The sequence below is a fragment of the Mercenaria mercenaria genome, chromosome 5 (genome assembly GCF_021730395.1).
Source record: "Mercenaria mercenaria strain notata chromosome 5, MADL_Memer_1, whole genome shotgun sequence".
NCBI classification, from domain to species: domain Eukaryota; kingdom Metazoa; phylum Mollusca; class Bivalvia; order Venerida; family Veneridae; genus Mercenaria; species Mercenaria mercenaria.
In genome coordinates this window covers 81,038,768-81,182,946 of record NC_069365.1, presented here as the reverse complement: position 1 = coordinate 81,182,946, position 144,179 = coordinate 81,038,768, and the positions used below count along the sequence as shown (strand labels likewise).

At 35.0% G+C, this 144,179-nt stretch overlaps 6 protein-coding genes across 7 annotated transcripts; 1 reads left to right on the top strand and 5 right to left on the bottom strand.

Moving 5' to 3' along the window:
* Nucleotides 1-33,342: 33,342 nt before the first annotated feature.
* On the bottom strand, nucleotides 33,343-86,459 carry LOC123558571 (DNA-binding protein SMUBP-2-like). Its single transcript, XM_053544123.1, has 15 exons — nucleotides 86,322-86,459; nucleotides 79,075-79,232; nucleotides 78,114-78,315; nucleotides 73,846-73,946; nucleotides 67,248-67,408; nucleotides 66,562-66,762; nucleotides 64,831-65,153; nucleotides 63,810-63,992; nucleotides 54,583-54,701; nucleotides 48,842-48,936; nucleotides 47,318-47,441; nucleotides 43,546-43,722; nucleotides 41,776-41,959; nucleotides 38,585-38,726; nucleotides 33,343-34,908 (listed from the first exon to the last, which is right to left on the bottom strand). Exons 1-15 carry the CDS (start codon nucleotides 86,411-86,413, stop codon nucleotides 33,970-33,972), a joined length of 3,201 nt encoding a protein of 1,066 aa, XP_053400098.1. The 5' UTR covers nucleotides 86,414-86,459; the 3' UTR covers nucleotides 33,343-33,969.
* A 4,437-nt stretch (nucleotides 86,460-90,896) lies between these two features.
* LOC128557181 (uncharacterized) lies at nucleotides 90,897-97,038 on the bottom strand. Of its 2 annotated transcripts, none has more exons than XM_053544120.1 (2): nucleotides 96,833-97,038; nucleotides 90,897-93,187 (listed from the first exon to the last, which is right to left on the bottom strand). In XM_053544120.1, the coding sequence occupies exon 2, from the start codon at nucleotides 93,111-93,113 to the stop codon at nucleotides 91,317-91,319; it is 1,797 nt and encodes a 598-aa protein (XP_053400095.1). In that variant the 5' UTR covers nucleotides 93,114-93,187; nucleotides 96,833-97,038; the 3' UTR covers nucleotides 90,897-91,316. The 2 variants fall into 2 exon arrangements, with proteins under 2 accessions (XP_053400095.1, XP_053400096.1); XM_053544121.1 differs by having other exon boundaries at nucleotides 90,897-93,037; nucleotides 96,833-97,037.
* A 492-nt stretch (nucleotides 97,039-97,530) lies between these two features.
* LOC123557767 (uncharacterized) lies at nucleotides 97,531-102,650 on the bottom strand. Its single transcript, XM_053544122.1, has 8 exons — nucleotides 102,537-102,650; nucleotides 100,916-101,108; nucleotides 100,587-100,690; nucleotides 100,244-100,399; nucleotides 99,360-99,545; nucleotides 98,718-98,836; nucleotides 97,917-98,058; nucleotides 97,531-97,670 (listed from the first exon to the last, which is right to left on the bottom strand). The coding sequence occupies exons 1-8, from the start codon at nucleotides 102,583-102,585 to the stop codon at nucleotides 97,636-97,638; spliced, it is 984 nt and encodes a 327-aa protein (XP_053400097.1). The 5' UTR covers nucleotides 102,586-102,650; the 3' UTR covers nucleotides 97,531-97,635.
* Nucleotides 102,651-105,355: 2,705 nt separating this feature from the next.
* LOC123559173 (uncharacterized) lies at nucleotides 105,356-116,758 on the top strand. The gene is made up of 8 exons (XM_053544719.1): nucleotides 105,356-105,534; nucleotides 105,904-106,491; nucleotides 107,008-107,193; nucleotides 112,819-112,937; nucleotides 113,694-113,835; nucleotides 114,379-114,387; nucleotides 114,799-115,068; nucleotides 115,358-116,758. The coding sequence occupies exons 2-8, from the start codon at nucleotides 106,308-106,310 to the stop codon at nucleotides 116,257-116,259; spliced, it is 1,812 nt and encodes a 603-aa protein (XP_053400694.1). The 5' UTR covers nucleotides 105,356-105,534; nucleotides 105,904-106,307; the 3' UTR covers nucleotides 116,260-116,758.
* A 4,550-nt stretch (nucleotides 116,759-121,308) lies between these two features.
* On the bottom strand, nucleotides 121,309-125,565 carry LOC123559172 (reticulocyte-binding protein homolog 2b-like). The gene is made up of 3 exons (XM_045350988.2): nucleotides 125,434-125,565; nucleotides 124,603-124,803; nucleotides 121,309-124,001 (listed from the first exon to the last, which is right to left on the bottom strand). The coding sequence occupies exons 1-3, from the start codon at nucleotides 125,501-125,503 to the stop codon at nucleotides 123,007-123,009; spliced, it is 1,266 nt and encodes a 421-aa protein (XP_045206923.2). The 5' UTR covers nucleotides 125,504-125,565; the 3' UTR covers nucleotides 121,309-123,006.
* A 2,603-nt stretch (nucleotides 125,566-128,168) lies between these two features.
* LOC123559171 (mucin-5AC-like) lies at nucleotides 128,169-135,227 on the bottom strand. Its single transcript, XM_045350987.2, has 10 exons — nucleotides 134,525-135,227; nucleotides 134,050-134,242; nucleotides 133,368-133,471; nucleotides 132,735-132,884; nucleotides 132,268-132,447; nucleotides 131,712-131,815; nucleotides 131,219-131,357; nucleotides 130,914-130,922; nucleotides 130,259-130,666; nucleotides 128,169-129,047 (listed from the first exon to the last, which is right to left on the bottom strand). Exons 1-10 carry the CDS (start codon nucleotides 134,625-134,627, stop codon nucleotides 128,275-128,277), a joined length of 2,163 nt encoding a protein of 720 aa, XP_045206922.2. The 5' UTR covers nucleotides 134,628-135,227; the 3' UTR covers nucleotides 128,169-128,274.
* Between the last annotated feature and the right edge of the window lie 8,952 nt (nucleotides 135,228-144,179).

The following is a 144,179-nucleotide window of genomic DNA, read 5'->3' as shown; positions in this document are numbered from 1 at the left end:
ATACTTTTTATTTCGCTTGAATAAAAGGGAATGTCAAGAGCAGTCAAAAGTCATAATTAAAAGGTAAACAGGTGCGCACTAGGAAAATAGCAATATTATTATTTTCAAATTTTAAATACATTAGCGTTGCATAATATCCTTTACATAATTATATATGTACGGCTTAATTGTGACGTCGCAAAATGTCTTTGTATTAGGGCTTATTTATATTCATCACCAGTAAGTGTGTCCTATATAGGCAGCTCCTCTAGAAACTACTGGTGATTTTAGTTGGACGGTAGTGCAAGATATAGAAGACTCTCTGATTCCAGAAGCTGTCCTGGTTTTTAAGCGTGCTAGGTGAAACTTGACTCTTATCCTAATGTTAGTAATTTTCAGATGAAGGAGCGGGGACTCTAACTAATTATTCTTGTTTTCGTAGTCAGACAGTGCTAGTACTGTATCGCTGCTTCCGCTGTTGACATCACTGTGAAGTATTGCTAGAGTATTTATATCAATTTCTATGCCAGAATTGCAAAACACATTTATAATTAGTATAAAATCTATGAAAGTGTGGAAACAAATAAAAAAATATCATTCTTCAACGAAATACTGGAGCCAAAATACAAGCTACTTTTGAGAAATTTCTGATGTCAATTCATTGCAAATGTTTTCTTCAAAACTTCTTAATGTTTCATAGTTATCTAATTTTACACTCAAACAGTATTACCTGCAAACACGATTTATTTCAAATATTTGGTTGAACTTCTTTTTTCTGCGAAGATTCTCACATTGTATAAATATTTTGTGTACAGTCTCAGATTGTATAAAATATGGATAAATCAAAATCGGTTAGTTTACGACGCCTGAAACAACTAATGAGGAATTCCTATACACATCGGCAGCTTTACAGTAAGGTCCAAGTTGTGTCCGGACAAGTAAAACGATGCTTTCAGTCAATAAAAATAACGATTATGTCAAGACTGTGCTATATGTAGCAGCACAAGCGCATAATATATTATGACGGAGGATGCGGAAATAAAGTGGCCCGATGTTTCATTCTCGAAATATATGTGCATATATCGGGATCAAGCAAATATTTCGGTGATTTAAAGTTTGTACATGTATGTATAGTTTATACATGTCGATTCACGTATGTGTGTGAAAGTTATGTTTAGCAATTTCGGTAGATATCGCAGGGTGTCGAAAATGCCGTTTCCGCCGAAATTTCCGTGAGATAAGCAACGCGTAAGTTCATCAGTTCCTGTATAATAAATTGAACCTTTATAAAACTTGCACAATCCTTAAAATGAAATTAGGACCATTTCTAAATCTTGTTAACTCTGCTTACAGTTCTAGGCAGTTTGGTACACCATACACAGGAAAAATCTTGTCCACACCTTGCACTACTTTTATGTATGCTGAAAATGGCAACATGTATTCTTGTTTCAATAAATGCAGTGGTCAGAATTGTAAACAGATTTTGAGATAAGTTTAGTTCTGTTCAGTAAGAAGGTAATTCTCCTATGCATTAATTGAAACTTTGTCATTCATGAATGTTAATAAAGTAATTGAAAAGGATCTATTAATGCTACCGAACATTCGGGAAATTACATGTAAAATATTTACTTTGTTTATTTCCGAATTTCAGCTTTACTTTTTTGTACAACTATGTTTTGTTGAAGTCTTGCAAACTGCGCTGTGTTGGTGCTGTGGGACAGCTGCATTTGAAAGTTTTGGTTCATTTTTCACTGTAGAACACATTCATACAGTTCATCTGGATATCATTTGAGAAAATCAGAAGCAATCTCTTACAGGAACAGTCGATTTATTTTCACGTTGTAAATAGTTTTCAAATCTCACCATTTACGACTATCAGAAGCTGAAGAGTTCATATTTTGGCTTGGAGTATGTTCAGACTGTTTCTTGGAAAAGACATCATTGGTTTGCAACATCCCCTCTTACCGTCGATTGAGTTTAACACAGTGAAATATTGTCGAACTTAAGAGCAGTTTCTAATTAATAAATTCAGAAAAACTCCTGAGTGCAAAAATCTCTATAAAGCAAACAAAGATGAAGATGCTTGATGCTCTTGTAGAAAATCTTCAATAAAATAAATTCAGAAAAACTCCTGAGTGCAAAAATCTCTATAAAGCAAACAAAGATGAAGATGCTTGATGCTCTTGTAGAAAATCTTCAATAATTAGCGTTTGTTACAAACCTTTCACTATAGTATTCGAGTGTCTCGACTACAAAAGTCAAAATTAGGGTTTACAAGTGTTTCATCACTGACGTCAACGTCTACAGTTGCCAATTCTGAATATTGATCCCTCAAGCCCATAACAAAGTATGCATTATAGGTAAGCTTACCCGCGTTTTAGCCTCTCACGTATAAATATACCTCTCAATTTAAAGTACAGTGTACATACCAAAGAAACAGCGACGTTGTTTCGCACCCTGGAAAACTCTGAAACATATGTACCATTTGAAACATAAACAACCATTGCTCTATAATACAACTAGCATTTCACAGAACGGGAAAGGTTTATTTCTCATGAGCACTGATGTTTCTCTTTTTTGGCATTCGACGTTATTTTATCTCTGAGCAAACCTCTTGGGTATTACATAATTTGTTAAACGTGACACGAGTTAAAGTCAAAAATTTAGGTAGAAAGTTGGAAAATTAATATGAGAAGGCAATTTTTTGTGCAAATGACACTTCGAAAACCTTTCACATTATTTTCCTCAAAAAGGGATGAACCGGCTGTAAGGAAAGTAACAAATACAATGTACTATCAACATTCCTTTTCAAAGTCTAGAAATCAATTTCAAATATCAATGAAAGAATCAATTTCACTATGTCATATCTACTTAAGTTGGCTCAACAATAATAAATATTTACCTGCATATGTTATAATCATTTGATCGGTCTGTTAACAGAATTGTTATAGGTTAAACGCCATTTTACAATTATTACCATTTATGTCATGTTAAGCCGTTGAAAAATCTAACCAGTGTTTCTAGATTTCATTGCTCTCTTCGTGTAGATGACAACTACCTCTCATGGATCCAAGACTGTGGACAGTGTCTTCTGTAAGGAACAATTAATCGCGCCAACTGAGGATCGGACTCGCGACTTTTTCTTTGGTAGTCTGCGATCTACCTAACAAACTTGACACGTGAACATTTAATTAAACTTTATTCGCTAACGTTGTCTTGAATTTCATTTCTATAAACTTTTGAAAATTCACGATATTTCCATTTTCCTTGTTTAATTGATAACATGTTTTATAATTAGTAATTCTAAAATACCGCGATCCCAGAACATTGTTATTGACTATAGAATAACAAAATAGATATAAATAGCCTCTATAGTAATGTGAAACATGTCGACTTGATGGACCAAATTACTGCGAATTATTTCCTGCTTCTAGGCAAGGATTGATGATAAATGCCACTTAATTTATCCGTTTACAGGAAAAGTCAATATGTTTACGACTCATCTTCGATCTGCGTGTTTTAACATTTTACATTTTCACTTTGTCAGTGATAATCACGTTATAAAATACAAAGTTCACATTAACAACAACACTCGCACTCTCTTACTTCACTCGTTACACAAAGTTTACGACAGTGTTTATTCTTAAGATGAAATGAGCCTCACCATAAGAAAACTAACAAACTTCATTTGCAACCAGCATGTCTGGTCAGGATACATGCTGTTCGCTAACGGTTACTCTAATTGCAATAGGCTTTGAAAGCGAACAGCATGGATCATGACCAAACTGCGCGGATGCGCAGGCTGGTCTGGATCCATGCTGGTCGCAAATGCACTATGTTTGTTTTCTCATGGTGCGGCTCATATGCCAAGATAACGATGAACACCTATATTCAGTAGGGAAAAAGTTAAATAAGTTCTTTTGGGAATGCTGATGATTATTGCCTTCATACAAATATACACGTTAGGTTTGAACGGCTCAATCAAACCGAGGCTGCTGCATTTTCATTTATGTTGTGTCGGCGACCTGTTCTATTAAATGTAAACCTGCTTTATACCAAGTTCGGTCAAAATACGACCATACTAAATTTACTGGCGTTTTAGTTCAGTAAAAGTTTCACTGACCTTGACAAAGCCAGATCAATATGTGTTTGCTATACATTACGTTTGGTGTCATGCTGTCCATATGAACTAAAGTTATTGTATCTGTTTAGTAAGAGGGACCTTAGCCTTGACCCTAGTAATCCAAATACAATCTCAATGTAGATTTAAATACATGATTGCTAAACCTTTAATTTGGTCAATATTTGTCGTTCTAAACTTACGTTATTACTAACAGTAACCTTGATTTTTACGCCGATGCCTCCAAATAAAATTTGACTTTGTCTCCTCGAAAGCTACAAGTAAACAGTCCAAGTGTCTTCGTAAAATGTAGTTTCTAATTCAATTTATTTATTTTCTTTTACTGCTTTAGAAACAACGACCTGGACTTTCATCCCTAATACAATTCCAGAGTGTTTTCGCATGCACTTGCTATACATCGACACCATCTATTCTAACTTTGAATCTTGCAAAATAACACATTTATATTTTCATTATGGATGATCTTAGCATTCGCTCGCACAATTTGCACGAGTTTTATCTATTTTTGTCCTAAAATAAGTACAAAAAAGCACAGAAGTATAAGTAAGCGCTTATACATAAACAATACAATGTATGCAAACATTTTTTTTAATCGCTATACACGACTGATTCTGCCTTTGCGATCAGTGTAAATCATGATCAGCCTGCACATCCGTGCAGTCTGATCATGATCTGCACTGTTCGCTAATCAGTCAGTATTTTTTTGGAAAGCACCCCTTTTAACAGTTAATGGTACTGTCCAAATTGAAAGATGGACAAGTTCATTATAGAAATTTAGCAGGGTAAGGGTTAACCACTTACAGGGGTTAATTTAGATAGAGACCACGTACGTTTTTCAGTCTTCATACATTTTTAACAATAAGAATATGTTAGATAATGAGGCATGAATACATCCACGGCATGTAAATGTTGATTAAATTCACTTGGTGCAATACGTTCGTCATATGTGACAACATTATGTGCTAGTTTACCTCGGTAATAGGGAAGAACATCGGCTTATTCCCTCGGTTTATGGTAAATTGTCCTATATGTATGCAAATTTATCAATTTGCAAACAAGATCAGTATCTTCTGGGCTAAATAGTATTCTTTAAATGTTGTTAAATTCCATGTAATTATGGCTGAATATCAAGTCTGTTTTTGGAAACAACACGGTAAACAATTTAAAAACGAAATGAAAACAAGTCGTTTTCGTCGCAAAAATGTTACATTTGCAACCGAAATTAATTCAAACTTTGTTCAAAACTGCTTATTAAGAAACTCATTTGAGTTAATTATATCTATGAAGTTCCAGTGCCCAGATTAGATAAGGAAGTACTGTAAGCTGCTTTTCAACCTCGTCACTCTTTGCTATATATTTAACCAATGTTCCAGTTAAAGATAATTATAAGACATAATTCAATGACCGTAAACGAATATGGTTTGTCTATTCAAACAAAAGATGGCTATATGTTTGAAATATCTCCAAACAGATTTCAAATCAGAGGCATTTTCATCTGTCTGGTCAATTTGTAAGCAAGTTCGAATGATAATAAGATACCATCAGCAGTCAATTTGTTAAAAGGGAAATTGTATTTTTTTCTAATACTAGTGCTTACGCGTTTTCAACTGTTTAAAATAAAAATAATAAAATACTCGAATTTCAACCGGGCTAAACGGCATCACATCAAGGTTTGTTGGGGACATTGCTTCCATTATAGCCTGTCCATACAAATATATAATACACCTTTCCATAATTCAAGGTGTTGATCTTGAGGATCTCAATGCAGCCAGGTTTTCCCTTATATAAGGCAATGATACGAATGAGGTTGGTAACTATGGTCCTGCGTCAATATTCAGCATCAAATCTACTTGAAAGGATTATTTTGATTACGTTGATAGTAATTTGAATGACTAGAAACTTTTATATACTTTCCATTCTGGTTTCAGAAGTGCCTCTTTGGTAGATGCGTATCTCATTCATTAAATTCCATATGTATAACGGCAACATGACGTGACCTGAATCAGACCTTCAATACTGTCCACCACATTACTACTACTGTTTTCAGATCAAATTGCCCTTTCACATTTTTTGAAGTCGATAGAGTTATACGTTTACGTCACTGAAGCTATTTTAAGAGTAATCCTGACAGGTTAACCCCGGCCCATCCGCTTTACCTTTGACACACGTGTACACAAAGCGCGCGCGCTGACTCTACAACATGTCTAAAAATAGAGGCCCAGTATCCCCGTCCTTGTATACGTTGTAACTTTATCGATTGAAAAGAGGTACAATAGCGTGAATATAATGGGTACATTGTTTAAAAAGTAAAATACTCCTATTTCAACTACGTTCAAATGGGAACAGCGTTTTTTGTTTGTTTTGACAATCATTATCGACGAGGGAAAAATATTTGCGTCTATAGCTCTAGTAATTTCCGGTCACGGCGTAGCTATACAGAACTAGTTTTTGTTGCGTAATAATAATTAGAAAGTGACCTTATAACCAAGATTTAATGTAAAACAATCATTGAGCTACACAACACTTGTAATTGTGATATCCATAAAAATCTGTTTCTGCAGAATGCATCATAAAATCTTGGATCTCGCTTTATGTCAATGTTTTGGTCCGATCACCGTATCAACCTTTCGGGCACACGCTACTAAACTTAATTTAGCCAGTATATTGTATCTGCCGAAGAGGTTGATAGATTCATCGTAAAGATGTTACGTAATTTAACTATCGCCAATCTAAGTCCATTATATTTTTTTAGTTCAGGCCTAGACTATTGTTTTGTGTGTGTGTGGGGAGGGGGGGGGGGGGGGGGGGGGGGGGGTTACTTCAGTCTGATCATTTATATGTATGTGTGAATTTATCTGCTATTTATTTGAAGGATTTAATACACTATCACAGTTATTTACAGAGAGGCAGTTGATAAGCCTTGTCTTGGTTCTTGGGAAGAACCATTTCTAGACTCACATATATATTCCGTAACAAATTACCGACTTTTTCAACTAAATACCTTCAATCAAGGATAGGTTACGGCGTCCACGAGTCAGTAGCGTTACATGAGATACATTATCTGAAATTTAGGCAGGACAATGCCTATAATGTATTAGAGGGTTCCGTTTTTATTTTCACATCCACGCAACCTAAACGTATTCAGTGACATAGATATAATTTATGTCCCTGATGTAGTGTGCATTCATTTAAGATTTAAATGACGATTATTATATCTTTTACTTTTCGGTTTACTGAAAGGGCGGATTTACCAATATAGACGAGGTCCAAAAATAGCTTCAGCATCGCCGTTCTATCGATTTCAAAAAGGCGAAAGGGCAATTTGATCTGCAAACAGTAGTAATTTTGCTGATAACTTTAAGCTATTAGTCTCAACTTACGTTCTGTCAGACAGTTAAGATCATATATTTCTGACAGACATCAATTAGTTGATGATTCGCTTACCCTGGCTACTGTTTCACGTGAAATCCATCAAAAATCTATTTAGTCTTCTTTTAGTTTGGACTCTAATTTGTGTCAGTGACATGTCTGTGTTGTTGTGAAAAACAATTTTCTATTATTTTCTGATGATTTGAAAATACTGGTCGCTGGAAAAATTTTATCTAGGAAAGTCAAACACTGTAGGATAACACGCTTTCCGCGCGTCTTTGGAGGACAGAATCAATTCCTTTCAATTCTAAACCTAAATTACAGTCTCAGTCCTGTCTGAAAATTACAATGCAGTTGAAGGCAAAACCATTTGGATAGAGCAGTCACACTATAGAAAATCTGGTACAGTGAACATGTACAGCGTTCATTAAGTGGCACAGGTAATTCGCCAAAATAATCCAGAGCAAAACCTAAATTTATTTTACTAACATGCCAAACACTCTCTTTGACACTGGCAGCCAATTTTATAACTTAAATTGTTCTGAATCGTTTCCGTGTCTACAGCAAAACATATGAGATCATTTTGGATAGTTTGAAGTTTACTTTTAAAGTTTTGTACCAAACTTGGAAACATAAAAGGTATAATAATAGAAGTTATACGGAATAAGTGGTACATAAAAATTAACCGTGCACTGTTTTTCTTAATCACTGACTTAGCTTTTCATCACATGACATACCGGTAGACTAGTCTTATGTAAAACCCATACATTTAACTGTATTAGCTGCCTGAATATATATTATATAATATTACTTTTACAATATATATAGTATTCTTAATCATTTTGTTCAATTTTGAAACAGTTTATAGATCTTAAAGAGTATAAACTATAGCAAAGGAAAATGTCCACAAAAATGATCAAGAAAACAATTATAAACTCTACCCTTCTGGTAATCATATAGGAATACTTATACAGCAAAAATAGCTGGCATGACACTTTATTCCACAAATTGACAGTATAACCCTTATATATACATAGTAATATGTATCAGGTGGGTTTTTGTCCGCCTACAAAATATATAGGGAGGGTTTTTATCCGCCTGGAAAATATTTAGGGTGGGTTTTTGTCCGCCTATGTAAAAAACACTGGGTGGGTTTTTGTCCGGTGGGTTTTTGTCCGTCTCCCATTTAAAACCTTTGTTATAAACATAATCTAAATGCAATGCTATGAAAATAGCTCCCCCAGGTGCATGTAGGCGGCGTAGCTTTGTAATTTATTTAATGTCACACCATACCCCAGAATAAATGAAACCACAAGGAACATGCATTTTTTGAGATGTCAGGCATAAATGCTTGCTAACATGAATTCAATGGAATGTTCCTGTCGTCATGCGATCTTAACCCTTACCCTGCTAAATTTCTAAAATGGACTGGTCTATCATTCAATTTGGGCAGCATCACTTATTATTTAAAGGGGTGTTCAATAAAAATTTACTGACTGAATAGCGAACAGTGCAGACCATGATCAGACTGCACGGATGTGCAGGCTGATCTTGGTCTGCACTGGTCGCAAAGGCAAAATCACTTGCCGCCAGCAGGCTAATAGTTAAAACAGCAATTGATTGTACGCAAAATCTAACCAGTCTAATTTACCCATATGTTTATGTTAAATTGCTTTACGTAAATAGTAGATGGATTTTCAGGCTCGAGCAATATATGCAATTGTGTCTGAGGAGTACTGCGTATTTCAATCCATTTCAAATGGATTCGTGTAGGTACAAAGATTATGAAAGGTACGATTATTGTCTGATAATTAACAATAAAATTAAGACCCCTTGGTCTTTTAGCAGTGTAGACATAAAAAAATGGACATGTAATTTTTACAAGCCATTACCATTGCTCTTCCTATTAAGGGCGTGAGATTAAATATTTGTTTCATTTAAGGTGACCAAAACAAAACATATTGACTAATTTGCCTCAATGACTCATCGAAATTCGATCTATAATAAAAAAAAAAATGTAAAATACTAATGTATCGTATAATATTTGCTTAAATTACCAATTTGTAATATTTACAGTTTTCTTTTTCCGGCCGCAGGCCGGTATTGATTTCACTGTTACTTCCCGTTTATATCTTGGCTGAAGGTCATTTAACAGATGATTAAAACTGTACATTTTGATTGGTGGATGAACAATACCACAGGTTTTCGAATGGAATAGATAATATGTTCTTAAGGGGTGTACTCTGAGCTGTATTGTTAGACAGTATATTCCGCTGCAAGACTCCTGTGGAAATAGCTTACGTCATAAACCTGAATCCCCTCGGTAGTGAAACTGCGACAGAGTTCGATACTGCCACTCTGATACGGTGTGATCTCCCGTAAACGATATAAAGTCAACTCATCCCCTAGTCGACTCGTCCCCCAGTCAACTCGTTCCCATTTTGATCATTTCGTATCCCTTGACGATTTCAAAAATGGTAATTTCACCCTCCACTTTTCGGCCCCTCCTTTTAGTCTTATTTTTTTTATTGTGATTAATATAATTATGATGTAAAATATGTGTTCTGCAAAATATGCTCCACATAAAAAACATGAAAATTTTACTTTAAAAACTACATTTTGTTTTGCTTTATATATACCCGATCGTATGTAAAAGTGCAGAGTGCATGCACGTTTCGTTGCTTAAAGTGTGCATTGACTAATGCGTCCGTGTATCTTTTTTAAAGATACTTCTTGTTGAAGATATCGTTCCTAGAAAATGTCTGTGGTTTGGCAGTTTGCAGTAGTTTCGGATAAAAGCAGGGGCATATTAATACGTTTACGCAGCTGAGCATTATCTCGGCTAATGTATAGAAGTGTGTTTCTTATTAAATCAAACTTTAGCAGATTAACAAAGACTAATCCTTGAAATATAATGAGACAGGAGGGTTTGATAATTTTCAAGGCTTTAAGCCAAATGCATTTATATCACCTCCACGATTTCCTGAGAACTAGTCGACGTTAAGACACAAACACATCTAGACAATATAGATATTCTGAATTTATCTGATGCGAAATGTTAAAAACAAAATTTAGAGGATAGTATACCGAGTATAAGTTTTGTCAAACATGAAACAAGATCACGTATCCTGATGCAATAATCAGACCTAAAATTTGTATATGATACTCTGCCCTTTAGTATAGTATGATAGATATGGTCATGATCGGGTAAAATACTTTTCCATTCCAGTCGCGTATTTCTCACCTTAAACGCACAGTTCATATGCATATTGAACAAATAGAAATGTATCTGCAGTTGTGTACAAATAACTTTTTCTCAATGTTTCTAATCACAAAGAAACACCGCGTGTTTAAATTTTGTCAACTTTATAGATTTTTCTTTCACAAAATCACCTAGTCAATTTCTGGTTATATTATTGGCTTATACACATATTAAGTATTGTACATATATTACTAGATCACTATCGCTTCTACCTCAGTAGGCAGTTGATCTTTTTTTTCTCAATGTTCTGTTGACCAGTGTTAGTATCGGTACTTGAATGGAACAATCAGTCGTTCCCCGACACAAGGTTCAGATCAGATTTGCTCACGGAGCAGGTTTCTATGCGAGTAGTGGACAAATGGAATGTCTGTATCAGTCACATTAGTTCACAAAAACTTTAAGGTCGAGAGTCAGAATGCCCGTAGGATCGTTTACATTACAAGTCCCATTATTAAATCTTGACCTATACCCATGCTTAGTTGTGTATAGGCATACTCCTTGGGAGTAAATAGATTGTTTAATTCGATAATTAGTCAGCTTTATTTCTATGATTTGTGACATACTGCGAATTAAAGCGCATTCTAACACGACTAGCTAATAACCTACATAGATCTACTTGTAGAGCAAAATTCTGCAATAAACCGACCTTGAACTATGCTGCGCGAGCACCGTGTTTTGGCTATTCCATTTATACACTGCGTTTAAAGTTTTATGAACTATTCTAACACGGTTCGATTCATTATCCTATTAAACAAAGAAGGCAGAAAACAGTGAATTATAATATAACAAATCACTGTTCTGACGTCACAATTATTACGTCATGGCGTCAAACGGCATAGCAGTACGTTGGAAAAGAAACCGATTGAAAACGGGCAAATTTTTAATGAATGTCGTCAAGGATGTACTTAAAAATCCTTGGTAACGTGTTAGAATCGAAATAATATATCTCATTTAGTGATTTGCTCTTGAATAAAATCATTGTTTGTCGTTCAGATGCGTATTATTATATCACTCGGGCTGCGCCCTCGTGATATAATTACTTCGCATCTGAACTCCAAACAATGATTTATTCAACGACAACTCACTGGATGAGATATATTATTTCTTAAACGTCGTCACCCCTTACGCGGGAGGAAATTGCGAAAGCCAAATGTTGTGGCGTAGCACGCAGTTGTAATTTACGTTTGATGAAAATACTCCTCTGATTCTGAATCTCGTCTGACGTTATTTGAAGTAAGTCGTGTTAGAATCGAAATAATAAGTATCTAAATAAGGTGTATCGTAGAATAACCCTCGTTTGTCGTTCTTATGCCTAGAAATATATCGGCCTTCATGATATATTCATACGCATAAGAACTCCAAACTCGGGTTATTCTACGATAAACCTAATTTTGATACTTATTATTTCTTAATTAAACATCTATGAGTTCACTTTATATTTACACTGGTGTACAAATTTAAGTAATAATTATTTCTTAATCTCAAAATTGGTCATAACCCTTGATACAATCTTTTAACTTGAATGAACTTTATATCTATTCCTGATGGAAGTACATGTATACCGTATTTTCCATCAATGCAATTTATCATAACTGATGTGTGTGACAACTTGCCTTTGAAAATCGCAGGCTTCCAGAGTCAGTGAGATTAAAAATAGATCTTTATGACATGTGACTAAAATTTTTACTAAGCAACAAAAAGCAAACAGTTTGATATATATTATGAATTTAAGGTTAAAAGTTATTTAGTGATGAAAGGCAATTGGTTTTAGAAAATTTATGCTAAAAATTCACTGTTAAAGGAACAGAATGTAGAACTTATTTTCTCATATATCATTTTTCAAAAAATATCATTTGCCGTCTTTTTGTAATTACATTCTTACAGATGTTCTTACACTTTTCAGCACTTACAACTAGTTTTTTTTGTGCGTGATAATCATCAATGATTCGCTATAAATGAGAGAAGAAACGTCACTCGGTTTTTCTTCTAGCAATATGAATAGTGTCCGTTCAGCTCATATATATAGCACTTCATCGTACGGACTTACGCCGGTCTATCGATTAGACAAATACATGTTCACCTCGATTCTTTAATTATACCAATCTCATCTGTTCTAAACGAATACTATTAATACAAATATATTCATCTCGCAACTCTTATCAATACATATATCGTCGTTGACGTTCGAAAAGGACGTAACTGCAATTTTCCGAAAATTGTATTTTCGATTTTTTACCCTACTTGAGGTTTGCCGCTCTATCTGGGAAAATATCGTAACTACTTGCCAATAAAATAACTGAGAAACTGTCATGTGACAAAACGCCGTAAAATCATTGGTTCTTGAAATTGACGGTGAAAATATCGTAACTGCGCGACATGATAGTGCGAAAAGTTTTTCTTCTTTTTATGGATATTTTGGAAAATTAGCGTAAGTGCTGACTGTTTGTTTTCATTTTTATATAAAGCTACGTATGATAAATGTCTTCTATGTTTATAAATGCAAACAAGAAAGATTAAAATGATCTTGAACGGAGATCAAAAAACACTCTTGTAAAATGTCACTTTCTGAGCCCCAACAGTATATTAGTAGCACAGAATCAATGCTAAATGTTGCTGCATTGGATTTAAGCGGCTTCCATCCTTATTATAATCATTAGTTACCCTTACCTCCATAGTTTCTGTAGATACGACATTTTCGAATACGGCATTTATATGTCATGTCGCAGTTACGACATTTTCGCATCATTCGGCAACAGGTGTCCAGAGATTAGTTTAGTTCAAACTTGGTCTGAACTTCTTTCCTTTATATTGTTTCAGATGTCGTATATTGATGAGTGGTACTGTGTGTTATGTTTAAAGAAGCCTATCGACGCATTACATCTAGAATTTCAATTTATCGAAGGAGAAAAAGTGTTCCTTAAAGACAAAAATAGTGAAATTTGGTTGTTTTGCCGCGGCTGCAAATTCCGCTTCCATCTTAAATGTGTTGATAATCTGCCTAAATATGTTCAAGAAGGAGACCAAATGGTGACTATTACTGTGGTGACAAATGTGGAATGTTTTTATCAGGCGCATATGATTCCGAATAATTTAATTTGCTATAGAATTTAATATGTCGACTTCAAAGTGGCTTCGAAGCAGTCAAGATCTTAATCACCGGACAAATGAACATATGTTAAAATCACTCTACTTGCGAGAAATTGGGTATTATACTCTAAAAGGAAAACAGTTTAGATTTTTAACAAATTCGTATTATAGTTTATACCCTGTTACAACGCCTAGGTACATTGTAATTGAAAATAAAGGTGGCTTATACAAAACTATTGAAATGAAATTCCATGAAAACTGCAAAAATGGATGTTAACATGAATAATTGTATGTTGTCTAGAGGTAAATACTTAGTAAATCTAAGTCTTCAAACATTAAATCAGGGTAAGACAACTCGAGAACTAGAAACAGCATCAAATCAGGTACATACTCCAGATAAAGCAAACGTTTCAGAAACAAACAGAGACATCGATTTTACATGTTACGAAAGCGACGATACAATTATAGACAACGAGTATATAAGAGGCGACAGTACGCAAACAACATCTTTCGACATTCAGCCAAATTTCAAAGAAGTCAATGAAGCGTTTGATGATTTTGACTTCGACGACGACGTTATCGATCCAGACTGGAGACCTCCGAAGAGAAAACGGAAAAGTTTGGATCCGTTAATTGGTGGGTTTGAAATGCAAGACGACGGTGATGATTCAGACCAGGAAACAGCGACTTATGAATCGCAGCAAAATCGAGAAGATAACTTGATTCTAGGCGATGATATTGAAGTAATATGTTGGACATGTTTGACGTGGTTTTACACGTAACATGATGACGTGTATGTTTGTTATTTTACTGTTACTGTTAGATAATTGTTTAATCACGGATGTTACTGGTCATTTTATATTAAGACTTCTTAAAAGGTTTAAAATGTTTTAACTCTGATTAAGTGTGTGTTTTGACGTTTTTACTTTAACGCCAATCTGAAGAGTGTTTAATGATTTCAGCACGAGTTGAGAAAATTGTTAAAATTCGTAACACAGTGATATGTAACTGTTTTTTCATAGAAAAGTGTTTTAGAAATTACTGTTTAACACCGCTGAGATTCGGCAAAAGTTGCTTAGGTTCGAGAGAGTAACGGTTTCTCTTAAGTTTAGCTTCTTTTTTTTTCAAATAAATTGTTTCACACGATTTAGATTTATACAAATGTGTATGTACTTGTTAAATTGACACGGTACAGTTCGATATTGAGTAAATGAACAAAACAAGCGATTGCCGAACTTATGTATAAACATGTTCATCAGTTACAAAATAACTCAGTGACAGATGTTTTTGAGACCTTGATTGTATTACACGCTACAGAAAATGTTTAACTGGTTGCATACACAGACACTTGGGGTCTAGAACTACCAACCCCTCCAGCCCAAACTACTACGCACTTGTGTATATTCTTATCATCATCATCGTATATCCAGACCCAAACTATAATCACACATGCAATGTTAAACTTATTTGAACTAATTTGAAAATATAATTATATAATCTCTAACTAGCTTAAAAATGTATTTTTAAGCTAGTGAGAGGTTATATATAATTATTTTCAAATTAGTTCAAATAAGTTTAACATTGCATGTGTGATTATAGTTTGGGTCTGGATATACGATGATGATGATAAGAATATACACAAGTGCGTAGTAGTTTGGGCTAGAGGGTTTACTAGTTCTAGACCCCACGTGTCTGTGGTTGCATTCGACGGATGCACAGTAAGCTGTTGTTATTGTTTGTTCCTCTCGTTCTTTCTAATTTGACATGGAATTAGGAATATTCCTTTTATTTCAGATGTTGCAATCTTAGAATAAAGATTACTTTATACTACACTTGTCCTTACATTATTTTAGCGCCTTTAACAAGGAAAATGCTTTCTGGTATGGAATTCATAAGTCACACTTGTGAACGAAGCCTGCCCATAAGAAAGCCTGACCATAACTGACCCATGTATGGAACTGAATGTTGCTTTAGTAAATCAGTTTTTACCGGAAACAAACAATATTTTTAGGCCTGATACTCAGTTAGCCTAAGTTTCGCATTTTCCTTACGTCAATGCATGACATAATCTGTCACTTTGTCGATGATCCTTCATATTAGCAACACTTACATTTTGCGAAAATTACGTAACTGCATAAAAATAATTACGTAATTGTGCGAAAGTATCGTAGCTGCATTTGAAAAATACAGGAACGTCGCACATTGTTTTAATATGTATGGCTGTATTCAGATATATAAATATCGTATTTATTCAAAATTTTAGCTTAAAATAGCCGTTATAGAAAGCAAGATATATTTTTGTGTTTCTACTAAAAAAATTAGATTTTGCACATACGTCCATTTCGAACGTCAACGACGATATGGGTCACTATGGCATTGACAATTTATTAACACCATTTTGCGGTTGCAGTCAGTCACCTGCTTTCCAAGCTCAACTATCGTAGGAGGTTCAATACTGGTTTCGACTTTCATGTATAATTGTGACCGTCGTCTTTTGCCTATTGATAACAAAAATAATATGAGGTATATGTTTGCTATAGCGAAGGATAACCTAAACTATCATAGCTAACTTTTATGGATCTTTTTTTTATTGAGCAGACACCACCTGGTTTAATCTCTTTGACTTATATAGATATTTCTCCGACTTCTAAACTATTGGCATTTTATAAGTTATGCACTACTAATTCTTCTCTGTCTGAAATGCTTAAATGCATTTGACAATGATGCGGACCAATGAGAGTATATAATCACCGTGTAAGACAAGTATATATGGTAAGCATACGGTAAATAACTTCGTATATAAGATAACACTGTGAGTGTAATACTAAACTACCAGACAGTGTATGATGTTTCGTGCTCTCGAAGCCAAACACAACTGGGATGCCCTGTGGACAAATGGTTCTATCGGTAACAGACCAATATACAATACATCATTTGACATAAGGTGATGTCAAAATCTTATTGGCTTAATGCATCAGTAAATTTATTTGGCATGAATGATTAAGGTATAAGTTTAGCCTCTACGTTCCACTGGCAGACACAGTTAACGGATTTTTGCTGTAACCTATATATGAGCCGCACCATGAGAAAACCAACATAGTGCATTTGCGACCAGCATGGATCCATGCTGTTCGCTTTCAAAGCCTATTGCGATTAGAGAAACCGTTAGCGAACAACATGGATCCTGACCAGACTGCGCGGATGCGCAGGCTGGTCTGGATCCATGCTGGTCGCAAATGCACTATGTTGGTTTTCTCATGGTGTGGCTCAACTATAGATGTATAACTGAACAGCGTCCAAGAATATTCTTATAGATTGAATTTAAATCGTACCAAACGCGATGTTTATAAAACATTCAGTAATCTTTTCAAGGATTTTTTTTGTATTAGCATTAACACAATTAGAAAAGCTCATTCGCAACATTCAGGCAACTTTTACGTCTGTATGTAGCTATCACTGCAGAAACGGACCGGCACCATCTAAAACCACCGCCATTCTGTAAGCCAGCTTGATGGCTTCGTCACATGATTTAATTCAACAAGTTAAGCGACAATATTTTTCAAATCCACATCGGTGAAGGCAAGTGATTTGAAGTCAGCGACCTATCCATAAGAAATAAGATTAAGTAATAAAGATGTGCTAGAAAAATATTCAGGACAAAAAAACCGCATCTTCCTGTTTCTTTTATATACTACTTTTAATCAAAAACATATCAAATGAATTTTGTTACGAATGAACTGCACTTTTCTGTGACAGCGTGGTTATATTCAGCCTAAGCTGCAGACAGTTGCTTCCTAATGCAAGTTTAATTCATTAAGTTCGCACCATGTAGGAAAATTATTTCCCCTGTAACAGTATGATCCAAACTTTTATGGTATGCTTTATTGAATTATATTCAATTTAAAAGCTATATACCCACTCGCAGATAAAATGTTCAGACTTATATTACAAGATTACATAAAAATTGTTACTTCTATTTGTCAAGGCTCAGACATTTGATTTAGCTGTAATGTAGTGTAAAACTATCTCTGTTTGCTGGAACGCTGTAATTGCTCAGATGCTTCTAAAATATTTATGAATAATTGTTTCATTTCAGAAATGTCATGAGAAGACCAGCTTAATTCTTTGTGTTTTAATCACAGGGGCTTGATAGGCACAATGCAAAAAAATGGTTTTTATGTATTCTTATTTCAGGGCTTTCCGAAAGCAAGAACAATTGTAGATACATATCTTCCAGCAGCAGTGTGAGACATTTTGACAGAATAACTTCCTGGAGTCGCTTCCCGCCATATTTTTTTGTCAGACTATTTTCCATTCTGACCATTAGTAAAATCCCGTGTGTGTCTTCTTAGATATTGAGTAATAGCGTCAGCTAACCCTAATTTAACCCTAATTTAAAACATTACATAAAACATAGAACATTGAACTCATGAACTATAAAATCTGTCCAAGCCTGACATTTTGTTGTTTGTTATCATATTGTTTTGTTATATCAACCGTTGACAATTTAGGTCAAAGCGATACTTTACAAATTTCCACGTGGAGATGGAATCTTCGGCCTTTCCCAAGATAGTTTGATGCTGTCATAGAAGTACAAGTACGTGTGATTTACATATTAAGAAAATGCTCCCCAATGTTGCGCGATTTCGAAAGGCTTCACCTTTATATATTTAATCAATATCTAAACTACAAAACATATCACTTAAAGCATTAAATTCTGAAATAAAGTTACATGCATTTTTTCTAAATTACTGCATGTCTAGGCATATTCAGAATTTTATGTGAAACATCACCAAATAAGTGGACTTTCAGCTTCAAAATTCGTTTACTAGAAGCGCTTGCTTTGGTACTACGAATACATATGCATGTTAAAAGTTTAAATGTTTATTTGATGAAATAATGTTTTGTTGCACTGACTTGAAGTTTGTAGGCAGGCCTTTCGAGGAAAGAAAAATACAAGGTGAGCTACATTTGAATCACAGTTGCAATGAAAACATTCAAGTGATTTAAAGTCCGTCATACTGGTCCTCATTAATATAATGTAGCGCAGCTTTAAAGTAAGTTGTTTTTGTGACAATATCCCATGTGCACTCTTGTTATGCCCCCACACATTTATAAATATGTGTGGGGTGGGGTCGCATATAGCGTTGCTGCTTTCCGTACGTCCAGATATCACCTCTTACACTATTAGCCTGATTTGCTTCAAACGTTCAAAGATGAACACGCTTGATGTGCAGATGACCACAGAGGAAGGATTTTTGTGACTATGTTTACTATAGTTATGGCCGTTTACATTTTTGCTACATAGAGGACGGCACAGTATGTGAGGGCATTCGTGTCATACGGACACTAATCTAGTTTTATTCTGTTTTCCAACTTCACTGCAGTAAAATGTTTCTAAATTTCATTCTCAAGGAACTGATCTTTTATCGTTTTTCATGTATAAATAGGGATCTTTTTCTCAATAAAATCTTAATTAAGTGCGGGATGTTAAAAGTAGTTCGTGTGCGAAATTGATACTGACAAGAAAAACTTCTCCACTAATTTATTTTAATGCTGTAATAAAATTGGAAAGTGGATTTTTTTATCAATCTGGTTTAAAATAAATTTGATTTCAATGTTAAACAATTGTTGTTCAATAGGAATAATTTTTGTGGATTTGTTACTAATGTTAGTTCTGTAAAACAAAGAGGAATTGTTTTTCTTCTAGAATTTCATGAATACCAGCTTTCAATGAATGTGCATCCTTGCATGGTGTGTAAAATCCAATAAAAGAATACAACAAGTAACTGCATCTGCAATGTGGTATTGAATAAATGATCAAACAAAAGCTGAATATAGTTCTTCGATATAAAATAATACACTTATTACATATGCTTTTATGTTTCAGTTCATAAAAGTACGCAATTATTTTCTATTGTCTATATGTGAATACAAAGAGCAAACACTAATAATTCAGAAGTTAACGAAATCAATTTTATGCTTGGGGAAATCGCTACAAGTGCTTATGTCGACAACACAACGGTATTGAGACATTCTTTTAAAATCTCTTTGAATAGGGAAACATGACTTCATGGATATTCACCCATGATTTTACTTCCTTCATTTTTAGTAAATTTTATTTGATTGTATTCACTTGTTGCAATTTATTCATCTTTTTGTTCGTGTTTGCCGGAAGCCCCAAATAAGACAAAAGGAAGATCTATTACGGGGCCATTGTTGAAAGCACGTGCTCACTTACAATCCAATAACACGATCACTAAACTATTTGAGTTAAAAACAAATGTCGGGCTCTATAAATATTCTTCTTTCCTGGAAAAAAAGTTATTCAAAGGGGTTGCATCCTTACTGGCATATGGCGGTCTCGTATAGAAATTACACGTCGTGAGTAATACACAATACAAGAGACTATTCTCTTTTTATATTTTTCTTTTGTATTTTATTGTCGGTAGCAATTTCATTGGATTGGTTGTATATATTAGACCAGGCAATGCGAGAAAAATGTCTGGTCATAACAGACCTGTCAAATTATGAACATGCTTGTATGATAATGAAATAGTCTAGAATGGTTGTAATAAGGCCTTTTTATTGTGGTGGTGTAATGAATTTCCATTAATCAAATCCTTTACGATATTTGTCAAAACGTAGAATTTTTGCCCAAAATGCCTTCCCACCAGTCAAGCGGCAGTCGGATAGTACTGTCAGTGAATTATTGAATTACTAGACCAAATAAATGATGCCATTTAAATACGATTCATGGTCTTGAAGCTTGAATACGCTTGAGAAGCTTGCGGACAAATGGTTTCCATCAACAATGTAACAGAAACGATATGCAAGGTTTCGTTCCAGAGAATGAAGGCTAAAATAATCATCAAATCTATACTGACATTTGATCTGCTAATCAGAGTCTACCACTGAAGTCCCTTGTCAGACAGTGTTTACGGAATTTTGATAAAGCATATGTAAGACTCCAGACAATTTTATATAAAATGAATATAAAACGTCACAAACGTTGACGTTTATATATCTTTAAGAGACATTGAGTAATATATCATAAAATCATATAAATATTCATGTACTAAATATTCCACAAAAGGTTTTTTATAGCATTTGTTTAAAAATATAGACAATATCAGGTTGGATTTACAGATATATAAGGTCGGGTATAAAGATAAATCGTCGGATATATATATCAGGTCAGATATAAAGGTCAGATATAATAGGGTTATTATAACAGTAGCTCTATATGGGATGCTGTATTCGGCTCGAGTTCGGATCTCACGAGGCGCGCAATCGCCGAGTGTGACCGACCTGGCAAAATCCACGAGAGCCGAATACAAAATCCCAGATGTAGCTACTGTTATAATGATCCTTTTATTATATACCTCCACCTTTTTGTTTCTTGTTTTGTTATTGAACGAAATCTTCAGTGTTTATCGATGTTAAAATGGAACTTGAAGTTTTTATGTGTGCAGAATATAAAAAGAGAATACATATACTGTATTGTGAAACGTGTTGACTTCATAATAAGGGTTTACGGTCTTCTAGACGAAATTAATGTGAAGCATTTCCTGCTGTTAGCTAAGTATTGGTGATGAGCGACACTTTCATTGATGAACTTTCAGTCAATGAGTTAACTATAACCTTAGATCTGTGTATTTATATGGTGGCCGGTTGCGGCCATTTTAAACCCGCGAGAAATTATTATATTGACTGTGTATAAAATGTCGCGGGCAAGGAACATTTTGACTCCGGCGGCCGGTAGCGTCCATGATTTGAATCTACATTTTATCCCTCGTCAGTCTATAAAAAGTCGAGGAACAGAAAAAAAAACGTTACATTTTTTTTGCAGTTTTAGTAGAAATTCTACAAAAAGTCGAGGGTAAAATTTAAGCCGCGACTTCGTTTCTCAACAACGGTCTCATAAAATGCCGTTGCGAAAAACAGCGCTGTCCTTTTAAAACCCGTTTTACTTCCGGGTGAATCACGCTGTGCAGTTGAATTATCGTAAAATGTCGTTGGTAAGAAATCCGCGAGTTTTTTTTTTAAAGAAGCCGCGACTTTTTATGAGAGACGTTTCTAGGCATAAAATCTCGAGGCTTAAATGTTTAAACTCGACCTCTTTTATAAGGTACGCATAAAAAAAAATATCGAGGATTCAAATGGCCGCAATCGGCTACCTAAAATAGAATATGTTTGCGTGGCTTATTCTACTATGTAGGCAGAAAATGTCGCGGTTTCGTCTGTAATTCGCGACTATATGACAGAAAAATTCGAAAGTTTCTTTTGCCCGCGATATTTTATACAGTTGTGACATACAATCTCGCCGATCTGAAAGTTGCCCGCGAAATTTTATAAACCGACGGTAAAATTTCTCGCGGCTTTAAAATGGACGCTTCCGACCATCATATGTTTATGCCGCTCCACTTTGATCTATATTGTGTCAATTTGTCTCTTTTAAAACCAAACAAAATAAATGAAAATAAGTAACGCGTCACTTTGTCAGTAGTCAAAGTGTAAAATAAGAACGCGTAATACAACATTCTAGCATGACTCGATATGATTGCCAGTTAAACAAAGAAGGTCCAGATCTCTACATTCTGTGATTAACAGCGGGTGACATGCGGACCGGTAAGAGAGCAGTACTTGCCATCGAATACGGATAAGGAAAACAAAAAAAGAAGCAACGCCGAAAAATCACAAATTAGCCTACAATCTAGGTCAACGATTATTACGTTTGGCTAGAATATGTAATTACAAACTTAGGTTATTTTGCTAGGACTCAAATTAAGTTTCCTATCTCAGTGTATATTACATCATACCAGCTTCGTCTAGCGCCCTTTTCATGATAAACACGTTCAAAGGCTCTTAACATAGCGCAAAAGCAGCCACTCAAGTCGCCAAATTCATCTAATGAAATTGTTGGAAAGCATACCAACAGAGGAAGCTAATTTCTGATTTTCTTATTTTAATGCAAAAACTAGAAAGTAGTATATTGTAATTTAGTTATCTAAGGCAGACACTGAAAATTCTTCCATATTTTACAAATAATGTTATTTGTGTTGTCATGGCAACCAAAATTCTATAGCACCCATGCAGAATTAGAATATAGAGGCGCATAGATGAAAGGCTAATGATGAAACCAAAAATACACGGTCATTAAAATCGTTTTAAACTGTTTCTAAATATTCAGCAGTATAATGTTAAGTAAGTTATAGGCATAATTTATTGCATAAATAACCTTAAAAACAATCTGACTAAAGTACATCTCCAGTTGACCCTACGCTTTGGTTTACTAGTAGAAGATCAAGTACTTTAGTCAGATTGACCTTAAAATACACACCATGCACAATGACGTCAAAACTGCTTTCACGACGTTCTTCACGTCACAATTCTAAATGCCTCCGGGGACTTACTTAAAAGCATTGTAAGTCTTGAAATAGTGACGATAATTTCCTCAAATTTTCAGATTTGAGAGTTCAAAGAATGCTCTTCATAAATATTTTGTTATCTCAATTTTGATTTTTTGTCACTAATACAGGTTTTGTCATGGAACGGCCCAAATGTATTTAGAACAAGTCCGTGCGATACATGTTGGGCTAAACTGTTTACATTTTTTTTGGTTTCCAGACATATCTGTATATCTGCCAAACAGCCCCATTCAATATGCAACGATTTAGTATCACATTTTGTATTAACTACAATTATCTCGGCTTATATATCAATTGAAATAGTTTAAACGAAGACAAATCTTTGAAATGTAATGGGAATAGAGCGTTTACTTATTTCCCTAGTTCTAATGGATGACATTAAGCCACGAACAATTCAATGTAAAGAATCCAAATGTATTTTGTGAGCAATCCATATAGAAAATAGATCTAGAAGGCACTCAGGAACCAAAGAACGTCACAAAGCAAATTAGTGGTAGACATGGTTGGCATTATCCAGAGATATATCACTCAGTATTTTTGTTGTGATTAACGTCGCGCCGATACAAGTATAGGTCATATGGCAAGATTTGGGAAAATGTCATTGACCTATCAGATTGCAGCATTTTTGGTGCTTCTCTATAAATATGGGCTTATCAGTTATTTCTTGGCTCTTCTAGTTTACTCTTTTGGATTAAACACTTCTCTTAGTTAGGAAATTATTGGAAATTTGGAGCCAATTTTAGGAACTTTGGACTTATTTTTATTTGGGAATAATTTATAAATTTTTAATTCATGCATTTGCTTAAGAAAATTACTGGAATTTACATGCATTTTATTTGGACTTTTCTGATAATTTTGACATATTTTTAAAGGAACTAAATTGCATAATTGGTGTATATAGTAATTGTAGAAGCTTACTTGTAGACATAATTTAGATCTTTGTAGTTGTAAATGTGTGGTTATGAGAGGACTTTAGATTTAATAGATTTATAAAATTGGACTTACTCTTGTGTTTTCATTTAATTTTACACAGTCATGTGTTGATTTTCTCCAATTTATAATCCAAGTGGTGTTATATTAATTAAACTTATTATTACAGCACTTGGCATTATATTAACTTTGAAATAGCCCAGAGTGGCTTTATAAGGAATCTGGCTTTTCCTTGAATTAATTAAGCCAGTGGTGTCGGCCATCCTGAACATTTACTTCCAAAACTCAAGCAATAAGAACATTGCGAAAAAACCACAATGTAGGTCCTCGTCGAACACGTAACCCCAAGACCCGGGTTTACGACAATGATTATATTTGTTCAAAAATTCTAACATTCATTGAAGTGTTTTGGTCTTTATATTAATAAAAGTTTAGTTTCAATATATCATTAAGATTATTTGCTCTGTTTAATGATTTAACCCTTATCATGCTGGACACGTTTGATTCTGCCTTTGCAACCAGTCTGTGCAGTCTGATCATGATCTGCACTGCTCACCATTCAGTCAGTATCTTTTGGAAAACACCTCTTTTAACAGTTAATGGTACTGTCCAAATTGAAAGATGGATAAGTTCATTAAAGAAATTTAGCAGGGCAAGGATTAAGTTAAAACAGATTTTATTGTTTCTGAACACACCATAATACACAGCACATACAGGCACATATACTGGGTACCAAAAGCAAATGGCTACAAACTACTTCAGCATGAGAATTCAGCCCTTCTATATTTTATTTTGCTATTTCACCATAATAATTATTATAATATTATTCACTTGAGAATAAAGACAAAGAAAACATTCATTTTTATCTGTTTTCCACAATCATGGTAAAAAAACAGTTCAACAAATGAATCTTACAACTGGGACACCAGTGTCATGAACATAAGTTAACAAACAAATACTTTAAAATCACTTACAACTGACATAAAAAGAGTCCATCTTCAAATTCTAATATAAATAGAAATATCACAGTTTAATGACATGACTACTAATAGAAACAAGAGCTGTCTGTTGACAGTGTGCTCAACTATTCGAAGCATTGATAGAAGTATATGGTCAAAACATTACCAGAGATTTTCTGACAAAAGGAAAGGAATAGGTAAGACAAACAATGTACCTGCATTTGTGGATTTGGATGAGTCTTGCACTATATGGCAATGTGTGACCATGTTGGTAAGCAAAGTTTCAAAGCCATATATCAAACAGTTAATAGACAAAATATCGAATGGTATGCAAAACTTTACTAATTTCTATGTCCAAAAAGGGCCATAACTGAGCTAAAGTCCTTGTCCTAGGTAAGTAGACTATGAAGGTAAACAAGTGGTCAAAGTTTCAAAGCCATATGACAAGCAGGTTAGGCAAAATATGGACAGGTACGAACAACTTAACTGATTACCAAGTCCAAAAAGGGCCATAATTCAGCCAAAATACTTGACAAAGTTATGTACTCTTGCTTACGGATGGAAATCATGATGATAAGCAAGTGTTTAAAGTTTCAAAGCCACATGTCAAATAGTTTTGACAAAACATGGACTTGTACGAAAACTGAACCGATTTCCAAGTCCAAAAAGGGCCATAATTCAGCCAAAATCCTTGACAGAGTTATGTACTTTTGCCTACAGATAGAAATCATGATGATAAACAATTGTTCAAACTTTCAAAGCCACATGTCAAATAGTATTGACAAAACATGGACTTGTACAAAAATTGTACATATTTTCAAGTCCAAAAAGGGCCATAATTCAGCCAAAATAGTTGACAGAGTTATGTACTCTTGCCTAAAGATAGAGACTGTTATAATAAACAATTGATAGAAGTTTCAAAGCCATATGTCAAACACTACACAAAATGTGAACTGGTACGAAAAACTTAACCAAGATTTCTAAGTTAAAAGGGGCCATAGCTCAGCCAAAATCCTTGATGGCATTATGTACTCTTGCCTAAAACTGGACATGGTGAGGGTACACAAGTGTTGAAAGTTTCAAAGCTTTATCTCAAAAGACTTTGTCAAAATGTGGACTGGTACGAAAAACTTAATCAAGGTGTGACGCCGACGCCCGTGGTGAGTAGGATAGCTCTACTTATTCTTTGAACAGTCAAGCCAAAAATGGGAGAAAAATCCACCAAAACAAAACCTTCCCACTAAATTCTGCCTTCAGACAAAACCTGTTCTTGCTAACACAGATCCTCTCATCATTTTCAGATTTTGTTCCATCTATCTGACTTCATGCACTTTTGTAAAATTTATTAAAAACCTAAGTTTTATTAGTTGAGCAAACAAGGTTATGATGTCCTAATTACTTAAACTTTAGCCTTTTGGCGGCAAGTAATTCTATCTTTGTCACCAGTGCAGACCAAGATCAGCCTGCACATCCGTCTGCACTGTTCGTTATTAAGTCAGTAAGTAAATTTTCAGTGAACACCCCTTTGAATAATTTATGGTACATGTATTGCCCAAACTGAATGCTGGACTAGTCCATTTTAGAAATTTAGCAGGCTAAGGGTTAATATTAACCGTCATCCATATTGCTCAAAGGCTACAACTTTCAGTTAATGGGATGTTTTTAAAGGAAAAAATAAAAATGAAAACTATTATAAGAATACTCAAAGAAATGCATTGTTGGCAAGAAACTCTAAAAGTATAATGGGCAAAAAAAGCCTGAAATTTGAATTCATGTAAATGGGGGGAAAACAGAACGACATTTACTGCTGTCAAAAGATAACATTTTGATTATGAAAAGAAAACTTGGAACTGAAAATATAAACCTCTTTTATTGACAATAAAAGAGAAAGCTGCCAAATGCAGGCAAAAGAAGACAGGAACAAGAGATGTGATGAAACAAACACAGTTAAAAAAAACAAGGAGCTGCGTTCAATAAATGCTTGATGTCCCTGTTGGCATCCTTGTCGATACAAAGCAACCTAAGTCCAAAACGAGGTCAAGGTCAAAATCAAACTGAGGTCAGGTGATGTTTGAAGATGAGGAATGGTCACAGGTTACATCTGTATTAGTATCAATTCATTCTTGTAAGCGGTATTGATGCTAGACGAAATGGTCCCATTTGGTTAACCAAGAGATGGCCCATATAAAGCAACTTAAGTCCAAAAGGTCAAGGTTAAACTGAGGTCAGGTGATGTTTGAAGATGAGGAATGGTCACAGGTTACATCTGTATTAGTTTCAATTCATTCTTGTAAGCGGTATTGATGCTAGACGAAACGGTCCCATTTGGTTACCCAAGAGATGGCCCATATAAAGCAACCGAAGTCCAAAATGAGGTCAAGGTCAAGGTCAAACTGAGGTCAGATGATGTTTAAAGATGAAGAATGGTCACAGGTTACATCTGCATTAGTATCAAGTCATTTTAGCAATTGATGCTAGACGAAACGGTCCCATTTGGTGAACCTTGTAAGGACGGACAGGACAATCACTATATGCCTCCCGCATCAGTAGATGCTGGAGGCATAATAATACAATCCAGGAAGGTCTTCGCAAAGCAAAAAACACAACAAAACAAAATAATTGCAAATTTGGTTTGAAGGTGTCTGTGAATAAGAGATAATGAAATGAGAACCACTTCTCACAGCCGCCTTAACGACTAGCTTAAAGGCACATGAGACAGAACTTTTCCTTCTCGCACACAGATATTTCCGAAATCTAGCTAATTTTCTGATTTCCTCAAATGACCAAATAACCAATATAAATTTAAATCTAGGTCACAGTTTTCATTAATACTCTAGTTGTTTTTTTCTTTTTTACAAAAATGCAAAACTACGAAAACAGGCAGCAAAAGTGCCAAACTCTCATAAAATAAGCCTTTTACAACGAATGACTTTTGACTTGTCTGACTGAGACTAACCAATTGGTTATTAACCCTTAGCATGGTGAACACGATTGATTCTGCCTTTGTGACCAGTGTAGATCATGATCAGCCTGCACATTCTTGCAGTCTGATCAAGATCTGCACTGTTCGCTATTCAGTCAGTATCTTTTTGGTGAGCACCCCTTTTAACAGTTCTGTCCAAACTAAAAGATGGACAAGTTCATTATAGAAATTTAGCAGGGTAAGGGTTAAATTTGTCAGTGATATAATGTCTATTAACATTGTGACCAGGCTTAGTGAACACTGGATAGAACTACTCAAGTTTGAGATCAGACACTGTCAATTTTTGCAATTCGAGGGTTCAACGCAATAAGGGCGTAACTACATTTTTGAAAACTTTACAAGAGAAGAAAAAAACTACTTTGTTTTCTTCTGTGTTCAGTCACATACAAATTTACCAAAGTTTTTCACTTAATATTAGACATGTTATATGAAACATTAAACAACATGAATGAAATTTGACAAAATAACAATACATTTTAAAACATTTGACTTAAGCCCTTATTGCATGATTTTTCATGTAAATCTGGAGTAATTTTATATGCAAGATGGGCGTAAGTGGACTTACGCCTTTATTGCAGGAAATTTTCTGTTGAAGTTGGTAAAATTGTGTCATGCAACAAGGTAGTATGTACAAAAAAGTAAATACAACTAAAGCATACTAGCACTTCTATACTCATTTTAAATGAAACATGTAAGAACATAATTGAAATTGAAGAATGTTACAGCCTATTTTAAAGTATCAGACTTAACAGCAAGATTTTTTCATGTAAATCCGGAGAGATTGTATTTGCAAAATGGGAAAAAGTGTTCTTTTGCAGTAAAATTTCAATTAAAGTCTCTGATGAATTTAATATTTTTTTCACGTAAAATGGTATTACTATACAACAGAATAGAATCATAAAAAACTAATTTACGTTTGCATTTTCTTTAATTAAACTTAATATTACACATCTCATTTTTTTTCCTCCAGACCTGAATGAATATCTTTCTATTTGGCACTACAATAAATGGAAAACAACAACAACAAAAAAAAGACTTTAAAATAGCAAGGCGGTATATAGGGAGTCTATCAAATATCAAATAGGACAAATGAAATCTGTCAGTCACTCTATTTCTTAAATTTCAGTCTTGCAAGCTTTATCAAAGACAAATGACATTAACTGTACATCTGACAAAATGAAAACACCACAAAATACAGGATATGACACACAGGAGATGGCCTCAGTTACCACAGCACAGTAACAGCATCTTTGCTGCATGTTATAACATGGCAATTTTCCTTGCCTATTAATTAATAAACTGGAACGGGGAGCGGTAGTCTAGTGGATAAGGTGTCAACCACTCATTCATGGGGTCATGGGTTTGAGCCCCACTGGGGTCACAACCATGACCTCTCATATGACACCAGTATTGGATTTTCCAGAAGCAGACACAAGAGTGGTTCCAAACTGAAAACTAGATGTGTGTATAAAGGACACAGGTGCCCCCACCTCCTGTCACTGTACATAATTATCATTATTATACCAGATTTATATAGCGCCCTTTTCATGATCAATTTCACGTTCAAAGGCGCTTTACATAGTTCAAATGCAGCCACACAGGGCGCATAATTCATCCTCTACTAGTACAGACACAGAGCGGTCTGACCAGAGGGACAGAGTGAGACAAAGCCCCCACGACAGAGAGATTTGAAATCAGATACAGGCTTGTTCGGCTAACTTAGCCTAGCTCGTTGCAAATAGACAGTCTGGTTCTTTAACGTGCCCAGTGTATAGCACTGATACACGCAAGGATTGCCTGGGTTCCTGACCAGTACACCTCTAGTTGGGTGGGAAAGCATTTCTGAAAATTCCAGAGTAGCTGCCGAAGATCGAACCCCCGACCTCAGGATTGGAAGGCCAGTGTCCAAACCACTGAGCTATCCGTCCACCTATACATCATGGTTTCATGACTCTGGGTGAAATATCTTAGATACATGCAACACAATTATAATAAATGTTTCATCACTTTAATGTGTATTTTTCGCTAAGTCAAAGACCATAACTCCTGACTGGCTGAATGAAATCCCAAACAGAACACCCAAATGTACAAGTTCACATGTTATAACAATCCCCTGATGTTTTCTGACTCTAATTCAAATACTTCTTGAGATACAGGCAACACAAACTTGTTTGCACGTATGCATTGTTTGACTTAATCAAGGCCCATAACACTAGTATGACCAAAAGAAATCCTGAATGAAACCTTAGGTGCACAAATTTCCATGCTGAATAATATTTATCCTCTTTGACCCAAGGTCAAAATACGTTTTAAGATAAAGTGTGACACAAACTTTTATATTCATTTTATGCATATTTTTTATTAAGTGAAGGGCCATAACTCTGGTCTGGCTGAATAAAATCACAAACAAAACCCAAGGGGGCAGGCACAGAACTTCTGAATAATAATCCTGTAATGTTTCATAATCTCTAATGTCAAATACTTTCTGAGTTACTGTTATATGACACAGACTTAAAATAAAATGTTGGTCAGCTGTGAGAGATCCAAATTAAAATACTAGCTAGGTGCACAATGGACGAAAATACAAGGGCAACTCAAAGTGCCTCCATCCAACCCTTGCTCACGAAATTTTGGATGGCTCAAAAATCACACAGTGACTGTAACAATGTAAATACCAAAAGAATCTGTATAGCTGCAGATTTAGCATGCCTATCATTTGACATATTCCACCTGAGCACAATGCAAGAACCACAAATTGGTTTATAAGTAAATATAAGAAGATAAAAACGCCCAGGAAATTTGCTGAAATGGCATAGAAAATATGTGGTAAGTACCGGTATACAAAACAAGAGCACAGCCTTGCAGGTGCAGATGCTCATCTGATTTTATTGTCTCTGTATAATAGAAATATTGTCTACCCATGATTTTCTAAGTTCAAAAGGGGCCATAATTCTTGCAAAAACAATTTAAAATTACGGTACTTGCTTTGCAGAGTCAGCGAATACCTTCACCAAGAATTAAAGCAATAGCTTTGACATTTAAGGAGAAAAGTTGACCTAAATGCAAAATTTAACAAAAAAAAAACAAACAAAAAAACTGATATTTTCCTATTCCAAAAGGGGCCATGATTCTTGCAAAAAGCAGGATGGAGTTATGTTTCTTGCTGCACATAGTCAGTTACTGATGTTGAACAAGTGTTGCAAGTTTTAAAGCATGCGGACACTGACGCAGACGTTGACACCTATCAAGCGATGACAATAACTCATCAATTTAAAAAAAAAAAAAATCAGATAAGCTAAAAAGCTTCGAATATTACCAAACTGGCTTCATGTATTATTATGTTACTGAATAATACAGACACACTTACACTTCAAAGAATGTATGCTGTATGTCTTAGGCTGTGGCTGTTCACTGTAAACTATAGCCTGAAGTACTGGCTTTTGATGTATGACACCTTTTTGATTTTCATTTTATTATTAAAGTAACTAAATTTTTTAAAAAAATGCACATTTTTACCTCATTTTGAATATTTTGTTTCTTTTGATGCCATACAACTAAAATTTTGGTACAGATTATTGAGGAGTTTTTCCTAGGCCAGACGCCTTTCATGTATTATCACATTTCATTGCTGGACTTCCCCTTTTATATGTACATGGAGTTTCACCTACAGTTTTTGTGGACTATAATCCTTTTGCAATACTGTACCGAGTAAGCAGGCACAAGTGTGAAAATCTTCAAGTAATTGGTACTGCAATTTATTTGTTTTCAAGAAAATCATTTTTTAACGGACCCTTACATTTTTCAAGGGCATAAAAATATTTTTAAACCATGATACATCTTAAAAAGCCTGCAAGGATATAGAACATGGACTTACTTCGACCATGGTACGACTTTACAAAATTGAAGGAAATTGAAATATTTCCTACCATGATACACCTTTAAATATCTTTAAGAACAAGGATACACCTTTAAAAATCTTTAAGAATACAGAATATAGACATACTTTAATCATGATACACCTTCTGAAGTCTTCAAGAATAGAGTATAGCCTTTTTATAACCTAGCCCAATTAATATTTTTAAACTGTTAATTTTGGATAAAATGTTAATATATTCATTTTATTTTACGAGAATAGAAATCTTTCTATTTGGCAATAATTATTGTGGGGCAAGTATGGCTTTCACTTTGAAAGTATTGGGCTATTAGCGTATTAAGTAGCAGTAAGATGAATGGGGGTCTATCATTTAACTGTAGCTAAATTTGATATTAACATATCCATGCACACAGGATGAATCTACCATTTGTAAGTACTGACTCTCATAAGCATAAAAAAAGCTTTTCTTGACTTCAATGTCATAAAATGTGACAATACTACATTTACTTTAAGGGTCATGCATCAGGATAATGCCCTTGATACCTTATGATGTCATCATTATGACATCACAGAAATTATCTGATTACACAAGCCTGTGTTGCAGGATAGATATTAAGACTACTGGATACTTTTTTGCATGCAATAAGGCAGTAAGTCAACTTACTTCCATATTGCGCATAAAAATCAAGGCAATCTGAGATACGCCCTTATTGCAATATCAAAATAATGATATAAATAACTGAAACATCTGGTTTAAATTTTCACAGTATATAAATTAGGTCAAAATAAAGTGAAAAATCAAAAAAAGTGATTTTTGGTAAAATATGTAGATACGCCCCTATTGCGTTGAACCCTCGAATTTCAAGTTATTCCGAATTCTGGAGAATAATGATACTGATCCAAACTGGCTGGTTATTGAACTTGACCTAGATTTTATAAAAAAAAACAAAAAAACACACTCTGTATAGGTTATTTTTAGTTCTGAGAATTAATTTACTCTTAGAATAGTTATTGAGCAGACACTATCAATTTTGGCAATTTTGACCAACTCACGGTCCGTAACTCTACAGATACTAGTCCAAACTGGCTGGTTATCCAACTTGGCCTAGATTTTATAGTAATACATCTTGTGTATAAGTATTATTGAAATAAAAGAAACACTATCCTAGTAATCAAGCAGGCAATTTTTTTTTTTTTTTTTTTTTTTTTGAGGCCCCTTGTGGGTAACTCAAGCAGGCAATTTTAACCAATTCAGGGGCCATAACTCTGAAGATACTGGTCCATACTGGCTTGTTATTGGACTTGGCCTAGATTTTATTAAGATACACACTTTGTATAAGTTTATTTAGTTCTGAAACAAATACTCTACTGAATGATCACACATTGATTTTTTTAAATGGAATTCTATTTTACAGCTATATTGCATGGACTTCATGATCAAGTAGGACCAAAAAACATAACAGCACCGAGTTTCAGTATAGGGTGACTCAAAAACTGATGTTTTTATAGTTAATAAAATCTAAGACGATCTTCTGGATGCACAGAAAACAACCAAGCAAAATGATAGCAAGTTTAAAACTTGTTTCACTTCAATGTTTAAATCAATCAGATTTTGCAATAAAAATCAAATCCTCTCATAATTTGCAACATTATTCTGGGTAAAAGTAGTCCTTGCCCAAGGATTTTTGCTATATATCTAATATTTTGAACACAAACATTGGTCCATTTTTTTTTCGAAATGATAATAAAAATGTGTTTCTTATATTAAGCATTTCAACTTCTCATTTTATAGTATTTCTAGAAAATGAATATGCTTTTACACCAAACTCTGCACAAAAGATGATAATTTTCACTCTAATTTAAATTTCTTATGCAATCAACGTGACAACTAGAGCTTGCTCTTCCTAGCAAAATAAATAAGGAATACCATCTCATTCAGTATTTCCAGGCAATATTATTTTTTTGGCTTTCCTTTTCTTTTAGCAGCAAGTTCTGTCAGTTTAGAGTCTAGTTTTCTATGTAAATGAGCTTTTTTAGTTGAATCTGGTCTTTTCTCAGGCACTCCGCTTCCTCTGTACAGAACCCCATCTTTACTTATCCTTGCTCGGGCCTGTGCCCGTGCAGCTTCCCCGCAGCCATGAACCTCAGGTATGTGATGTGTCAAACAATACCTCCCTTGACAGTGAGCACATAATTGGAACAGAGTCTGTACACTTGTTTTACACTTCTTAAAACAACAAAAATTATCCATATTTTGAACTGTTTCAATCAAAGCATCTATATCATCTTTATCAACCTTTTCAACTCTTTCTGCTAATTCTTTATCAAATTTTCTATGTTTAGATGACTTAGAAACCTCTTTCTTCTGTTTATTACTTACATCAACCTTCTCTTCTTTACTCAGTTTGCAATCTCTTTCTTTTCTAGCACAATGAATCTCATGCAGTTGAAGATTTGCTTTAAGAACATCTTTTTTACATATATTACAAACAACTTTTCCATCAGTCAATGGAGGTGCAATGAATTCTTTCATTCCATCAGTTCTATTTCCGGGTACATCCATAGCTAGTGGATCAACTGCGCCTTCATCATTTTCAACATTTTCATCAATTTCTATATTTTCATTGTTCTTCTTTTTCTTTTTGTTCTTTTTGCTTCTGCTTTGGTAAGATATCTCTCCTTTATCCTCACTGTCTTTTTCCATTGTTTGATCCACACTACCTTTCTCTCCTTTGTCCTCATTCTCTTTTCCTGCTGTTTTATCAACACTACCTTTCTCACCAGATTCAACAGTTGTTCCACTTGAACTTCTGATACCTGGTTTAGTAACCACAATAAATCTATCATCTCCAGTTCCTTTACTTGTATGGGCAAGACCTTGTTTTTCTGCTACCTGGAAAAAAAGGAGTATAAGATTTGACCAAACTTTTGTCAGCTAACAAATTGTATCTTCTCAATGAAGATTTCACAGTTTCTCCAAAGGTATGAGTACTGGTTTTAAATTCACGAGTCACCTAAAGCAATTTATCAAATTGTTGAAAACATTGCTATATTTATAACTAATAAGAAGAATTTTTTTTTTTTATATCATGACATTCATTTAATCAATTTTCGATTCCGTGGATAGCTTCTCTACATGAATCAGCTGTGGAAAACAAAAAGCTTATGTTTGATTTTTTGTTTTGGGTTAAGCACCAATTTTCAACAGTATTTCAGATGTGTAGCAGGCGAGCAGGTAGCCTATTCAGTGTTCCTAGATTCTGTACCAGTGCTCACCAGTCCTGTTCTCTGCAAGTAACTGCCAACTTCTCCACATGTATCAGAGGTGGAAAAGAAAATGACTTCAGACACAATGTTTTTTGTCAAATCATCACAGACAAAATATGCCTCACAGTGGGATAAAACTAAAGAACCTGTGATCTGTAGATCTGCACTCTCCCTATTGCGCTAAGCAGGCAGGTTCTTACATAAACTCTACCATTCCTTTGTCTCTGAGAAAATCTGCCTCATAAGCATATTGAATTCAAGCCCTTACAAATCAAAGTATTGTGATACCATGAATTTGCAAAACACAACCATGAATTTGCAAAACACAAAAGATATACTAAGGAAATTTGGAAAGTAAAAAAGGTAGGTCCTTGTGCTTAATTTTTTGCTAGACTTATTTGAAAAATATGGCGTTGAATCAGAATTTCATGATGTAAGTCTACATGGAAACATCTCAATTTTAATGACATTTTCACGTTCATAAAGAAACATGTCACAGTTATGAATTTATACATGTATATTGTCTCTTACTTGGTTCAATAAAATAAGTATGTCCATGTGCAGAACTACCTTAACAAGAGCTATCAAAGGAGACAGCACGCTCCACTATTTCTATGCTAGATAGTGAAACTGGGCACATCTGAGGAAGATGGAGCTGTCACTGAAGTGTTTAATGACTCCATGTAGATGAAGATATTGGACTTAATATTGTTAATATTGTTGATAGTGGCTTATGTCTGTGCCAACAGTATTAGGTAACAACAGAAATAAATATAAAGTGTATCAAAACATATAAACAAGTATAAAAGGGACATAATTCATGGAAACTTTCTGCAAGAGTAATGCATCATGTGTCATATCATGTGACTAATAATATGGAATAACTATTTTAAGTTTGAATCAAATCTATTTAGTAATAACTGAGATAGACCAAAAGGGCATCACAACTTGAACATTCTAAGTAAAAAGAGGGCATAACTCATAACATATTGGCGCCAGCACATGGACCTTGTGTCATATGGTGTAGGTGATGATGTGGAGCAACTATGTTAAGATTAAACCAAATCCATTTAGTAACAACAGAGATAAGGTGAAAAAGCATCAAAATTTAACTGAAATTCTAACACACAAGAGGTCATAATTCATGAAATATTGGTGCAAATCTATTCAATTATAGTAATAACTGAGATAGAGTGAAGGTGCATCAAAACTTTAACCTGAAATTGTAAGTAAAAAGGGGAGATAATTCATAAAATACTGGTGCAAGAGTTATGGCCCTTGTGCCAAATGATGTGGGTGATGATGAGGAATAACTATTTTTAAGTTTGAAACAAATCCATCAAGTATTTACAGAGATAAAGAGAAAGCGCATCAAAACTTTAACCAAGGTGCGAACGCTGAAAGACGCAGACGCCACCAACGGGTCGAGTAGGACAGCTCTCCATATTTTGTATAGTCAATCAAAAAAAAAAACGAAAGAAGTGTACTAACTAAATTTCTCACAAATTCTTATATACACATACATGTATTACTATAACTATTCTGTATAAATGGGAAATTAAAAAGATATCAAAGGTACTGTCTTATGAATGAAGCTGTTATTCTCTGTGACAGATTCAACAAGTGACTGCTCAATAAGTCTACAAATATATATAGCCTGGTTATATTCCCTCTAAGCTACAGACTGCTATCAAAGTTACTGTAAAAGTGCTGACTATAGATCAATGTAATTGGTTTTACCGGTACTATCTGTTCTGGTCATTCACTAGAAAAATCTGTAGCATAATTGATGTTAATTTTAAAGGATCTTTTTGTTAAAAGCCCTTTCTAGTGATGTTATGTATTATTTGTAGAAATTTGTTTTAGCAATCCCAGCTTGATGACCAACTTCTCCCTCCTGTTAACTGTTTTTTTCCTTTTTGAAGTCTAGCCAAAAACCAGAATGGAATTTCTGATGACTGTTATTAAAGGATTCTATCAGCAGCTGACCATTCCTTTGATACAATGTTCAGACAGATATTACCTTAAGACTACAAAATGACTGTAATTACAATTTCCACGGCTCAGACACCTTAATTAAAGCTGCAAAGTGATGTCAAACTTTATCTCTCTGTTTCCTGATGCACTGTAATAGCTCAGAGGTTTCTAAAAGATTTATGACCTTTTGTTTCATCTCAGAAATTTCAAGAAAAGATCGATATTAATTGAATGTGTGTTTTTCCTACCACAGGGGATTGACATTTTGGAATTGGCACAATACCAACAGTTTCATGTTTCTTATTTCAGAGCTTACTTAAGGCAAACAAATACTATGTGGGTTGGAAGGTTACTTTCAAACAAGTCTTGGATGCTAGATCAAATGCAACATGTTTGAGACCATAAATCCTTCAGTACGGGTAAAAATATCATGGAACACTAAGGTTTGGTTAGCTAATGAATGACCATTAATTTAATGACTGCTGTTACACTGTAACTGAGGTACTGTTCTTTTTCTTTTACAGTTTAATATATGGTGACTTTCAAGGTTTTGATGGCAGAAAAAGGCCCAAGGTGCCCATACAGGCATTGCTTCATCTCATGGGAGGGGGGGGTCAGCCTTCAATAAGTCAGCTGGTCAGCTGGATTGCTTCCTCACATGAAAAACTTCTACACTCCAAGCCAGGTTTTAAACCCATAGCAGTGAGGGAAAAGTGATTTAAGTCAGAGACCTTCACCACTCAGCCATGTGACCTTCACCACTCAGCCATGGGGGCCATAAAAAATACTGTTTAAAATGGACCCTTACACAAATAAAACAAACAAATTACCTACTGAATGTCTATTATAAACAGAAAATGATTAAACAGACAGCATTGTAGCACGAGCATAACGAGTCTGTTATTTCAGAGAATCAAACATTCATGTAGCAGAAAAAACTGACATAGCTTGTGATTTATGAAGATGGCAGGTGCTTTTACTGTTTCAATATTACATATCTCTTATAAACAATGCTTGTGCATGTAAGTACAAAAGCTACAGCTTAATAAATCATATACCAAATCATAAAACATCTTATTTTCCCAGAATAATCTGAATTAAACATGACCAAAGTCTATAAAGATCTTAATACATGTTTTTCTGTGAATTATCGGAATATTACAGTGAATAATATTTAACAGATTTTCACTAGTCACTAGGGCCAAATTTAATCAAACCATTTTTCTTTCTGACCAATGTAATAAAATCTTAATGAGACGCCCGTCACGGTGATGAATGGTTAATGGCATAAGGTAACTGTTTTTTTCTTCTAATATTTTACTGACCTCATGAACTAGAAATCTGTCCCTTCCTGACAACGTACTTGGAAATTCTAAAATGTCAGCTTCGTTGTTCGATAGGAACTGTTCAATCTGACCCTGTAACTCTATCAGTCTGCTGTCATCCTCGCTGACTGGGTCTCGCTTGCTGAAATATTTGGTATAAACTTTTAATTACATCAACTTCAAAGAATCAGTATCAAGGCTTCAGAAGGCTCAAAAGTGGTAGTAAATTAGCCTTTCTTTATTTACAAAATCGCAATTCAGAAAGGAAATTTATGTACATGTAGTTTCAAATACATGCCCCCATTATTACTTCGTTGTTTCTCAATGCATGACAAAATTTGTCCTGTTCATTAACATTAGATCTAACAATAAGTGAGGTCAAATGTTCGAGCCCTGTCAGAGTCGAGACTTGTTACTGAAGACAGACCGGTTGGTGAGCCGCCAGCTAGTTAAATAATGGTTACCAATTGCTACCTGCATGGTGCCTGGCATTGACAAATAGGAATCAGGAAGTAATGCTGTTCAATGTATGTAGGTGTCTCATAAGCCAACTTGGCTGGCCCTTTTAGTAGGGTGACACTATTATAAATAAACACTTTGTTTACTTTAATTTACTTATATAAGTGGTCAGATCCATTTCTTTTGTTAAACAATCTCATATGAGAAAACAGAATGTTTCCAATCCATTCTTTTTTGACTTTGGCAATAATTATAAAGTGACATAATACAAGCTTCAGCTGAATGTACAAACCCATGTATTCCACAAACACTCATGTTTCATTCTGTTTTCCACTTTTATCGCTTACTGCAGAAAACTGATTTGAAAATTAAATCTCAAGAAACTGACTTTTATTATCTCTCAAACATAAACTGGGTTCTTTTCATCAATAAACTCTTAATCAAGTGCACTCTTTTAAAAGTAGTTTGTGTAAAAAAGAGAGGCTTAAAAGCAGAACTTCCCATAAATTTGATTAAAATGCTGTAATAAAATCGGAAAATTTAGAATTTTTGGTTGTTACCAATTTGAATTAAAATAAATCTAACTAAACTGTGAAGTCCTGGCTGTTTGTTTTGGAATAATTTTCGTGAATTTCATAAATTTGTTATTAATCACAGTATTATGAAATTAGTTGAAAAAATATAAATTCTTCTTATCATACATTACTGTTAATATTTAACCAGTGTTTTTGATGTGTTGTCCCTCTTCCTGGTCTTTATAATTATTGTTAAATGTAAATTCCATTCATTATTATATCACACTGAAATCTGTCATTCATGTTCCCAATAAACAAGTTACTGAGCCGTGCCATGAGAAAACCAACATAGTGGGTTTGCGACCAGCATGGATCCAGACCAGCCTGCGCATCTGCACAGTCTGGTCAGGGTCCATGCTGTTTGCTAACAGTTTCTCTAATTCCAATAGGCTTTGAAAGCGAACAGCATGGATCCTGACCAGACTGCGCAGGTTGGTCTGGATCCATGCTGGTCGCAAACCCACTATGTTTGTTTTCTCATGGCACAGCTCAACTGATTTTGCTGAATGTCTATACCAATAAAATGAAACTATTTCACAGTATTCAGTGTTCATCATGTAACCAAATATGAATTTGCAGTGATAACTTTGATATGGAGATTATATTAACACCTATACATCTGTTTATTCATTGGCTGAATCTGAATATAGAAAGCCATAACTTGGAAACCAACAATGAGAAAGTGATCAAGAAATAAGTAAGTGAGTTTTTTAGTTAGCTGAGTGAATGAGGAATTGTATTTCTTCTTAAGTTTCAAGAAAGCCAGCATTACAATAGTAGTTTCTATTGAAAGCTGGGTATTTCTTGGTGTTTACAATCTAATATTTATATTTGCCCTATTCTTTTCAATTGAAAATTACGTCATTTCGCATGAACACCAAAAAAAAATGTCATCTCTTAAATAAAATCTAGTAAAAAGAAATCAACAGATAACAGTATCTGTAGCATGACAGGTTATCTACTGTAAAAAGTGAAGTAATGAAAAAAAAACAAGTAGTAACAATAATATTTTTTATGTAACACCAGTGTCGAAGCACTTAAACATCACACTTTTGAAGTAAATCCATTCTTGCACTTTTTAGTAGCTTCTTAAAATTGTCTAAACTCTTATCACTCTATGCTGAAGGTTTCACATTTCTTTTGATGGGTGTGTGGTGGGAACAGTGTTCACATTTCTTTTGAAACTACATGCTACAAACCTTTCTTTCAACTGGTCAAAAAATGGAGAACTTGGAGGAGATTTGTGATGAGGGTAACAAGAGTGGCAGACTGTCACAAAATACACATGTCATCCAACTTGGCCTAATTCAAGGGCCATAATCCAAGAGTGCCTGGTGCGATTTTGCTCGTTATCAAATTTGTCCAAGATATTATGCCCATAAACATTGTCAGCAAGTTTGATGAAGATCAAATGAAAACTGTTCGACTTAGGCTAAATTCGCAGATTTCGAGTAATTCAAGGGCCATATTCCAAGAGTGCCATGCCTAGGGCGATTTGGCTGTTTACCTAACTTGGCCGAGATATTATGCCCACAAACATTGTCACCAAGTTTGGTGAAGATCGGATGAAAACTGTTTGACTCAAAGAGCGGACAAGGCTGAATCCCTAGATTTTCGAGTTATTCAAGGGCCATAATCCAAGAGTGCCTGGGGCGATATGGCTGGTTATCGAACTTGGCCCAGATATTATGCCCATAAACATTGTCACCAAGTTTGGTGAAGATGGGATGAAAACTGTCTGACTTAAAGAGTGGACATGCTTTTGGATGCCGCCCGCCCGCCCGCCACGGGTGTTCACATAATACGCTCCACTCTTTCAAAGACTGGCATATAAAACGTAATAAGAAATTCATTAAAATTTACACAGGGGTATTTTAAATCTTTGTTTTTGATGTATTTTGCAAAGTCTTACAGCTGGGATGTACATTGACATCATATGTTTACAGAACCAATGCAAAAACTAAATTAAATGATATCATATAACTATGTGAACCAATGCAAAAACTAAATTAAATGATCATCATATGTGTTAAAACAAGGCATGTGCTTTAACAAAATACTCTGAATCTGACGACCCTCCGATTCAGGTAACTGGACGATACACTAGGCTACCAAGGTGGTCTCAAGGTACAACACTATCACTGTATAAAATTTTACCTTCCTTGAGTGTTCCTCTCTTGCTGTTGGGATTCCTTTTGTCTTCTTTCACCGTGTTTTGCTGTCATGTTTTGTTTATACGACTTCGGCCTGGCCCCTTTGTCTGATCCCTGCTTTTTTGAAAGGACCATTAAATCATCTAGATGTTCAGGTCTATTGATATCACACTGCTGTAAAACTCCATCTGTAAAAGTACAATAATTGAGCTGCACCATGAGAAAACCAACAGTACATCTGCAACCAGCATGGATCCAGACAAGCCTGCGCATCCGCGCAGTCTTGTCAGGATCCACACTGTTTGCTAATGGTTTCTCTAATTGCAATAGAGTTTGAAAGTGAACAGTATGCAGATGCGCAGGCTGGTCTGGATCCATGCTGGTTGCAAATGCACTATGCTGGTTTTCTCATGGTGTGGCTCATATTACAGTCTAAAAACAAAGCAGAGAAAAAATTAACAAATCTACAATATTTGGCTATTCCTCTTACACAGATTTGACAAGATGCAAATAAGATTTTCTTGACATTTATACTGTCTTGATTTTTTTTCCTCTCTGTTAAATAAATATTATTAATACCAGGTCAACTATAAATAGACTCATTTGATTGTACAATAGGGATTTAATGACATTTCCAACAGTATTTCAATTATGTCATGCCTGTCGCTTAATTTACCCGGTGTTTTTGCTTTCCTAACATTTGACTAAATTGTTCGGAGCAATTTACTGATTATTTCCCAATATCAATCACTGCCAAAGGAAGGATTGCCTCAGACAGGCTGTTTTCTAAGAAAATGTCATTGATAACATTCTTGTTGATCATCACTTGGGGAACAAGCTCAACCACTTTAATTTTTGTCTTGAGTTTAGCAAAATTTTTCAACAGTATTTCAGTTATGTAACGACGTTATGTTCCTGAATTCTGACAAATACTTACTTGTTCTCTATAAGTAACTACCAACTTTCACATATGAATCAGAGGCGGAGGACGACATGAATTCTGACAAATTGTCATGGAGAACTTCCGCCTCAACTGGGGGATAAAACTCACTATGTCACGATTTGTAAATCTGCAGATTCCCTATATTTGTGGCCCTATGCAAGAATAATGAACCATGCTGGCCATTATTTTCAGAATCATGTCTATGCCAGATACAGTAGTATGACTGTAAGGATCTTACATGCCTGTCTGTGTAGGACAGGGTTATTCCTACACGATGGACAGCGTGGAATGAAAAATCAAGCCTGAGATTGATTTTTTATCCATGCTGTCCGGAGGGTTGAAAAAACAGCTGTCATTCACAGGTACATGTAGACATGTAATCTGATCATTTTTCTTGCCTGCAACTTTAACTTTAGCCTGCTCTTGGCAAGTGATTCTGCCTTTGCGATCAGTGCAGACCAAGATCAGCCTGCACATCCATGCTGACTGATCATGGTCTGCACTGTTCGCTATTCAGTCAGTAAATTTTTAATGAAAATCCCTTCAAATAATAAATGGTAGTGCCCAAATTTAATGATGGACCAGTCCATTCTAGAAATTTTGCAGGCTAAAGGATAAACAAATCACAATGACAAACGGATCTGGGTATTTCCTGACATTATGTATATACCCGGTAGTTTTTGAAGTCATAATAGTGTACTAGTTAACATCACTTAGTAGCACGCTATTTTTAGAAAAAGTTTTTCCCCCAAAGGAAAGACTGGAATATCTATCCCTGGCACATTATCCGACAAATATATCCTGTCTACTACTAAGAAGCAAGAAAAATACCATCTAGATATTGCTGTGCTGTCTGTACATCTGCCTCCAGGTTGAGATAGTCTATCAGCGACTTGAGAAAGTCATCTTTGCAAACAGTCTCACTGTCCCCTATCACAGTCAAATGGCGCCTGGCTCTCGTAACAGCAACATTGATTCTTCTCCTCTCCGACAGGAAACCAACCTCACCTATAAGCAGCATAATATAATTTGGGTTAACAAACTTTTACATGATACAACTGACACACAGAAATTGAAAATAGTTGTTAACTTCTGAATCAGAAATTCTTCATTAACATCTTTTATTGCAAAAATTGTTCATCTGTTAAAACTAAGCAGACCTGATAAGGAAGATTATACACTCAGGTGAATATTCAAGGAACGTCTTTTATTTTTATTTTTTTTTTGTCACTGAGTTTAATATCATATCAACACAATTACAAGCTATATGGCAACTTTCCAGCTTTTTAGGGAGAAAGAACAAGTGCATTTGCAAATGCCGCTACCAGAATTTTTTCAGGCACAGTGGTATCTGGGTAGAAACACCAATTTTCCATAAGCCAGGCTTCTGCAATGATAGAATTCTATACCTTAAGGTAGTTCTGCACGTTTGGATTGAAATTTTTTCTACAATGTAGAATTTGATTAAGCACTGATTTTTCAAAACTTCAGAATATACCAAGAAAATTCAGCAAATAAAAAAGATAGGGTCGTGTGCTTGATTTTTTGCTCAACTGATTTGGAAAATTTGGACTTCAAACAATATTTCATAATGGGAGTCTATGGGAAAATCATAACTTTCATAACATTTTCGTGAATAAAATTTTTTCTATAATGTAGATTTTGATGGAACTTCTCACAGTTGTAAATAAACATGTGGCCTATAATTTAGTGAAACAAGAGCACCGCCTTGCGGGTGCTGACGCTCATCTGATTTTTTTTTTGTGTAATAGAAATATTGTCCTACCCATGATTTTCTAAGTCTAAAAAGGGCCATCATTCTTGCAAAAAGCAGGATAGAGTTATGTTTCTTGATGTTCAGTGTCCACTTATGATGGTGAAAAACTGTTGCAAGTTTTAAAGCAATAGCTTTGATAGTTTATGAGAAAAGTTGACTTAAACATAATACTCAACCAAGAAAATGATTTTCTAAGTCCAAAAGGGGCAATAATTATTGCAAAAAGCAGGATGGAGTTATGTTGCTTGCTGTACAGGGTCAGCTTATGATGGTGAACAAGTGTTGCAAGTTTCAAAGCAATAGCTTTGATAGTTTAAGAGAAAAAGTTGACCTAAACATAAAACTTAACCAAGAAATCTGATATTTTCTAAGTCCAAAAGGGGCCATAAATCTTGCAAAAATCAGGATGGAGTCATGTTTCTTGCTGTACAGGGTCAACTTATGATGGTGAACAAGTGTTGCAAGTTTTAAAGCAATAGCTTTGACAGTTTAGGAGAAAAGCTGACCTAAACATAAAACTTAACCAAGAAAACTGATTTTCTAAGTCCAAAAGGGGCAATAATTCTTGCAAAAAGCAAGATGGAGTTATGTTTCTTGATGTACAGGGTCTGCTTATGATGGTGAACAAGTATTCCAAGTTTCAAAGCAATAGCTTTGATAGTTTAGGAGAAAAGTTGACCTAAACATAAAACTTAACCAAGAAATCTGATATTTTCTAAGTACAAAAGGGGCCATAAATCTTGCAAAAATCAAGATGGAGTTATGTTTCTTGCTATACAGGGTCAGCTTATGATGGTGAACAAGTATTCCAAGTTTCAAAGCAATAGCTTTGATAGTTTAGGAGAAAAGCTGACCTAAACATAAAACTTAACCAGGCAACGCCGACGCAGACGCCGACGCCGACACCGACGCCGACGCCGACAACCGCTCAAGTGATGACAATAACTCATCATTTTTTTTTCAAAAAATCAGATGAGCTAATAAAATGTATAGGTTCGTGTGCTTATTTTTGAGATATCTGACCAAGATTAAAGTGAACCGGACATTTCACACTAATTTTAGGACATTTTTTTATTTTTTAACGTGTCATATGTTTTAATATCATATTTTGACTTTAGAAATATAGCAACAGTGCTATTGTAATAAATTTACTCACAGGTTTCGATTAAATCATAAAATTATTTTCAATTCCGTTCGCCGAATCAAGGCAAGTTTTCCGGATAAATGACGTTACCCCATCACTTCCGGTTTATCAAACGTGCAGAACTACCTTAAATGCAGTTTCAAACACAGCTTTATGGGGCAAAGCCAGCAAGATTGAGTACTTAGCCATAGACACCCACAACCCTCTTTTGCTACTTCTGACAAGGGAGATAATCAAGGTAAACTAGAAAATGCTTTTGTAAAAAAGCGCATGTCTCCCCCAATGCAAAGTCCTATAGGCAAGAAGTCAATAGGGGTCAGGAGCGAAAGTCAAAGAGACACTGATGGGTTGCTGCAATAGGGATCATCTACTTGGCATGTCCAGTCATCCCGCTAAATTTCAAAACTCTTGGCCTAGTGGTTCTCAAGTCACTGTTCAGGCTCCTGTGACCTTGACCTTTGATCAAGTGATCTCAAAATAAATAGGGGCCATCTACTCTGCATGTCCAATCATCCTATTAAGTTTCAACATTGTAGGTCAAATGGTTCTCAAGTTATTTCCAAAAAATGATTTTACATGAACAGGCCACTGTGACCTTGACCTTTAATTGACTGACTCGAAAATCAATAGGGGTCATCTACTCTGCATGTTCAATCATCCTATGAAGTTTCAACATTCTGGGTCAAGTGGTTCTCAAGTTATTGATCGGAACTGGTTATCAATGTTCAGGCCCCTGTGACCTTGACCTTTAACAGAGTGACCCCAATAACAATAGGGGTCATTTACTCTGTATGAACAATCATCCTATGAAGTTTCAACATTCTGGGTCGAGAGGTTCTCAAGTTATTTATTGGAAATGGTTTTCCATGTTCAGGCCCCTGTGGCCTTGACCTTTAACAGAGTGATCCCAAAATTGTAAGGGGTCATCTACTCTGCATGACCAATCATCCTATGAAGTTTCATCATTCTGGGTCAAGTGGTTCTCAAGTTACTGACCGGAAATGGTTTTCAATGTTCAGGCCCCTGTGACCTTGACCTTTCACAGAGTGACCCCAAAATCGTTAGGGGTCATCTACTCTGCATGACCAATCATCCTATTAAGTTTCAACATTCTGGGTCAAGTGGTTCTCAAGTTACTGACCGGAAATGGTTTTCAATGTTCAGGCCCCTGTGACCTTGACCTTTAATGGAGTGACCCCAAAATCAATAGGGGTCATCTACTTTGCATGTACAATCATCCTATGAAGTTTCAACATTCTGGGTCAAGTGTTTCTCCAGTTATTGATCGGAAATGGTTTTCCATGTTCAGGCCCCTGTGACCTTGACCTTTGATGGAGTGACCCCAAAATCAATAGGGGTCATCTACTCTTTATGATCAATCGTCCTATGAAGTTTCAACATTCTGGGTCAAGTGGTTCTCTAGTTATTGATCGGAAATGGTTTTCAATGTTCAGGCCCCTGTGACCTTGACCTTTGACAGAGTGACCCCAAAAACTATAGGGGTCGTCTACTCCAGCAGCCCTACAACCCTATAAAGTTTGAAGGTTCTAGGTCAAATGGTTCTCCAGTTATTGCTCGGAAATGAAGTGTGACGTACGGACGATCGGATGGAAGGACGGACGGACAGACGGATAGGGCAAAAACAATATGTCTCCTGGGGGAGACATAATAATTCAACAGACCTCTTTTATTACTCCTGACAAGGGAGATAATCACAGCTTCCTTTTCTCTACCTTGGAATCCATCAACAGACTTTACCTCAATCTTTGGATATTTACTAGCTAGACGTAACCTAACAAGTTCTACCTGAAGACAATGTAAAAACAGAATTTATTATTTCCATCACCAATGGTATAGTACCTGGCATGCTGGGAAAAGCCCATCCATAAATATCACATGCACAGAAAAGAAAATTATGAATTATCTTACCATTGGAGAATACGATAAATTTAAGTTAAACTAATGGGAAATTTGCATTGGGTATTTATGTGAGGTATAATAATACAATTTCGCTGTTCTCTTCTCTTTTCAGAAACAATATACTTGATCCCCTAAAATACAAAGAAAAATACTGTTGGAATGAGATTTTGTCAGAGATATGGAACTGAGATAAAATAAATGAGATTCGATGCTGAAAGTTTTCGACTTTAGGTATCATAACAAAGTGTGATGTTAACAGTGTATGACACAAGCTCCTCCAAAAATGTTTGATAGAATTTATATCATAAAGTATAAAAGGGAATTTAAACAGGCATAAATCTCTAAACAATATGCACATGTTGACTTGATGTTAAATGAACAAAAACTGCAGGATGAGTCGAGTACACAAGAAACAGTGACACCATGTGACATGACCAGAAAATTCAAACACTACATTCCTCTCTCTTTTTTTTAGTTTGGTTTGATGGTGGAGGAAGACCCCAGGTGCCCCTCCGTGCATTATTTTATCTCGGGCAGGTACCTTGGTAGAACCACCGACCTTCCTTAAGCCAGCTGGATTGCTTCCTCACATAAGAATTCAATGCCCATAGTGAGGCATGAACACACATCAATGAGGGGCAAGTGATTTGAAGTCAGAGACCTTAACCAATCGGCCACGGAGTACCCACATTCCTTTCTAAGGCACTGGGGGCATAAAAAGATATTGACATATCTGAATGGCCTTACTGATTACAAAGATATTTTCATTTGTGCCTTGTACATTGACAAGTGTAATATTAAAGTTTCATAGAAGAAAAGGGAGCCAGTTTTAATAACTGATAACTCTATTTAACTGGTAAAGCATACAGAGTTAATATGTAACAATTAGGAAAGGTTGATGTTCTTTGAAATTATATAAAAACAGTGTAAAATCTAGGAGAGGTTGCTGTTTCAGATGATATCCCATGCCAAATATGGAGACTGTACACCTTGCAGTTTTGAACAAGAAGATTTTTTAAGTTTTACCTTTTGGTTGCCATGGCAACCAGAGTTCTGTGTTGAATTCAATTCTTTGAACCATTTTGAAAGGGGGGCACCCAAGGATCATTCCTGTGAAGTTCGGTGTAAATCTGCGCAGTGGTTTTGAAAAAGAGTATTTTTTTTAGAAATTGTTGACGGACGGACAACGCACGACAGACATTGAGCGGTCAAAAAAGCTCAATATGAGCCTTTGGCTCAGGTGAGCTAAAAATTAGCAGATGTTGCTGTTCTCTGAAACCATATACCTGCAGATTGTAAGGAGCAATAACTGCAATATCTTCCTGATTTACTCCACATGACAACAACTTCTCCACATTAGCACTGACAAGATCTGCCTCTCCTGTTAAAAACAAAAGGTTTTACTGACTTATTCTAGAATTCCACAATAATCATAAATCATGCAGAAATGCAAATCTACAGTGTTAGTCATGCAGTACAAAATTATAACAGGAGCAGTCTAATGGCAGTGCAATTAATTTTTTGAAGTAATTCCACATAACACTAGCTTACATACAAAAGTTTTAGCCAAATTTTGTATATTGAAAAAGAGGCATAATTTTGCAACAAGAGGACCATGAATGTCCTGAATCGCTCACCTGTCCCCACATGACCCAGTTTTGAACTGAGTATAACGTCATTTTTTCTCTTATTTGACATAGTGACCTAGTTTTTGAGCTCATGTGACCCAGTTTTGAACTTGACCTAAATATCATCAAGATAAAAATTCTGACCAATTTTCATGATGATCCATTGAAAAATATGGACTCTTAGAGAGGTCAAAAGGTTTTTCTATTATATGACCTAATGACCTAGTTTTTGAAGGCATGTGGCCCAGTTTTGAACTTGACCTAGATATCATCAAGGTGAACACTCTCACCAATTTTCATGAAGATCTCATGAAAAATATGGCCTCTAGAGAAGTCCAAGGTTTTTCTATTTTTAGACCTACTGACCTAGTTTTTGACCGCACGTGACCCAGTTTCAAATCTGACCTAGATATCATCAAGTTGAACATTCTCACCAATTTTCATGAAGATCCATTGAAAAATATGGCCTCTAGAGAGGTCAAAAGATTTTTCTATTTTTAGACCTACTGACCTAGTTTTTGACCGCAGTTGACCCAATTTCGAACTTGACCTAGATATCATCAAGATGAACATTCAGACTAATTTTCATACAGGTCCCATGAAAACTAGAAATTGCTTTTGTAAAAAAGCGCATGTCTCCCCCAATGCAAAGTCCTATAGGCAAGAAGTCAATAGGGGTCAGGAGCGAAAGTCAAAGAGACACTGATGGTTGGCTGCAATAGGGATCATCTACTTGGCATGTCCAGTCATCCCGCTAAGTTTCAACACTTTTGGCCTAGTAGTTCTCAAGTCACTGTTCAGGCTCCTGTGACCTTGACCTTTGATCAAGTGACCCCAAAATAAATAGGGGTCATCTACTCTGCATGTCCAATCATCCTATTAAGTTTCAACATTCTAGGTCAAGTGGTTCTCGAGTTATTGATCGGAAGTGGTTATCAATGTTCAGGCCACTATGACCTTGACCTTTAACTGAGTGACCCCAAAAATAACACAGGTCATTTACTCTGCAGGAACAATCATCCTATGAAGTTTCAACATCCTGGGTCGGGAGGTTCTCAAGTTATTGATCGGAAACAGTTTTTGATGTTCAGGCCCCTGTGACCTTGACCTTTAACAGAGTGACCCCAAAATTGATAGGGTCATCTTTTTTTTTTTTTTTTTGGTTGGGTTTAACTTCGCACCGACACATTTTAGGTCATACGGCGACTTTCCAGCTTTGATGATGGAGGAAGAACCCAGGTGCCCCTCCGTGCATTATTTCATCACGAGCGGGCACCTGGGTAGAACCACCGACCTTCTGTAAGCTAGCTGGATGGCTTCCTCACATGAAGAATTCAACGCCCCAAGTGAGGCTCGAACCCACATCGATGAGGTGCAAGTGATTTGAAGTCAGCAACCTTAACCACTCGGCCACGGAGGCCCCGATAGAGTCATCTACTCTGCATGACCAATCATCCTCAACATTCTAGGTCAAGTGGTTCTCAAGTTACTGACTGGAAATGGTTTTTAATGTTCAGGCCCCTGTGACCTTGACCTTTAACAGAGTGACCCCAAAATCAATAGGGGTCATCTACTCGGCATGATCAATCATCCTATGAAGTTTCAACAATCTGGGTGAAGTGGTACTCAAGTTATTGATTGGAAATGGTTTTCAATGTTCAGGCCCCTGTGACCTTGACCTTTGACAGAGTGACCCCAAAAACAATAGGGGTCATCTACACTACATGACCAACCATCCTATGAAGTTTCAACATTCTGGGTCAAGTGGTTCTCTAGTTATTAATCGGAGATGGTTTTCAATGTTCAGGCCCCTGTGACCTTGACTTTTGATGGAGTGACCCCAAAAACAATAGGGGTCATCTACTCCAGCAGCCCTACAACCCTATTAAGTTTTTGACCGCACGTGACCCAGTATCAAACTTGACCTAGATATCATCAAGGTGAACATTCTGACCAAATTTCATGAAGATCTCATGAAAAATATGGCCTCTAGAGAGGTCACAAGGTTTTTCTACTTTTAGACCTACTGACCTAGTTTTTTGACCGCAAGTGACCCAGTTTCGAACTTGATCTAGATATCATCTAGGTGAACATTCTGACCAATTTTCATAAAGATCCCATGAAAAACGTGACCTCTAGAGTGGTCACAAGCAAAAGTTTATGGACGGATGGACGCATGCAGGCATGGACGCCATGCGATCACAAAAGCTCACCTTGTCACTTTGTGACAGGTGAGCTAAAAATGTAAGCCAGAGTTATGAAACTTTCCATGTGAGGTCAACCCATGATGCTAAAGATGTGTGATGAATCTAAAAACAATTGGTCAAGTCATTCCTGAGAAACGTGCTTACAATGTAAAACTGTCACAAAAATCCCTATGTTAAAATGGGGCATGATTTTGACATATTACAAGCTAGAGTTATGTATTTTGCCACATGAGATCACTTTTATTATGAGGCCAATATAAGTGTAATGTTTGAAAGCATTAGGCTTGGTAGGTTTTTTGAGCTGCTTACATGCAAAACTTCTGTGACACGGATGAAAGGATGATAACAATAGCCCTTATACTTGAAATATTTCTGATAATGGAGCTAAAAGCTAAATTCAAATAACAGCTTAATTGCTTTTCACACTAATTCATGATTACCAGCATTTATGGTTTTTAATATGCAAGAAAAGCATGACAAACCTAAAAAACAAATTTCACTGAGTCATAAACAGTATTAAAGCAATTTGCTGTTTGCTAAAATCAGAAAATATTTCCTTATTATCTACTTTTTCTCTGAGCCAAGCCTTCATTACACCATGCTTATAATGAAATTACAAAATTTATGAAACAATTTTGAAGCAAAAAACAAACCAATTACACTTTAACTCTTGTATTGTAAATTAAGTTAAAGATTGACATTTTACTGAGAAAAGATCTTTCAAAACATGAAAAATCTATTTTTACTTCAAATGGAATTGGGAATGTTCAATTTTCATGATAATTTCTTTGTTTTTGTTTGGTTTAATGTCACAACAAAATAACTATAGGTCAGAAAATTTTCATGATACTAAATTTAAAGGTCATAGTTACTGAATTCACAGAACAAAGGGGCATGCCTACACAATTAAAAGCCTACTGATTTGCAAATAATTGCATTTTTGTTTTTGTTTGGTTTAACATTACACCAAAAGAAGTACAGGTCATATGGCAACTTTCCAGCTTTGATGGTGGAGGAAGACTCTAGGTGCCCCGCCGTGCACTATTTCATCACAGGTGGGCACCTTGGTAGATCCAGCGACCTTCCGCATATGAAGAATTCAATACCCTGATTAATGATAGAACCCACATCGGTGAGGGGCGAGTGATTCAAAGTCAGTGACCTTAACCACTTGGCCACAGACACCCCAATGCCAATAACTGTAGATCAAAAGTGAAATTAAAGGGATATAGTCACAAAAAAAAATACTGAGCCGCACCATGAGAAAACCAACATAGTGCATTTGCGACCAGCATGGATCAAGACCAACCTGCGCATCTGCGCAGTCTGGTCAGGATCCAATCTGTTCGCTTTGATTTAAAGCCTATTGCAAGAGAAACCGCTAGTGAACAGCATGGATCCTGACCAGACTGCACGGATGCACAGGCTGGTCTGGATCCATGCTGGTCGCAAATGCACTATGTTGGTTTTCTAATGGTGTGGCTCAAATATGCTAGAACCCCATATCACATGCAGAAATGCTTATCAACAATGTTAGTCACACATTACAGAATTGTAACAACAGTTGTCTAATGACAGAACACTCAACTGTTTGAGACCCTGTCACATAATACTAACTTACATATAATTACAAGCTTTGCCAAACTTTTCTCAGCTGAAAAAGAGGCTTTTAGTCAGATATAAAACCTAGTTCAGAATAGTCATTTCATGATGCAGAAGACTTATGGAAGGTCCAAAAGCATTCAGCAGAATAGTAACTTTCCTGAGGAATAACCGTATAAAAAAGACTTTAATCATATTTACCTCTAAGTGTGACCTTGACCTTAAAGCTAGGGATCTGAACTTTGCATATGACAAGTTGCCTTGTTATGTTTGAATGTCTGTGCCAAGTTGTATAATTATCTACACATGCATACATGAAAAACTAAAGAGTGAAATCTTTGACCTCTAACTGTGACCTTGACCTTTAATGTAGGAGTATGGGTTTTGAATGTGACAGTTCATCTTGTTATGGTAAATGTTTATGCAAAGTTATATCTATGCATAAATAAGAAAGTTAAATCTTTTGACCTCCAAGACCTTGAACTTCAGTAGTCTGAATTTTGCATGTCACGGGACTACTGGTGGTCTTCTTATGGTAGTCATTTACACCAGCTGTCTTAAAATCCAACATTGCACAACAGAGGTATAGACTGGACATGAGTTTGTGCACACACAAACATACATGTGGAAGGATGGACACACAGACAAGGGTAACACCATAAGCCAATAAATTTTAATGGCGGGGGCATAAAAGTTACTGTCAACTGCCCTGCTGTAATTTTCAGTGAGATTACTGTAAAGTTCTACCACATGACTGGTCCGAAAATATCTAAATTCCATCACTATGACAAGTTTTCTTTAACCCTTACCATGTTGGATACAATTGGTTTAACCTTTGCGACCAGTGTAGATCATGATCAGCCTGCACATCAGCCAGTATCTTTTTGGTAAGCACCCCTTTTAACAGTTAATGGTACTGTCCAAATTGAAAGATGGCCAAGTTCATTACTGAAATTTAGCAGTGTAAGGGTTTAAGAATTGACCATTTTTCTAAATATTTCACTGCTTTATGACTTCTGTGACTAAACTGCATCATGAACATATATTTAATCAATTACTTTATAATTTCTTTGAGGAAACCTCTGATAAACATTCTACCCTTTTTCAAGTCTGGATTAACACTGGTAGGGTTTCTATCATTAACCTTTACCCTACTAAGTTTCCAAAATGGACTGGTCCATCAATTAATTTGGGCAGTACCATTTATTATTTGAAGGGGTATTTACTGAAAATTTACTGACTGAATAGTGAACAGTGCAGACCAAGATCAGCGTGCACTAATGTGCAGGCTGATCTTGGTCTGCACTGATAGCAAAGGCAGAATCACTTGCCGTCAACAGGCTAAAGGTTAAATAAGACTGATCCAGTATCAAAATCACTTTTTGCCAGTCCGCAAAGTGGACCTTTTCTGGATCATTTTTGTATATAAAATTTTAGGTACTTACGTAATAACTGTAGACATTTCAGTAAATATGTAGTGCTATCGACATGTCTGAAAATAATTTTGACCCAGGACTACATGCTACATTTGACATTACAAACATAACACACCTCTAAAAGGGGATAAATACAAAGATATCCTGGACTCACCTTCATTTCCTTTGGATATTTCCTCTGGTAAGTCTAGTTCCCTGAGATCACAGCCTGCAGTGTCTATATACAGTAGAGGTAATATACTCGTCTCATCTTGTGTAATACCTGGCATATCTCTGTAAATAACAAAAATAACAAGCATTATTATAGTACATTTCCTTGAATTAATCATTTTTCAAAGATTACATATTATCAATTCTCTAACCTTAATAAACAGCATTTTCAAGGTTAAAAGATACGAAACACACACATCATGGTAGTTCTACAGTTTCTCACAGAAAGTCTATGTGTGATGAATGTTCAAAAATTTACATACAAATAACAATTTCTCATAAAATTGAACAAAAGGCTCAGGTAGTGACAAGAATAATTTGAACAAACCTGAAAGCGGGCCATACAATGGTGCTTTTGAAAATATTTGGTGACCACCTATCAATGGCTGAAGTTGTTTAAAGAAAAATGCTTAATTAAATAAATGCCATCTGTCATACAATGGACAAAGCACTGTAACAAGAGCTCATTCTGAAAATTTTGTTCTGGTGAAGAGGAGTTAAAAACCCAATCAATTTGTTCAAGATGTCAATTAGCCAGGTTTGTTTAAATACATTATGTTATCATATGAGATCCATGCATTTTGCAAGATACTGCTCATGGAAACTGTAAGTGGCAATGAAATTTTAGAATGTAAGCAGCTAACTTTGTCATTTAATGCTCTTGAATGAATCAATTACAATAATATGAATGAAGATAGAAAATACAGAAATGATGAATTATGAATTGTGTTTTAAACAGTTACCATTTTGGTATGAAAAACATGTTTTTTTTTCAAGTATGACACTTGTTTTACGAATTGTTACTACAACCAGTTTAAACCATCAGATAAGGGAAATAATTCTATATTGCTCAACATATTTGACTGGTAGAAGTTGCTACCCCTTTCCTCATAAAACATCACTATTAGTCATTAGTTATTTTGGTCTGAATATCTGTATAACATTAAAGGTGGTCAATCACATTTAATCAACATTTAATGACATTTTTTACTTTTTGTATTCTGGTAGAGAATTATTTAAAGGAGTTCATCACAATATTTTGTGTGCAGCTCAATGGCGCAGCAAGCGATAACCACTGTAACGTTCAGAATACATAACTGTCCGATATGCAGCGCACTCGCGCAAAAAACATCGTATGTACTGACAATATAGGTCGTGCATCCATATTTTACCTTTAAAAGTGATGGTGTTTTATTGGAGGAGTAGTCGTAGGAAGTGCTCGAATTGAATACATTGTGGGCAGCCAATTTGAAAGTAAACCATTTCGTCCAGTAACGATGCAGCCGACTCCAAGTCAAATAAAATTCCAGAAAATCTTAACGTAGATCTATCTCCTTCAGGTTCAAATGTGACTTCCTAAAAATGTTGTTATACTTTTTGTGCCCCATCCCGCATTTCACGTAGTAAGACCAGAGTTATGGCCCTTGACAGTCAAATTGTACATAAAGGTTCTAAACATTTGTGTTGCATGTACCTCAAAAGTATATGCGCCAAGAGTCATGAAACCACACAAGAATTAAATTCAGCATGCGAAGTTGTGCACCAATGATTTTATTTGAGGTTTCACTCAGTAAAAACAGATTTATGTCCCTTGATGTGGTCAAATATATACGTAACTGGCATGTGAAAGCTTGTGTAGCAGGTATCTCAAAAAGTATTTGACCTAGAGGCATGCAACCTTAAAGGAGCATCATTCCGATTATTCCGCATGTGAGTAAGAAAATTGGTTAAGAAACTGATAATAACATTGTGCAATTTGTTTTGTAAGAAAAAATGTTCATAATTTGTAGGTGGGTGGGGTAATGAAACAAGAGGACCATGATGGTCCTGAATCGCTCACCTATCCCCACATGACCCAGTGTTGAACTGAGTATGACGTCGTTATTTCTATTATTTGACACAGTGACCTAGTTTTTGAGCACATGTGACCTAGATATCATCAAGATAAAAAATTCTGACCAATTTTCATGAAGATCCATTGAAAAATATGACCTCTAGAGAGGTCACAAGGTTTTTCTATTATTTGACCTAATGACATAGTTTTTGAAGGCACGTGACCCACTTTAGTTTCATGAAGATCTCTTGAAAAATATGGCCTGTAGAGAGGTCACAAGGTTTTTCTATTTTTAGATCTACTGACCTAGTTATTGACCACACGTGACCCAGTTTCGAACTTGACCTAGACATCATCAAGGTGAACATTCTGACTAATTTTCATAAAGATCCCATGAAAAATATGGCCTCTAGAGAGGTCACAAAGTTTTTCTATTTTCAGACCTACTGACCTAGTTTTTGACCGCACGTGACCCAGTTTCAAACTTGACCTAGATATCATCAAGGTGAACATTCAGACCAATTTTCATGAAGATCTCTTGAGAAATATGGCCTCTAGAGAGGTCACAAGGTTTTTGCTATTTTTAGACCTACTGACCTAGTTTTTGACTGCACATGACCCAGTTACGAACTTGACCTAGGTATCATCAAGCTGAACATTCTCACCAATTTTTATATAGATCCATTGAGAAATATGGCCTCTAGAGACGTCACAAGGTTTTTCTATTTTTAGACCTACTGACCTAGTTTTTATTTTTTCGTCTTAGTATTAACTTACATAATATAAAATTCGGTAAAATTCTGTCCGCTAGATTTTTCACATCATTAAGAAATACATACATGTGATCTCCCGCGCGGGAGGGTCAAAATCCCGATTTTTTCACCTTGCCTCCCGTCTCCCGACCAAAACCATATTTCTCCCGCTTTTCAAAAAATAAAAATCAGTATTATGACTGGGTTGATAATGACCGAGGAGTGCCAAACATGTTTACACAGTAAATCAAAGTGTCAACGACTGTTGTGTATTATACATGTTTGCCACACATGTTGCTGGAGGAAAGAGTTGTTTTTCACAGGTGAATTATTAATTGTTTGTTTTGATAAGGGATTAGACAAGCAGGGCCTTTTCCACCTGTCTCACGGGGCCGAATATCTGCCCATTCTCAATGCCAATTAAGCTCCATTTTTACCAATTTGAAGCAAAAAAACTCCCAGTCATAAGAAATAATTCTCAACTGAAATGAATTCTGATTATTCAAAGAAAAATTTTGCTCGGTAATAAAATCACATAAATAATTGTTGGAAAAACCAACCCATTACTATTTTTAGAACAGGAGTGTTATTTCCCCTTACGGAGTTACGCCATTTTCTTCCAATGTTTACCAAATTAATTTGCTAATAAACTGGACTTATTTCATTGAAAATTGGATGAAAACACACACTCATTTATTTGATAACATCAATCTACATTATTTTGGTATGGGTAAATACATGTTGATGCATTTCTATTTTCTATTTTTCATGTGAAAATCATCAGTATTTTTATACGAGAGTGGGTGGGGTAAGGAATTTACATAATTTATGAGTTGTGTTCAGACCAATTTAGAGCTTCGTTTTTTTTAAGTCCTCGAGTAGAATAATGTTAATGCATGTTCACCTTCATTTCAGACCTAAATTGAGACTTTGTTTCTACAAATGTAATCTGTTAAGAAAGTTTAAAGTTAGAACAAGAGGGAGCTTCTGTAAGATAGCATGCTCGACTTTTCTCAGTGATTGACTCTGAATTAAAGTTTTGCCAGTTAAAGGGGCATAATAGGCAATAGCTTTGTATGTAACGGAGATATTAGACATTATATAAAACTTTAACAAAAAAACTGAAGTTAAAAAGTGGCATAACTCTGTCAAAATTCAAATCAAGAGTTATGAGGATTGTTTCTTCTGGTGTAGACTTATATACATTAATTATTGTGTGGCCAAAAATGTTGGATTTTGCCTCTAAGTTATGTGTCCACGCGCTTAATATATGTCGATAAAAACCTCCAGTTTTGAGACCCCAACTCCAGCTGAAAAATGGCAATCCTCCAGTTTTGGGATTCTGAACTTATCACATGTATGAGAAATACTTCGTGTTTTTCTCAGTTTCAGATACTTTCGACATCTGTCAAGAGTAATTTTTCTGAGTTAATATATCTATATGTTGACATTTTATGCATAGTTATAGTGGTTTCATTAATTGTGATGCATAAACAGTAACATCAGAGTGAAACTTTGAATCGGCTGAAACACGGTATTGGTGCTGATTAGCTTTTTTTTATGTTATATCAATGGCACAGAAAAAATATATAAGATAGGGACAGATTTTAAAGACTGACCAGACTAGAAGTTGCCTATCTCACTTTTCTGAAAATTTCAAGAGGCTAGTATTACCCGTTCTTGAGATATGTTTGGAAATATGCTCCAAAATTGGCTATTTTTTAGCGTTATGCAGTCCCACTTGAAAAAAAATTATCAAGAGAATGAAGAATACCCAAAATTTCAATAAGTAATGGTACATCAATTGATATGGATTTATACAGACATCTGTCCCGCACGTTTTGCTGATTTAATTTTTGAAATCGGTCATAAATTATGGATTTTATGAGTAAAATACAATCAGCAATGGTTTGTTTAAACAGTTAAAAATCAAACATATGCTCATTGTTATAACCCAATAATTGGTAGAAAATAAAAGTAAATTGAACTTTCATTGACATTAACCTAACAGGTATTTGTTATGGTAAGTATAAAAAACATTAATAATTCTGGGCTAGTACAGGTTTAGGCATGAACAACAGTTCTTTGCAAAATACTTAAATTTAAAATTCTGTAGTGTCTGTAACCATTAAAAGTTTATGTTGTAATATTTTCATTGTTTCTCAATACAAAAGTATAAATCCTACATTGGCTAATGTGTAGTCATGTAATGTCCAGGTTTGCCAAAAATCATAGTTCTATCAATTAACATCATTGAAAATTACTACTTTGAAAAAGTTACAGACACTACACAAAGAGGTATAGAAATGAAAGAAAAAAATCATTGTTCTTTTTGTCACTATTATTTTGTTTTTCAGTATAGAAAGTTCCTTCTTTTATGGTGCAATGTTGCATCATACATAGAACTACTGAGTTAAGTGCAAAAATATGATGCAATGACTCTTGTTTAATGAAACAATGTACCACCTTTGTGGCATTGTTTTTCAGAATTATTCACTGAAGCACAATGTAACCTGTATATTTATCCAGAAAAGTTTACCATTTGCTTTTTGTGTTCCTTACCATGGTACGACCCTAGGAAATTGGGAGAAAACATGAAAAAAGCCCTGGTGATGACTCAGGTATGTTCCTATTGTTCTGACAATGCTACACTATAATCTGTAGTGTCTGTAACCAATATCCCCTTATTTTTAGTGAATGACCATTTCCCTCATATGAGTATGAAATGAAAAGTTAATGTGTTTCCTTTTACAATATTGTTGTGTAAGGCACAATACTGGGACATTCCAGGCTAAATTTTAAAATAAATAATGTAGATAAAAGTGTTATATTTCCAAGATTTCTTACAACTGGCACAATTTCCAATAATCTCTTTAAATACACACTGTAAATAGAGTGTTTTTGCAATAACTATTATGAGATCAGTAAATTCAGGCAACAAAATTATGACAATTTCATGAGGTCTGACAAAATACAGGATTTCTAGTTCTTATGTTAAAGTGGTTACAGACACTACACAGCCTATGCATTAAACAGACTATTCTATATGACATTGAAGAGTTTGTGAAATCAGTTTAAAAGCTTAAATATTGACCAAATACACAGCCTGAAGCTACATGTTTCTTTATCAGACACCTAACTTAAAGAAACAGCTGATTTTCAGTTTCTTTGCTTATAAATACATTGAAGAGGACACATGAGCAATATGCTTTAAAATATCTAAATTTGCATTTTCATACATAAACACATAAGCTTGCGGAAATCAAAACACAGTTGTTTCTTTTTTCAGGAAGTACAGTTCAACCAAGCAAAGATGAGCAGAAAGTGAAAGATAGAAGGGAGAAGACTAGGCTCAAAGTACAAGCATGGAGGAAAAAGCAGAGAGAAAACAAAGCAAAATATGATGAGCTGAAAAAAGTCGATAGGGAAAGGAGACAGGAGGCAAGACTACGAAAACGGCAGCAAGCTCTCTCTGATCCAATCATTCAACAAGAACTTAGAAAGAAAAAGTGTGAGGAAATGAAAAAGTACTTCTGCGAACGTATTAATGCCTGGAAGGCACGGAAGTTAGTAATTATCAAAGACAATTCAAGCCAGGAAAGAAAACAGACGAGCAAGCAAAATGAACAGAACAAAGAATCATCAGAAAAGCTTCCAAAGAAGAGAAAGTCAACAGGAAAGCAAAACACTGCAGAAAAGAAGAGTAAAGTTCAGGAAGTACCAACTGAGAGAGAGAAAGCAATAGAACCCCAGAAGAGTAAAGTTCATGAAGAACCAGCTGAGATGGTAAAACCAACAGGATCCCAAAAATGCAACCCTGGTGACTTTGTAGCTGTTGGGATTAAGCCAAAGAAGGGACCTCTCTGTGTGTGTATAGCAGAAATAATGGGTGTATTGATACAGATGTCCGACTGAAATACATGAAGAAGTCAGGCAAAGTGTACATCTGGCCTGATAAAGAAGATTGTTCACAGGAACCAATTGATGTAATTATGCATTGTGTTTAAGCTCCGGAAGTAGTCAATGAAAGGGGTCATTTCAGATTCAGGTCAAATGATATGTTAAAGCTTAAAGTTGATCTTGAAATAACACATAGACATTTCTACTTTAAGTGACTATACTAGACAGTACAAGAAGTATGGTCATGTGACAAAAGCACAAGTATCATTACCAAACATGACATCCATGTAGTGTCTGTAACCAAATGCGGGATCACTAATATGCCTCTATTTCAGTAGGCAGTTTGAGTCAGAGTTTATTTCAATGACAATGATTTAATAAACAATCACCTACATTTAGTATTTTACTGTTTTCAACATTGTTCTATTTTAAACTTGGCTACACTGTTCTCATTTTCATAATTTTAATGTGAAGTTCCCACATATTCATGTTAAAATAAGTTCGCGCTTTAATTCTATCTAGTCAACATTCATTTGAACATATATTCTAGTTTATGTGTTAATGTTGAGTTGTTTTGTGTTGAAATTTGCCATTATTTTAAATGATTCTGCCACTGCATTGAAATGTTAGATTTCAGTAGTGTCTGTAACCAAATCTATGTATACTGTAATATTACCTGTTACCAAAATTTATGATTCTTTAGGACAGAATTGATGATTTTGTTTGTGTTCATATTGTTCTTGGTGTTAGATAAATGCCTAACTAACCTTCTGGTGGGTTTTTTGTGAAAGTTAAAGAAAAGTTTCTTGGCTTATATTTCTTTTGTCTGATACCAGCTTCATTAATGTTCTGAAATTTTTGGTCAAGATGTTTATCACTTCCAGTTAAGTTTTTTACTTTCAATGTTTATAATCTGTTATTGATGTTACAGTGAAAATAATCAAAGTTTTGAAGTATTTGTTTGTTTTTCTTGTATGTTATACACCTAGTGTAGTGTCTGTAACTTTTGTTATACCATATGATGGAAAACATCGATAAAACAGTGATGCATGCATGTTTACTAAAAACTAAAATTGATTTAGGTAGGAGATAGTCTAAACTTTAAAATTTACACAAAAGAAATATTGTATGTAAAAATTTAATTTTTCGAGAAAGTGGGACTACTTTCAGCACCAATACCGTGTTTCAGCCAAATAAATAGTTGTTTGCAGTAGTTTTATTATAACATGTATGTATTGTTTCTTCAGACAAAAATACCGATTTGGTGTTCTTAATAAACTTTAAATATTGAAAAAAGAAGCACGGGTACCTATCATTTTTATTTTTTATTTTAACTTGTCATACATCAATCTATAAATATGCAAAGTTACAAAAAATTCTGTCTGCTAGAAATAATTGTGAAAAACATCTTTAAGGAACAAAAAGACCGATTACATAGAGTTAGATTCCTATTTGAAATGTATATTTTATTACTTTTATAAAATTTTGTAATTACTCCCCTTTAATATCAGGGCTTTTTTCCCCTATAAATCTACCTCCGGTAAAAGGAGGTAATCCCAATGCAAAAAAGTATGTTTTCTTCCCAAAGTTGAATTTAAAATTCCCAAATGAATACCTTTTAGGGTTCTTGCTGTTTTAAGATAGATTTGCTTATTTTTATGTATATTTAGGTAAATTATAATACTGTTGAACAATTACTGAAATGCAGTTCATTAATATTTCACACAAAAACACATTTATGTAGATTTTGGTAATTTGCAAATTGTCCCAATTAAGACAATTTCCGAGAGCATTTTCCCAATTCCGACGGTGTCGGTGGCATTCCCAAATTGATGAAAAAAAGGCCTGAATGTGAAAGTATATAAAAAGCTGGGTATTTCTTTTTATTTCGATACAATGTCTAGTTTTACATTTGCATTTGATAGACATATCAACTATTGAACAATCTGAACCAAAATGCAAGTTTTAAAGCTGTGTGTAGCTTCTGAATTCATTTATTTCCAATCTATCTTGGTTGCGCAACCAGATAGGCAAAGGGAGGTAATAATAATTTTTCAAACTTGCGTTTCTAATGAATTCCATCTAAATACATAATTTTTAATGCAAATATTTTACAAATATATTACAATATGTCTAATATTTATACATTTCCTTAGGCAAAGTATGTTTATCAAATTTATACTTATGATAAAATAACTCTATCTTGGTTGGGCAACCAGGATAGGAAAATGAAATTTTAAAAATACCTCCAGTGAAAATCTAATTTGTATTAAGTGTTAAGTGAACATAAATGAGTGGCCAAATTTAAAGATTATTTGCTTGAGTTTGGAGAAACTAAGCCGACTCATATTCCATATTTGCCATTTGCATTCAAAATTCAGTGTGTCTGATAGGCCTGCACCACTTTTTTTCAGTGCAAAAACTTTCAATTACAACCAATGCACACAGAAGTAAACCTATGCAGCATAAAAGGAAGAAATGTTTGATAAAACTGTAAATTGCAAGAAAAGAAACGATGTCTAACAACCAGTATGTTGTAACTTCCTTAATTATTTATCTTAAAAGCAGCCTAGTGTTTAGATAGTCTTACAGTTCTGCTTGGTTGCATTTTTTCCTTATTAAGGATCTTCATACAGATTTTACTATTTATCGTTATTTCCAAGGAGTTAAGAGTCAACTTCTTACTTGAGTAAATGGTGTTTCACAGACTCGTGGGCCACCAGTTTAGACTCGTACAGCTGGTGTGAAGACCACTGCATGATTTTTTCATTCATCCTATACTGTGTGGTCAACATCTTCATGACCTTCTCACCATAAAGGTCAAGGACACGTTCCATCAAGGTCACTGCAAGTCCTTCTTTAGCGGCTCTGAAACAAATGTAGTCAAATAATAGTAATGTATTTGTATGATTTTGTCATGCATGCCAAATATTGAATTTCAAATCTTACATTAACGCACTCAAAAAAAATGAAGAGACAATGACTAAAAAATGTGAAAAAAAAAGCGCATAACTAGTATTATAAGTTCAAATCCCATATGGTTAATATACATGGATCAGCTAAAGATTTACAAGAGAGTTTCTAAAAAAGCTTATAGCTTCCTACTCAATCCTCTATGTTTTCACATTTGTAAAACTGTAACAATTGTAACTATATCAATAAATACTGTTTAAACCAAAGAATTACAATCAATTACATCACTTACTTCATTGCACTAAATTTGACAAATGTATTATGTTAAGTTATATAGTAATAATGTTATAAAATTTCAATGAGTTAAGATACTCCAAACGTTTAACAGTTACATCAAAATGACAGATTTAACCAAGACTTAGAGCTGTAACAACTGGTAAATAATATTTTAGATGGTGCAAATCTACAGTCAGCCTCAGATGCTTTATTGTTTTTGTCATTAATTTGTGAAAACCGATCAAACATTTTATGAAATTTTTAGTTTAGCATTATCAGTCTGTTTAGGAATGGATGTGTGCCTGTTATGTCACTGTGAAATACATGCATTTATACATTTTGGAAAAAAAAGGATATGCTGGATAACAAGTAAGCCAGCTTCTGGTAAAAGCAGGTTTTTTCTTAGGCATAGAATACATGAAGAGACCACTAGACCAATGGCCAGCACCATGAACATCAGGATTCCATTTTAACCAGGTGCTGAGTAAGTCCGGGTTTACATTATTTTGAAACTAACTCATTTGACAGTATGGTTGGTGGTAACTGCAGATGGTCCCCGGCTAGAATACATTTCTTTGTCCTCAGCAACGGGATCCAGCAAGCGGCTTCCATAGCTTGTGAAACTTCGTCAATAATTGTCACATCAAAATGACTTTCTTCCAGAAGTTTCATTGGCCCATCATCTGTGGCGCTGGTAAGTGTGACCAATACAACATCAGCACGTTTGAGAATGTCCCTGGTAGCAGCATCTGCCCGCTGACGCAACTCTTTTCGGAGAAATTTCATTTCTTCCCTCAACTTTTGTCTTTCTCCTTTATTTTTGGTTTTCTTCAAACCTGACTAAAATCAAAATAAAGTCCAATACATGTATTTGAAGATATTGAAGTCCTCTGTTGAGCATTATATAATAGGGTTATTATAACAGTAGCTCGATCTGGGATGCTGTATTAGGCTCGAGTGGATTTTTGTCATATCGGATCTCACGAGGCGCGCAAGCGCCAAGTGTGATCCTACCTCACAAAATCCATGAGAGCCGAATACAAAATCAAAGATCTAGCTACTGTTATAATGACCCTTTTATTATATACCTCTACCTTTTTGTTTGTTGTTTTGTTACTGAACAAAATCTTCAATGTTTATCGATATTAAAATGGAACTAAGTGAAGTTTTTATGTGCTCTATTTATAGAATTGTATCAGGTCATGCATATTAATGAAAGTGGTCCAACAACATACAATACGGAAGGTACAATACAGAATTTAAAAGGTACAATACGGATTTTTTTCTGCCTGTTCATATTTAATTGTGAAATACAAGCCGATTTTTTGCAGAATTTATATAGGTATATAATAAATGTTGATATGAATGTGTAACAGAAAATCTTCTTAGTACATTTTGTTTGTTTGTTTTGGGTTTAACGCCGTTTTTCAACAGTATTTCAGTCATGTAACGGCGGGCAGTTAACCTAACCAGTGTTCCTGGATTCTGTACCAGTACAAACCTGTTCTCCGCAAGTAACTGCCAACTTCCCCACATGAATCATCAGAGGTGGAGGACTAATGATTTCAGACACAATGTCGTTTATCAAATAGTCACGGAGAACATAAGCCCCGCTCGAGGATCGAACTCACGACCCTGCGATCCGTAGACCAATGCTCTACCTACTGAGCTGAGCGGGCGGGCTCTTCTAAGTACAAAAATTCAATCTGATCTGCAATACTGCTGCCACAGATGCATAAAAATGTAAAAGGCACATAAAACTTTTCCCATGGAAAATTACATACGGTAGTAAATAAATCTTTTGCTTCTGTTTAAATGTGAACTACCTTTTCATGCAGCAATGTTTTTGATGTTTCTGTTACATACAGTATTACATGTACCTTTTAACATGACTTCTTCGTTTCCAATCTGAGCTGTATATTACATTGTAACATGGTATCATGTTCTTTCCTAACTGAGCTGTAAAGTAAACATGAACATTTCCATCTTACATTGAATAACACTGTAACATTGTTTGACATTGCTTTCAGTGAAAACATGTAACAATGTGTCATGTCAGATTAATGCCAAACTTTCACATCAGATTGGCAATTTGTTGCCCTCAGGGGTGGTAACAGGGTTCAACTGACAATCTTTAAGATCAGTCAGGGCTCTGGGGACTGCTGGTCACCAGCAGGCTAGAGGCAAAACAACTGAAGGTGGAGTGGGGAGCAATACCATAGTAATTAAAAACTACAAACAACCATACTAGAGTTTTATCCAAATCTTTTCTAACATCTTCCACTAATTTCGTCTCATCACTTGTAGATAGTATGGCATCTAGAGAATATTTCTGTATATGTGGTAGTAACCTAGCTGGGTGACCGAGACGAACAATTCTATGCTTACACTTGGCAAGTCTCTCAACAAGATTATCTACTGCAATGTTGGAAGGTGCACAAGCTAATATCTGAAACATAGATATAAATCATATAGATAAAAAGAATGGTTGAAATGATATCCAAGCAATATTTCAAAATATATAAGGTAGTGAGCTAGCTAAGAGACTGAAGCAAACGACTCTCTGTTTACATGGTTTGCACCCTTTACAAAAAGGTTCTGTGTGGCAGTTTAAAAAAATCAGATGAAGGGGCTCCATGGCCAAGAGGTTATGGTTGCTGACTTCCTAAGATTTACCCCTCATCACTATGGGATGGAAACCTCCCTCAGGGCATAGAATTCTTTCATGTGAGGAAGCCACACAGCCTGTTTACAGAAGATCAGTGGTTCTACCTAGGTATCTGCCCGTGGCGAAATAATGCCGAGCAGGACACCAACAGTCTTCCTCCACTAAAGGCTGGAAAGTCGTCACATAACCTATTACATTATGTCCCTGTGACATTATGCAAAACAAACACACAAAAAACCCAGTTCAGATGAAATTTGTTAACAGACCTTATTGCCTTGTTTGACAGCCTGCAGTATAATCTCAATGACTGTTGTTGTTTTCCCCGTTCCTGGTGGACCATGCACTACTGCCAACTCCTTTTGAGCCAGTGCAAACTGGACAGCCTGTTGCTGTGATTCATCTAGATTCTCATTTATAAATTTCAGATCTGAAAAGTAAAGCAGACAAAATAACATATTAGGCCAAAGCATGGAAATGGCCTAACAAATGCAAACCCTATCCTTTTACTTACTGGGTCAACACATGCATCTCCCCCCCACCCCACCTCAAAACCCCCTGTCCTTCAAAAGTTAAAGATCACTGTCACCAATAAACATTACATACACTCAATATACCACATTTGAGACTGGAGAAATATGATAACAACACTGAGTAAAATCAGTAACAGGGGTTTCATGTAGGACCAGGGAGTGGGGATTTCCCTCTGCAACAGTGGCCTAAGACCCAACTACTTTTCCTGTAGTAGCGTTAGAGGAACCCTAGATCAACGCCTCTTCATTGCAACTTCCATCTTCTTCAATTATAAATGAAATCCCTGATCAAACAATGAAACTGTACTATCAACTTCAATACATCGGAACTGCATGAAAAAATCTAAGAATTTTTTTAAACCAGCAATCGTTCACTGAAATTCTCTGTCCAAGAATCTAACCGAAACTTGTAGCTATGTATTATTAATACTAGAATGAAAAAGTTGCAATGAACATCAGATTTCCATCTTTTTTATGTACAGCACATTAATGGGACATAAACCACAATGTTAAAAATATGCTTATCTGGCACCTAAGCGACTAGCCTAGATTTATCCTGTACTAAAAGGATCAGAGTACAATATACACCAAAAATCTCAGTTTAGGCCGGAAAAAAATATGAGTTAAGAGACAAGTCTCAAAGATGCAGGATCAGGCTAGTTGTTTCCAAGCATAAATTAGAAATGGACCAATGGCAAGGATGAACAGTGACTGGTTTCCAAACTAATGTTTTATACCCTTTCAGCTTGTGTAATGTTCAAGTTACTGTCATAAATGTAAGTAGCTAAAACTGTACTCAGAAATTTCAATAAAGCCAACAAAACAAAGCAAACAGGTTTTTTTTCCTTATATGAGCGGTACCGATAAACGGTACCATTCTCAATGTCAAAAAGTATCCATTTTTCCCAATCGTCAGTAAAAAAATTCCCATTTCCAAAAATTAAAACTGAAAGTAAATCGGCCGCGAAATGCACTGCATTGTGTTTTTTGGGCATGACTAGATACCGGAAAGGGCCCTTTCCGTGATATTTGATCGGAAAGGGCCTAACATGATCGGAAAGGGCCTGCCATATGTTTATTATTGGAATTGATTTAACTATTTCTTCATATTTCATTATGACATAATAAAAGAAAATAAATTACGAAAAAAAGTTACCAATTTGTTATTTTTAAAAGAATTATAGACAAAATACGAGTCATGACATAAACCGCGCTGATCGGAAATGGCTTAACATGATCGGAAAGGGCCTGTCACATGTTTATTATTGGAAATCATTTAATTATTCTTCATATTTCATTTAACAAATGAAAAAGAAAATAATTTAAAATAAAACAATTATTAATACTCGAATTTTAAATGAATTATAGATAAAATACGGGTCATGACATAAACCGCGCTGATCGGAAAGGGCTTAACATGATCGGAAAGGGCCTGCTATATGTTTATTATTGGAACTAATTTTATTATTTTTTCACATTTCATTTAACAAAAAAAAGAAATTATTTAAGATAAAAAAATTATCAATATTCGATTTTTAAATGAATTATGGACAAAATACGGGTCATGACATAAACCGCGCTGATTGGAAAGGGGTTAACATGATCGGAAAGGGCCTGCTATATGTTTATTATTGGAAATTGTTTATTTATTTCTTCATATTTCATTTATCAAATCAAAAAGAGAAGAACATACGAAAAAAAATATATGAATTTTTGATTTTTAGATGAATTATAGGCAAAATACGCGCCAGTACATAAAGCGCGCTGATCGGAAAGAGCTTAACATGATCGGAAAGGGCCTGTTATATGTTTATTATTGGAAATTATTTATTTCTTTCTTCATATTTCATTTATCAAATCAAAAAGAAAAAAACTTAAGAAAAAAATAACATTTATTTTATTTTTAAATGAATTATTGACAATATACGCGTCAGTACATAAACTAAATGTATTTTAGTTATATGTTTTAACTCCGTGCACATTGATGAGATGATAATAAATACAGATCTTTCTTAAATATTTATAAAACATGTATTTATTGGAAGTTTAATAATAACAAATATTCTTGCAATATACTTATAAAGTTTATTGCTCATCGTTCTGTTAAAAGTACCTTATAATTGTTATTAACGAACGGACAGGTTATTCATATGTCACCTATCAATCAACAAGTTGAGTTAACACTGATTGCTACGTGTCAATCAAAATATTTAAAGAAGGTTAGATGTTTTTACGGCTTTTCGTTGACAAAATAATTTGCCATTGAGTAAATGATGCTTTATTCAATAATATAATATATAAACCATAGACTGATTTCAGAAACGCAACATTCGAATAATAATGCTATATTTGCTGATAGTTACGTTACACGCCTAGAAAAGCACACCAGTGGCAATATGCATTTCAAATATAAATGTGCCTTCTATGGTGTATCTGGAATGTCAACACGTAAAAAATTCAGGCCAATGTATGATAGATTATTAAAGGACAAACCAAGGTAAGAAGTAAATTTCTATTTTTGCTAAATATTTATAATATTTTCTTTCGGTGAAAGAACAAGACATTATAAACTTTTGCTAATCTAAGTAATGGAAATAGTTACAATTTGTAAACCAAGTACTATCATAATCATATGTTAAGTGTAAACAAACATGTGCATGCAACCGTGAGTTGCCAAAAACACATTATAATAATTAGCTTCAGTACCTATTCAAATGTTGGTATGTGAAATGACGTGTAGTGAATACATACATTATTAACAAAATAGTAATACAATATAAAATAAAAGCATCAATACGACGTTTAGAAATAACATTACAGATTGGATATACCATTTTTTTTTTATATATACGAATACGTATTATTTTTATAAACTTATACGATAATGATTTTTAAATACATATGTTTTATATTTCAGGTATGTCTTCTTAAATATCGGAGGAAACAACATTGTCAACTACTGTTCGCCGGCTGATATATTTACGGCTTTATAAGCATTTCTTGTGCAAAAATAAAAATACTACCGAATGTACTTGTGTTTTTTTTCTTCAATTCTTCAATTTGCAGGAATAACGACAAGTATTAAATTAGATAAAAGCTTATCATATTAACTGCACTTACCTCACAGAATATACAGTTCGTCTTACACTGTTCCGTGCAAACGGTACACACATGCATGCTAAGAATCAGGTGACTTTTTACTCAAAACATTTAGCGGCATTGTTTGAAGAAGCAATTAAAGTCAATAAAGGCTATTATCTGTCCAAAAGGCAAAGTGTATAAAAATATTGTTATAATAAAAAGACATTATTTGTCACATGGCACTTGTGTGTGCTTACAAATATACTGATTAATTGATATAATCAATAGGTGTGATAATCCAATCAAACTCTATCAGGACTAATCAGAAACACGTGTTTGTTACGCCGCATATATTCAAAGGCCGGTCCTTTCCGATCAGTGCGGTTTATGCACTGACATGTGTTTTGTGTATAGTTCATTTAAAAATCGATAATGATCTTTTTTCTTAATTTATTTTCTTTTGTTAAACGAAATACGAAATATGAAGAAACAATTAAATAATTTCAAATAAAAAACATGTGACAGTCCCCTTCCGATCATGTTAGGCCCTTCTCGATCAGCGTAAAATATGTCATAACCCATATTTTGTCTATAATTCATTTAAATATCATAAATAGCTATTTCATAATTCATATTTATTTTCTTTTCTATTTCATAAATGAAATATGAATAAGTAAATAAATAAGTTCCAATAATAAACAAATAGCAGGCCCTTTCCGATCATGTTAAGCCCTTTCCGATCACCCCTTTTTATGTCATGACCCATATTTTGTCTATAGTTCATTTAAAAATCATAAATAGCTATTTCATAATTCATATTTATTTTCTTTTCTATTTCATAAATGAAATATGAATAAATAAATAAATAAGTTCCATATATAAACAAACAGCAGGCCCTTTCCGATCATGTTAAGCCCTTTCCGATCAGCGCGGTTTATGTCATGACCCGTATTTTATCTATAATTCATTTAAAATTCGAGTATTAATAATTGTTTTATTTTAAATTATTTTCTTTTTCATTTGTTAAATGAAATATGAAGTAATAATTAAATAATTTCCAATAATAAACATGTGACAGGCCCTTTCCGATCATGTTAAGCCATTTCCGATCAGCGCGGTTTATGTCATGACTCGTATTTTGTCTATAATTCTTTTAAAAATAACAAATTGGTAACTTTTTTTCGTAATTTATTTTCTTTTATTATGTCATAATGAAATATGAAGAAATAATTAAATTATTTCCAAGAATAAACATGTGACAGGCCCTTTTCGGAACATGTTAAGCCATTTCCGATCAGCGCGGTTTATGTCATGACTCGTATTTTGTCTATAATTCATTTAAAAATAACAAATTGATAACTTTCTTTTTGTAATTTATTTTCTTTTATTATGTCATAATGAAATATGAAGAAATAATTAAATTATTTCCAAAAATAAACATGTGACAGGCCCTTTTCGGAACATGTTAAGCCATTTCCGATCAGCGCGGTTTATGTCATGACTCGTATTTTGTCTATAATTCATTTAAAAATAACAAATTGATAACTTTCTTTTTGTAATTTATTTTCTTTTATTATGTCATAATGAAATATGAAGAAATAATTAACTAAATTCCAGTAATAAACATATGGCAGGCCCTTTCCGATCATGTTAAGTCCTTTTTGCGGAAAGGGCCCTTTCCGGTATCTAGTCATAGCGGTGTTTTTTACAACTGCATAGATTTTATAGGCGCTGTAAATATACCGTATTTTGGTGTGTATTGGTCGCGGTAATGTATAGTCCGCATCTAATTTTTGCTCTGGAAATGGTCGGAAAATTGAACTTCTAGCGTATTAGTCGCAGTTAAATTTCGGATTTTTTCCCCAGCAATATTTAATATTTACCGGCAAAAAAGTTATGGCGGCGGCCATATTGATGCCGCGGACTGAATTATTATCAGAACCTGATTGGTGGAAATCGGACAGTGTTGTTTTCGTTCCCAACCGTTTCGTACCAACAGTAGTATCGGTAACAGATTATATCAAAGAAAAGCGGCTTTTTGACACTAATTGGCAGCAGACGGTTTGCGTTTACATTCTGTTATCATGCAAGTTTAAGTGTGAATTGTTTGCACAGCAATTATAACACCTTTCCGTGTCATGTAATTAACCGCGTTCTTTTGATTCTGAGTAAAAAGATAAACAAAATATCTCTTTTTGGATTTTTTTCTTTTATTTAAAAATCAAAAGTAAAAAATTATCTTTCAAGTTTTTTAATACGCTAAGAATTAGTATAAACAATGTTTGGAATGGAGGACGGATCTGTCCAGAATTTATCCAACCCGGAGTACATGTCAATGGCGTCCAGTAAAACGAAAGTAGAAACAAACGTAATTCAGTCTGCAAAAACATCTTTGAATTAAAGTCATTCGTAAGTTTAATAGTCTGTATGGGTTATTTACGATATATTTTATTGAAAGTAACCGCTATTGGTTGAAAAGCCGCCGATATTGATATTTTTTATCCATTTTGTTCGTTCGTAACAGATGCACGTAATTTTGCGAGAGCTACGGTCAGAAAATTGGCCCGAAAAAAAAAACTGGTGGCAATGTTCTGTCGTATAGGTCGCAGGAACTTTTTCAGGCAGCAGAATGGGTAGAAAAAGTGCGACCTATACACACTGAAATACGGTAAATACTCTCCATCTGTGTTCACACACAGACGTTTCGTAACTACCGACGTAAAAGCAAGAGGGATTGGGGACAAAACAGAATATTACTAGGTAAATATTGGAGGTACGATTGTTACATGTATCAATTCCCGTTTTACTGATAAAATGTCGCACAACAGCATATACTAGCTAAACAGATTAAGGCAGTCGGAAAAGAAGAATGCTTTCAAAACTATAGAGTGTTCAAGAAGAAGAGGGTGCATCGCCAAGCAATAAAGGGGAAGAGAGGTCTGTCACTGTTGGGTCTGGCAAACTGCCATTACCAACGAGTTAATCTACACGTTCATCCTCACATGAGATGTTATTTAAAAGTTCAAGACTGCTAAAAACAGAGAGATTGTTCTGTAAACTGATAACTGAATGACAGTATTAATGATTAAACAGAGTTCAGAGCCTTTTCATTTGTTAATCTGAATCAACTACTATAAAATGTGCTTCATAAAAATTTCCCAATTTGACCAAAAACAACACAATTTTTCCCAACTGCACAGGTACTGGTACCACAAACTACTGAAAAAAAAAACCCTGAAAAAAGGTGTATTACCTTGTAAATTGTTAGGTGGTGAGAGGGGCTGTTCCTCAAATAACACAGACACCAAGTTTGCACATTCTCCATGTCTGATCTTGTTCAGATTTTCTAGAGTTCTGCAATAATTATGCATTGTAAAAAATCCACTTAATATACATAACATCCAGTCGCATTATCTGTGAACATTATTTTTCTTGACTTTTAAACTTCATAAATGTTGTAATATAGTTTGAACTCATTTTAAAAGCCTTTGTTAAAATACACCTCCAAAATGATTCTAACACAATCAGCTTAAAAACATACCAGTCAAATCACTTTCCAACATGATATCGTTGAACATATAAAAGGAATCTACGATGTCTTTGAGTTGTAGACAAGAAAATTCTACATTCCATGTTGTAACTTTGTCCAAAAATAACAAGGTTCATACAAGTTTTGGAATTATTTCAAACTGAGGTTAGGATTATTTTATGACAACAACTCAAATGGAGTTGTGGATTTATTCTGTGAAAATATTGTGAAAAATTTGAAGTACATGTAAGATTATCCCACACTGTTCTTTTAACCTTTAGCCTGCTCTCAGGCGGCAAGTGATTCTGCCTTTTCGACCAGTGCAGACCAAGATCAGCCTGCAATGTTCGCTATTCAGTCAGTAAATTTTCAGTTAATTTTTAGAAAATGGTACTGCCAAAATTGAATGATGGGCCAGTCAATTTTAGAAATTTAGCAAGCTGAAGATTAACTGGAATAGTCTGTCCCATAGATGAGAATGTTGCTTCTAAAAAAAACAAGTGAATGAAGTATTGCCATGCAATACAAAGTCCCCTACTGGAAGGCACCTAACTTTCTCTACTGCAGTATAACATCATGAACTGATATCTGTCAATGATGTATAAACAATATTGTACTATTATATACAATATGTTATAACAACACACCTGGATTAAAATGTGCATATATAAAAACCCACAGTTGTTTTCATATTGAAATGTTTTTGCCGATTATAAAAAAGTTATCATATAAGTTATTTATAGTACCAACAAAGGGAAATTTATCTTAAAAAAAAAAAAAAAAAAAAAAAAAATCTATATAATATAAGTCCACAAGAAACTCTTTACCAGGTAGAGATAGGTCAAAATACACCAAAAAAATGGATGTAACATGCATGTTGTACCACAGAAAAGTGATCTCGATTTTTCTCTACGGCCAATAATAACAAGAGCTGTCCGTAAGACAGCCAAGCTCGACTATTCGAAATATTGTCACAGAAGCAGGAAATTATTACCCAAAATGTTAAATATCAAAAGAGTTTTAAGTTCGAAAGGGGACATAATTTGACCAAAATACATATCAGAGTTATGGGACTTGGTGCTATCAACTAGTTTTATAACTCCGAAGAAACGTTAAGTTTCAATTCAATATCTGCATTAGTTTTGGGGATAGTAACTTGCATGTAAAACTTTAACCAGAATTTTCTAAGTCCAAAAAGGGGGCATAATTTGCTCAAATACATGTTAAGAGTTATGGAACTTGACCCAGTGAGGTTGGTAATTGACCTAGAAAAAGAATAAGTAAGTTTCAAAGCTATATGCCTTTTGGTAATAGCTGTAGGTACTTGCACGCAAAACTTTAACCAGGATTTTCTAAGTCCAAAAGGGGGCATAATTTGCCCAAAATACATGTCAGAGTTATAGGACTTGGTGCTATCAACTAGTTTTATAACCCGAAGACACACGTGAAGTTTCAATTTAATATCTGTAGTAGTTTTGGAGATAGTTACTTGCATGTAAAACTTTAACCAGGAATTTCTAAGTCCAAAAGGGGGCATAATTTGGCCAAAATACATGTCAGAGTTATGGGACTTGACCCAGTGAGATAGGTAATTGATCTAGAAAAAGAAAAAATAGTTTCAAATCTATATGCCTTTTAGTAATAGCTGTATGTACTTGCACGCAAAACTTTAACCAGAATTTTCTAAGTCAAAAAGGGGGCATAATTTGGCCAAAATAAAGGTCAGAGTTATGGGACTTGGTGCTATCAACTAGTTTTATAACCCCGAAGACCCATGTGAAGTTTCAATTCAATATCTGCATTAGTTTTGGAGATAGTAACTTGCATGTAAAACTTTAACCAGAATTTTCTAAGTCCAAAAGGGGACATAATTTGGCCAAAATACATGTCAGAGTTATGGGACTTGACCCAGTGAGGTAGGTAATTGATCTAGAAAAAGAATAAATAAGTTTTAAATCTATATGTCTTTTAGTAATAGCTGTATGTACTTGCACGCAAAACTTTAACCAGAATTTTCTAAGTCCAAAAGGGGGCATAATTTGGCCAAAATGAAGGTCAGAGTTATGGGACTTGGTGCTATCAACTAGTTTTATAACCCCGAAGACACATGTGAAGTTTCAATTCAATATCTGCATTAGGTTTGGAGATAGTAACTTGCATGTAAAACTTTAACCAGAATTTTCTAAGTCCAAAAGGGGGCATAATTTGCTCAAAATACATGTTAGAGTTATGGAACTTGACCCAGTGAGGTTGGTAATTGACCTAGAAAAAGAATAAATAAGTTTCAAAGCTATATGCCTTTAAATGATAGCTGTATGTACTTGCATGCAAAAACTTAACCAAGGTGTGACGCCGACGCCGACGCCGACGCCAGGGTGAGTAGAATAGCTAGACTATTCTTCGAATAGTCGAGCTAAAAAAGTTACAATAAAATCTATTAATAGTAAAACAAAGGGACGTAATTCTAAAAACAAGGGTGCCTCATGGTGGTGAACATTTGGTCCAAGTTACATCAAAATCCCTCAATGCATGAAGAAGAAATGCTCCGGACAAAGTCATTCTTGAATTTGACCTTTGACCTCTAAATATGACCTTGACCTTATACCTAGGGACCTGGTTTTTGCGCATGGCAATCCGTCTTTTGTTGGTGAACATTTGTGCCAAGTTACATCAAAATCCCTCCATGCATGAAGAAGAAATGCTCCAGACAAAGTCATTCTTGTGTCTGACCTTTGGTCTCTAAGTGTGACCTTGACATTAGACCCTGGGCTTGGGTTTTGCGCATAACATTTGTCTCATCCAGGGGAATATTTGTGCCAACTGATATCTAAATCCTGTTTTGCATGACAAAGTTTTAGACTGGACAGGAAAAAAATCCTACTGACCTTTGATCTCAAAGTGTGACCTTGACCTTTAAGCTAGGGTACTGGGTGTTGCGCATGACATGTCATCTCATCATGGGGTACAATTATGCCAAGTGATATTGTAATCCCTTGATGGATGACAGAGTTCTGGATCGGACAGGAAAAAAAATTATTGACCTTTGACCTCCAATTGTGACCTTGACCTTTGAGCTAAGGGTCTGGGATTTGCGCATGACACGTCGTCTCATCATGGGGAACATTTGTGCCAAGTAATATTAAAATCCCTTAATGAATGTCCGAGTTATGGACCGGACACGAAACAGACCCTGTTCATGCTATGTTAACATTTGACTGCTAAGTGTGACCTTGACCTTTGAGCCAGGGGTCTGAAAGTTGTGCATGACACATAATCTTATTATGAGGTACATTTGTGCCAAGTAATATTAAAATCCCTTCATGGACGGCAGAGTTATGGACCGGACAGGAAAAAAGCCCTGTTGACCTTTGACCTCAAATTGTGACCTTGACCTTTGAGCTAGGGGTCCGGGTTTGGCGCATGACACGTCGTCTCATCATGGGGAACATTTATGCCAAGTAATATTAAAATCCCTTCATGGATGGGAGAGTTATGGACCGGACAGGAAAAAAGCCCCTGTTGACCTTTGACCTCCAACTGTGACCTTGACCTTTGAGCTAGGGGTCCGGGTTTTGCGCATGAAACGTCGTCTCATCATGGGGAACATTTGTGCCAGGTAATATTAAAATCCCTTCATGGATGGGAGAGTTATGGACCGGACAGGAAAAAAGCCCTGTTGACCTTTGACCTCCAACTGTGACCTTGACCTTTGAGCTAGGGGTCAGGGTTTTGGGCATGACACGTCGTCTCATCATGGGGAACATTTGTGCCAAGTAATATTAAAATCCCTTCATGGATGACAGAGTTATGAACCGGACACGAAATTGCGGATGGACGGACGGACAGACGGACCGACGGAAAAGCGCATTCCTATAGTCCCCGAAACTGGTTTTCAACAGCAGGGGACTAAAAAACTCTGACAAATTGTAACGTGAGGAAAGTCATGAAATCTAGCATTCTGTGTGAACCTCAAGCCATTTACTAAGCATTACCTCTTCAATCGTTTGTAAGTGACATCATTGGCTAATTTTGTTAGTTTGTAATAATCAGTTGGTCCATCATCCAGTGAGAAAAGGTCATGTGACTCATCAAATGCTACATTGACAGCCGATTGACTAACTCTTGTCACAAGACCTGATCCAAGACTGTCTGACTGGCTGTCTCCCTGTGAGATGTTCAATCCAACAATATCTCCTAAAAGTAAAAGAATATATCTCATATTGATAAATCCTAATTAGGTTTAGATTTATTTATACTGGTCAAGATTATTTTTCTTTGACCTACTGGCAATCACACACATACAGTCGAACCTTGTTAACGTGAACTCGTCTGGACTAACAAAATTATTTGTTTGAGTTATCGGTAGTTCGAGTCATCGAACAATGTTCATTATACCGGGATTTTGCCGGTACCTAATGATGAGTTTGAGAGAATGAAGTCTGACTATACATATATACATATGGTGCAAAAACAGGGTAACTGCATTGACTTAAAAAAAGCACTTATCCAAGTTAAAACCATTGTTAATTTGTTTCAGAAATCTGATTCTTACCTGTCTCATTTTCATGATTTTCTTCAGATTTTTTTATCATTTAATATAATTTTTCTGTAGCATTAAATTTTTAGTTTTGTAAAACCAAGCAGTTAACCAAACTACACAATGTTCCTGTATTTTTACCACCATTCTTGCTCGTACTTAAAGGAAATTTTTTATCTCAACTGTTGATTTACTTCTAAATTTTTTGTTCATTTAATGCAATTTTTCTGTAACATTTCCATAAATTTTTGTAACATCAATCAGTTAACTAAGCTGCACAGTGTTCCTGGATTGTCACCAACATTCTCGCCCATACTTAAAGAAAAAATTTCATCTCAACTGTGGGCAAATAGCTTTAAACGAAACACAGTGAGAGAAATACATGTCCAAACTGAAAAATACGGATACTGACTGACCTGGTGAGAAACTATGTGAAGGTAAGGTTTCAAGATGCGTCTCAAAGCTGAGGATTACCCTGCCAAACAAGCCTGTCTTTCTACTTCCTATATGCAGCTTCAATAAACATACACCCCTACGCTGAAGCTCCTTTGATGGTAACTTTTCAGTCAAGGACCTGCAAAGAAATATAAAATTCCTTGCAAAAGAATATACTTATTACTTCATTTTCTTCATAATTATGTTTTAAATGAAAATGACTTAAATGATATAGGGTTTGTATTTCAATGTAAAGGTACAGTTTCTCCCTTATTTGCCATATACAACAAACACATCTGCTAGCTTTGCACCTGTAGCAACTATAAAAAAGTTTACTTGGAAGGAAATACTGATGCATATCATCTGACACCTAATTGCTAGAGGGACTCTTTGGTGAAGCAGTATGTAACTACAAGTATTTTATGTGCTTGCAGCATTTTTATGACATGAAACAAAGTACTTTTCAAGAAGTCTAAAAACAGACCTCACTATATTTATTGGTGTTGTGTATGTCATACACATTGTGTTGTCAAACAAGAGCACCGTCTTGCGGGTGCTGACGCTCATCTGATTTTTTTTGTGTAATAGAAATATTGTCCTACCCATGATTTTCTAAGTCTAAAAAGGGCCAACATTCTTGCAAAAAGCAGGATAGAGTTATGTTTCTTGATGTACAGGGTCAGCTTAAGATGGTGAACAAGTGTTGCAAGTTTCAAAGCAATAGCTTTGATAGTTTAAGAGAAAAAGTTGACCTAAACATAAAACTTAACCAAGAAATCTGATATTTTCTAAGTCCAAAAGGGGCCATAAATCTTGCAAAAAGCATGACGGAGTTATGTTTCTTGCTATACAGGGTCAACTTATGATGGTGAACAAGTGTTGCAAGTTTTAAAGCAATAGCTTTGATAGTTTAGGATAAAAGCTGACCTAAACATAGAACTTAACCAAGAAAACTGATTTTCTAAGTCCAAAAGGGGCAATAAATCTTGCAAAAAGCAAGATGGAGTTATGTTTCTTGATGTACAGGGTCTGCTTATGATGGTGAACAAGTATTCCAAGTTTCAAAGCAATAGCTTTGATAGTTTAGGAGAAAAGTTGACCTAAACATAAAACTTAACCAAGAAATCTGATATTTTCTAAGTACAAAAGGGGCCATAAATCTTGCAAAAAGCAAGATGGAGTTATGTTTCTTGCTATACAGGGTCAGCTTATGATGGTGAACAAGTATTCCAAGTTTCAAAGCAATAGCTTTGATAGTTTAGGAGAAAAGTTGACCTAAACATAAAACTTAACCAAGAAATCTGATATTTTCTAAGTACAAAAGGGGCCATAAATCTTGCAAAAAGCAAGATGGAGTTATGTTTCTTGCTACACAGGGTCAGCTTATGATGGTGAACAAGTATTCCAAGTTTCAAAGCAATAGCTTTGATAGTTTAGGAGAAAAGCTGACCTAAACATAAAACTTAACTAGGCAACGCCGACGCCGACAACCGCTCAAGTGATTACAATAACTCATCATTTTTTTTCAAAAAATCAGATGAGCTAAAAATGGTTACTTGAAGACAGCCATGTATGTTTGAAGACAAAAAAGCTGTATTTTGGCGCTTTTCTCACCTTTGAACATGGCACCAATGTTCGAGCCCGGACGACCCTTAGGGTCGGGATTTAAACATAACCTATACATTTATTGAAAAACTCTTGGTCACTGTGTGAAATCTGATCAGTGGCTTTCAAAGTTTACTTGCAAGGAGAAGCACTAACTTCATATAAATCATCAGAATTATTGTCCTAAAGTTACAATTATATCAGAAATTTTTTAACATTTTACAGCAACTGAAATACAAAGGAAATTTAAGAATTTCATGAAAAATTAAACGCAAAGTTAATTGAAAGTAAAGAAATTTAGATTGCAATGTGATAGTAATTAACATAAATTCAATTCAATGCAAAATATGCATTCCAAATTCAGATGTGATTTAAGTTACATATATATTTTTTTAATGCACCACTCAGGGAAACGCCTTCAGAACGTAATTTTTTATTGGTGATAGCTGATTGGTCAGTAACGATGTCAATTAAATAGCCAACGGTTCCGCCTATCTTATGACCACCTGCCAGGCGCAATACACAGCCACTGTGCACTACGGCCAGCATTCAATAAACAGAATCGAGCTACTGGAATACATGACCTGTATATTTTTGTGACGTAAAATTAATTAAATTTACAGCTTTTTAAATACAAAGTAATTCATATAAAGTTAATTTTAAGGACACTGCCGACTTTATATGAGCCGGTATACCTTTTAAATTAAAAGGACAAACAAAAAAGCTATACATGATGGACATGATCGGAATACACTTTCCATAACCTGATTGTTTTTGATAGAATTTGATCATATGTAACATAGATAATTAACATACGAAAGAAAAATAAAACACATTCGTGCAGAATGTTTTATACGAAATTGGAACTGTGAACCCGAGGGAAATTTCCATTACCGAAATGCAGACAAGGTCAAAATAGCTAATTTTGGCCCTTTCAGGGGCCATCACTTTGGAACCCATAATGGAATCTCGCCAGTTCAAGAAAGGAACCAAGATTTTATGGTGATACAAGTTGTGTGCAAGTTTGGTTAAATTCAAGTCATAAATGAAGCTGCTATTGTGCAGACAAGGTCAAAATAGCTAATTCTGGCCCTTCAAGGGGCCATAACTCTGGAACCCATAATTGAATCTGGCCAGTTCAAGAAAGGAACCAAGATTTCGTGGTGAAACAAGTTGTGTGCCAGTTTGGTAAAAATCAAATCATAAATAAAGCTGCTATTGTGCAGACAAGGTCAAAATAGCTAACTTTGGCCCTTTCAGGGGCCATAACTCTGGAACCCATAATGGGATCTGGCCAGTTCAAGAAAGGAACCGTGACCTTATGGTGATACAAGTTGTGTGCAAGTTTGGTTAAAATAAAATCATAAATGAAACCACTATCATGCAGACAAGGAATTGTTGACGCACGGACGGACTGACGACGGACAAAGGTTGATCACAAAAGCTCACCTTGTCACTATGTGACAGGTGAGCGAATAACTCTGGAACCTACGATTGGATCTGATTTGTCATAGAATCAAAGATTTATTGTTGTTTAAGATATTTTGGAAGTTTGTATCAAATAAAACCATAAATGAAGTCTCTATATGGCTGCATTTTTAAGCCAAAATAGCCAATTTTGGACCTTTAAGGGGCCATAACTCTGGAACCCATGATGGAATCTGGCCAGTTGAAGAAAGGAAGCAAGATCTCGTGGTGATACAAGTTGTGTGCAAGTTTGGTTAAAATCGAATCATAAATGAAGCTGCTATTGTGCAGACAAGGTCAAAATAGCTAATTTTGGCCCTTTCAGGGGCCATAACTCTGGAACCCATTGTGGGATCTGGCCGGATCAAGAAAGGAACCGAGACCTTATGGTGACACAAGTTTTGTGCAAGTTTGATTAAATTCAAATCATAAATGAAGCTGCTATTGTGCAGACAAGGTCAAAATAGCTAATTTTGGCCCTTTCAGGGGCCATCACTTTGGAACCCATAATGGAATCTCGCAAGTTCAAGAAAGGAACCAAGATTTTATGGTGATACAAGTTGTGTGCAAGTTTGGTTAAATTCAAGTCATAAATGAAGCTGCTATTGGGCAGACAAGGTCAAAATAGCTAATTCTGGCCCTTCAAGGGGCCATAACTCTGGAACCCATAATTGAATCTGGCCAGTTCAAGAAAGGAACCAAGATCTCGTGGTGATACAAGTTGTGTGCCAGTTTGGTAAAAATCAAATCATAAATAAAGCTGCTATTGTGCAGACAAGGTCAAAATAGCTAACTTTGGCCCTTTCAGGGGCCATAACTCTGGAACCCATAATGGGATCTGGCCAGTTCAAAAAAGGAACCGTGACCTTATGGTGATACAAGTTGTGTGCAAGTTTGGTTAAAATAAAATCATAAATGAAACCACTATCGTGCAGACAAGGAATTGTTGACACACAGACGGACTGACGACGGACGAAGGTTGATCACAAAAGCTCACCTTGTCACTATGTGAGCTAATAACTCTGGAACCTACGATTGGATCTGATTTGTCATGGAATCAAAGATTTATTGTTGTTGAAGATATTTTGGAAGTTTGTATCAAATAAAACCATAAATGAAGTCTCTATATGGCTGCAAAAGCCAAAATAGCCAATTCTGGACCTTTAAGGGACCATAACTCTGGGACCCATGAAGGAATCTGGCCAGTTCAAGACAGGAACCGTTATCTTATGGTGATACAAGTTGTGTGCAAGTTTGGTTAAAATAAAATCATAAATGAAACCACTATCGTGCAGACAAGAAATTGTTGACGCACGGACGGACTGATGACGGACGACGGACGAAGGGTGATCACAAAAGCTCACCTTGTCACTATGTGACAGGTGAGCTAAAAAAACACATGGTAATACATCCGGAATGCATAAGATTGCACGAATATACATGCATTTTCATTATTTTTCTGTGGGGCATGCCTACAGACCCCCTACCCAATCCTACCTTCGGTTTTCTTATCTTAAAAGAAATCGTCGTACACAACAAGAAACTATTCATTTGCACATAGTTGTCTGCTATTTATTGCTGTCTGTTCTAATGAAATAAAAGCTACTGAAGCACAAAAAAAAAAAAAAAAAAAATTCCCAAACTGTTGGAACCTCTTGTTTAACGTCATCTGAGGATACTCATGATAAATTTGAAATGAGATTGATTGTGCACGCTTGTGAAAACAATTATGTTGTGGACACGTTATTATCATTTTGGCGGGAAAGAATCACGTGCATTCCATGAGGGATATTGTGTCTGGGGAAGGGCTACTCCACTCTTTTGGGGACCATGTAAACAAAAGCGGAAACTAATATTTCCTGTCCATTTCTTGGCCTTAGAATAATACTGCTCTTCATTCAAAAACACCTTTCCCGATTAAACTCGTAGGCGCTGCAACCGAAAACATGATGGATGCCGCCATTTTTATTTAACGTAACCGCACAAAGTTCATCAATATATGGTATGTTTTGTATTAAAATAGCTTAGAATATCACGTTTCACGACTTGAATTACAGAAAATTTAAATCCCGAACTCCTGAAAATGAATGTTGCCTCTCGTCGGACTTATCATCCAAAACAATGATTGTAAAAAAAAACGTTAATATAATTCATCAATAATGATAAAGATATATTTTCTTTTCATTTTTTCCATAGTTTTGAAGTAAATGAAATTAAGAGATTCATAGATCTCCAAATGGGGAAATTTGTAAATATCACAGTCAATTATTCTTACGTACAACACCTATGTAAGAATACTTGACTGTGATATATACAAATATTGAGCGATTTCAATTCAACGCCGATTTTTCTAGTTAATTATCGTTATAATACATCAAAATGATATATTTATGTTGAAATATATTATAAATATTCATAATCTACGAAGATTTGATCATTGCTATCAAGATTTGGGTAGATTTGGGTAAGATTTGGGTAGCTTTAAGTAGGACTTGGGTAGATTTGGGTATTTCGTGCCCCGACGCATATACTGGTACTGATGATAAACCCGAACAGAAAATGAGGGTTTTTACCTGTAACTTTTTTTATTTCTGCAAATTGTAATCAAGGGTCGGTATCAAAATAAGCTTAACCTTTGCTGAAAACTTTACATGATTCAAATTAACATTTAGTAAACAAACTCACACGAAGTGAGGCCTGAAAGGGGTATGTAAAGAGAGGACTGTATGAACGTTGACTGATGATAAATTCGAACACTGTCATTTACAAAATTTTCTTGGTATTATCATATTGAAACTTTCCCCAAAAAGCTGCAACAGTCATTCCTGATCAAGTAATGAAAAGTTACCAAATGTCAGGCCTTCATGTTTGGACAGTGAGCATGCGCAAAAAACACCCTCTTCCCCAGTAATTTTGGATAAATATTTTTTATACAAATTTATGTAAGTCATTTATTTATACAGAATATTTACCAATTTTGTTTTTGTTTACAGCAGTTGGTGTTATAAGTGAAAACTACTAGATGGTGTGTTCAACTTTATAAATAACCGATTGCAATCAAATATTTCTAAGGTGGTCGACTTTATCATCTGTCCGGATTTATCATCAGTACCAGTACCCATTTAGCATGCAGTATCCGGTTCTCAATTGATGGATGACACACTGGCATTGTATGCCTGTTTCTCGTCGATTCGAGCTTTCTCATCGATTCGAGCCCTTGTATTTTGGTAAAAATCATGCTCAAGTAGTATGTTCTTCCATCAGAAACTTGTGTCATTTACATTTTAAAATGCCTTGGGAAATATTAGTCATGAATTCACTGGGAAATTGAGCAAAACCTCTTTTAATATTTTACATCAAAATTGCTTATTTCAAAAGGAAATACACAGTGGGCAATATTGTGCCCCAAAAATTTCCCAAAATTAAAAGCATCCTGAGCATATTTTGACTGTTGTAACAAGTGAACAAAAAGTCAATCTTTATAGAAATTTGCTTTATGGAAATAGACTGTGCAAACATTAACACTTATTGACCTACCAAACAAAGGGCTCGAATCGATGAGAAAGGTTTAAAATGATGTGGAGTTTGACCTCCTTCAGTCTTTTACAAAAAAGTTCATATAAAAGATGAGTAACATTGTAATTCTTATTGTCCATTGTTAAATGCAAATATTTTTGTACCTAAAAACAAAAAATATTTAATTGAACAGGTTTACAAAAATATGCACAACCCTAAAAGATTTAAGAGGCTCGAATCAAGGAGAAAACAGCATACTTCGATGCTGGTGTTTGTGGGGACCTTAAGTTTAAGCCCAACATCAGGCCTGTATTGGTGAAGATGCCTTCTAGTGTCTGTTAGTTGCCATCTGTTCTGCCATTTCATCTTACATGTCTTTTTTGCTGGTTTCTTTATGTCTTGCAAGGTAGTTGGGAATTTAGATTCGCCCACTGTCTCAGCTTCACTTGTAGCTTCCTTTGCAAGACGGTCAGCTATTTCATTACCAAGGATGTTTGCATGACCAGGTGTCCAGTAGATGTCTGTTTTGATGCCTACTGAGTCCAGATCTTCCATCAGTTGTTTATCAGTCAGTCGCGAAAACTAATGATATTTAGGGATATACTCTTGTAAGATATCAATGTAAAGTTACTATATTTACCTTGTCTCTTCTATTTCTGCAGCTCTCTCTTTTTCAAGAAGATGAAGCGTCTTCGAAACGAAGCTTTCAACTGTATGTTTACTTATTTCCATTTTTGTTTGTTACGAAGGGAAATAACTCGTCTTCCAACACTAGGTGAACCACTGCTATTGATTTTCCCCATACAGGTCAGACACTGCTATTGATATTTCCATTGTCCCATCTTTCATATGTATACCAAAAATGAGAGATGGCAATTAAAATATGTTTCTATTAAAAAAGATAACCTGTCAGACTGAGTCTCAGACACTCAAAATATATATTTTATAATATACACAATTCCTATCGATACCCCATTTGTTGAAGCCAAATGCCCACTGACACTTCTATTCTAAAGTAACAATTAAAAAGTCATTCATTAAGCAATCACATATAAGATATTCCAAATTTCACCAAAGCACTGTATTGCTTGATTATGACGCACATTTTATTATTGTAAACTTTATCTTTTTATCTCAGTGACTCTTACGGGTTTCCTTTTTTTTTTCATCCAATCCAAAGCCCGTTTTGATAACAATATCTGACCTAAAAGGTCGACACTGTGGGCAATTTAAGCACTGAAATTGCTATTTTTCCATAGGCTTCCATAATAAGAAATGACACTGTCAAATACCTCAAAATTGAGAGATGGCCATTAAAATGTGATTCGTAGTCATTTATATAGACCTATCCAATCCATGTTTTTATAATTTTCCCTTCAAACTCACACCCCTTTTGTTGAATAGTATTTGGAGGCAAAGCGCCCGCTGACACCCACTATTCTAAAGAGACCATTAAAAAGTCTGATACATTCAGCCAGACACTTGTAAAATGTTCCAAATTTCTCAGAAAGCATTGTTTTGCTTGATTTTGACACAAATTTTACAATTGTAAACTTTACCTTATTATCCAGCCAGCTTAAAATAATGTTTCAGTGAATCTTACTGGTCGATCCCTACGCTTTTTTTCAGCTAATCCAAAGCCGCTATTCAATAACAACATTTGACCTTTTAAGACACGACTTGACCCATCAGGTCTCGTATGTTCCTATCCAATAACATCCAAGACACAACAAAAAACCTTTTTGTTATAACCTGTACGAAAATAGGACCTGTTTTACAGCTGTTAAACGTCTGTAAAAGACATGTATTTTGAATTTACAACTGTAAAAGACCTGTAAGTATAAAATACCAGAAATGCAGTTGAAATTTACAAGTGTGAAACATACAGCTAGGTCTCAAAAATACAGCTGTAAAATTGTCATGTCTCAAAATTAGAGCTGTAACTTTTTTGGAGGGAAACATGAGTAATGTCAGCCATCTTTAATGCATTTTGGCGGAATATAACTGAAATTCACAGAGGCACTACATCGTCTAAAATATTGGAATTTAACCTTTAGAGAGTAAGTGCAAGTGTTTAATTATCTAATTTAGTTGTATGTTTGTGTTCGGGTTTAACGTCTTTTTCAACAAATTTTCAGTCATATAAACGACGGCTAATTTAGTTGTAAAAAGACATGTATAAGTACATACATTAACTATTTACATTATATTTGAAGCTGATAAGTTTAAAAGAAATAATTGCTAGATTGTCATATGTTTTCGTGACAAAAAAATTTGATGAACACGATATAATCATAGATTTTACAGTAACTTTATACCCTACTTTTGAATTTTGCACTTGCTATACAGTTACCATATTTCATATTTACTAGATCATGTATTTTGTCATTTTTGTAATAATGGCTATTCTTTCGAGAGAAATATAATTCATCCTAAAACTTTTTGTACCCCTGCTTTCGTCCCATAGAATAATGCTTACAGTTTTCACCACATGTAATATTTCTACAGCTGTAACTTTTAGGCATATTTACAGCTGTAACGTTTTCCTTTTTACAGCTGTATCTCATTTGCATAAATTTTCTGCCAGTCTTACAGTCGTTTTACAGCTGTAAATTGAAAGTTACAGCCGTAAAATCAATGTTGTTATATAAAATCTACAACTGTAAATGTGAAATAATCCTTACTGTATTTTTGAACAAAAATTCAGGACTTTTACAGCTGTAAAATGTTGTACAGGAAAGGACTACACCCGATCAATATTTTGCTTTTTTATTCAAAATGTACTACCCTTAGTGACGAATAAAATTTAGTGCTCAAATTCACAGTAGTACTTACTATACTAAATTGCAATGTAGGAATCAGATATATATTAAGACTACCCATAATATATTTCAAATCGCACTGAAAGAGTCTAGGTCAATTTTATAAAGATATTTTCATGATCCAAAGCTATTCTATAATTAATTCTAACCAATCAGCCAATGTCTCATTGAATCTTTGTGGTTCCTCTACACTTCTTTTTTCAACCAACAAAAATCTAATACTTTATTATAACATCTAATCACAAGAAAAATAACTTAATGTGTCCAATTTATGAAGCGACAAGGTCAAGATTTTAGAACTCTCTAGATCTAGATGTGTAAAGCGGACATGCACAGAGTGTTGTAACAGTCTACCATGTGAACATGAAGTCATTTGGCCGACCACGGAAAACCGTCAGATATTCGTTTTGGGCCGGTATTGTTGGTGTTTGTTAGTGCGTTCCATTAGCGATCCATTGAAACAAACAAGAAATGGTTGCAATGGATCGCTAACGGAACGTGTTACATTAAACGGATCGTGGTTTTGAAGCGAGTTTTTAACTTTACAGAGTCATTCAGAAGGCTTTAAAATACCTCTTTTTATCAGGAACCATATGGTTTTAATCCCTTCAATTTACCATTCACAGCATATCTTCTAGTTGCCATGGTTATGTTATGTAAATTCATCTTAGGAATAATATAGAGGGACATAAATTAGTGCATTTTGTAGGTAGTAAGAGTAGAGGATGGACAGGATGGATTCATCGAAGAGGAAATGGTGGTTGTTATTTCACTTCTTTTCTACTGATTTACAAATAAAGGTATTTTCTTAATACATATAATTCAATATAAATAAATATATGTTTACATTGTGAATTTTTTTTAAAAAATTCAATAAAATAAGTGTATGATAGAATTCCAAGATTTTATTCAATATAACATAATTATAATAGATTCAAATGGCATACTATCTGTACAATATGAAAACTAGGTAATGTATGTTTCTCTTTGTCTATCCATATGTCACAAAGATTGATTTCTGTTAGCTACATGATTTATCAAATGATTTGTGTAAAACTGAATCCCAATGATCATGAAAATGTTGAATGATTGGTAAATTTGTATCATGTCATGCATATATATGTAGTTAACATTATTGTAGCAATGCCTGAATACATTTAACAGAAAGGCCATTTCAGCAGTTGCTGTATATCTCTTCAAATCCAGGCTACACCTGAGTCACATAAACAATTTGCCGAAACTCAATGGTTTCAACTGAATATAGCCTGTTGTTAGAAATGAATCTGTTTGATGAAACGCATTCCATTGAACAGTCTATTAAGCGATCTATTATGCGTTCCATAAGCGATCTATTATAAATGCGATCCATTAAGCGATCTATTATAAATGCGATCCATTAAGCGATCTATTAAGCGGTCTATTATGCGTTCTTTTAAGCAATCTATTATGCGCTCCATTAGCGTGTTGTTAAATGACACATTTATGTCAATTAGCGATCCATTAGCTCATTTGCATGTGAAATTTGAACATGGTTTTGGTGGTGTTTATTGGACAAGTCGCTTGTGGAACATGGTTTTGGTGGCGTTTATTGACAGTGTTTATTGGGTCTTTTGCATTTTTGTTTGGGTCTATGGTTGTGTTTGGGATGCTCTACGCTTCCGGAAAATCTACCCTTACATTTTATCTTTCATACAAAAAAATACCTTAATACCAGGCATTCCTTGTACTTTAATATGTACTATAAATGCAATTGTTGGGCCAGCTTTGAACCAGTTATAAATCTACCATAGCTGACTCGATATTGACCCAACTATGACTTACAGCAAAGACAGACACAGAGATAACATCGTTGACCCAACGTTTGTCCGTTACAAGTATAAAATATTTCATTTTGTGATCTATTATTATAGATTTTAAATGTCACTGTAAACTCGTTATGTAGGAGTGATATGCAGTCTTTCATTAAATCATTTTCTGCAACCATTCGTAATCAAAATTTGGACTATTTATATATACTTAATATACTTATCTGCAACCATGCTGATATTTTGAACTATTAATAGAATATAGATTCTGCGATACATTCTACATTATCAACTTTTTCGAGTTCAGATAACGCGAAGAATTAATAAATACATTAATTCTTTGCATAAGATTGACTTTTTTTATATGTCTCTGCATGTACACTGTTGCTCTTGCGAATGTTAAAGCAGGACTAAGTGCTTGTCAGAAATGTAAATATAAAGGGTTAGCGTAATAAGAATTAAGAACATGGCGATGAATATTCAGTTTGTCAGGTACAGTGAAACTTGAATGAAAGTATATTCGAGTCAGTTGTTAAAATGTTCGGTAATAAGTGAGAACAGAGTAAAACATGAAAAAGTTAAAGGAACTGAATGATGTTGAGTTTTTATCAGGTTAACGTCAAAATAAATAGCGACAATACAATGAAATAACAAAAATAAAATTAAAACAAGGCCGATCGTTAATTATTGGAATACACGTTGTTTTAAATATTTGTTGGACGACCTTTAGTTTAGAAAATGTTTATGTTTTGTATTACCAAATATGCCTTTATTTTTATATAAACTTAGACTAATATCTCAGGTACGCAGAGTTAATCAACACCTCTTTAAGGTCACAAAATATTGTTTATATCACGATGGTTACACAAGATAAAACAAGTGATTTATATAATCAGTACATCATGTAACATGCTTTCTGAACTCTTATACAGCTGTGTAGCATGACCATTTAAGCTCCTTACTCGATTACATACACTACATTATACTTATACATGTTTTAAAACATAGTCATTCTTTGATCGTTACCAAATCATGTTCGTATCCTTTCAATATCATTCTGTCAGGGTCTTCTTCTTCTCCATTTGGCGTTCCATAAAGAACTGACATAGAAGTTTCAATAGTATCTTTACTAGTTTCCTTTGCTTCATCACAATCGTCAATATTTTCTTCATCATCTTCATCTTCCTCTTCACCTTCCTCTTCATCGTCGTCTTCATCTTCGTCTTCATTGTCGTCTTCATCGTCGTCCTCATCTTCCTCTTCATATTCCTCATTGGCCTGGTTATCATTGTTTTCAACATTGTTTACGTTACTTCCAACAAGGTCAGTAGCTCCTTGATCGTCCGGAAAGTCGCTTGTTTTAACATGAATAGCTATTGACGATGATTCGTTTTCGATAAAATACTTTGCTCCCCTACTATCAATCCTGCTTGTAATCGCATTTATAGATCTTACACTGACTGAGCCTCTTAATGATAAATCGGTACTTGATGTAAGTCTCGATATACTTCTATCGTGTGCTGTACCAAGTGCCAATTTCATTTCGTTTGATTTGCACCGATCATGATTGCCAGATAAATTAGTAACATTTGTTACCAGAGAATGAGAATCATTGTTCCAGTGACCTAGAGCTCGTGCTTTTTCATTGTCTTCGTCATAACAGATTCCAGTGTTAGTATTATTTAATTCAGAAATATGTAGATATGATTCGGTTTCACTGACAGTTGGTATATCTTCGTTGTAAAATGTACCCTTTTTATTCTTATGCACACCTACAGACTTTGATCTAATTAAGGAAATAAGAGCTTGCTGTCCTTTCTTATTTGATTTGCCTTTGACTTTGAAAAACTTGGTAGCTGTTTTGGGCTTTTTAGCCTTTTCAGTCTGAGTCATACTACAATGCGATTTAGCTAAGACTTTATTTTTCTTCCTTCCTTTGAATGACCTTTCGTCATTTGGTCCAGGTGGTGGAGTTCTTGACACATTAATGAAAGTTCCTACATACTTTAAATCTTCCCTTTCAAAGTGTGTCTTGATAATTTTATGATTGTCCGGAAGACTATGTTCTGTTGGTGGTACGGCCTTCTTGGAAATTTCACTTGTCTTCGATGTATTTTCTGTTACCAATATAGGTGTCAATGAAGCTTCCCGTAACTGGTTTCTCTGTATATTGTGTTTATAGGAGCTTCGAGAAAGGACAGAAACCTCTTTATCAGCACTTTCAAGTTCTCTTTTGGTGTACCCAGATCGATATTCTTCAGTATCCTCAACTGGTAATTGACCTTTCAAGTCTTGAATATTTGTTGTCTCATCATTAAAACCATTCGCTTCAAGAACGATTGCCTTTGGGGTTATGTTTGAATTTCTTGAAATCGTAGTATTAGCTTCTGTCTGAAATGTCTGAAAACTTTCCTGAGCAAAGTCATTTGGCAGCAACTTTGGCATACTTTTCTCGTCAGCAGAACCACCAGGTCTGTCAGGAATAATCACATTATTGTCAGCCTTTTCTAAGTCTTCAATTAAAAGTTTTTCAGAATGAATATTTTTACTTGACGTTGCTGTTTCCTTCTTTTCATGAATATCAACGTTCTTTTTCAATTCTGACTGTTTTATTACCATCTGTGGCTTCTTGCTAGCGTTCTCGCGTTCGTTTAGTTTTATTGGAGATTGTGAAACCCCATTTTGTATTTCTTCACCAGTACCTTTCTTTCCTTTGCCAAGGGGAAGAACTGAAAAAGGATTGTAATTATGATCCAATGTTGGAGAATTTGAAACTGTATGATCGCCGCTAAATTTAGTTTCCATAGGGGCTGTCCCATGTGGACCATGAATCCAGTGGGGTGACAGTTGATGTGGAATATCGTCAATGTCGGCTGAAACTGAAACAAAATACTAGGTTTAATTACATATTCTAGTAAATAATGCCATATGGAATGGATTATCGCTAACAGCACATTACACACTCATTTGAAAGGTTTGATTTAGCATGATAATATTCATAAATAAGTCTTTTCTCAGCCAGTTAAGACAGCAGAAAACAGCATTTATGTATATTACTTTCGTGTGTGTTTCCTACGTTAATCTTTCAAAGCAATCATAGGATATGCTTGCTTTCTTGCATATTTATTTTCATATTCTCAACACAGTACTGAACAGTGCAACTGACTGAGACCACAGAAAATCACACGTTGTATTTATCCTGACTTTTGTTAAATAGAATGTTGAATTATTTTCAGACGGTATCGAACACTTCGCGTAAATGGAAACAAATTGGTTGTGCAAATGCAACAAAAAGAAATTTTGGTTTACAAGTAAGACAACGGAAAGTACAGAAAATATAGCGTTAGGTAGTGTAGAGATGAACGGATACAGCAATAGTTAAATTCGTATTCATGTTTTAGCATGTTTAAGTGTTCCATAAGAAACGTGCGTAAAGGACGAATTTTCTTAATCAAACACCCAAAGAGTGAAGCAATGCGGTCGGATAGTAGAGTTATGTCCCCCGGCAAAAATGAACAAAATTGGGAGAACAAGATCTATATATCGCAGAAAAAGCCTTGACATCTAAGATATTTTATGGTTTATTCCTGATGACATAAGCTACTTATACAGTAAAAAAGAAAAGAAAAAGTTGACCGTTGAAAAAAACAGAAACAAAATTGTATGATAAAAAATGTTTTTGTTACATTTTAAGTATATAGGCTAAAATTTTTCTCTAAAAAAGAAATTAAGGAAATTAGTTTTTTCATGTAAAATTTAGAATTTATAATAAATTATAGTTATTTGTGTCAGTTACGTAATATTCTATGTACCGAAGTGAAAATTTCCACCTGCACACAACTAGCAGCACGCGCAACCAAAGTACTCGAGCAAAGCATAGTTCTTGCAAAACATATAGTCTTACTATATTTCATGCTGATCCGTACACAATACCCAGCCAGTCATTGCATAAAAAAAATATACATGTGCAATATACGTTATCAAAGATGTTCATTGCGTACACTTAACTGTTATGTATAGTTAACGTTTGATGTAAATTATAGTTTAATATCTGATATTACAAAGTAAGAGAATACGCGTAATGTTCAAATATCACGTGTGATATTGAGTATGTTACTGTGTTTATATCGACTCAGACGCTGTTAATAACTTTGTGCCACATTTCATATTTTCAAAACATAAACAAAAATGATCAAAATGTGAGAGGCTGTCAAAAATTTCATCGAGTTTGATGTTTCCTTCGTAATTTTTCAAAACTAGATCAAATCGAAATGATAACTACTAGTTTGATAACATTTATACACTGACTAATTTATTTTATCAGCACTTCCATCTTTCATCAGGTTCATGGCCGTCATCTGCTTCGTCAATAATGGCACATTTGAGAGAGTCTTTTACTTTAATATACACAATTTTATGAATGAATGTTTGCATTAATCAAACAGTTCAATGACTGCGTCAATTAACCAAACTAAATGTTTACATATTAAGGCAGTTCTGCACGTTTGATAAACCGGAAGTAATGGCGTAACGTTATTTATACGGAAAACTTAGAATTAAGCCTGGATTCAGCGCGCAGAAATGAAAATCATTTTTATAAACTAATGGACACCGGTTAGTGAATTTATTAAAAAGACAACGTTACTATTTTTTCTAAAGTGGGTATTGTTTAACCACCCCTTGGATATGGTGCCTGCTTTTTAATTTTGTCTTTTGACAGTTCCTGTGATATGCAGGCTCCATAACCTCAGATCCCCTTTCTAAATTCCAGTTTGTTTAGTTCTGCTCATTGTTTTCTCGTTTAGGGCAAACCCATTATTTTAACTGGGGACCATACGCCGCTTTTCATGGAATTACACACTGGTGTAGCATTGAAGGTTCCATGTGCACCGCCGTATGAACACATCTGCGGATGTCTCTAAATTGTTTTTTTGTACTTTTAGCATGTGTAAATGTTGAGTTCTGCTCAACCCGGGGCTAGCGGGCGTGGACGGTAGCATGCATTTTCACTACCGTTCTTGAACAGGCTCAATCAAACCGAGCCTGCAACATTTCGTTTTTGCTGTGTTGAGCGACCTGTGGAGTTTCCACTTTTTCTATTTTAAAATAATATAAAAATATTTGACACGTTGCATTATTAAAAAATGTCTTAATATGAGTTTAAGATGGACGGATTTCTTTAATCATGGACAAATAACTCAAAAACAAACACACGGACCAATACATTTTATATTTTCAACATATTATAGGCCATATGTTTATTTCCGTTTGTGAGTCTACATTGTAGAAAAAATTCTATTCGCGAAAACGTTATCGAAATTATGATTTTCCACAGACTCCAATTATGGAAACATGCGTGTGGTCAAAAGTTTTCAAATCAGTCTGTAACACGACACTATCTTTCTTATTTGCCGTGTTTTCTAGGTATATTCTGAATTTTGGAAAGAATATGGTTATATTTTCTGGTTCTTTGGGATCACGGAGTCCATTCAACATATGTGTAATAGGGTTCCGCTTAAGCCGGTGCTAGAGGGGCGTGAGAGGTGTTGCACATTTCATTACCTCTCATGAACAGACTCAATCAATCCGAGTCTGCTATTATTCTTCTTGGTTGCATTCTTTGCTTCCAAAGGATCTTTTTACAGATTTTATTAATCAAATTCTACATTACAGAAAACTTTTGTTCCGAACGTGCAAAACTACCTTAAACCGTGAAACAAGCTGTAAGTAAAAGCTGGATTTGCTATAAAGCAACACTGCAGTTTGATCCGCCTAATAACCGAATTTTTCCTTAATTGCGGCTTTATTTTTCGATATCCAGATACAAACCTTGCATCATTCTACAGGTATCCTAAGGTGGTAGTTGAATCTCTTTGATGATTTAAATTACCTTTAACAACGTCAATTTTATGACCAAGACTGTATTTTTACCATTGTAAATATCGAACACAGTCACTATTTCGAGAACATTATATTTTTTTTTAATTTTACATTTTTTTGCATGAAAACGTGGCTTTTAATGTAACTAAGACATTCTGAAAGTTTTATAACGATCCATTCACAAATAAAATCAGAAGTGATATTTTTTAAGTTTTGTGACAAAAATGGCTGAAATTTGAAATATAACACGATTCGGCATTGTTTTACGAAAGTTAAAATGATTCCGATTACCACCGTCGAAGTGCTTTCGAATGATGTATAATATTTATAGAAGTGTTTTATACTTTAAAAAATCAAAGGGATACTGAGAAAGGCGGATCAAGCTGTAGCAATAAAGCTAAACTAGTAGCAAACGACATTTGTAATAAAGCAGTATCAGTTAGTAACATTGCATTTTATAGTAGTAAATACGTGGATAAAGCATGTTCTAGTGAAGATGAATTAATTGCTGTTTAATAATACATAAACTATCTAAACGCATTCTAATCTACCTTCACGTACTTCACCTGTGTTTTAGTAATTAAATCAATACAAGTTATATCAATTGAAAATTCCATTACTACGCAAAAGTTGCAATTACGTACGTGTGTTAGACCTGGGAGATGTTGCCGGAGTTTTGTCTTTCGTCCCTACTTTCGTTTTCTGTTGTCTCCCTTTGAATCTTATACACAACAGACAGAGGAGAACAATGACTGCTATAAATATCAGCACACCAAAGACAATTCCTACTATTGCTCCAGTAGATACTCCACTGGAACTGGAGTTGTCCTCGTCAGTTTTTGCTAAAGAAATTGTGTAAACTGATAAATCACATTAACAAATAAAAATGAAACATGAACTTCTGCAGAGGTGGTTATGGTTTCTGGCTTCGAATCACTTGCCTCTCACCACTGTGGGCTCGAAACCTCGCTTGGACTGTAGAATTCTTTCATGTATGGAAGCCATCCAACTGGTTTACGAAAGGACGGTAGTTCTTCCCGGGTACCCGTTCGTGCTTAGATAATGCCTTGAGGGACAACTTGGGGTCTCCCTCAACATTTATCAACAGGAAAGTCGCCATATGACCTGTTATTGTGTCGGCATGACGTAAAACGACGTTCTGAATTATACTAATGGGTTGAAATTTAAGTTAATATGTATATCGAGGATGTGTAGCAAGTTTGTTCTGTTATTTAAGTGACACTGTATAAAACCTTACATATCGATACTTAAAGTCAAAGGAACAAGGCTAAAAACTATAACATGCATAAATTCTTTTTACTCTAAAATTTGCGAACATATGCAAACACCACTGACTAGATATATAGCCAAAACTTTAAGCTCGCATTGGATGATGTTAATAAAAACACAATTCGCACAAATAAAACACAATGCATGGAAAGTATAGTTATCGAAATGTTGGGTAACACTTACGGCACAATCCTGAAAGAAAAATGAAAATTTCATTGCCATAATACAGAAAAAAATATATCTTTATCTATTTAGGGATTATCAGTAAATGCTGACTTATCGACTTATTTTTCGATTATTATAAAACAAGTATCAATCTTCGATGTTATATTAATTTTATCTACATATTTTTGGAAAAAATGGACTGATTGCAAATAAGTATTATAAAAGTATAAATGTCCTTTAATTTAATCTAAAAGCATGAGTTTCAAAGCATACTTCTTGGTGTAAGTTGCAGATTTAGTCCGGCCGTAGAACTGTTATAAGCAAACACGGGTTGGTCATTGGGTGTCTGGCTCTTTTTACAACTTCCTGGAGTTTGTGATACATTAAGGCTTCCGTCAGAGGCTATGCTTGACATCTGATAAAACAACACGCAAGAACTAGAGCTATTTCAAATAACTGATACAGGACAAATAAATTATTTACACCTGATGCAGATTTTATAAAGTCAAGGCTGGAAACTTACTTTTTTTCAAAGTGTCATCATTTGTAAATCATAAGATAAAGAAAATGTTCTTGCAACAACAGCAACAGGAGATAACAAGTCGTGTAAACGTAGAACTTTACTACAAGGATTTTAGTCCCGTTTATTTTATACAATTATCGACTTTTTCATAGGTTGATACCAGGATTTATCAACCCGAAAAGAGTTATATTCACCGAGGTGAATATAACTCTTTTCGGGTTGATAAATCCTGATATCAACCTATGAAAAAGTCGATAATTGTTTTATTACATGAATAAATGTATAGTCAGTCTTGTTATTACAATGGTATCTTTAATAAAGAAATAAGGAATAAATTTAGACCAACTCAGGTTGATATTGGTTTTCCAAGCACCTACTTCGATCTATTTTTATTTTCGTACTATTTATAACCCAAGATAAGTTGATATGATATGTACTCATTACTTTTCGAACTGTTTTCAGCCAATCAGAGAAAGAGTAGAATACAGTCATGTAATAAATCTATTTATCACGTCTTTATATCAGTATATATAATGTTATTCCACACCTACCAAGCAGGTAAATCTGTATGTGCCACTGGATATATCAGCAGTATTATCTTCATTGTATACTGTATGATATGTGTAACTGCCTGATGTAATGCTCACTAAACAGAACACACTGCCGTTGCCTGTAATACATCAACAGTATTTTTAAAAAATGTTTTCATAATAGGTTTGGAATTCTGCGTTTAGAAAGGACTTTGCTATTCAGAAGTGCTTTAACGGATGTTATACTGTGACTATTAATGTATTGTAAAATACTATTAAAGGAAGAGAGCAAATCAGCGTTAGAATCCATCGTTTAAAATTAATATGATATTGTCAAAAATTAGCACTTGATAAATTATGCACGTGCAATTGTTAGTATCAGTAATAGACTGATAGGTTTTGATTGTCAGACTCATAGTGCTGTACAATTCTTTCCTCTGTAAATAAGAGAGATTAACGAACTGGTAATACACATTTGTATCTATGCCACTGTTAATCTTATTATAATACCCAAATCAAATAACACAAGTTGATAGTCAATACTTACAGCTCGAATTACATACATACATACATATGTGACTTTGTATATACCAGTTAACAAAGAAGCAACGATTTTCTTAGACCCTTTTGAAAAAAAAATCATTTTGAAAATTGTTACAATACCAGAGTATGCTATCTCTGTATTACAGATGGTATAGTTGAATGTCATTTGTTCATAATCTGTACAAACATCCCAAACTTCGTCTCCTGTACCACAATAGTCTGTATTAGCAGCTATATCAGTGACGTTGTAAGAATATTCGCCAAAAAATGTTGATGGACATTCTTGTTTTGCGTCAAGTTCATTTCCTAAAAGATAAACAATTGTGCCCATATTGTTAATCTTAATCAATCTGAAAACTTATACAAACTTGTGTTTGATAAAGGAACATACCAGACAATACAGTGAGCTTTGATGTAGCACTGAAAAAAATCTATATTACGTCTTTCATTCAAATTGGGGATAAAACAAAGCAACTGGAACATTTCTCTAGTAAAGAAATAAATTTCCAAGGCAGTTCTTTCAATATCACTATGATATTATCCATCACTCAATTAATTATAATCAGTATGTAATACACTGCCCAGTGTAAAATCTAACGCTATAAAGAACCTCTGTTTCCTCATTATTCGTCTGTTAATGCTGCATATGTTTGTAAGTACATGTAAAATTGTTTGTGTTGTTTCAAACATGAGGTTTGGTACCAGTAAGCTAGTTTAAACTACCTCCCAACTGTTGGTGTTGCTACTTATCGTGGCAGTGCCCTACTGAGTTCATTTATTTATGTTTGTGTATGCGTTTTTACTTAAATGATTTTATTATTGAATTGTGTTTATGCGTACACGTGCTCAGCCGCTTTGTAAGTGGATACATGAACACGTACCCCAATTTCCACATTGAGTAATGTATGGGCTACATTTTGTGAAAGTGGCTTTCGCTGTTAGACGTTTGTCCTTGTTTTTAGTATATGAAAATCAAATAGAAATATGAGAAATAAAGCGACTACCTTTTTTGACCAACACATGATATTCTCCCGTATCTGGGTAAGCAGCAGCATGAAAAGGATTAGTTAAATCAAGGCACAATTGATCTACAGGATCGGACACAACTGTTGTTGAATATGTTGCAGAAATTCTTTCATCTCTGTACTTTTCCTCTTCGGCTTTTGCAAAAAGTAAATGTTATGGTATTATACCAGTTCTGGTCGTGTTTTCATTAAAAATCAGATACTGAGGTACAAGTATTACCCGAACATTTATGCAAAAGTAAAGTACGTAAATCCTAGATCGCCAACATGAATATATAAAATCCTAGATCTCAAACATGGGTGTATAAAGTACAAAACTTACCCCAGCCCAAATAATAGTAATATGAATTGGCGGTGATTTCTGTCAGTTCCATACACAGGTAAGGTGTAAATTCGTCGCTAAGAAACACCACATTCTGCGTGTTTCTTGAAATAGAGAAAATCGTGTTATAAAGGAAAACTTTTTAAAGATGCAACTAAAATTGATGTAAAGCAATTTATTCCATGCATACTGGAGCTTATTTTGAGAGTAAAAAGAATATTAAATGCCATCTTTATGATGAAGCCTTATGCAGATATTTTCCAAGACAAATCACATTGGAACATACTGAGATCACATTAAGATATAAGAATGTCAAAATATGTACGTACACCATAATCAGATACAATTTTGTTCCGACTGTGCTTGTATTGAAACATTGCCAGTCCTCATATAGGGTACCGCCTTTGTCTCGAAAATCCCATCCTGTCATGTTAACAGTATCAAACACCAACTCCCCTTTATCACTGTCTATCCATACAGAGTTTTGAAACTGTGTTGGTAAAGTGCATAATGAAAACACTTCTGAAATTCAAGACCGTTTTCATTTTATGTTCCATATATCATTTTAGTTTGAAAGTCTCCTCTGGTTTTAATATATTCGTACGTGCGAAGGTGCAATATTTTCAACAGTTACTGTACGTCATAGAGATGTAGTTACCGTTCTATGAAAAGTGATTTAAATTAAATAATATGTATTTTGGAAGAAACTGCAATTACAACTCTATATTTTCTTCACATCTTTATACATATTGTTTCTGCTAAAGTTCCAGGGATCAAACGTTTAATACCCGTGATGAATATCTCTGATATATAAGAATTAGTTACTGTCGTTCCCTTTCGTTTGGTTCTAGGTGTTAAGCAGAAGCAGAAATGTAGGCGATCAAATGGAAAAGAAGATCCTTTGGAAGCATGAAAGGCAACCAACAATCAAAAGCAAAATATATTTGATAAAATCGTTTCATGAGATGTAATGGAATGTGCGATAACCCTCACGTCCCGTAGCAGTGGCTTATGCAGTGACAATCCCTTACGACCACCATTCGGCTATTAACTGCATCAAATTAATTAGAATATCTTTCGACAGCATAGAACGAGGTCAAGCAAAATAATGACATCATCGGTTGTAATGGAGTCTGTTCTTTAGAGATAATGGTATGAGAAACACTGGTAAGGCACCCGCGGTATGATTTGTTTGTTTGTTTTGGGTTTAACGTCGTTTTTCAACAGTATTTCAGTTATGTAACGGCGGGCAGTTAACCTAACCAGTGTTCCTGGATTCTGTACCAGTACTAACCTGTTCTCCGCAAGTAACTGCCAACTTCCCCACATGGATCAGAGGTGGAGGCCGAATGATTTCAGGGACCCACTTATTTGACCAAAACGTGTATAATACCGTGTCAAATCAAACACTCTCTGGCGATGCAGTTTTCTCTGAACATACCTTATTACAAAATGCGTATTTAGTCATTTATGTACGAGAATCTTTACACATTCAGTCAGGTAAATCAAGTACATTAGATTATATCTCATGTTAGTCAATAGTAGTTCACCAAAAATGGAATGAATTATTTAAAAAAGGAAAGGGACTGAATCACACTATGCATGAATAACACATTGTTACAAAGGCATGTAATATGAGTACTAATATCAAGGTAACGTTTCAGTTTTGAAGTGAAAACTAGTAAATATAAACTCAATAATTATGTTTATCTCTTGGTATGTACATTGTTATATGCTCAACAGCCCGCTAATGCATATTCACCATTGTTCCAGTTGTTCGCGACAGTACTAACTTGTACGGTGATATAAACTGAGAGACCCTAACATGAAACAGGCTTTATAACAATGAAAACAAATCTCTAATTACTACTTTGAAACAAAAATAGTTTAATGTATTAGATAATTACACAGTTATTTATCTAAATTATCATTATTATATATAATTCATACCTTGTTGAAAACGAACAATTAATATCCAAATGAAAGTCAAAATTAACATTTTATTTAATGAGATTCTATATCACAATATCACAGAGGAATAAAACTAAAATAATTAAACACGAAAATTTGAAGAACAATGACGTATTTATAGAGATCAATGAAAACAAAGAACAGAATAATTGCATTGAAGCATGAATACTACTTGTCAATGACTTATGATTTCCAAAAGATAAAGTCGTTGTAATTAGTGATTTAAGTTTAAAAAGTGGTGTTTTTATTACAAGAAAACCACACAAAGTATGTTGAACATGTTCATTTTATCATATATACAATAGAAATAAATAATACAAATGAAACGTACAGTTTTTTTTGCGGGGTTCTATTATTAAAAATTTTAATGCACAAATTAAATCGGCCGCTGATTCTAGTTGTTTCTTGTAGATTTTGGTGCTTTGTTAGATATATAGTGTGGCATAATTTATGCTACTTGTTTGTAGCCGGAGAAACACGTTTAAATTTTTTTCATCTTCACCGATGCATTTCTATCATTTAGAAATAAGAACAGGTCTAAAAATGGCCACTTGTGTTTGAAACTGGTGAAAATGCTTAAATTGACCTTGATATCTTGCAAAAATACAATGTCACTAAGTTTGTACCAAAGGCCACATTCGAAATACGCACTATTCAACATATTAGATAACCGTTTTTCAAAACAAATCAACAAAAAAAAAAAACGTGTGATGTTTCAGACTGATATCACATTGCATTATTGAGTAATCAAGCGCTGTATTATGAAACTTTTCTTTCAAATGAAATGAATATACAATATGTATTTGCTTTTAAATACACATATGACAGTTTCCTATATGTATATAGGCAAAAATTTTCCTACGGACAGAATTTCTTTAAACTGTACTGGCTGAGAACCAAGTTTAAAACGGAAATATTTATTAAAAAGCATAGGTATCGGTGCTTGATCTTGAATTATCTGCCCTTGAAAATAGATGTGTCTTTAAAATGAGGATATAAATTGATGTGTAAATGAAAGGTCATACCGCGAAAATTAAGTTGTTGCTGTTTCAAAATACAATACAATAGAATGCAATATAGTCTTGCACATATAACATTATACATAAATACACATGATTTTCATAAACCTTAAAAAAATATATGAAACCATTCTTTACAGTATTATGAAAGATTTTCGTAATAAAACAATTCGTCACCTTAGTGCAAAAAGTGAATAAGTCCTTCTTTAAGTCAATGCAGTTATCCACTTTTTACACTGAGGTGACGAATTGCTGGTATGTAAAAGTGACGAATACTGTACACAAGTACCTACCTACTACAAATTAAAGAATTTTTCAATGTAAGTGCTCAAAATGATTCTGATTTACTTTAGAAATATCCCATTCGTCTAGTACTGTTTAGTAAGGCAAAAACATTGTGCAGGACCCAGCTTATCAATTTTTAAATCTGTAAGTCGAAAGAAATGTTGTTAACATTTTGTAGTAATGCTTCATTGGATTTTTTTTCTATTCTTTGTTTTCACTGATAGTAGATCTAACTAATTCGGTCATATATCTATTTAGCTTTTAACCTTTAAATTTATTCGTTTAAACAATCGTTGCTTGAAAATGATAATTTTGTTCTATCTATGGATAAGTATTTCAGGTTTGCTTCAAGGTAAGTTATGAGTATTACACAATTACAATTTGTTAAAACTTTATCTTAATCGTTTAACATAGACAATTAACTGAATTAAATAAGAGCTTTCATATATACTTCTACAAAACGACATTTTGCGATACAAATATAGTATAGAAAACGGTAACTCTAAAGAGATATCTTTCCTCACATTAGATAGGCATACATTAGATAGGCATATATTAGATAGGCATACATTAGATAGGCATATATTAGATAGGCAAACATTAGATAGGCATACATTAGATAGGCAAACATTAGATAGGGCATACATTAGATAGGCAAACATTAGATAGGCATACATTAGATAGGCATAAAATGTATACGCATGTAAACACTGCATTTTTAAGTTTTGACATATTATTTAACTTTTCTGCATATTATAATGTCTCTGTGATACATAACATTGAGAAAATGTGACTGGTGCATGATGGAAGATAAATTACCAATTGTTCAATAAGCATATATATAGTACCTACCTGCCGAACTGAGAAATGATCGATCGAAAATATTTGTATATTTTCCTTTTTTATAAGGTGGTCTTTATAGTATAGTTAGGGGTAGGGTATAACATGTTCTTATAGGTATAGTGTCAGTGACCTGGAACTTTAGATTACTGACCCCAAAATCAAGAGAAATATTTTCTCTGATGTTATTTTGGCATTATTTAGAGTTTGAAAGACATAACTATTATACTTTAACCCGAAAACCATCTTCAGGCTTCAAATCACTGACCTTGACCTTTAAACTATTTACCCTAAAATTCTCATACGGTGCTGCGGTATACGGGTCACTGTGATTTTAAGTTCTGACATACTGACGCAAACAGTTGTGCTTAGTCATAGCTATTATACTTCATGACATTGCCTCCTGAAGGCAGACGGAGGACAGACAACGCCATTACGTAATACCTCCCGTTTTTAACCAAAAACAAAAAACAACAAAAAGAAACCAAACAAAAAAAAAAAACAACAACAAAAACCCGTATATATTATGTTACAAACTGTTAATTTGATATGTGCGGTAGATCAAGTTTGATTGTTAGTTGAAGTAAAATATAACCAGACGGTTACCAGATTTTGATAAACTTCTGATTCTCAACTTCAGGGCTTCCTTTACCATGTACTTTACCAGCTCAGTTTCAAAACTCAGTATGGATTGACAGTGATAAAGGAGAACTAGTGTTTGCAACAGTCAACATGACGGGATGGGAGTTTCGACTATTAGACAGTTCACTATATGAGAACTGGGAGTGCTTCCACACAAGCACTAGCGGAACTAAGTTGTATTTGATAATGATGTGAGTTTTTCACAACATGTGCATATTTTCATTTTTAAGAGTAAATAATCAATCGATAACCAATATATTTATGATAATGTTTAGTAACTTCGGAACTTTGCTTTTTAATTTGATCTTGAACTGTTAGTAAAATGAATAAATTTAAAAATGATTTTTGTTAGCAAACTGACCGAAATCTAAACGTGTTTTGTGGTATTTTATATGTTATTTTGAAATGCGGCGTAATGTCAAGATTTATTCCGGCCCGTCTCGACGGGTCAGTATAACTATACGATTCTTCGGACCGCTGACGACAGGAACCATGTTTATATCACAGTAACAGTATATTATACTTTCAGTAGTATTACGTGTTACTTCTTCTATTTCAAGAAACATGCAAAATGTATCTTTGCTAAATGACACGTTCACTCCTTACTTGTGCATGGAACTGACAGAAATATCACCCGTTTCCTATTACTATTACCTGCTTTGGGGTAAGTGTCGTACTATACGTATTTACTGTGAGTTAAAGGCGTATTTGTTTGGTTTGAGTTTTGTTTTAGAATTTCACCTTTTTTGTATAATGATATATTAAATATTTTCCAAGAGATAAGGTTCAGATTGCTATTGTCTAACATTTTGACAGGTTAATTGAAAACTACGTGGAAATTCCCAGTCTGGTTCAGTCAATATATCAAAACTCGACTGTTCACAAATATATATATTTGTGTAAAAATCTGATTGAACTTCGTTCACGCTTTATAATTTGTTCTCGCAGTTTATCTAAAACATCTATGCAAAGAATAGTATTTTCCAAAACAGCTGAAGAGGAAAAGTATGCCTATGAAAGAATTTCGACAACATCTTCTACGCAACTGATTTCCGATCCTGTGAAAGAATTGTGTCTCAGTTTAGATGATCCAAATCATACGGCATCCTATCCCGAGAGAGGGGAATATCATGTACTAATCAAAAAAGGTAGTCTGTGGAATTAAAATATTCTTTTCATCATTCAATACACACTACAATCATAAGTAAAATGACTAGCTAACAAATACTCTTGATGACCTTGTGTATTACGAAAACCTTTACTGATATTACTTGATATATAGGAATTTACAGTTATTCATACTCTACAGAAATACCATGCTGGCTTGCGGAAGGTCGATGGGTCTACACAGGTGCCCACTCGTGATGAAAATAATGCACGGAGGGGAACCTGGGATCTTCCTCCGCCACCAGAGCTGGAAAGTCGCCATATGACCTATAACTGTGTCAACGCGACCGTACACCCAACAAAAACAACAAAAAAGCAGGTGACATTCGTTGGGAGAACGCGGTAGACCTAAGTAACGATTTCATAAGTTATCAGGTCTGGATTTATTTTTTGAGTATAGCAGCAAGACAAATCTATATTTCAATTGATGATAATACCAAGTGGCTTTATACATGTACATGTCCATTATCTAATATCACAGTAAACTTTTCTTTCAGGACATGAAGTTGACGCAAAACAAGAATGTCCATCGACATTTTTTGGTGAATATTCCTACAAAGTAACAGACATAGACGCTAGTACATACTATTGTGGTACGGGAGACGAAGTATGGGATGTTTGTACTGATTATGAACAAATGACTTTCAACTATACTGTATGCGATTCAGAGATTGCATATTCAGGTACTGGAATTATTTCTTGACTCACTTAATTAAGCAACAATGAAAACAGTTCATACATTTATTACCACGAATCACTTGCAATATATTTAATATTAAATGATAATTATCGTAATATTGTGGAGATATATGGCCGCTATATGGTTCACTGAGTTCCCAACGGTGGCTACAGTTGAACCGATTTGAAAATCCTACCAGTCTGGAAGTTCGGGCCCGCCTGTCTTAAATAGAAGTACCTGCCTAATACTGGTGCTATAATATATTAATAATACATTAACGTTATCATTACGAAAACAGTCAGCACTATATTTTGTTAGCAACTGTACGACACTCCAAAGCACTAAACGCATAGCAACGCCATTTCAACGGTTTCAGAAAAATCTGCATAAGGACACGTGCATTTCAACCACTACTGCATACAGTGACACGTGCATTTCGACCCCTACTGAATACGGACACGTGCATTTCGACCACTACTGCATACAGACACGTGAATTTCGACCCCTACTGAATACGGACACGTGCATTTCGACCACTACTGCATACAGACACGTGCATTTCAGACACGTGCATTTCAACAACTACTTGAAGCAAACATAACACCAAAATAGCAATCATGTAACCAAAAATTTAGGGGGTACACAGGATACGCCAAGTACTATGACTATGCGAGCGAAATCCCAAGCCCCTAAATTGCGTTTTTAATGAATTTGAATTTTGAAAAGCACCAGTTATAATTTACTTTTTGTAAATGATAATGTTACACACTATTTGGTAATCTAATTGCAACCAATGTATGCACGTATGCATTCGATATTAAGAGAATAAGGCAGATTCTGTGTATATAACTTAACGATCTCTCACCCTAGGTATCCAGTAACTTAGGACTTTCGTAGTGAGAGGTGCAGTAAGTGGAAGGACCGAACTCCCAGACCGCTAGAATTTCCGCCACAATAAATTTACATACATGAAATTTATCCGCCAAATTCTAGCCCATATAATTAATTAAGCCGTCCCTTAGAGAATCTAAAAACATTTCCAACCCGACTTCTGATAAATGTATCCCATCTCCCGATAAAACCCGCGGTTGCAAAATCAATTTGTGTCTCTAATGTTCTACCTGGGATCTTGCCGTTACGGCTTTACGGCCAAAATAATTAACCCGCCGACGTTTCTTTTCCATGGCAACATTCTCTTTATAACAGCCACCCCAGTTACGACGCTGTAATATGTCATACCAGATAACTATTGTATCAGGGAAATACTCATACAAGTACTTTATTTCCTTGTTAATAACTCGTCTAAGTTTATATAAACTCCAAGTGCGTAAATCGTTCCCACCTAAATGGAGTACAATTGCTTTCGGTGGAGTACAGAATAGTCTTTCTCTCTGTATTACATGGTGGAAATCCTGCCACTTCATTCCCCGAATAGTGAGCCACCTAACCGTCCTGTCACCAGGAAGCCTCAAGTTCTCCCGACCCCTTTGCTTGACCCTTTCACCTGCCCAGTGTATGATGGAATCTCCAATCATCCATACATCTGCCGAGAATACAATGTAAAACCATTATTATATGTTATTTGAAGTTTTTAATTCCGAACATACAAACGGCACGCATTTGATCTCCATCTACCTAAACGTTTTATAGTATCCATTGATATTCCGTCTAAAGCGAGTTGTGTCGCTCTTCCTATGCGGAAACTATGCGACCGGAAGTGACAATTTTCAAAACCGCACATGCGGACTGCCTTGGACAATACAAATGAAAATTGTGCTCGAGTAACGGGCTTACCATTCTTATGAATGAATAGAAAACTTCGAATCTTAGGACGAACTATAAGATAATTTTTGAGAGCACACACTGGACACAAGTCGAATCAGTCTCGCATGGCAATCGTAACACAATCGGTGGGCCAGTTTGACTAGTTTTTGAGTACCTTATAGTTATCCGTACTATTAAATTATTATTTAAGAACGACACATCTGCATCTTGTAATGGCCGCATTGGCTGTGTCACAGTTGTTAAAACTAACTCACTTACTCGGAAAAGCCCAAAATAAGCTAAAATAAAGGCTGCCATGAAAAGAGTAGCCTCAAATTCATCAAAACATACTACCGGTAAAACTGAGCACACGCTTTTAAGCCTAGGTAACGTGATAGGTGCTCTAATGTCGGTGTTATTTCTAAGCCTACGACAACCCTCAAGTAATTTTTTAACTATGAATAATTCTTTAGGGTCATACCAGTTATTTATCTTATGAAAATAGCCGATGCCGGCTATATATGTACTTATTGTAGATGATGAATAACCCCTGTCAGCAAAATATGTAATAAAAAGTACTATCTCTTGGTGTGTTGCCGGCCAATTATTGGAAAAACCATACATTGACCGAATGTTCTAAAGGCTGTGAGTGCTTTTTTGTATGTGATCAGTGTATTCTGTGCTAGACTGTGTTCTAAAAGGTTTGAAACCCTGGTTCGAAGATACTCCATAGTTGGGAAGGTATCAGCTCTGGCCCCGCCTTCGCTTCCGGTGCGAGCCTTCGAAATTTGTCGATCTGCAGACGAGACAAAGCGTCACAAATTAAATTCCGATGACCTTCAACATGGGTCGCCTTAACAGCAATATTAAAATTCAGACAACGCATTGTTGCCTCACGGACTAAAATCATTACATGTTCCGATTTTGAAGAAAGTGTATTAAGGATGTGGACAACAGCCTGATTATCACAGTGAAACATGATTTTTTTGTTGCGTAATTCTGTTCCCAAATGTACAGTGCAACAATTATAGGAAAAAGTTCTAATACAGTGATGTCCTTGGTAATACCGGAAGTATGCCATGCAGATGGCCATTCTGCATAACACCACTGACCTTTAAAATAACAACCAAAACCTACGCTGGCAGCAGCATCTGAATGCAATTGAACATCCTCGTTTGAAACCCAAAAGCGATCATGAAATACGGATATTCCATTGTATTTCTGAAAAAATTGTAACCACATGTTTAAGTCAGCCTTAATGGCATTGCTTATCCTAAGATGGTGAAATGGTTTTGTAAGTCCACATGTAGCGTTTATTAAACGCCGACAAAATGGCCTGCCCGGGTAAATAACTCTAGACGCGAAACTCAACACTCTGATTAAACTTTGCATGGATCTTAAAGTGACCTTTTCTTTAGACAGCGTCAATCTGATTTTTTGAACTATCTCCTCGATTTTATTCCTGGGCATACGCACTACCTTTTCATCCGAGTCAAGTTCGAGACCCAAGAAGCAAAGCACTGTAACAGGTCCTACCGTTTTTTCATCGGCAATAGGCACCTCATTTCCGCAAGGAAACTAATGAATTTTTTCATAAGCATTAGAGATGAACTGTATGACCTATCACCACCCAGATAATCGTCTAGATAATGCATATTTGTCCAGACGACATTCTGCGCTTTATACAAAATTCCAGAAAACAGGCGAATTTTTCAAAAGTACTGCAACTTATAGAACAGCGAAAGGCATACATTTGTCCACATAATAATTGCCATTGAATTTGAAGCCAAGCTGATCAAAATCATTTGGATGCACGGGGAGTAACCGAAATGCGCTTTTAATATCAATTTTCCAAATTTTACAACCTCTGCCAAGATCTTGCAACATATGAACTGCTTCGTCAAATTGCGTATAACGCACCGTGCATAATTCCTGATCAATGAAATCATTTAACGACTGACCGCAAGGGTGTGATAAGTGGTGAATTAAACGAAATTCACCAGGATCCTTTTTGGGCACGATACCTATCGGGGACACACGTAATGTTGTAATCGGAATCGTGGGAAACGGCCCTGCTACCATTTTGAGAGCCAATTCCTTGTCAATTTTCTGCTGTACTACCTTAGGATGCTGTAAGGCCGATTTTAAATTTTTTGCTTCAGAATAACAATGAGGCCCCGAATAATGCAAAGGGAAACCTTCCGTAAACCCCTGTAATAAGGCATGTTTATCTGGATGTTCATAATAAAGCAATTCTCTTTCAATAATATTTACATCAATCGGCGAATCAGCAATTTTAAAAAGGTCTTGATTAAACAATTTTCTGCTCGGTTTAGTACCGGTATCCCCTTCTTGCGACCCTTTGTCCCCTGAAAGGCATTTTACCCCTTGCATTCCGAAAACGACTGTTAGGGCTATTGTGCCTATCGAAGTTATACATGGTCTTTGGCTGAGGATAATCAACACGTTGCACATTATAATTATTATCTTGTAACCTGTCAGCTAATTGACACTTCACACGGGGATGAGGCAAACCGCATTTTGAGCATTTGTGTTGATACTTGCAGTTTGACCAGTAGCAGTAACCTTGATTATAATCATTGCATACGTTTGATTTATGTTGCATCATCTGAAGTTGGGGACCGGATTGGTCTTTTAAAGACATGCATCTCAACCATAAATCTTGGTTTATTGACCCCCATGAAGAAGGACATGCGGCCTGTCTTATACGAAATTGCTCATTATATAAACGCCACGAATACCCTCCTTGTCTATACGCTGCCTCCCTTATAAGTGTTATATACTGCAGCATTTCGCCGGTTTTCAATGGATGCTGTTTAACATAAATTGCCATAAAAATCAGAAACGCGTCTGTCCATTTCTCAATTGACTGCACCTTGTCCCTACATTCTCGTGGCTTTGATTCCATTTTACCACCTGCTGTAAGGGACAACGTGCTGCCAGCGCAAATATCCTGCAGCTCCATCGCACCTTTAAGTAATAATGCCACATTAACATATTCGCCCCGACATATTTGTGCCTTTAACACTTTAGGAACATGGACCGAAATGTCATCCCCAGCGCACCATAAAATTGAATTAGCCTGGCCTTCACCAAATGTAAAATTAGAGCCATTTTTGTTGAGACCACCACACCCTGTATTATTAGAATTTATAAGTTCCTTATCAATTTGTGACTGATTATTATCATTAACAGAACCTAAAATCTCCTCAAAATCAATGATAGATCTACGATTATCACCTGCATTTTCTCCTATGTCGCCCGACGACAAATCCACATGTTCCACCTGGGCCCGTTCCGCCTCCGTCTGGGTGTGAGATGTCCGCTGTTTCTTCGAATTCTTGGCTCCCGTGGATTTCAAACCAGCTTTACTAGTTGGAGCAGTGTTCCTTGTCCTTTTCCTGGTTCCTTTACCTCTCATTATTAAGATGAATCAAGGATTACTTCGGATTTAATTTATGAAAATTTTTTGGTTGGATGTCTGTTCAAGGAATCTATCGGAAAGGGCAATGACGTCACAATGCAAACGTCATATTCGCTAGACTCGGCAATTTCCGTAAAATGATCTTACGGTTATGGTCAAGGGGAGATAATAACTCTACACGCCTTCCACGAAACAGCTAAGCCCATCTGGATAACAACCCTTGTTCGCAAAATAATATTCGTTATTGGCATATACGCCATAACGATAATTAATTTAATTAACCGTTAAATGCTTATCCGAGTTTTACCAAATTTGGATTCGAATCTCTCTGTTCTTGATATACTACCCTAGAAAGACCACAAAGAACAATTTTAATTTTGGTTTATTCAATTTCTATCTTTTACATATTTCGAACTACAGCCAACGGAAGTGTGTTCTGTCTTGTAAGCATTTCCGACGGAATGTACACTTACCATACAGTTTATAACGAAGATAATACAGTTGGTGTTTCAAATGGGACATACAGATTTACATGTTTTGTAAGTACATATACCTTTGTAATGGGAAAGACAAATTAACTAGAATAAGAAATAATGCTGGATTGGTATATGTCAATATGTTAGAAAATTCCAGTTTGAATAAGACAATTTCAGGATATTTCATCATAGAAAATATTTTATTGGAAATATTATTTTTTTTTTAATTTGAAACATTTAGGTAGTAACGTATATTCTTTTTGATATAGTGTTTCAATGAATGTTTTCTAGCAACATACTATTTGTATTGATTTCGAACATACGCGTAACGAAATAAAGGCAAAACACAAGAAAAGATGCTTGAATAGTCCATGTGTTCATGTAGAAGTATCTGCATTACGTATGACTGAATTTGACGCGATGAAGAAACTTACAGTCTTTGTAATTCGGGTAAATAGAAGTATAAAACGTAATACTCTCTTCAGATTTCAGACAGAAATGCAGTTTCTGCTGGTACTCCCCTGTGGTGTTTTGAACATCTGCATCCCTTTATTCATGCGTATATGTGTCTAACTTTGTCTATATTTTAGTGTATAAATTAATTATATACACATGTATACACTGCAATAGGGTTTAAGGTGAAGCTTTACCTATTGGATATCTATCCATGTGTTGACAAATTTGAGTATTCAGAATACAACTGGGAACCATAAAAAATCTTGCCATCTGCTTCGAAAACTATGAGCTTATGAGCGCGTTACACAGCATTTTCGTATTTGCATATCTGTATTGTAAACGTTTACTTATTTCTTTTTATAGATGTCAGGTATAAACTCTGATGGTAGTCTCAATGTGTCACAAACTCCAGGAAGCTGTAAAAAGGGTCAGACACCCAACGATCAACCTGTGTTTGCATCTAACAGTTCTGCCGCTGGGTTAAATCTGCTGCTTAAACCGAAACGTAAGCATTGACATTCATAATGTCATACACATACAGTCAAAATTCGTTTGCTCGAACTCGGATAAATCGAACAACACCTTCACTTGAACTCGTCTTTAGGTCCCGGCAACATTCCTATATCAAGAATATTGTTGAAACGTTCGAACTACCGAAAATTCGAACTAATTTTGCCTGTCCCGTCGAGTTCGAGAGAAAGAAGTTGTATTCAGTATATAAGTGTATTCGATAGATACTAACTGTACCGTAGATGCATTTTTATTATAACTATTGAACTACAAAGTTTCTTGCGTTCGACTTACATAGAGAGACTTCGAAACTGATTTTTTTTATAAAATCTAAAATGGTTTTTTTTTTGGATTTGACAACGATTGAAAAAAATGAATTTGTCATAAACATTTCTATTGAACATGTAATTATACGATTATGTTGTAATCATAATTTATTTGAAAATCTCAATGTCAGCCATTACTTATCGTTAAAGATGTTTTAATTCTTCTAGCATTTATTTGCTTTATTTCCTTTTTTATTTATTTCTGTTTTCAGGATTATGCCGTGAGTGTTATCCTTTTTGTAATTTACAAATCATTTTACCTAATTATAATAATAGCTTCGACATGAAATAATATGAAAAATTGATTGATAATGATTAGATAATCACGCACCCTACAGTATTGAAAATTTTGTGCATCGACAGGGAATACACATTTTAAAGAGTTAATGGTATTGCTACTGGGACCTTAAACCAGCAAGGACAATTATTTACAAACAAATACATGTTATTAGAAAATGTGTACTTATTCAACTTTCTATCAGATGTCGCTCTCATAATTTTAAACAATTTCGTTTAAACGTCTTCTTCTTTCTTATATCTTTTAGCAATTTATTATTAACACGTATAGGCACTTTATTATAAACATATGTAAGCAATTTATTATAAACATATTAAATTTCGATATATTGAAGTGCCTGTGATAAGCAAAGGAAACTCGGCGGGAATTGATATTCAAAACTTTCATTTACATTTCGCAGCAAAACAGACAGCTGGTTCTGATACAATTAGAAGTCTTTCTGTTGGTGCTATTGTCGGAGGTGCCATCGGCGCTCTCATATTAATTATGGTCATAATTCTCGTAATTGTCGTCTGCTTAAAAAAGAAATGTTGGCAGCTAAGACACAAAGTAAGAAAGAAGGACACAACTCTACCAACATCAACAAGGTCTAACAATGATCCAGGTAGAATTTTAAGAAAATTTACTGTCAATTAATTTAAACATAGATAAGTAAGGTGATTCTTAAACTTTTAGGAATGTAAATTATGTTTGCAAATCTGGTGCGGTCTAAAATTTCTTTGTATTAAAATCTAAAATTTTGGTCATTACGTACTGTATTATAATGTTTTTCTTAAATTCTTAAAATATTGAAATTCTGATGTTTTGATTTTGTTGCTTAAACTCAGGTAAATGTTATGATGATGATTATTGTTATTATTTGATTATGATTTTTATGTATTACAATATTGTAGATGATTTGATTGAAAAGAATCCAAACATTCCAGAAGAAAATATAGACGAGTCGACAAGGAGTACAGGGGACATGTTTCATTCTGTTCAGTCTGCCCACAACGATGAAAATTTGTACAATAACATAAGGAGTGACATCAAGTACGAGGGAAATGCAGATATCAAGACTGAAGTTATTAGAGAAAAGGATAGAGACGGGCTAACTGGAGAACTTGGTGAAAAGAAACTTGAAGATGTTACTGTTACAGATATAAAAGAAAATGTTGAAAACAGTTTTCTTGAAAACAGAACAGACGAAATTCTGGTAACACGTGTGGCTGAAAATGTAAACGTATTGAGAAAAGATGTGCCTCATTTAAATTCTACAGATAACATTTTCAGTGAATACGACGCTGCAATGACATACAAAGCAGATACTCACTGTATCTCAAAAAGCGATATAAGCATAAACATTAAAGGAATAGATTGGAAAATGAACCGAGCTGAGCCAAAATCTTTAGAATACACTCGAGATGACAGTGATCTTAATTTGAAATCTGATAGTAAATTAAAACGTGAAAAGCGAACCAAAGCAAGACTTAATAAGTCTGAAGGTAATTTAAAAGATGCCGTTAAGAGTGAAAGATTGAAACGGAAGTCTTCGCTAATTTCAAGACTAACAAATGAGCCTTTGGAATGGAATTTTGTCTATAATTCACCGTATGCATTGACAGAGAAACAAAAACAAGAGAATCTAGATAGGAAAATAAGGATGCAAAAGCGAAAGAAGCAGCTGGAAAGAAGAAAGCGAGAGGAAAAAGAGAGAAGAGAGCGTGAAAATGCTTATGCATTTGAAAAATGGAAACAACGGAAAAAGGAGGAAGCACTGATTAACTCAAAACATGCTGAAATCGGCGTTTTATAGCTTCTGGAAAATCAGTCAGAAGTAATTACTGGTATCCAACTTAGAGAAAGTGCTTTACTGTCTTCATGTATATGTAATATAATGTTAATGTCATAATGTTATGTGATTACGAAATCCCTTTATTTACATAGCAATGAAATTAAGTAAAGAACTCATGTTCTCATAGCTTTTACTTAGAGAGCAAACAACATCATACTTTGCAAGAATGTAATATTATCGATTTGATAGCCATTGATGTAATACTGTCTTTATCATTTGTGTTTAACTTTGCATTGAAGGCATTTAGCAGCATAATTCATAAGTGAACTCTGTACCAATACACTCTTCCAAGCCAGAAACGTTTAAAAACTATGATTTTTGTGATTCGCATTGCGTCACAACGATACTGGTACAGAGTTTGAATGATTCTGTTTACGAGAGATAATTTCACATTTCTCATGTTCCTTAGTACCGGCTTAATAGCTGGACAGATAACTGAAACAATACTGCATTTGGTGATGCAAGCATAAAATTTGGCATGTGTACTCGTTTGAGCCTACTTTTTGCAAAAAGTCCGTTAAGCCACTTGAAAATTCAAAATGACGGCCATTTTTCAAGTTGGCCGCCACAGGAAGTTGATTTTTGACTTGAACAGACCTATACAGAGTTTATTTTTGTCAATTTTGAGAAAAAATATCTCTTAAGATGCTTTGCGTGTGCAAAACCTAATTTTGCCATTAACACTGACGTTCCTAGTTAAATCAATTTTAATGTTATGGACAAATAACATATTTAGAGTGTTGAAGGACGTTTTTGTCTTGCCCGCGTCTTTTAAAACTGATGGCGGACTGAGGCGTAGCTTTTCCGACGGCGACGACAATAATGACGGTGGCGGTGACATCAACGTTAACGTTGTATGTCAAGTCCTTTTCTCAGAAACTACTCTGTTTATTGGATTGAAACTTCACACATGTCTTTGTAATCATTAGGCGCTGTACAAAGACACACATTTTAACAAAATAAGCTCCGTTTTCAACTTAGAATTTTCAACGTTAAGTCTTCGTATTAAGTTTTTTCTCTCAGAAACTACTATTTTAATCGGGCTGAAACTTCACACATGCCTTCATGGTCATTAGGCACTGTACAAAGCCAAGTTTCATATTCTGAAATGAATTTCAACAAAATTACCCCCTTTTAAAACTGGAAATTGTAACTATAAGTTTTATGTCTCTACATGAAATATATTTTAATTATGTCCCTTTATGGCCGTCACTGCTTGATTGGAACGTGTAGTCAAACTTATATATATATATAAGGGAGACATTTTTAAATTAAAGTGTATGTAGCGATCCACGTAGACACATCAATTTTGATAAACAAATGATCTGCTTTGTGTTATAGGTGAAACATTGCAGATCTACAGTACTTGTTTCCTCTGGAAGGCATGTCTCAAGACTTTATATTTTGGTTAAATAGTTGTCATATTTGCAGCTGTATAGATCTGTACACGGGAGTCCAAAACCATTGCATTTACACCTGCCACAACATTCTGTTTTACATGCACATTTGGTCAGTTCTTTACAGCTATTTGCAACTGGTGGATGGTTGTTCAGTGTATCTGCCAAAGGTCACCATGTTTCTCCCATCCCCATTCAGCAGGATTCTCGACTTCCATTTAGCAAAACAGTGCCTGTCCCCATATGCAACTAGCTTTGCATGCAGCACGCTTTGTGTATTCGGCAAAGGCTGCTGGAGTTAGAGGAATAACATCATATGACCTCTGTTTTTGGGCAAACATGTCCAGTCTGACGCAATAAAGACGACTAACTTTTCAAGAACCATCTTTTCCTTATTAGTCATCACTGTCCGATATACTCCTAGGTTCTCAAAGACATCTGTCACTTCCCGGCAAACATTCCAAGTTCTACAAACAGCCTTTTAACCCTTTCCCCGGAAACCCGACACTACTGATTGACATGGCCGATTGATTGAAAGACATCATGTATGGGTATCGAATTCAAATTTGTTCCCTGTTTGAAGGCTACCCACAGCTGTTCAAGGCCAAGCCCTTCCAGCTTAGAAAATACATGAAAAGCGATGACAACAAAAACGAAATGAGATCATGGCGCTAGACGAAGGGTTACTAGCAGCGGGAAAATCCCACCCAATTGGTGCAGTTTCTTGGGGGATAATGATAACTAGACTAATCTTTTTTATTTTTCGGCCGACAGACATGTTAAAATGCACACACAAATAACTGTAATTTTGATCAGAGAGAAAAAGACTGTATGCAGTCACGAAAATCAGTCTTGAAGGTCTGACACCATGCAGTCATAAGGAACTTGATATGCGGATGTTTATGCATGCATGCTGTTGTGGAGGGCATAAACAGCTTGCCAGTAAAGCTACAGACACAGATTTAGTTGCCACCGCTATTCATAGCTATTCATGTATTTTCTAAGCTGAAAGATCGTGGCCTTCGATAGCCTTCGGACAGGGAACAAATTTGAGATGGATTCCCATAAATGATGCCACTCAACCAACTGGCCATGTGAAAGCAAAAGGTCTTGCTTTCTTTCATGCGTTAACAGGTTTTGATGTAGTGTCAGGTTTCCCGGGAAAAGGTAAAAAGAATGTTTGACAAACTTGGAATGTTTGTTCGAAAGTGACAGATGTCTTTAAGAACTTTGCTGTATATCGGTCAGTAATGAGGACAAGGGAGTTCGTGAAAAGCTTGTCATCTTTATGTAAGACAGGTCAAGTTTTATAGCAGACTGGACATGTTTGCCAGAAAACAGACGTCATATGATGCTCTTGGCCCGACACAAGCAGCCCTTGCCAAACACTCAAAGCGTGCTGCATACCAAGCTGGTTGTATATGAGGACAGGCATTGTTACCAAATGGAAGTCGAAAATCTTGCTGAATGGGGATGGGAGAAACATGGTGACCCTTGGCAGATGCACTGGACAACAATCCACCACTTGCGAATAGCTGTGAAGAACTGACCAAATGTACATGTAAAACAATGTTGTTCTAAGTGTAAATGCAATCGTTTTGGACTCCCGTTTACAGATTTATACAGCTGCAAATTTGACAACTATTTGGCCAAAATATAAAGTCTTGAGACATGCCTTCCATGGGAAACAAGTGCAGTAGATCTGCATTGTTTCACCTATGACACAAAGCAGGTATTCTGTTTATCAAAATTGGTGTGTCTGCGTGGATTGCTAAATACACTTTAAGGTATTGGACCCGTAATAGAGTACCTCCTTTTTGAAGAGTATTCAATTCCTAGCATAAACCTATTTTGACTGCAATTGTCAGGGGGCGTAGGTTCAAGCCCCACTGGGACCAAACATGTTTTCTCCATATTTTCCTTTTTTTCTAAGAAGTTTTTACTTCTTTCAATACTTATTATGGATGTAATGTACAAAAGTTGAAAATTTTTATTTTATAAGCAATTTCTTGCTGTTCAAAATGAATTTACCTCTGAATCAGGAGGGGTAGAGTTAGACATCTTTAAAAATACTGAGTTACATGCGGTAAAAGTTCTCTATTTTGCTTTCATTCTTTAGATTACATATTGTGGAAAAAGTGCAGTAGGTTTTACTTCTGCCCCATGGTTATTTTTGAATGAAGTGAGCAAAATTCAAAACAGACCCACAGGATCCGACCTTAATTTTCCAATGTTGGAGTTAGAATTCTGTCTCATTAAATATGTTTACTTGAGACATCCTAGAAAAAAAACGATATTTACAGTTTTATTTTGTGTTTTATAATTGTTTAACAATAGTTTGATGTTTCTTTTATCAAAATTAATGCTGTAATGAATTCTCTGCAAACGTTTTAGATAGTGGCTTCACACTGAAATTTGTCTCTACTTGAGCTTGAGGAAACACCAAAAATTATACAAAATTTACATAAAAACACAACAACAAACAAACGCCACGGTAAAAGTTGTTTAAAATTTGCAACACAGTGCGAAATATGGTCAACTTTAAGAAAATACCAAGCAAATGCTATCTTTTAAACATTACTATTAGGGGTCCAATGCCTTAAGTTTAAAAATGTCTGTGTTATATAAAGCTGGACCAAAAGTTTGAATCAAGCAGTGACGGCCATAAAGGGACATAATTGAATAACATTCCATGTAGAGACACAAAAACTTACCGTTATAATTTTTAATTTTGAAAGGGGGATAATTTTGTTTACATTCAGGTTAGAGTTATGGAACTTGGCTTTGTACAGTGCCTTATGACCATGAAGGCGTGTATGAAGTTTCAACCCAATAAACCTAATAGTTTCTGAGAAAAATACTTAATACGAAGACCTAACGTTAAAAGTTCTAAGTTAAAAAGGGAGCTAATTTTGTTAAAATCTATGTCAGAGTTATGGGCTTTGGCCTGGTACATCGTCTAATGACCACAAAGGCATGCGTGAAGTTTCTACCCATAAAACAGAGTAGTTTCTGAGATAAGGACTTGACATACAAACTTAACGTTGACGCCACCGCCGCCGTCGTCAACATCGTCCCGCCGGAAAAGCTACGCCTTAGTCCGCCATCAGTTCCTAAAGTCTCAGGCGAGACAAAAACTGTCCTTGAATACATACATAGAATGCAACCGAGCAAAATAATGGCAGACTCGAATAGATTGCAATGAAATCTAATACAACACACATTTAGCCTAACCCTGGCATAAGAGGAATTATAATTATTATACAGATATAACGAATGGACTCTAAGGCTCGAAATGATATGAAAATATTACAACAATAAGCGCAAGTACGGAAAGATGTTACATGGCCGCAACACGACAATGACTGCCGAGTAGTAGAAGAACGTTTGGAAGCTTAGAAAGTAACCACGCAATATAATGGCTGACTCGGCTTGATTTAGTTCCATCATGAGAGATAATAGGGAAACTATTACTGTTGGCCTGAATGTATGTGCTTAAAACGGCAAACGAGTTAAACTATATGTCACCAAGAGAAACACTTTATTTAGAAACAGGAAATTCAATTGATGTAGTTTGCTTCGTGCTGTATTATACATAACAAACAAAGTGCTATAACATTTTATGTGTATAATTGACCAATGTACTACATACTTTATCATAATTTATATCTCAAATACTTTTGCAAAATATATGTGTGCACAATTAAGTAATTCTTATTTAATATAGACTTATAGATATTATCGTGGTTAGGAAAACCAACGTTATCCTTTAACTGCTAACGGAAAAAATTAACTATTGTCTTCTTTATATACATTTCATGTTGTCATAGAATCAAATAAAAGCTGAAGCGGGACAGGTCAATAGTTACATGTATATAATTGTACGGAATTTTACTGGTGTAGAACTCTGTATGGTTATTTCAAATGTACACATGTATATTCTGTATATGAGCCGTGCCATGAGAAAACCAACATAGTGGGTATGCGACCAGCATGGATCCAGACCAGCCTGCGCATCCGCGCAGTCTGGTCAGGCTCCATGCTGTTCGCTTTTAAAGCCTATTGGAATTGGTGAAACTGTTAGCGAACAGCATGGATCCTGACCAGACTGCGCGGATGCGCAGGCTGGTCTGGATCCATGCTGGTCGCATACCCACTATGTTGGTTTTCTCATGGCACGGCTCATATCATGAACTTACAGTCTTACAATCGTAGATTTCAATTTTCAGCTATTACACTACTGTAAAACTGTTTGAATTAAACAAATCAGATACAGTTGTAAAAATATCTTACAGTCGTAGAAATGAAAAACTTTCATGTAACAGTTAAAATTCAAATGATTTAGACGAAGTGATGTCTCTCTGAATTTCAGTTAAATCCCCCACCAAAATACATAACACATGGCTTACAACATTCCTGTTTTCCTAAGAAAATATTTACAGATGTAATTTTGAGAAATGAAGTTTTATAGCTGTACCATTTAACTGTATTTCTTCACAGCTATACTTTGAGACCTGACTGTATTACAATTGTATTTCTGAACATTTCTTACCTAACAGATCTTTTAGGTCTGTGATTTTAAAATAAAATTCTTACACAGACATTTTACAGCTGTACCAAATTATATTTTCGTACAAGAAGTTCCTATATAGTTCAAACGTAAATATATCAAGCATTTCCTGTTGCATATGTTGACAGACAAATTGAAGCACTTAATGGGTTCTTAGTACAATATGGAATGCCGCCATATATAGACCGGACCTAAACGGTGTTCCAGTAACTTAATCTTCACGTTGCATCATTTAGACATCCTGAACGAACTATGTAACAATACCAACACTAGATCTTGGGTTTTCGCAAACATATTTGTCTACGTCCTACTGTATTCAATGCTAAAATGTAGATTTTACAGAGACAATTTCTAGATATTTAGGTATACAAAACAATTATGATTTCATGCATCTACTTGCATGCATTGTTTCCTTTGTTAATGAAAAGAAACAACAAATATATTTAATGTTGACGACTTGCTGTAACAGTCTCATATTCAATAAAATCTTATGCTTACTCCTGCTGTTCTACACACCAGCTGAGCTTCGAGGAAATCAACACGTCGCAAAACTCGATCTCCAAATAGGAGTTTTCTATGATGGCACGGTTGAAGGAAAATGTCTAATGTCATTTCCGTCCCTTGTGTTTTCATATCAGTGAAGATGCCAATAATTTGCCATAAAACATTTGTATGAATACTATTAAAGTAATTATATACCTCATCGAAACTGAAGGGATTTGGTTTACAAGTACATTTCACTTAAGTGGGATACCAATATCTATATCTCTTTAATTTTCCAGAACCAAAAGAACCGGTTTCTGTCCTTTTTGAAATTCCACGCGACTTGTCTTTTATCTGCTGTTTCCATTTTTCAAATACTAGAGTATTTTCTTGTAATCTTTTTTCTTTTTCTTCTCGTTTCAATTTAACCAGTTTCCTTTTTCGCTTCTGCATTCTCACTTTTCTTTCTAGACGCTCTTGTTTTTGTTTCGCGGACATTGCATATGGAGAGATGTATTCAAAGTTCCACTCAAAAGATTTACTTGTTATTCTAGAGATAAGTGATGATTTTCTTTTGACTATTTTACTTTTAACAGCGTCAGTTAAGTTACCTTCGGATTTAATATTTCTTGCTTTGATTTCTTTTTCAGCTTTTATCTTACTTTCAGATTTCAGATTTACGTCACTATCATCTCGAGTAAATTCAAAGGCATTTGGTTTAATTTCTTTTTGTCCACAATTTGCACCCTTTAGGTTAATACTCACGTCACTTTTAGAAATTCCTCGACTCTCCGTTTTGTATGTCATTGCTGCATCATATTCAGAGAAAATATTTTCTGTAGAATTCAAATGCGGAATATCTTTTCTCAAAAGGTTATCATTTTCAATCACACGCGTAACTAAAACTTCACTTTGTTTATTTTCTATAAGTCCATTATTAACATTTATATGAATGTCTTTAACAAGATCTTCCTCACCATTCTTTGAATTAACTTTAACATGAGAAGTATTCTTTATATCGTCTGTTTCCGATACATTATTCGTTTTTGTAATTATTTTTTTAACGATATCTGTATTTTCTTCATCAGCTCTGTCCGTTGCGAGTTCACAGTTTACAGTCGTTTGCTGCGTTTTGCTGGTGTCAGACTGAATAGATTGAACTATGACACTTGATTCATCTCTTACGCTTACAAACGACTGTCTAATACTTTCGTCTTCCTCTGGAATTTCCGGTAGTATTTCAACAAGATTATCTACAATGGTACAGTGAAACGATTAGCAGATATCTGTAGGATCAGCATAGTTCATTAGATTGAACCCTAAAACATTTACAGTTTGCCTTTGACGCTTTGATACAACTTTAGCAAGTATGTCTAATTATGAATCTTTCAAAATGCATTTACTTTTGCTTTCCGGACATTTCGGATGGGAAAGAGCCATACAAATATGATTCCTATTTTTTTTGTTTTGTTTGGTTTCATGTCAGACCGACCAAATTAGGGGACATACGGCATTTTCCCAGCTTTTGAATGTAGTGGAAGACCCCAGCTGCCCTTCCAAGCATTATTTTATGACGGGCGGGCACCTGGGTAGGACCACCGACCTTAGCCAGCTGGATGGTCTTCTCATGTGAGGAATTTAACACCCCGAGTGAGGATGAGGGAAGTCAGCGATCTTAACCACTCGACCACGGAGTCCCCGTGAATGAACTTTCCAGTCCAATTAGCAGTAAACTGTTACAGTTTCAGTATACTTTAATAATATAACAATACAACTAGTATTTAGACTTATTGTTTTACACCTCGATTGAGCTTGCAGTCAAAACATGTTAAACGTAGTCCGTTTTTTAATTACCTTTTATTATGTTTGATTTTGCAGATTGTGGGACAGTTCGAGTTACATTTTCCTTTTTATTTTTCCGTCTTATATGCCGCCATTTCACTTTTAAGCACACGAAAACTACTATGATAATAGCAACAACGACAATGAGAACACCGATTATGATTCCAATTATTGCTCCCTTCGACAGCGCTTCGGAATCCCCAGCCGACGCCGCTGCAATATACAATTTACAACAGGTTATTATTGCTCCCTTTGACAGCGCGTCGGAATCACCAGCCGACTCCGCTACAACATAAATTATACAACATAGTTACTATTGCTCCAGTCGGCAACACACCGAATCACCAGCTAACTCTGCTACAACTTAAAGCATACAACATAGTTATTACTGCTCTGGTCCGCAGCTCACCGACACACCAGCAAACTCCGCTACAACACAAAGTATACAACATACTTTTTAGTTATTATTGCTCCGGACGGCAGCGTACCTAACCACCAGCCAACTCCACCACAACGTAAAGTATACAGCATATTATTATTGTTCTCATCGACAACACGTTGGAATCTCCAGTCCACATTGCTAAAGTATACAATTTGCATCAAGGAACGAGAATTATTGCTCCCTCGCGTCGGAATCACCAACCAACTCCGCTACAACGTAATGCCCAAAAGGGAATCCGAAGACCTTCGTCGAAAAGTCGTCAATACATCTTTAAATCAGATCAAACAAAGCAAATAAACAAATCAGTAGGAAAATAACTTCTGTAATTAAGTTTATAAAGTCAAAAATAAATATTTGCATAACCAATACGTAGTTTACGGAAAAAAAATATTGAAAAATACCTTGATTTATCTGCAGAACAAGTATCCATAAACAAGCATTACAAGTCATTTTTTTTATAATAGTTAACATATTTTAGATGATACGACTTAACAAATCATGCGAAGTTTTAACATTTCTCCTCTGGTTTACACTGTGTATTATTTCATTATTAATAAACAAAAGAATCCAGCGAAGTATGTACACTGATAGCCGGTATTATTAATCGTTTAAAGGACACTTTCTTTTGCGATTTACCGAGCGATTATGTTTATCAAAATGTCAAAGTGTAAATGTATTTAGATACTTACATGGTCCCGTTAAAACCGGATACCTTACTCTTTCCCCTTATTCGTGAAAGGATATGTCTGGTTTTCCAAAATATATATTTCAAATGCACCTACTTTCTCAGTGTATTATTTCAAAGACATAGTCTTCGTAAATGTGTGGTACAAATATCGTATGTTATTTCTCACTTCTGTCTCAGTGGAATATCCCGTACTCACATCCGTGTAATAAGTATTAGGTTATATGCTGTAAATTATATATGAAAGTAATCTAGATTTACTATCAAATCAAAAGTGTTTGATATCAGTACCGACTACTTAATTGAATGTATCGCCTTTTCGTAAGTTTTCTTTTAGTGTTATTCGAACGAGGTGTTTTTAAAACACTACCAATATATATGTTGTTGTGAAACGTCGAAATATTACAGTGCATGACACCTGTCTAAGTTCAAAACATGAGGTACGCACCAAAACTAATGAACTACTTGGAAAGGATCAGCCTTTGTGTTTAATGATGAACTTGGACTACTTTAAAAGCGTTAATACAATTCTTAGCGTTCAAAGCATATTTGAACAAAAGGCAGATTTGAAAAGTACTGCTCACTATATAAATATCTGAATAATAAAGATGTCCAGCTTCAGGCAGAAGAAATAAGCCTCTTTTTCCTTTTGCACTGATTTAAATAAGAATTCAGCCAAAACAAACAATATCACTGGGATGAACACATCCGAAAACCACTTTAACTGTTATGAACACATCAGGAAAAGACTCCTATGAACATATCTGAAAAATACTAGTACTCAGCCAAATACTCAGTATTAAATCGTTTGTATCGGGAAATTTCTGGCGAAGTTATGGCCCTTATTTATTAATAAATTTTAGAAAGTCTAATTCTGTAGTACACCTTGTACGAAATGCCAATATAGATGTTAAGGGTACAGGGCAGGTAAAATATCTCTTATCTCACATACGTTACTTCTGTCTTGCATACTTTCCAACACTTCCTAAAAGGTAGCAATTGCAAACTCTTCCTGGTATTCTTCAAAAGTTTACTTAATTTCGAATTTGTTTCACAAGGCAGTATGAAATGTCTGTTACTCAGACTTTCGTCAAGGGTTTGATTAGTGCTGAAGACATGATACAGAAACACTACAAATGTGTACTGTAAACTCATTAATTTTCGTGGAACATTTTTTTGCGCGTTTCGTTGTCGCGGCAATTCATGAAAATAAATCCCACTGAATAAGCAAATTTTCTTTCAAATTTGAAATCTAGGTAATTTTATATTTCTGCACGAAATCTTCCTGTTTTTCGAAACCACGAATTGTTCACCTGCGAAATTAAATGATTTCACTAACCCTAAAACAGTATACTAGTATCAAACTAAAGGATAATTATCATTAATTATAACTAGTCATTCGTTTACGTCATCATCCTACAGACGATAGGTATATGCGTCTCCGAGTGTGATATTAGACGTGTTCAAATATGATATTTGTTTTGTTGCTGAACAGTGGCTGATTGATACAGAGCAAACATTTTATACGATATAACTTAACTTACAAAAATGTTTTGTTATCCTAAGCATTTAAGGTGGTGAAAACATTTTGGTCAGCTGCATGTTACCAAAGTTCAAAATGCACTGTATTTATATTGCTTTTAATCTTCACACTTGGTTTTTTAGAATGTGGATTTTTGGATCTTTGACCATGATTATTTCTTTATTTGTATGTACGACAGAAACGTGATTAGTGCGCACAAATAAACGGGTTTAATTTGTCCTAACTGTTCCAGCGTGGAGGCCCATTTTTTATTCTTCATTGTTCTATTTTCCTCGTTTTCTGTGTACATAATAGTTTGTTTATGTAATATATATGTATATTTTAGTAATGCATATATCCGTGCATATGCTTTCGAAGATTTTTTTCTTTAAAGGTGGTTAATCAGATTTTGGTCTTCGAAACTTTAGCATCTGATCGTTTGTACTTTATTTTCATTGAGTTTTTAATTCAGGTCAGAGATATTTTGAAATTTGATTAACCAATGAAGATAGAGTTTGAGCATAAGTACGCTTAAACTCGGGAATGATGTGGATAAAAGAACTATTGTGTTATATTTGTCAACGTGATGCATCTTAAACTATATATTTAGCTGAACTTAATCAGAAATGCAAATTTGTAAACTTGTTACTTCCTTCCCCTGCCTACCTTGGTTGCAAAACGAAAATAGATTGGATATGAAATAATTCCAAATCAACACGCTGTTTTAAAACCTGTCCTTTGGTTCGGATTGTTTAAATATCTCGATGTCTATCAAATAGAAATGTAAAACTAGGACTTGCATTGTAATTGAAAGAAATACCCAGCTTTGAAATACTTTCATATTTAAGGGGAGTACTTACAAAAAATTCTAAAAATAATATAAAAATTCTGTTTTTATTGGAAACTTTCTGTATGAAACGTGTCTTTTTATTGTCATAAAAATTACATAAGAAGATAATGATAAGTGATTAAAGACATTTCATGTTAAAGCAACACATATATAATGTAACAATGCCATATCTACAGCATTTGTTCTCAGATAGTAGCACTATCAGTTGGAGAAACCGGTAGTGATATCTCCGATATAGGTGACACCATCATGTCGTTTGTGCCACTTCCGTTATCAGAAAATGACTCAAATACATCTGAAGGCGACAACAAACCATTAGTTGTCCCGTTTCCTAATATCTGTGTTTCCGATATGTCTGTTATGCTAACTCGTCTGACATTATTTTTGGACGAATCAATAGCAGTTGGCACTATCACGGTTTTCTCTGACACCAGAGATAGAGTTCCTGAATTTCTCCTTTCATACCAATTCTTCTTAACGTTCTGCATCCTCGAAGAATACCGCAAGGCAAAGTTTACAGTTTCATCCATTATTATACCGTCGAATACTTCAACTGATTTCGTAACTTGGTTTTGCTGTGTTGAACTTGCAACGTAAGTTGTACCCGTCTCAGCTGGAGCAGTAATACCAGACGTAGATGTCTTTGACGGTATTATGCCAGGCATCAGGCTTGTTTCCCATACAGGTACATTCACTGAAGACATTTTTGTGAAGGCACCTTTTGATTTACCAAGTTGCTTCGGAAAGGAACTTCGTCTTTTTTCGCTTCCAACAAATGAGGCACTATTTTGAACGGTCAGTGTAAAATCATTTGTTTTAGCTTGAGGAAACACAATAACATCTTTATCTGGATTTATTTCTTCTATAATTGTTGTCTCCCTTGGTGCATTTGAAAGTCCCCATGGTACTCCTCCAAACCCTGCAGTTTTATGTGACATGTTTTCTATGTTTAGATCCGCTGAAATGAAAGAAACAAATTATTGAAATAAGATTGAATTATATAGGAGTTGATTAAGTTTAGAATATATATCCTAAAGTGCATATGAATAATTTTTCTTGCATATCGGACTGGCGTTTCCGGTTATTTTACCCATGCCGGCAAAACCCATCTGGCACTCCCTATGCCAGATGACTCTTGTGCTGTTAATGACAACTACTGGTTCATGCACTAATAATATATTGTTTATGTAAAATACGAAAAAAAGCAGGTACCTTGATAGTTTCTCTCCGTTCCTGATAGAATATTTCTTGATTCAAAATACGTTAGTTTACCATAAAAACATAATGTTACGCTACAAACGACAAAACTAAAGTGGAACTTTGTTATTGTGTGTAACGCAAAACTTCATGATGTTACTTCTGCTTACGGACGTTAATTTCCCGCGCTTTGTGTTCAATCTCCACTATAAGAAAGAGTGCTAAAAAGAAACTATTTCTACCTTTTGTAACGGTATGCAAGAAAAAAGTCTGCCAGAATAAAATGCTAACATGTATACGATATGCAAGAAAAAATATCAGTCATGTGTTTACGAATCGGATGGAAATATCCGTCCCTCGGCCACCTGCGCATGGGCGGTAATTCGGCAAGCCTCATTACCGCCCAATGCGCAGGTGCCCTCGGGACGGATATTTCTATCCGATTCGTGAACACATGACAGATATTATAAGTCAATACAAATAACATGTTCAAGGTACCAGTTTGGCTCGATCTTTCTCTATTCTAATATAACAAAAAAAAGCCGTAACCCTCTTAGAAATAATAACGTGTTTAAGTCTAAGACTTCCTCTTTTAAGTGACTACAAACGGATGACAAAGGTATTTGAAACATACAGCCATATAATAGTCTACCACGTAAGAGAGGTTGAGAACGCTGATTTTGAATCGTTTGTCCCTCACCTCTATAGGGTCGAGAATCAATTTGGTAATTGAGTGAGTCATGTATCTGGCTTCCGGTAGAGCCGATATATTTTTTAACCTATGTTTGTACCCTGAAATAATGCACAGAGTGGTACCTGTCGTCTTTTTACTTAAATTAAAAGCTGAAAAGTTTCAGTAAGATGTGATCTGTTCCGGATTATTTTAAAATATTCACAGCGAACAAAATCAAATTTAATTAAACCATGAAATAAATAGAACAATCTCACGAAAATGAGTTTTAGTCAACATACGTGTTTTGGCTCGAGGCAATGGCTCCTTACAGCAAAACCTATTTACTAAAATTGCGATCAGGATAATGAGTAACACGCCAGCAAGGCATCCAGCGGCAATGGCTATGACCATAACAGTTTTGTTGTCAGACGATGGTGTTTGAGTAGTAGCGGATTGTGTTGTGGTGGTGGTTGTCGTTGTTGGCGTTGTAGTAGTAGTAGTAGGAGTAGTAGTTGTAGTGGGTGTCTTCGTTGTAGTGGATGAAGTGGTAGGAGTTGTTACTGTGGTTGGAGTAGTAGTAGTAGTAGTAGAAGTAGTTGATGTTGTAGTGGAGGTAGTTGTGGTTGTAGTAGTTGACGTTGTTGTAGTGGTAGAAGTCGTTGTGGTGGATGTTGTACTTGTAGAAGTTGTTGTGGTAGTTGGATCATCTGAAGATAAAATCAAAATATTATACAAAAGACGTCTACCGGAAAAAACTAGTAGTAAACAAAATTTCAAATGTTCACATTTTATATTGATCTAGTTACAGCTGAACTTCCTGTTTTCATATTTGAGATTTACTTAAGAAATATATTTTCAAAAAGTATTTACTTAATATTACATGGAAATTACTTATTAGTTTTGAATGAGCGTATTTCGTTAAATTCAACTTTTCAAACAATATACTTCACTCACCACAGGCCGCTGAAAAAGCAGAAAACATACCACATTATTTTATTCATATATTATGTTCTTCATTGGTATCAATGTATATTCAAATATATATCTTGCAAATGTTTTCTTGTCACAGCTCTTCACCGAAAACATATTTTGAAATGTTACGAGTTTAAATTATCTGAATTACTTACTTTTTCCTAAGTGTCACGAAAAGTTACAGGTCAGTAACTCTCCTATCTAGGAAGCAATCTGAAAATACTGATTAGTTATTCTGTAAAATACTAAAAAAGTAGGAATAGCTACGTCCCAGATTCTGCATTTACCTTTATTGGTTAAGACCATTTTAAGTCCTGTTACGGTACCATCGTGTGATGTAGGAACATCAAATGGTGTTTGTGTCTTAGTACAGCTGCCCGGGTACTGTGAAACATACCTGCTACCATTTCCCGCCAAATACGATATCTGGAATTGTCATTGACATACGCATCATGAATGATTTCCCTTGTACACAACTTGTTGAAATAGTTAGAGTGTAGTAGATACATTTGTACATTTGAAATACAATGTAACTTAAATAATGTGCTGTAAATGTATATGCATTTAGACAATTATTAAAACAATGTAGCGACGGGTAGGATCATTTTGGAACAATTGATTGGGGTCATCTTAATTTTGTGAACGCAAACAATTGTCATTGTGAAGTGAAAAGCAAACTGGTCTTTTAACTAACACTAAAGCGTTCTAATTTAAGCTATATGAAAACGCAACATTCGGCTGAGAACTGTAACAATATGATGGATTTGAGAACAAACTTACCAGACAGGTAAATCTCTCAGTGCTAGCTATTTCCTTGGTCATAACTGTCGTCAGGTGATAATCACCGTTGGCCATGTCAAACACACAGTTTACGATGCCTTGTTCTGAAATCAATGGAGAGATATATTTCATTTTGTTTTGTATATCTTATTACTTATGTATATCCTAAATCCGATATGTCAGAAATGCAGGCCCCTACGTATCCGTGTGACTACTTATTCCCAATAATTAACACTGGTAATGTTAAAGTAGACAAAGAATTGGTGTTGTACTAATGCGGGGTTTCTTTTTAAAACACCGTTTGCAATATATATATCAATATACCTTGATAAAAATATAATGTATTTAACCATTGATTCAATATAAAACCAGTTTACTCTGCAGGACATTTAAATTTGGCCTGTAACATTGTTCATGTATAAAAGTTATGACAGATAAAGTTTATCATGATAGCAATGCTATATTTTATCTTATTTTATTTTGTGCCGTAACGGACAAAAACAATAAATTTATACAGTGTTATTTAGTTTAATAATGGAACATGTAGCCTAGATACCTGAATGAGCTAGTACGGTATTACAGAGTGTATAATTGAATACAATGGTATCCGTGCTAGAACAGACAACCCAAGAACTTTCTCCATCACTACAGTATGTTGATGTTAAATCAGTTACTGTGTATTTGTGAGTCCCTATGTAATCACTAGGGCATGTACGAATAGCCGCTTCTGTTTTATCTGAAATGTAGAGGAGTGTTTTGTATTTCAAAACGCTAACAAATCTCGGGAAAGATGAAACTTGCAAAAAAGATATACGAGCTTTTTGATACATTTATAAATCACATGTACATATCTTTCTGTCGGACAACACTTGATATATATCAATAGAAATTTTAAATCCCTTAATGTACAATAAATGCAATAATGTAATTTAATTCATTCATATGGTTCATAATAACAGCGCCACGTCACATGAAATTATTTCAGTTGTCTTATTTTGATAATGACATTCCTAAAGCTGGTACCATTTCTAATGATGACATGATATTCGTTTGTTGTCGGTGCTTGTGCGTGTCCTTGGGATAAACATATCGAGGATTCTGTCGGTGGGTCAGTTGCTATAGTTGACTGCTCAAATACAATTAGCCTGTCGTTTCCAAGTCTCGTCTCTTCCTCTGTAAGAACGTTTAAAACTGATTCAATATCTATGAAAACGTTCTTCATATAGCTTCTACTTTAGTTGTAACTTATCTGCTCGAGCGCAACCGTATTCATTTTGGTTTTAAGATGTAGAATTACTTGTATCTCTATGAAAAATATATGTTGCTTTCATTTTTAAAAATCTTTTCCACGAGGTTTCAAATTACAACTTTTTATACACAAGGCTATGCTGGTTTGTAAAATAAAAAAAAAAAACAGCTGATCTAAAACGAGTTGTTGTATTTATTAAAGTGAAAGTTGCATTTACCCGAATAACAGGCCCTGGAAACGAGTTTAACGCCACATATCCGAACTTACGTAGCTTATAATACAATTGTTTAATTGTTTAAGCTGCATATCACATACTTAGAAATGTTCATAAATTTAATTTTCCTGCAGTGATGAAAGAAGTTACTTCTTGACTACTAAGATATTAAAACACGTGTTGTTTAACCTACCGGACATTTGGTAGTAATAGTACGCATTTTCCGAAAACAATGTCATTTGTAGACAGGCAAATGTCACGTAGATAGTGTTGAAAAGTGTAAACGGTGTTGTCGCTCTGAAAGAAAGAGATACGCATATGCAATTACTGTTGTAAAGCTGTATTAAAAACATACGTTTCTTTGGTTTATAAGATCCCTAACATCAATTGACGGGGATATAATCATTATATACAGAATTTTCAGATGCCAGGATTGTATATCTGACCTGTCCGGCAAGTAATAACTGAATATAGATAGGGTTGTAATGTATTGATTTATATCATCTAAAACAACAGTCATATTAAAAATTCTATCTCAAGATGATCATTAATACCGTGTAGTCCTTAATTTATAGAGAGCTTTTACAGTGTCATGTTATAAGCATGCCGACAAATCTTTATAATCCGAAGCGACTTTCTAACTTTTGATGTCTCTCATGGCAACCGGTATCCTAAATATATCCTCCTGACTTCTGCCTTTTTGGCTTCCTTACACTTTTTTTTTCTACACTTTAAATGAGATTTCAAGAACACAGCATTACAGGTTATTGAATGCCTCTGCGCTATGTCTTTTATTTCAGTATACAATATCAAGTATTTAAGTAAACTTAAATCAATGAACTTCTGCACATGTAGATAATATACCACAAACATACTTAAATATCACAGTAAAAGCGGTTGTGCTGGTTTGATTGACGATGTAACACTCCCAGTCTTGTACCACTGCTCCTCCTGGGGCTGTCACATCCCACCCACTAATTGTTGTATCTGTGAACGTCACTTCATCGCGGTCACTGTCGTGCCATATCGTATCTGTGAACATCTCCGGCCAACTACATGGTTGTGAAACTTAAAAGGATTACATAATGAGCCGCACCATGAGAAACCCAACATAGTGCATTTGCGTCCAGCATGGATTCAGACCAGCCTGCGCATCCGCACAGTCTGGTCGGGATCCATACTATTCGCTTTCAAGCCCTATTGCAATTAGAGGAACCGTTAACGACTATATAATTATATAATCGAATAAAATAACTTTAAATCAAAACAAAATTGGAAAGTATGATTTAATCGATTCCAGATATTGATCATCCTGAAATCGACGAAATTACTAAACATAAAAAGACTTACATGCAACATTTAACACTTGCAATGAACCAAAAACAAATAGAATAAAAGAATCCATCTGTATGGCTTCTTGCGAAAAAGTAGATAAGATCTTCCGATGATACATATATTAAATGAAAATTATGTGAATGAAACAATGTTTAAGGAATTAAGACAACTTTGTCTGAATATGTCTATATTTATTGTACAATATGACTGTTAGAAAAAAAAACGAAATAAATGTAGATTTAATTTATTTATCCATAAACTGCTTTTTATTACTAGAGTAAAACAAAGGAAATGTGATTGTTTGTACTAGAGTAGAGCTATCTTAACGGAAACGTTAATGTCCAACAAGTGTTATCTGCTAATGTTAGAGGAATTGATATTTAATTTCAGATGGGTATTCAGAAACCTTAAATAGTATAAGGTAGCCGTTTTAAAACAACGGCACTCAACCACACTTTCAACTACAATCAGAAGACAAAATTGAAACACGCAGGGACAGTAAGTTGAGTCAAAACAAAAAAGAAAATATAGATCAAAGGAATAAAGAAGTTAACATATCCCCTATCTTTACAAAATAATCAGACTAGAACATTAACTGGCAGATAGGTCACGATACCATATTGCATTTCAAACGTTACTCAGCTGAAAAATCTTACAGCCCATTCATGATCTAAATCAATAAATTAATCAATGTTCTTAACCTTAATTATTATAAAACAGCTACGAAAAAAAATATGGAGGTAAAACTTTGCAATTATTTGTTCGTGAGTCAGTTTTAAATTAGCAAACTTAAATACATTTAAACCATTCAAGTCTCCCCGAGAGTAATGTTGAACTTTATAATATACATATTTATCTTTTTCGTATTTATATTACATTCTAGATACTTATAGAGACCGAAAAAAATCTTAAAACTGTTATATGTATAGTTACTCACGCTGAAGCTGTGAGTAATTAATTATTCTCTAATCTCTATTAACACTGAACTGAACCAATAAAACTGAATCAACTACTAGTACTACAGAATACAAAGACAGAATTTAGGAATAAGGCTTGTATTTGGCAGCAAATATTTATAATTTTTCGCGGAGTAAATACAGCATTTCATATTTTGTAGTCCTTCAGAAGTGGTTTGGGATAACGACCTCACTTGTGCGTCTTCGGAAAACTGAAACGAAACTAAAAAGAATTGAGACAAAGTATAAATCGCGTTTACAGTTCACTAGAAATTTCGATTTTCTTGCCAACTTGATAACCTGTGCAGGAAGAAAAATAAATTATTGACTTCTCTGAACTGCTACTCATGTCAAGTAAACCTGAAAATAAGTTATAAAGTTAGCCATTATGCCACCGCTGGGCGGGTGGGGAGGGTGTATATTTTTGCTGCCAAAAACTTAGCCTCGAGTGGCGATAAACCGCGCAAACACTGCTTTTATATCCCGATAAAGCTATAACGCATGAAAAACACTGGTGAATACCCGCCAAAATGTACCGCTAACTTGACCAAAACTTGCAAAACTGGTTAATATCGAAACGCGAATAATTACATTTACTCACGCTGAAGCTGTGAGTAAATTAATTATTCTCTAATCTCTATTAACACTGAACTGAACCAATAAAACTGAATCAACTACTAGTACTACAGAATACAAAGACAGAATTTAGGAATAAGGCTTGTATTTGGCAGCAAATATCGAGCTAACAAAGAGAGTTAAATAAGAAAGTTCGAATATAGATACTCCTGAAGAAATTTGTTCTATCATAAAAGAATCCATTCATTTAAACGTAACGGAATGAAAACCTTTAATAACAGAAAAAATATTGAAAATGATACTCATAATGTTGGTATAATCATCTACAGATTTTATGAAGTGACCGTCGTCTTCATCGCCCATACCAAACCATTGTGTCTTGATGTGACAATTCCACTACTAGTATGGTCGCAAACTAAAATTCAATTAAATGCATATATACTTTAATTTTTCTTAAAAAGGTAAAACAAAAACAATCTGAATAGCTATATTCAAAGAAAAGCCAACGATTTTAACTGTCAAATGTAAAGATTGTTTGTATCGAGCCTGTTTTGACAAATAACATATCAGGCAGATAGCTTATCTAACGTACAACTAAAATTAGGACCGTATCGTCCGTAATTAATTTGTAAATTGGCATGATCTGGTTCGAACCCGTTATCCTCGATACGTAAGACGTTAAAGCAATTAAAAGTCATGGACTCTAAGTGCTCAACTGCAGGAAGAATCTGAATGTATGAACATTTAGCTAGTATCTTTTACTATCGACAATTTTTATACAAAATAAAATTCAAATCACTAACAAATGGCAGACTAATAAGAAAATCAAATATAAATATACTTATAAATAAAACGATCCTATGCTTAAAACATCCACAACATTCACTAGTGGTCGGCCCCTGCTGCCGGTTGCCATATAGCTCATAGGAATCACATATACTGACTTTCCGTCCCACTCGTGTACTCTGACATTTGGCCTCCTCACATTGACATTACGTCGTTTCTTGCAGACTACACACAGTGACATTCCGTCACTTCTTGCAGATTACTCACAGTGACATTCCATCACTTCATGCAGATTACTCATAGTGACATTCCGTCACTTTATGCAGATTACTCACAGTGACATTCCGTCACTTATGCAGATTACTCAGTGACATTCCGTCACTTCTTGCAGATTACTCAAAGTGACATTCAATCACTTCTTGCAGATTACTGACCACTTCTTGCGGATTACTCACAGTGACATTCTGTCACTTTACGGAGATTACTCACAGTGACATTCCGTCACCTCAAGCGGAATTCATGCACTGACATTCCGTCAACACCTAACAATTAACCTACTAAAATTACACAAATAGATATTTCGTTTCAACTTCAAATTTGATACATAATACACGAATTGTAATGCTCAACTGTGATTTATTTTCATAATGTCTCTATACGAACACCTATGTGAAACAAACATGAAACAATAATGTATTACATGTATTACTATTCACACGTTCATTTACATAAATCTTATAATGTTTGTATTAGTCTATATATATTCAATCAAATACCGAGATTTAAAGACACTGACAAACGGTCTTTTAAACTGTCCTTTACATACCCATCCCTTGCCGCGGAGGATTTCCACCTGCCATGTCTCTGCCATAACCGCTCAGAGGTATTGTTATTAGCTGAAATACTGGCACCTCCAGAACGGAAACTATGAAGGCTGTAACGAGAAGCATCTAAACCCAACGAACTCATCATATTTTTGAAACTATCACGAACACTGGAATAGGATAAAGGTTTGTCGCAATTTGGTCTTAGAACGTAAGTGTTTTTAACCTTAGGAAACTGTAACGGTCTAAATACAAATTCATCAGAAGTTGGATTAATGCCAGCTTGTAACAAATACCTCTCGAGAAGAGCGACAGGGCAAGAGAAGTTTCCAGTCCTAGAAATAATGACAGTGTTTCCTTCTCTTAACACATCAGTCTTTGAATGTTCAACATGTATTTCACAATGAGTATTGAAAATTTTTATGTCTGATCTTTTTATGTGTAACGATTCATTTATACGAAGAAACCAGCAAATGATAAAACAAATAAACAAATAAGTCTTAAATTTCCCAAAGAACTGTCCTCAGCAGCATAGTGTTGCACTAATTTTATAAGTATATCTGAAGTAACCGGTTCCTTCTTGTTAACGGGTTTAGCTATCATTCTAATACAACCATTGAGACATAATTTTAACCATTCATCTGAACACGGATTTGGTGAAAAAGAAACATTGTGTGCCCAGTTAATGGCATAAAAAATCATATTTAATTTAGACTTGCTACACGAATGACAGTTATCGTCCTGTAAAACGGAAACTAAATAAAGTGCTACCGTAACTGGCGTAGCGGGTAGAGCGGTTAACTGGACAATGGTACACCATTCTCTAAACTTCTTGAAAGCTTGAAAATAGCTACGTGTGGTAGATGGTTCTTTTCCCCTCATGCACACTTGTTGCACTGCTGAGAACAGATCTGTATTGAAATGACTGGCTTAAATTTTGACATCATTCCATCTGTTTGTTTCAAACAAATCTGTAAAACCATGAGAAAAAATATAATATACATGTATTATATTATGTAACGAAACTAAGATTTTATGATACATCAGAGCAGTCTAACCTCACTACCAAAACTTTGCTGGTGAATTTTTCTGAACCGAAAATAGTGTCTTTGTTACGACCTTGCATATAAATATTACTTGAGTCATTAAACAATAGCATGTCGGAAATATATGGCTTAAAGACCGAATGCTCACTAACTATCAAAGGAAAAAAGGGACTAGATGGCCAATAAGGTGCTACTAGAGTACCTTTCGCTTTACAAAATAACAAAAATTGAGCGCTTTGGGCATTAAATACACCGGCGGTACTAACCAATTGTTAACCTTGGACCAGCTGACCGAGAAAGCATCTACAGCCTCGGAATCAGGGGTCCAGAATAATGAATTATAACGAGGCAACTTAGTATTGTATTCATTGGCAAAGCGATCAACTTCATGCGGCCCGAACATATTATCTATGAAATGGAAAAAATCTGGTGTTACACCGTAATCATCGTAATCTAATAATCTGCTGAGCTCATCAGCTGTAATATTTTTATCTCTACTAATCCAGGTTGGTTCCAAGGAAATACCATTGCTGGCACATACGTTAAAAACTTCTAAAGCCATATTCTGCAGATTGACATTCATGCTACCTTTATTAATAATATGAACACAATTTTTGTTATCAGTGTTCCAAACGACTCTTTTTCCTCGTAACTGATTTTTAAATGAACATAGCGAAAACTTTATTGCTAAAAGTTCTCTGAAAGTAGAACTTTGATTTTTTCTCGAATCTGACCAAACCTTGTGTGCAATATCACCACAACACTCGATATACCCAGCACCTGCCACTGCCGAAGCATCTGAGTAAACTATCTCTGCAGGAAGATAATCCTGAAAAAGCACTTTGTGAAAAGAGGAATCGAATACAGTTTTCCAAAATTTTAAGCAATTCCACAGACGTGTAATATCTATATTTTTGTCCCAACTAACTCTTGTCTCTATGAAACCATAAAACGGTTTTGTTTGCAACAAACAAACATTACCTAGGACGGGTGTCATGGATATGATTTTACCAGATAGCTGAGCAAGTTTCCTGGCAGACGAAAAGGGGAAGTAATCTAATACTTTCTGTAGGCATTCTCTTGTGCTTACTATTCTCCTAGTAGGGATACGCAGACATCCATTCTTAAGATCCCAAACATAGCCTAACCATTCTAAACACTGAACTGGCAGAAAAATAGACTTTTCTAAATTTACCAAAAACCCGCCTTTTTGAGAGTGTCGAAAACAAGTCGGCATCTGACTTAGCCAGTTCGTAGGTGGCATTTATACCCCAACCATCGTCCAGAAACAAGACTATCCTAATACCGAATGAACGCCAGTACTTAACAAGGGGACGTAACCCTTTTGTGAAAATGAAAGGGGCAGATGATAATCCGAATGGTAGCACAGAGAAAAGAAAATACTTAATTTTGCCTTCCATTTGCCATGAAAAACCAAGATCTGTATGATGTATTGGTTTTATGGAAAAATGATGGTAACCTGAACTGAGGTCGAATTTGAACATAAAACCATTAGGAACCAGAAATTCCTTGGCTACTTTGAAATCTTCGAATTTCACTTTCTGTTTTTTGACATATGTGTTCAAAACGCTCAAATCTAAAATCAAACGTTTTTTGCCGACGCTATTAATAGCAACTGATAAAGGGCTAACATTATGAGGTAAAAAGGGCACCTGATAAACGCAGTTTTTATCTAACAATTTTAAAATTTCAGACTTCACAAAATCATAATTTTCTAAAGCAGAGCGATTGTTCTTCAAAACAAAAGTAGGTGGATTTACAATGAAAGGTATTGTATAACCATGCTCAATAACAGATAAGATGTCAGTGTTTGCTTGAATAGTATCTTTCCAAAACGGAAGTGCAGCTTGAAGTCTCTTTTTAACAGAACGATCCGAAACAGAAAATGAGCTTTCAATTGTCTCACAAAATATTTCAGTGAAATCTAAATCAGGAAGAAATTCTGACGATTCAGCAAAAAGCCAATACTTATCGTCCTTACATTGACAGTCTGAAACTTCATTTTTCTTTTGTCTCTGGCTTGGCACTGGTATTGTCCAGGATGGGGACTGCCGACCTTCTTGAGGTTCCAGAATCCAAGGGTCGCTCGACACTGGACATCCTGAGATGGGCGGCGCAGCCGGTTGCGAAGTGACCCACTCCTCCGCATGCGTAACAAACGATGTCTCGACTGCCAACGGTTTTCTGTTGTCCCGCCACTGTATTTCTTTGAAGTTCTCTCCGATAGCTACGAAAAGACTGTCAAAACCAAAAAGTATTTATTTATTTATTTATTTATTTATTTATTTATTTCTATCCTAACGCTACTTATTTCAAATAATGCTAAACGAAATTCAGAGGAGTATTTTCATAAAACTTAATAGAACTGCATGCTACGCCTAAGCATTTTGCTTTTGAAATATCCTCCCGCATAAGGGGTGAAGAAATATAATGAAACTTTACACACATTGTATAATAGAATAGCCAAAACACAGTGTGCGCGCTGCATAATTCAGGTTAATAACCGAAGATAAATTTGGCTTTATAAATACTTTTTCGTGCAGAAAGAATTAATAAACTCTCATTACAGATATTTTTGACAAATAATACAATATAAATTAATAAATCAACTACTTACATCGTGTAAAGACTAACAACTATATTTTATGGTGATAAACGGTCAATGACATTATCGGGGAGCAAATTCATATACTAACTTACTATTCGATATATAAGTAAAAAATAACAGCCAACAATGAATCCGCCGTGGGAAAGTTTTGACAAGTCCTGCACGGAAATCACGTCAAAGTGACGCCGTTTACTATTTATCTGCTCGATTAAAGGTCGAGCTTGTATCTGTAATGTAATAAATTTTGATCTTTATAATTCTTTACACATGTACCTATTTTACGGTATATATTACAAACTCAAGTACACAGTGAGCGCCCAAACGATATTTGTGTATCCGTGAAGCCATTGTAAATGAAAATAAAAAACGAAAAAATTACCTGGTTACTATTACCAGCTGAGCTTTTATCAGACTCAAACTTTTTAGACTTTTCCAACTTTGCCTTGGCCCTCTCCTCGGCTCTACGAATCTTTTTATCGTCATCAGAGTCGCTAGCGACTTCGTTCTGCTCATATTCCTGTATAGTTAACCAGCCTGCCGATGAAGAATCTGCTATACGGATAAGTTTATTCCTATGCTTTATCTTACTTTTGGCTTCCTCCAAGAAATCAGTGGCCTTACTGGCGTTTCTAAGATTAATAGCTTTCTGAGCCGAGTCTAATAAATCTGCTATATCAGCATTAAAAAGATACTGCTTTCTATTTGAAACGTTTTTGAAAGATAATGAATTATCAGTTCGTACCTTTTTTCGTACGTTCGGAATCTTCTTTGAAGTCTCGCTTCAATTCTGTGAACTTGGAGTCAAAATATCCTTTGAGTTCTTCCACGATTTCCTTCCTAAACCCAGGAGGTGCTTCCGAAGCTATATTTTGTGAAATTCGCCCACGTTCCCTTGTATCGAGCTCAGTATCCGACATATCCAATGTATAGTTTTGCTGCCAAAAACTTAGCCTCGAGTGGCGATAAACCGCGCAAACACTGCTTTTATATCCCGATAAAGCTATAACGCATGAAAAACACTGGTGAATACCCGCCAAAATGTACCGCTAACTTGACCAAAACTTGCAAAACTGGTTAATATCGAAACGCGAATAATTACATTTAAGCACGGGTAAAGACATAATCTAATTAACAAGGGCGAATACCCAGTCATGTGTTCGTAATTGGTTGTCCAGGCTTACTACTTCCTGTATTTGTCAGCAAGCTTGAAATTAAATTAACATATTTGTCGATATCATACTAGAAGCGGAATGCGATACATACATAGAGCCTACAATACTCTGATAATTATGACAATTAGCTATAATTTTACAAGATTAGGATAGAAATACAAATTCTTAAAATTACATCATACCAAACAATACAAAGTTGGATAATATCGTTGGAACATCAACATATATACTAAAATTCTATTTGCATACGCATAATTAATGTCTTTGGATATTCGATTGAAAATATGAGCCGCAACATGAGAAAACCAACATAGTGGCTTTGCGACCAGCATGGATCAAGACCAGCCTGCCCATTAGCGCAGTCTGGTCAGGATCCATGCTGTTTGCTTTCAAAGACTATTGCAATTAGAGAAACTGTTAGCGAACAGTATGGATCCTGACCATGGATCCATACTGGTCGCAAACGCACTATGTTGGTTTTCTCATGGTGCGGCATATATATTGTATACTACATTGTTGTAAATGGAAGGATCTTATCTGATCCGTCTGGGCATCTATATATATATAAAGATAGACAATAATTATAGAAAATATAATATTGCAACACATTACACGCCATAGCCGGAAGACCATTTTTTTTAATTCGATAGTATATCTCATTCGGTGATTATCGCATGTTACCGTAGAGGGATCGATCCCGATTTTCGTCGCTTTGCGACCAAAATCGGTAAGATCTATTCCCTACAAAAGTATCAAAAAGTTTAGTTTTGATCCATGTACATGTAGATCTGAAACTTTATAAATGCCACGGCTCCGCGTGTATCGGTTCTATACACCGGGCACGTTAAAGAACCAGACTGTCTATTCGCAAAGAACTAGGCTACGTTAGCCGGACAGGCCTGTATCTAAAAAGAAAGAAAGATTTCTCGCTGTCTGTTCTTGGGGCTTTATCTCACTCTGTCTCTCTGGTCAGATCGATCTGTGTCTGTACCAGAGGAGGATGACTTTTGCGCTCTTTGTGGCTGCGTTTGCTATAGGTAAAGCGCCCTTGAACGTGTTTATCGCTATATAAATCTGGTATAATAATGAAAAAATTCTCAAAGTTTTGTGAACTATGCTTTTAGTTCAGAAATTTGCAATATCTGTTTTGTGTTTGCTGTTACCTGGGAGGTCTAATTAGTCGTTCAAGCTGTTACATTGAGATTAACATTCTGATAGGCTGGGTTATTATTATATAATATCAGATAATGCTATACCGCACGCAATGAACTTATGGACATGTCCTGATCAAATAAATGTGTCACTGCTATGATTATATTACATGTTCAGTCTAAGTAAATTTACAACATGCACATCGCGTATGAATCTTGCAGACGCAAACACAGACATTCCTACCTTCATAGACAATACCGGAGTCCAAGTATCAGAGTGCGAACAATAGGTAGCTTTATATTATATAGATATTTCTTTTAACTTTCGTTGTGTCCATGGTGTCCTACATCTTATAGTGCACCTTAAAGTAAGCTGTTTTTGCTAGTTTTCCTTACAATAAACTTCTATAATATTCCGATGATGAATAAACAATTACAATTAAATATGTTAGAACAGTTCGGAGGAGATTATTGCTATCTTCTAGGGAACTAAAGACAAAAAAAAAAAAAGAAGACACAACCATGTTTTA

Coding starts and splice junctions, on each gene's coding strand:
- LOC123558571 (XM_053544123.1), bottom strand. CDS start 86,413: ATGGAAATAAGTAAACATACAGTTGAAAGCTTCGTTTCGAAGACGCTT. Junction 79,233..86,321: donor GCAGAAATAGAAGAGACAAG/GTAAATATAGTA, acceptor ATTTCTTTGCAG/GTCCTTGACTGAAAAGTTAC. Junction 41,960..43,545: donor AGCACAGCAATATCTAGATG/GTATTTTTCTTG, acceptor GTACTTTTACAG/ATGGAGTTTTACAGCAGTGT.
- LOC128557181 (XM_053544120.1), bottom strand. CDS start 93,113: ATGGAAACTAAATTTAGCGGCGATCATACAGTTTCAAATTCTCCAACA.
- LOC123557767 (XM_053544122.1), bottom strand. CDS start 102,585: ATGTTAATTTTGACTTTCATTTGGATATTAATTGTTCGTTTTCAACAA. Junction 101,109..102,536: donor AATTGTTCGTTTTCAACAAG/GTATGAATTATA, acceptor CTTGAATTTCAG/AAGTGTTTTCATTATGCACT. Junction 100,400..100,586: donor TTACTATTATTTGGGCTGGG/GTAAGTTTTGTA, acceptor TTTTTGCAAAAG/CCGAAGAGGAAAAGTACAGA.
- LOC123559173 (XM_053544719.1), top strand. CDS start 106,308: ATGCAAAGAATAGTATTTTCCAAAACAGCTGAAGAGGAAAAGTATGCC. Junction 106,492..107,007: donor TCATGTACTAATCAAAAAAG/GTAGTCTGTGGA, acceptor CTTTTCTTTCAG/GACATGAAGTTGACGCAAAA. Junction 107,194..112,818: donor TTCAGAGATTGCATATTCAG/GTACTGGAATTA, acceptor TTCGAACTACAG/CCAACGGAAGTGTGTTCTGT.
- LOC123559172 (XM_045350988.2), bottom strand. CDS start 125,503: ATGTTAACTATTATAAAAAAAATGACTTGTAATGCTTGTTTATGGATA. Junction 124,804..125,433: donor TGTTCTGCAGATAAATCAAG/GTATTTTTCAAT, acceptor TGTATATTGCAG/CGGCGTCGGCTGGGGATTCC. Junction 124,002..124,602: donor AAAATCAAACATAATAAAAG/GTAATTAAAAAA, acceptor GTACCATTGTAG/ATAATCTTGTTGAAATACTA.
- LOC123559171 (XM_045350987.2), bottom strand. CDS start 134,627: ATGTATCATCGGAAGATCTTATCTACTTTTTCGCAAGAAGCCATACAG. Junction 132,885..133,367: donor CTATTACTACCAAATGTCCG/GTAGGTTAAACA, acceptor ACGTTCTTACAG/AGGAAGAGACGAGACTTGGA. Junction 131,358..131,711: donor CTGAGAGATTTACCTGTCTG/GTAAGTTTGTTC, acceptor TGACAATTCCAG/ATATCGTATTTGGCGGGAAA.